This window comes from Periplaneta americana, chromosome 16, assembly GCF_040183065.1.
Source record: "Periplaneta americana isolate PAMFEO1 chromosome 16, P.americana_PAMFEO1_priV1, whole genome shotgun sequence".
NCBI lineage: Eukaryota > Metazoa > Arthropoda > Insecta > Blattodea > Blattidae > Periplaneta > Periplaneta americana.
The window spans coordinates 122,132,281-122,233,682 of NC_091132.1; the positions used below are offsets into that span (position 1 = coordinate 122,132,281).

General features: G+C 35.0%; 1 protein-coding gene across 1 annotated transcript; it reads right to left on the reverse strand.

The window, feature by feature from the left end:
* Positions 1-25,459: 25,459 nt before the first annotated feature.
* On the reverse strand, positions 25,460-86,605 carry LOC138691192 (glucose dehydrogenase [FAD, quinone]-like). The gene is made up of 6 exons (XM_069812974.1): positions 86,545-86,605; positions 75,244-75,529; positions 50,558-50,719; positions 38,638-39,011; positions 30,450-30,878; positions 25,460-26,451 (listed from the first exon to the last, which is right to left on the reverse strand). The coding sequence occupies exons 2-6, from the start codon at positions 75,524-75,526 to the stop codon at positions 25,855-25,857; spliced, it is 1,845 nt and encodes a 614-aa protein (XP_069669075.1). The 5' UTR covers positions 75,527-75,529; positions 86,545-86,605; the 3' UTR covers positions 25,460-25,854.
* Positions 86,606-101,402: the final 14,797 nt, after the last annotated feature.

Consider the following 101,402-nt stretch of genomic DNA (forward strand, 5'->3'; position numbering starts at 1 on the left):
TTCAGAAAAAATGAAATGTAAGTTGAGAAATATTGCTAAAAATTCTGCCTATTCACAACTTCGTATTATAAAATTAATGATGTACTATCAGGTCACGACAAGACGTCCGAAGTTGGTGTACTAAAAAGTACTGACTTTCCGTTGAACGTACATTTTCCCAATATAAAAACTGTTTAAGTGACCATCGGAGGAGGTTACTTTGCAGTCGCTCAAAATGTACGTACTTCTTCACTGCAATGCACATATTCAAGGATGATGTGAGTATCTTACATTAAATTTTAAGAGTTAATATATCTCACTATAAAATAATTGTGTATGTACATGTTTAGACATTTCCTACTTCAATGATCATTCATTATATTTCTTGAATGCAGGATACAGGTTTTATTGTAACCGCAGTATACTGCTCAGTGTTTTCATCAGAGGCATACTATATCCTTTGCACGCCCTCTTCTCATACAGTCTATACCGCGTGCGCAGTAAACCTTGCGATTGTCGTGGCAATTCCACGAAGTCTAATAAAATTACAATATACTAAAGGCAATAAGAATGTATTATGGCATTGAAACCAAAAAGTTCCTCTTATGAAGTTACTACTATTATTAACAATAATTGAATCGCATTTTTTTTAGAAAGGAACTAAGTCAAAATTTTTCATTTTTATTTTTATTAGCCAAATGATTACTACTTCTAAGACACATTGATTGGCGAAGAAAGTAACTTAGTCAGACCTTTCCATGTGTCTCTAACATCACATGATGTTTATACTACGGTAAAGAAAAGAACTAAGTCAGATGTTAGCGCGTTTCTTCACCGTTTGGATATCGAAAACATGACAATGTATCGTCTGTAACCCTATTATGGAACATTATTTTTTGGTACAGTGTTAGACTTGCTTACGAACCATGCGTTTGTACAGACAACAATGAATGTATAGGTAATAATAATGTGTTACTTTTTTGTGAAACAAGTCCATTTTTAATTAATTTTTTGATTCATAATATCATCTTAATAATATGTCAAAATTTAATCAAAATACATGTAGATCTGTGTTGAATAAATATTGTTAACTTAGTCTATTTATTTTGTTCTTTCAAAAACAAATTCCAATGAAGAAAGGAACTAAGTCTCAAATTCAGAAATACATGTATACCCGGTACCATTATAGCACAAAATTTTCTTCATAAGTCTGTTATCATTAAATTTAATCCCATGTTATCTTTATATAATGAAAGTCTTAAATATTTTATTCTGCTATATGCACACTTAGCAGCAAAAAGAATGGGCCGACTCTTGGTCGATAGAAATGCTAAGTTCTATCGCGCGGTTCACTCGTGTAAACGTAACCCAGTGCAAGGCATTGCTGTGGTGTCTCTTCATTGAAAGTCGTCCGTCTATAATGAAATAAACCTTATGAGCAGTGTGTGGCCCAGTGGTAAGAAGTCTGACATCCGTGCCTGAGGTTGTGAGTTCGCCTCCTGGTACGGTGAAATTATTATTATTTTTTTTAACTTTTACTTAATTTATTAGTTTAAATGTGAAATGGCATTTGTTAACAAACTTCGTTATGCCTGCCTTTTAAAAATATTATTGCCCATCACCTGTGGGCTATTAGTAGGTGAGACCTGGTCTGTATAAACAAAAATACTTGTTTCACATCCTAAAAAAACGGATGCATATCAAACACAAATAAATAATTAAATTAACAAAAACAAACAATCTGTTAATATATTAACAAAATAAGGCTGTGGTGGGGACTAGTATCTCGTCCACAAACCACCTGCGTCAACATCTGCCCTCATTCTGCGCGGCATGGAGTCCACAAGATTATGGAACAGGTCTAAATTCTTGGCCATCTTCTCCCACGCATCTAGAACTCTGTCCCACAATTCCTCAGGTGTCCGAACGGGTGGTTGTTCTGCCCAATTAGAGCGTAGGATCCTTTTGACTGCAGCCCACAAATTTTGAAACGGATTCATATCTGGTGAATTTGGAGGCCAGTCGACTGGGTCGACATCACGCCTCCTCGTAAACCATCTTTGAATCCGATTGGCGGTGTGTAGTCTATCGGATGATTGTCCTGCTGGAAGAAAAGTGTTCCTTCTGGATATCGTTTTCGGGCGGAAGGGATCATTACATTTGCCAAAATGTGTTCGTAGACTTCTGCAGTAAACAGACCGTGGATGCTTTCCAGAAGTCCTGCCCCATCGTATGACATCCACCCCCAACACGCGACCCTCACGCGAAGCGTATCGGTGGTGATTCATACAATAAACTAGGGCAGTACTATCATTGCTATTGAGACAATTACCTCGTCGGAGAAAATTACATTTCTCCAATCAAAGTCCTGTCGGAGAGTAGCATACACAGAATGTTACTGGAGACAATTACCTGGTCGGAGAAAATGACATTTCTCCAATCGAAGTCATGTCGGAGAGTAGCATACGCAGAATAACCTATGCGAATCAGGGCAATGAGTTATTGTTTCTGTGCCATCTTCAAGCGTAATGACGAGACAGAACGTTATATTAACAGATAGCAGTATTGCTTGAAAGAGAGAGGGAGGTTTATTATTTATTAGAGTTTGGGCATATTCTAAGAGATATCGCCACATAATTATAGCTTTGCGAGACACATATGTTGGCAAGTTTGTAATAAAAAAAAAAGATTTGGAGAGATTCGAACCTTGAGCTACTACTGCTAACCTGATCAATATACCAACGCCGTAATAACTTACGCTACTGTAACTATTTATATCCCTTCGGCATAATAGATGGTTTTCCTGTTCATATTCGCTCCGGTTTAATTTGTATTTATCAATTTTATTACTATTTCACTCTTCAAGGGCCCTGATGTATCTAGAATCAACCCGCCATTCGATTTTATTACATATTTTAGCCTCTTAAACAAAATACAGCAAATTTAAATGGTTTAATTATGTGTTACCTAGTGAACTACAGCGTTGACGAGACGAGCATGCGCAATGTATGTCTCTGGAACTTAGAAATTGTCGGCCGGCCCATTCTTTTTGCCGCTAAGTGTACATGAAAAAATGTTTTTATACTCTCCTGAAAAGTAGCAAATTTTGACTTAGTTCCTTTATAAAAAGTGTGATTCAATTTTGCTCCATTATTCATAGAATACAAACTTTATTGAAAATATAAGTATTTTTAGGGAAGTTTCCTTTGAATAATCACATAATATTTATAGCCTAATGGCTACGTAGGTGTTGTGTGGAGCACTATATTTGCAAGACCTGTCAGTCATGTTTTTTTTTTTTCACAATTGATACAGTATTAACTGGAATCTACAGTACGTCTTCTTTAAAAATTTAAACACATGATTTTAATAACATATAAAGCAATTATGGCTGGTTGCATACACATTTGTAACTTCGTCAGCTACGAATTAGGAATGATGACTAATTTTTAGAAGTCTCGACCAAGATTTATTTTCTACAGTAACAAAATTTCCAGAAAGTATATTACGAATTTGTCCCGCGCCATGGTGTCGCGGTCTAAGGCATCCTGCCTAGGATTCGCGTTACGGAGTCCTCATGGGAGAAGAAATTTTCTCATGATATTTCGGCCAGTATATGGGACCGGTGCCCACCCAGCATCACGATGCACTTGGGGAGATACGATAGGTAGCGAAATCCGGTTGCGAATGCCAGCTATAACGGCTGGGGGATTATCGTGCTAACCACACGATACCTCCATTCTGGTTGGATGATCGTCCACCTCTGCTTCGGAATGTGGGCGTGAGGCCAGCAGCCGGTTGGTCGGTCTAGGTCCTGGACGGGCTGTAGCACCATGGATTATTATTATTATTATTATTATTATTATTATTATTATTATTATTATTATTATTATTATTATATTACGAATTCATAAAAATGAACAGAAATGTTTCAAAACCGAACGAAACTTCTCTTACCAATGTGTCTCTCCAGATCTTTTATACTTGCTCACCATTGGAATTTAAAATAATTCACAACTAAAAGTATAAATAATTCTAAATATAAAATTAATCCCTCATAAAAAATTACCGAGCTTTCCACTGGATATTAGATATTATTTTCCACCTCATTTGTCAATTTATTCTACGTGATAAAAACATTTCGGAAAAAATCATAATGTTGTCTAGCATCTGATATCTTACTCTGCCCCGAAATTTTACTATTCCTACCAATGCATCCTTCAGTAGGCACTTTCTTCTTTGACAGTGACCAGCCAATTTCTTTTTCTCTTCGTGATCAGTTTCAGCATTATTGAATCGTGTGAAGTTGACAGACAGAATAAGAAACGAAGCTGTGTTGGGAAGAGTGAGTGAAAAAGGAATGATGCTGAAACTGAGAATGAAGAGGAAAAGGAATTGGCTGAGACACTGGTTGAGAAGAAACTGCTTTCTGAAGGATGCACTGGAAGGAATGATGAACGGGAGAAGAGTTCGGGGTAGAAGAATATATCGGATGATAGACAACATTAGGATATATTATGGATCATATGAGCAGTAGCGGCTCGCCGTAAAAAAATAGGTTAAGTGCTGTTCGCATACACAAATGCATAAACAGTTTCACCAATATAATGAGTAGGCCTACTATCCGTAAACTGCGTGCCATTTTAATAGTTCTAGAACACATGCAAACAGGAAAATTAATTTATTTCAGGACTCACTCAATTTCTTGCATATCACGTTAATCCTCCTATATTTTAAAGCAGCAAACCTGTCGATGATGTTTTCATAAAATATCTGAGTTTAACACAGGGTGGACAGTATATCTCTATGCAAAGCTATGGAGCTAATGATGAAAGTCTCTCCTGTGATGTAGCATTCCGAGTGAAATTTTCGATCTCTTCAAACAGAAAAGCTTCTTTCATCGACAGATTTTTTTAAAGTTACTTTATACAACTTCTCTATATTCTTAGATCTTTTTAAAACAAAGAACAAATGGAACTGTAGGGCGTCCAGAATTTAAAACATCTTCTTTATCCTCATATTTAAGTCTACAAAATGACATTTCTAATAAATTACAAACCGTTTCATTTTCGGGATACATATTTTACACCCATTTATCAATATTTTCTATGTACTGGTACCTAAGTATTTGTATAATAGCACTACAGTGATTAAACATATAATATACACTATGATGTAGGATTAATACACTATATACACTTATCACTGATATATATATATATATATATATATATATATATATATATATATATATTCTAAATACATTAACTACTAAATTAATATATACGTACACAGTATTAAACTACATGTCCGCGCGCCAATTTTCTTCTTGTATTTGAAAGTTTAACGCGCGTATTTACTTTCAAATACAAAACTGGCAAGCTCATGAGCTCATGAGAAGAAATAATACACCCTTCGGAAAAGAACTTTTAAACTTTACGAATATATGTGGGGTGTATTCCTGATAAAATAACATAGAGTCAGCTAATTTACCGTTGCAGGGGTGGCTGCTTGGACAAGGAATGAGGATAGTATTCTCGAGTCAGGTAGTACATACTCCAAAATTTCAAAGCCCTTAAACAATAGCCTCCGGCCTTGGAGACTAGCTTCTACCCTTCCCTACCGTTAGATCTGCAAACTGGTTACTCCACCTATAAGTCTGACAGTTCTCCGTAACTGAAAGACTCAGAAACGCACTTCACTCATACAATCTTTCTTTAGTGCGTGACGTCACGTTACCATGGCAACCAAGTGCTGTATGAGAATGGAAGCCCAAATAATTTCACCTCTACAGTATTGTAAGTTCCAATAGACACCGCTCGGCGCTCGTAACAGTTGACATTATTCTATTCAGCGGACGGTTACAGGTACTATTAATACAACTAAACACTATTGATAACGACTGAAAATAGAACTTTTTTATTTTAGAATGTGGTACCGGTAATAACTAGAATTAATTATTAATACGAGATAAAATTGTGTTTTACGCATAAATAGATGAAGTCGCACTGCACCTACTTCACCTGAATAACCTCTCCTGCATATGAGGAAACAAAGAGGAAGGCAGAAAATAGGGAAAATTGGAGAATGCTGGGTTTGCAGATGAAAGACCTGCCCTTGGGCAGAACACTGTGAATGAATGTATACTAATTGGGAGTGCCGTCTCACCAAAATGGTATTGCTTAATGACAAATACATTCATTCATTAGTACTATTAAAACAATTGAAAAGAAATATTGGGACATAAAACTCTATTGTTCAGTGAATAACGTGCTGTTTTTATGTTGATGTCAACCTTATTTTTAACAGAGTTTGAGCGATTCCAAACGTGTTGCATTGCTTTAAAATAATCCTATAGATTACTAATATAATTTAAATGTGAATGCCTTTCAGTTATTACCCCAGTACTACATGGATCCCCAGTTCCGTTCATACTAAAGTCATTTCAACCCAAGTTTTAACACTAACAATTCTTCACTGCCTTCATAAAATGTTAAAGGGAAGTCTCTAGAGTTTCGTAAATTAGATTTCAGGGATTTTTTAATGGAACGTTCTTCCTGGAGGGCAGAGATGTTCTTTAACCAGAACAAATTCCACAGGCTCAGTACTCGCGTGGAATATATTGGCATAGTGTGGCGTAATAACTGCAGGTGCCTTTGCTTACGTCGGGCTCTCACCCCCAACCCCCCTCACCGCTCTAAACAAACGGGAAGAGAGACAGCTCCTAGATGAGAAGTTCACTCCCGCTTGCCGCCTCCGGCTACCAGTGGAGACGTGACGAGTTCCACAGCCCATTATTGCGTACAATGTTGTGTTTATTTTTGTCATGCAGTGAGTGCACGTTTTACCACAACAACGAACGGCTATATTATATTTAAATTTGATTATAAGAAATTTATGTGATAATATTATGTTAATGAAAACCTCCACTCTCGTTAAAGAAATTTTGACTTCACATTTAAGTAATTCTGATTAAATTTTCGGCGGAAAATAAAGATTTACATATGAATGGTGAATTTGCAAAACGACTTAAGTCCCTAGAAGTAGTTTTGTGAAAATTAAAGAAAACTGTTTTTGGCCTCGCTGAACCATAGACCTATATTGTTACAATATAATTTTTTATATACAAGAGATATCTAAGAGAAATAATTTTAATATAAAAATTTATACTTTTGTACTCCAGTGTTGCCAAGTCAGCGGTTTTGTAGCTAAATCTGATGTTTTCAGGACTATGGTCAGCTACAGAATTTTATCGTCAGCGGCTAGCTATTTATTTGGCGTTTTTTATGATCCCAGTCAGAGAGACATGATATTTTTAAGTATTTCTTTTTTTTTCTGTAAAGATGTTATAATTTTTTATATATACTTGCGGACAATATTAGTTAATCATAAACCAGAGTTTAGTATGGCATTAACACACTTTTTCATTTTACGAGTATAACATAATCAACGTTTTATGTAAACTCGATTTGGTGCAACCACGTCCATTTCCTGCCTCATCCATTGTTGTTGTACAAATAAGGTATTCCGCATTCGTTATCCACTTAATCTAATGTATGCATTGTTTTTGTAAATAAATTGATGTATTTAATCATAAAGAATAGATAATGAACTGAATTATTCTTATTTTTAATTTATGGTATATGATATATTATTTAATTTATCATTCCCCATTATAGTTTATGTAACACAGATATTATATATATATAATTGTATATATATATATATATATATATATATATATATATATATATATATATATATATATTGTATATTATTTTTGGGAGTGTTTTTGTAAGTAATTTTATGAGGTTGTTATTGATATGCTGATAAATTATTAGATATACTTAAAACTTAAAACCAGACACATTGTTAGCAGGCATGTCTCTATTTCAGTGTGAAATCAGACTTCGAACCGACTGGTGTGATTGTGAATGTGATTATTTCCGAAGTGTCTAGTATATTCTTAATCTACTTCATTCAATTTTTAAGAAATATGCCGCGTAAAATTACATACGTACAAAAGTTTAGAGATGTGTGAAAGAAAAAAAACAACAATGTATTGAAAGACTGGGTGGAAGAAGTTTCCGGTGATAGTTCGAAAGCTCGGTGTAAATGGTGTAAGGTGATATTAAATGCAAAATATTCAGATTTAATTACCATGCTGATAATTATACACACAAAAAGAGTAGCGAGTGTTTTTCTGTTGTTCGACAACATAATATTGCTTCTGGGCAGATGTGAGTGTTATTTCAATTTACAGAGTATTATAAATATTAGAATTTTTTTAAAAATTTGAAACCTAAAATTCTCCAGTTCCTAAAACTATATAGTTTGTATTTCAAATTTGGAAATGATGTGTTAAGAAAAATCTGGAGTTTTTTAACTACAATTTAGCGGTTTTTCAAGCTTGTGCAGCGGTAAATGGAATACTGAGTTGGCAACACTGTTGTACTCTTCTTCACGTCGTAAAAAATTTAATCATCTTCAGGACTTAAGTTGTGCTGCAAATTAACTTCAATCCTGCATCATAATTATTAGATTACTGACACATAAACATCTTTAACTAAATATGTTTATACCAAAATTATAAAATAACCTTATTGCAATTGTTGAACAACATTATTTTGAACAATTTGTTAATCACAAGACCGCAGACCTCTGATGGAGAAAAGTATGATGTTAAAAAAATGTTTCTGAGTACTTATTGCCATTAAGAATTTGATTAGTATGTTGTTCTTATTTTGTCCCGGACAACTGTCTGCAAAACAAACACAGTTCTTTAATATACTGGGTGGGACACAGTTATAGAAGTAGTGTGCAGGAGAAAATTACATACCTCATTAAGACTTTTCTTGGCCTGGCCCTCATGGTAGACACAAAAGGACATTTCACTAGTTTTCACGTTGTGCACAGAGAAAGCTGGGACGGTAAGCTGGCGATAGTAGTACATATCCTGAACTGGTGTTTAGGCAAGCATACATTTTTCATGTAGTCAAAAGTGACAGCAAGAAAATCCTCTCTCTCGATGCTTAACTTGGCTCCATTTTGCAATACTTTTTACTTCAGCTACAAGTTTAGCACTATTACTGAGTATATCGCTTTTCATTTTCATGCTCTGTTCTTCAAACGTGTTAGATTTTCTCAACTAAAGAATTACCAATGACAACAGAAACAAACATTTTGTCAGCTGATTGTATGATTAAAATTACATATGATGTAAGTTTCGTCAATACTTGCAGACAAAACAACTTAAGTCCAGAACTAAAGTCGTTTTACCCCTTAACCAAACATTCTGCTGCTAAGAGAAACTATGCAAAAGTCGTGGATTAAAGTCATTCTGCTACTAAACGATGCCCCTTGCATACAGTAACATAATCATGCTCTCAACTCAAAACCCCCAAAATGTGGACTTAAGTCGTTTTGCAAATTCACCATTCATATCTTGTGCCTACAGAGACTCCTTGCATTGTTAAAAAATTTCATGTAGTAAGTAAAAATTTGTGCTCTTGTGTATGGCAGTCTGCGTATCAGATGTTTTCACATACTGGAACACTCTTAACACTTGCTTTCATCATAACTATGTGAATACTTTTACGTTGAATATAACACTGATGGAGCGATTCAACATCTTTATTATGGGCAAGGCAATTTGAAGATGGTATATTCACTAATATTTTAATTGTGGAGACAATTTTGGAGTCCACTGACGAAATATTGCTTCCGAAATTTGAATATAAGACCTGCGAAATTTAGCGACTAGCTGCAGAGAGTACGTCCCTTCACCAAATTCTGCCAATTCATGAATAAGAAATATTATAATCCAAAGCTAAAAATTGTACAATACGTTGCACTTGTTGACGTGACTTGTGGTGGTTCATAGAGAACATTTTTCAAGGAATGTACAGCAGTGGCAAAAAAAAAAAAAAAACCGCACCGACCCTTGTAGCTGATTTCAGAGCCTTGTTCACAGTGACACACGATAGACTGGTAACTAAGTCTTTCGTGGTTCGAATCCTGCCTTATTCAAATTTATTCCCAATACTTTTCGATTGCGGCGATATTTTACTACTTAATTAACTTATTATTCCCAGAACATGAATTTTACCAGCTTATTTTCTAATGGCTTTCGAAATGGGCTACGTCAGCAGTCGAAACAACAACAATTTCAATAGATTACTCGCTATTTTGTGAATGCGGGCGTGGCATTCGCAGTGGCTCATTTCGGGGACTTTGATTATTCCGTCGGTCCGGGTTATTTTTACCACTACTGTACATTGAACTAATTCTGAGTAACAGCCATTTTTGACTATAAGATGTCATTTTGAAAACCTTTGAAACATTTAGGCCATAATTCATAGACATTCGTAGCGCGGGCTTCCGGTGGATGATCAGCGAATTAACGTTTTTCGTATTCATAAACCAGTGTTAGCGATATATGATATGAATTCTGTACAAGTAATCCGGCGATAGCCGGGGCTAGTTTAACACGCTCGTAGCGCGGGCTAGCGAAATGTCTATGCATAGCACCCTTTGTTTCTTTTGTTTTACATATCTTTGTGACCGAACATTTTCAACATTTTGTTAAGTAAATCCAGAACGTAGACATCGACTCGTTGTTCATCCAGATTTGAGACTAAAATAAGAAGTGTTGAAGCGGATATGAAACGGATTATTCAGGCATAAACGAGCCATTATAATTCTGTTGAGTAGCTGCTGAACATATCATATTTTATTCACTTGTAATAGAGTTTACTTACTTACAAATGGCTTTTAGAGAACCCGGAGGTTCATTGCCACCTTCACATAAGCCCGCCATCGGTCCCTATCCTGAGAGATTAATCCAGTCCCTACCATAATATCCCATCTTTCTCAAATCCATTTTAATATTACCCTTCAATCTACATCTCGGCCTTCCCAAAAGTCTTTTTCTCCCAGGTCTGCCAACTAACACTCTATATGCATTTCTGCATGCAAATACCATTTCGCTATCTCCAATGGCATCGACGCTAAATAACCGAGTAGTTGATACATCGTCGTTAAATAACGAACTAAAAAATTATATCAAAGAAGCATTCAGCCTTTTACACAGATTACACGAGTATTACAGAACCTGTTATTGAAGTTATCTAAATTTCAGAGTTTAATTAAAACTATTGTACTATAATAAGATAGCTTACTGGCTAACAAAGGGAAGGTATGTTTTCAAACTCCAAATGGAAAAATCAGCGAGGGACAAAACAAAATTATGGTTGATAATTTATTGAAAGTCTATCGAGGAGTAGAAATTTCACAGACTTTATCATTTTAAAAACTTATTTCCACACTTGGAAAACAAGAACTTTTTGCAGAAAAGTGAAATTATAATTCTAGAGATCAGCAATAAGCTTCTGAGAAAATTTTTCAAAGGGAGAGTTTTGGAAAGAAACAAGAATGAACGTCTAAAACAAGAATTGTGTTCGAAAACTTGAAAGTGTCTCTGGTCGTGCGATACGTTAATAGAGAACAATGAGCAAAACTGTAATTTACACTACGAAATGTGTATTCATACTCGTATATCTATGACGGTAGAATCATGTTGGCAGTCTCCGGATGAAACAGGAGTTACATATTCAGTGGGAAAGCGACTAGGTTGATCATTGTTCATGTGAGAGGAGAACAGGATTTGTAAAAGTTGCATCGTTTATTTATAAATCAAATGAGAAGACAGGTGACTGCAATGAGATATGAAAGCTATGAACTAAAATAAACGTAGATGGATTTAAATGCAGTTCCTGATAACGTCCCGTATAATTCTTTTATAATAATTCTGATATAATAAAAAACCAATATATATGTAAACAGGGAAAGCAAATATAAAAATATGACTTGTAGAGAAATGTTCTCTTGTAAATAGTAACTACAGTTTCACGATCACGAATTCCATATGTGGTTTTTAAAGTATTTTCAATAATATGAATAAGTTTGATATACAGTTTTTATATCTTCTACGGCCTCTCTATAAACACATAAGATAACAATATTTGATAACTGACATTCAACTTGAATACCATATCCTATTTAAATAGATCTCCTTCACTACAGAAATCAGATATGTCAATTGTACTAAACAACAGATCATTCCTAATGAAAATATTAATGGCAAGCATTGTTAACCACTACGACAAGCATTGCAACTACTAGAAAAACCCTAATTATTATAAGCATTGTAACCACTAGACCAACTCTAATTAAATACCAGCTTTGCAACCACAAAATCAATTCTAATCAACGACAAGCACTCTAATCATTACATCAGCTATAATTAAGGACAAACATTGCAACCATTATATCAACTCTAATTAAAGGCAAACACACTAACAATTATACTTACTTACTTACTTACTGGCTTTTAAGGAACCCGTAGGTTCATTGCCGGACGGCGCGGCACGTGCCATATACTCTGATACGAAACAACTTCACTTTTCCTTAAGTCATCCCGGATCCACTGTCTAATAATAAGTAATAATCCGTGGCGCTACAGCCCACGAAGGGCGAAGACCGACCAGCCGACTGCTGATCTCACGGCCACATGCCGAAGCAGAGGTGAACGATCATCCCATGTTGAATCATACTTACCAATAAATTCTCTTATTCCTTAAAATTTTTGCCTCTCAATTCGTTCATTTACCAACTAACTCACTTATTCTTCGATATGTACGCCTGTTCATTCATTTACCAACGAATTCACTTATTTTTCAACATAACTTACTTACTTACTGGCTTTTAAGGAACCCGGAGGTTCATTGCCGCCCTCACATAAGCCCGCCATTGGTTCCTATCCTGAGCAAGATTAATCCAGTCTCTATCATCATATCCCACCTCCCTCAAATCCATTTTAATATTATCTTCCCATTTACGTCTCGGTCTCTCCAAAGGTCTTTTTCCCTCCGGCCTCCCAACTAACACTCTATATGCATTTCTGGATTCGCCCATACGTGCTACATGTCCTGCCCATCTCAAACGTCTGGATTTAATGTTCCTAATTATGTCAGGTGAAGTATACAATGCGTGCAGCTCTGCGTTGTGTAACTTTCTCCATTCTCCTGTAACTTCATCCCTCTTAGCCCCAAATATTTTCCTAAGAACCTTATTCTCAAACACCCTTAATCTCTGTTCCTACTAACAATTATACCAACTACAAAATTAAATACAAGCTTTTAACCACAAGATCAATTCTAATCAAATACAAACTTTGTATCCGCTAGACCAAATCTAATTAAGGGCAGTCACTCTAACCATTACATCAACTATAATTAAGGACAAACATTGCAACCATTATATCAAATCTAATTAAAGGCAAACACACTAACAATTATACCAACTACAAAATTAAAGACAAGCTTTGTAACCACAAGATCAATTCTAATCAAAGGCAAACTTTGTATCCGCTAAACCAAATCTAATTAAAGACAGTTACTCTAACCATTACATCAACTGTAATTAAGGACAAACATTGCAACCATTATATCAACTCTAATTAAAGACAAACCCTCTAACAATTATACCAACAAAAAAATAAAAAACAAACATCGTAACTACAAGATCAATTCTAATCAAAAACAAACTTTGTATGCGCTAGACCAAATTTAATTAAAGGCAATCACTCTAACCATTACATCAACTATAATTAAGGACAAACATTGCAACCATTATTTCAACTCTAATTAAAGACAAACCCTCTAACAATTATACCAACTATAAAATTAAAAACGAGATTTGTAACCACAAGATCAATTCTAACCAAAGACGAACTTTGTATCCGCTAGACCAAATCTAATTAAAGACAATCACTCTAACCGTTACATCAACTATAATTAAGGAGAAACACTGTAACCATTATATCAACTTTAAATAAAGACAAACACTCTAACAATTATACCAACTATAAAATTAAAGACAAGCTTTGTAACCATAAGACCAATTATAATCAAAGACAAACTTTGTATCCGCTAGACCAAATCTAATTAAGGACAAGCATTCTAATAATATATATATATATATATTTTTTTTTTAATTTTTTTGGGGGGGTTATTTTACGATGCTGTATCAACATCTCAGGTTATACCGGCGAAATGAGTCCGAGGCCCGAAAGTTACCCAGCATTTGCTCGTATTTAGTTGAGGGAAAACCCTGGAAAAAGCCTCAACAGGGTAACTTACCTCGATCGGAATTCGAACTCGGGCCACCTGATTTCGCGGTCAGACGCGCTAACCGTTACTCCACAGGTGTGAACACTCTTAACAATGTACCAACTAAAAAATTAAAGATAAGCTTTGTGACCACAAGACCAATTCTAATCAAAGACAAACTTTGTATACGCTAAATTAAATGTTAATAAAGGTAAGCACTCTAACCATTATACCAACTACAATTAAGGACAAGCATTGCAATCACTACATCAACTCTAATTAAGGACAAGTATTGTAACCACTAGTCCAACCATGATTTATTAATGACAAGCATTGTAACCACTAGATCATCGCTAATAATTACTAGTGAAAAGCGTTCAGCATTGAGTCTATCCATATAGGCCTGATATAATTTATTTCTTGTAGTAAAGCAGAGGTTTGTTCTCTACTTTCATCTTCGAGTATCTTTTCAGTTATAGCAGAGAGTCTTCAATAGCATTAGGAAAAGCAATCTCAAATGCCACAATGAAGCTTTCATCTTCTTCAATATCCACGACTCGAAACCATATAATATTACTAGTAGGACTAGAATGCCTGATCATTTTGTAAATGTTCTGGAATATAATTCCTTATAATGATGCAACAGGCAGGTTTTATATATCTTCCAAAGTGAAATTACCAACATCTTATATTATTACTCATTAAGTAACTGGTTTTATTTAGTCTGTACTTTGCAATACAGTAGTATTATAATAAACCTCTGTATTATATAATATTATATCATCATATATCATATCATATCATACCATATCATATAATATCATATATAATGTCATATCGTATCATATATATCATATCATATCATATCATATCATATCATATCATATCATATCATATCATATCATATCATATCATATATCATATCATATCATATCATATCTCGTATCGTATCATATAGTATAATATAATATAATATAATATAATATAATATAATATAATATAATATAATATAATATAATATAATATATCATATCTCGTATCATATCGTATCATGTCGTATCATATCATGTCGTATCATATCATATCATATCATATCATATAATATCATATCATATCATATCATATCATATCATATCATATCATATCATATCATATCATATCATATCATATCATATCATATCATATCATATATCATATCATATCATATCATATCATATCATATCATATCATATCATATCATATCATATCATATCATATATCGTATCGTATCATATATCATATCATATATCGTATCGTATCATATATCATATCATATATCGAATCGTATCGTATCATATATCATATCATATATCATATCATATCATATCATATCATATCATATCATATCATATCATATCATATCATATCATATCATATCATATCATATCATATCATATCATATCATATCATATCATATCATATATCGTATCGTATCGTATCGTATCATATATCATATCATATCATATCATATCATATCATATCATATCATATCATATCATATCATATCATATCATATCATATATTATATTTAGTGCTGTTGATCGATCAAAATATTTAATCAATTGACTATTTGAATTTAATCGTGTAATCGATAGATTAATCAAGTTTTGATCGAGTTGAAAAAATGTTTTAATATACTGTAATACACAATTATTGTTAAATTTAACTTGTGTTCGGTGATAAGCATAAGTATTAAATGTTGTATATTTGTGTATATTGTATCGTTATATTACAAAATCACTATTTTAATTATTTACTAACATATTTATTATGAGGCTTATAATTTATTGTGTCAATTTCTCCGGGAATTTTTGAGACAAACATAAATAACAAAATGTATGAAGACTCACCTAGTTAATACTGCTTCATCCATTATTTTAAACATGTGAGTGCATTCACATACTCCGAATTAAGTGCCGCTCTACGTTTAGCAACAATGTTTCCTGCATCACTAAACACGAAAAAACTTTTTTCTGTCAAGCACTTCTTCACGATCGTTCAATTTAAATCCAAACGTTTCACCGAGTTTACCTCTCAAATTCTCATATGACATAATGGAGTTTACACTTTTCACAAACCACAGAAAACTGATTTTTATTTCTTTATTAAACTAAACATACAACCTACATATACAAACTCATTACAGATACTTCAACTGCAAAACTACAGCGGTCGAAACAGAAGACTGGCCCCTATTGTAATCGAATTACCAGATTTTAGAAAGAGAAGAAGGTAGTTACGCTCTCACTTACACACACTGTAGACATGGCTATTTTATAAGGGATGAGGGGGACGAATCCCAGAAAAGTATGTATTTCATATGCTAGGAAATTTTCTTGGAAAACCATAAAAACTTGATAAGAGTTTCGCATTGTGTTTCAACTTTCAATAGAGGTAGACTAGGTCACTGTCCTCATATCTCCATCTCTTTCTGAAGTGTTTGTGCAAAGATTTTTCCTACGCTACCTAGTTTACAGTTAGAAAATAACAGTACTATTTTGCTTTTAAGTAAGCAATTTCCGAGAGAGAAATATTGTCGGAATTTTAAATATGAGTTTGTGTTAACAAAATAATAATCGATATCAACTACAGCCGATTAATTTTAATCGACTTGATTATTCGATTAAATATTTTTGATCGAATAATCTTACAACAAAATTGATCGATTAATCGATTAAATCCTACAACACTAATTATATTATACTAGTGGCTTGTACAGCAAATGCTGCAAACTAAGTTCATTAGACGTTCAAATAAAAATTTTTCAGATTTATTTTCAGTGAAGAATACCAGACATTCTGAAAATTATTTGCTTCCATAATAATGAAAGATACTCTCTCTCGAGCCAATACTGAAGAGAACCACGCATATAAATATCTACACCACACCTCCATTAAATATATGAAAAAGACCCAACCTCTCTTGATTAATAACTATAAAAATATTTGGGTCTTAATAATATTATTATCTTACGTAAGTTTTACAGCTTTCAGTAACATATACTATATAGCCGCCACTCAGTAAAATATAAAAATCAAAATCTAATTTAAGTTATTCTCTACATCTACTTATACAACCCCAAAACATTTCACTTTCATTCCATCAATATAGCATTAATATGTATAATTAATTAAAAATAGTCACATCATGGCATTAACGACAATTAATGACATTTAATTAACAATTAATTAACGACATTTCGAATGGTAATAATGTCATCAAACCACCTCAAGTTTTGCAGTTTTTAATATCCAATACACAGCTGTACACAGAAAAATACACACCGCAGAATCGAACCTATAAATTATTTTTAGTAAGTTGATTTTTTAATAAACAATTTAATTTGAGCACTAAATATGTCAGCATTCTTGCAGATCATGGCCTTCGTGTAATATTGTTTGTGCGAGATCGTGCGTATTTGCTTGGTTTCCGCACAAAACCAATCCGCGGAAAGTCTAAAATTCCACATTCAGTAATCCCAACCTGACACACATAACAATTTCCCTCTTCTTACCGCTTGAGTGATATATTGATTTTACTGCTTTAGGCTTTTAACATATTATTTTTAGAGACATTCAATATAGTAATAATTGTAAATTGGAAGCTTACCACTGCAATTTCACCTAAATTGCACTGCTAATTATTGTTTTTAAATATTTGCAAAAATTAAGTAAACTCTACAACTCCACTAAAGTTACTGCATTCGTGATGCAAGTAACATTAAGGAAGCCTTGAAAAAATAAACAAGATTCCATAGAATGGGGGGGGAGAAAGACATGTATATCACGGCCTGCTGGAGTATAGTAAACACAGAAAACATTTTAAAGCAACAATGTTGAAGATAGGTATATTTGTTTTGCAAATGAAGATTTCATTGCAACTAATTATAAATTCCTCTTTCAGGTATGTAACAAACGATCTTCGCACAAAATAATGTACGATACACGAGCGGTATGTTTTCTTTCAATTCTCGGAAATTAAAAAAGCTCAACTACGTTTCGCTTTTTCAAAATTCAACATACCGCTCTTGTAACGCATATTACTATTACTGTAGTGTGTGTTTGTTTTATTCTGAAATGCAATTAGCTAGTTCTCAAAACTGACGACAGATGTATTTTTGAAAATAGGAAAATTATGTCAAAAATTTACATTTCACTGAAAACTACTATTTTTCTGCAAACGTTGGGTTCCAAGCTTCAAAATGAGGGGTCATTTATTAAAATCCGTTCAGCCGTTTTCCCGTAATTTCCATTACCATTTCAAATTATATATATAGATTATGGTGAGGTGTAATGCATTCAAGGTTCAGTGTTCAAACATAGACATGAAAGCAAGATGCTCAGAGAGATTGTTTAATTTTTAAAGAAGAGAATACAGCGTTAGAGATGGAAGAAGTGTTTCTTAGCTTTTATTCATCACTTTACATTATTAAGACTATTAATCAAGGCAATGGTGTTGGATGGGGCACTCACTAATGTAGAATTCAGTTTTCAGATGCGAGACTCTCACTTCTTGAGTGGCTGAAGACTGCATTGTGCTTCTTATTTAATTAGCAGGCGCTGAGAAAGCCACAAACGTGTTCCTTTTAATTCGTCGACATGTAATGACTTGTATTTTCTCTTGATACTTCGAAGAGTTGCCTCCAGCTTGCTTAAGTCGTACATAAATTGGATTTGACGTTGTAATTTTTACGAATTATTTAAAACAAGATTTTCAGAGTTGTTGCTAAATGAGAAGTTTGTTTACGTGTGCATAGTATTTCTGTGTCAGCGCTGAATGCAGTTCATGTTGTAGGAGTTTTCAAGTTATAAAACTTTAGTTCGTGTTCATCGAGATGCTGAAAAGATGCTTGAAATACGTGGCAACGAAAACACTTCCGTTGTATGCAAGAACCAAGAAACAGAAAGGGAATGCATCATATCCAGGAACACATATCGTTCTAACTAGCAAACAAGCTTGTTATTTGAGAATACTGGTAAGTAGCATCTGCTACTCAAGGATAGTCAAAGTCTATTTCGTTTTCAGGTAATTTTTGAACGGTTGTTAAATATTTTCAATATTTCCAACCAGAGTGTCACAAGATATGAGGAGCAGAAACAATAATACAAACATAAGTATCATTGCTGCTAAAGTTTGTGTAATGTATCTTGTCTCACTGTGAAAAGAGAGAGAAAAGAGATACGTCTTACTTCGTCTATATTGTTATGGCGATGGGGGAGTGGAGCGATGCCGTCCATCCATCCAGTGGCGGAAGGGACTAGTTCATACATTCTGTAGCACAAAATAAAATAAAATATATCTCTTCGTACTGTGTAGTTCCGTCACTGAGCTTGTCTTTCAAGAAAGTGAGTTCCGGTATCCTGTACAATAACAAGGTTTTGAAAGGAATCCTGAAAATTTACAACCCTCCTATAATCTCCACCCTCATTTGAAGGGACTTGGTTTCATTGCTACTGGGACAAGATAAACCCTACCAGGTATAGACTCTCGCTCAAAACTATGATATTTATGACTAGTCAGTGGATGCGGGATGACATATCGTTGAATGTAGGTGCACATTTACTATATGTTACATTTTTTCATTCAGACCATTGGCTGAACAGGTTTTAAACGTAAACAGACGACGTCAACATGCTACTGTATCTCCGTACAGTCAGAAGGAAAAGAAAAATAACGTACTGTAGTACATACCTTGCAAGGTTCGGCCCTCGTCATCATTGATGCAATTACCAGCGTTGCAGTGAACGACGATATATTCTCGTAAGTTGTCGAAGCTGAATCGTCTTCGCCTATCGCTTAAACAGTTTTTGTATCGAGAGAATTTCAGAAGAAAACCTCTAAAATGGGGATCACTCAATTTCTTTAGAGGAATATTTGTACTGAGCATCATGTTGCACATGTCGTTAGACCCGCAAAACTAAATGATGATGATGATGATGATGATGATGATGATGATGATGATGATGATGATGATGATGATGATGATGATGTAGTAGTAGATGGTTCCTCAGATTTCATTTCAACGCATTTCCTGTGCGATGTACTGTTGCAATGTTTCTCTATAGCCTGAGTTGTTCCGGTTTTATTTCAATTTTACATACATTACACACGATATTGTCTTCGTTAATACATAAAATGTCACTCTCATACTTCTTAATTGCATTTCGTATCTCTGAGCGAATTTAACGTTTTGCCATTATGAATGGATCAGCACAACATATTCAACTCGTACTAAATACTTGAGCAGGATAACACAACTGCACACATTGCGTTGCAATGTTACTATGAACAGATGGGGGTTCATTCGTATTGTACGCTGCTGTACTCTCCAGGTACACAAAAGTCGGACGGCACGGCAAGTGCCATATACTCTGATACGAAACAACTTCACTTTTCCTTAAGTCATCCCACATCCACTGTCTAATTATGTCTATTAGAGTCTATTAATGACCAAACTATTTTACACCCCTGCCTTAGAAGGAATTGCGCTGCACAAAGGAATAGATGAAAAATAAAAATAAAAATTAATTCAAACACTTGTGCTTCATTGAAAGACGAATATACAGGATGATTCACGAGGATTTACCGTCCCTTATGGATCTTATTTCCGAAGACATTCTGAGCAAAAAATGTCATATAAACATGTGTACTGTTCTCAATATTTTCAGAGTTATGCTGATTTGAAGTTGTTTGTAAAATACCATTATTATTGAGTTTTAAGGGTAAAAGAATATTACAGATAAAGAATGAACTATTCAGAATTATCGTTTCTGTAATTAGCTAATATTTTGAAGCTAAAAGTGTGTTGTGAATTCCATAGTTGCTTCGTACAGAATTTTTTCGATTTTTTTGACTACAAAATTACATTTTCTTACGCATCTATCACAACAATTGTTACAAATCACGCTACTCTTGTAAATTCTTTAAGACTGTACATTAGGATGCATATTAATTAAACTGTAAAGAATCAAGTTCCTAAAGTCTTTCAAAAATGTGTTTAAATATCCATATTATGATTATTATTCAACTTAACTTCTTTCTCTATATTGTACGCTAATGTGCTGTAGACAGTATAATAAACACTGCATAATGAATACATTCGCATGGATAGCTCAGTTCGTGAGTAAAAACACTCACTGTTAATACTGTGCTGTGTTTTGTTTAAACAAAGACGTAATGAAATTTATCAAACTGAAAATTGCGATATTTCCTAGTTTACGTAAATGGATGAACTACTTTTCTTCCCTTCTATACCTAGTAAAGTGATTTGTTTGTATTTTACACCAGTATCATCGAACTTCAGTCGTGGAAGGGGTAGCAAACGGTGTTTCCGGTTCTCAACCGTTAATCCAAAGGTATAGTCAGGTTAATATTAAGAATGTTAGTAAAAAAAATGATGTCCCTGTACAATGAAAGAGCGCAATGCTTGTATATTGGAAAAAAATCCATTATCCTTGGGTTAAGGAATAACAATCCAGATCAGCGTTTTCCAACATTTTTGAGATGTGGCATACTAAAGGTGTAATTTAAAATCTCGCGAGACGCTTAAATATATATTCTAAACCAGTGGTCCTCAACCGAGAGGGAATTTTGAGGGTTTTAGGAGGGAATGTGGACTATAACATGCAAATAAATGAGATAAAAGATTGCACAAACTACAGAGGAATCAGTCTCCTAAATAGTGGATACAAAATTTTCTCAAGAATAATAGCTCTTAAGTTGGAAGCTCACTACAAAACTCTCATTGGTGACGAACAAAACGGTTTTCTAAAAAGCAGATCTTGCGCAGGTGGATATTTAACTTTGAAGGTTTTGATCGAAAAACACAGGGAATGTAATAAAGAAACTCACTTGGCTTTTATTGATTACGATAAAGCTTTCGACAGTGTTGACAGAAATAAGCTGTTTCAAATTTTGGCAGATGATTCAGTTCCAAACGCAATTATAAGATTAATTTACGAATTATATAACCACAATATTATCAAAATTACTATTGGATTAGGACATACCGAATGGAGACCGATAAACTGTGGAGTTCGTCAAGGATGCCCCGTCTCACCACTTTTATCCAATATATACATCAACTCCATCATCAGACATTGGCGACTAACAATTCATGGAAACATCCCGCTCTTCCGAAATTGTACTCTAGATACATTATTATATGCAGACGATCAGGTTCTTTTTGCTACAAATGAAGACGAGCTGCAATACTCAATACATCACCTGAATATAATAGCACGAAATTTCAATATGAAAATTTCCCCAAACACAACAAAAATTATGGCGTTCCAAAGTAAGCAGCCAGTTAGGAGTAAAATTTGCATTGGAACCCATACGTTAGAAAAGGTAAACTCATTTAAATATTTAGGTCACAATTTGACATATTTACCTGTTACTGATATATCTGAAAATATTCAACATTTTAATGGAGCCTTAAGAACCATCAACCAGGTTTTCACAACTACGAAAACCCAAAAACATATCAGGTTAAAAGCATATAAAGTTCTACCAAGACCTGTCCTCATGTATGGTAGTGAGGCCTGGACTGTCCAAAACTCATGTGTTCAACGCCTAACAACAGCGGAAATGAGATTTCTAAGGAAAACTGCCGGCTACAGCTTGCTTGACCACAAAAGGAATGAACTAATTACAAAAGAATTGAAAATTACACCTATTTATGAGCATCTCAACCACTGTAGACAAAAATGGCTTAACCATGTCCATAGAATGGACCTTTCCAGACTCCCAAGACAAATTCACCGCTATATATACCACATGGAAGACGATCTTTGGGACGCCCTCTGAAAAGATGGACGGAGACCGTAACAGGCCACTAGGCCTAATACCTGCAAGGGCGATGATGATGATAAATGAGATAAAAGTATATGCATTAATATTTAAAATAAAACATTTTCAATTTTATTTGTATTATTATTGAGTCAACATGGGAGGAAGGCAGTGTGATGAATAGTGAAAGGATGCATGGGGGGGGGGGGGGGGAAATAAGAGTTGAGAAGCACCTAAACAAAACACACATTATTCACAGAATAGAAGTCTTCATCTTCTGCCTGACAAGTGTTAGGCCACAAGGCCTGTTATGGTCTCACATAAAATTTTCACGCCATCTCTTAGCAGGATGACCCACAGATCTTTGGCCATGTGGTACATAATCATAAATTGCCTTTGGGAGTCTACTATTACTCATTCTTTCGAAATGATGTTTCCAATTAGACTGATATTGAACATTGTAATCTAAAACTGGTTGAGTTTTTAGTTCCTTTAAATTTCACAATTTCTTTTCAGATCCCATTTAGTATAGCCCGCTGTTCTTTGCATGAATCGCATTTCACAAGCCGTTATTCTGCTTTTATCTGCTTTCCTCAGTGTCCATGCTTCGCTGCCACAGCTGAGCATCGGTCGTGCCAATGTGTTGTAGAGACGTATGCGGGTGTGTTTCTGAACCAAGGTTGGTTTCATCACACTATTTATAATGCCCATAGCTCTTGTGTATTTATTAATTTTCTGTGATATGTCCAATTCTTCAAAAATGGAAAAATTGTAACCTAAATATGGGAAACTACTACACCTTTCTAACATTTTATTATCGAGACAAATTTTACTTTGTATTGGGCATTTCCCACAGAATGCCATAATTTTTGTTTTATCTGTTGAAATTTCCATATTATATGTGACTGCTACTTGCTGCAAGTTGGAGGTCGTCTTCTGAAAGTGCTAATAATACCAAATCGTCTGCAAAGAGAATTGAATCCAATTTAAGGTGTCTGTTAATTTGTATATATATTCATGGCGAGTTTGCTTCCACTCTTTAATTATTCGGTTCATATAAATAATAAAGAGAATGGGTGATAATCCACATCCTTGTCTTACACCAGTATTGATGGGTGTCCAAAATGATAGCTTACCATCTTGTTTAATTGCTATTTTATTTTGGTTATATATGTTATGAATATTGTGGATAAACTGTTGTGGAACATTGTCGTCTACTAAATTTTGTAATAACCTTGGTCTGTCTACTTTATCAAAGGCTTTCTTGAAAACAAAATAGAAGTAACACACCTTTTTGTATCGTTATTTGAAGTTTATGAAAGAAATGTAATATTTAATGACAGAAAATTATTAAAATGCAATATTAATGTAATAATTATGGTATTATGCATGTTTCATTAATTTATTATTTATGAAATATGAAAAAAAAAACAATATTACATGTTTTGCCGAGGTATTATGTACGATATTTTTTTTTTCATAAAGACATGTAAAATACAATATTTTTTAAAGTTGGTACGATATATGACCTACATATGTAAGAAAACTTTTTTCATAATTCATTCCCTCAGACACTTAACTAACGTTTTACCTCTCAGCCTTAAAAAGAACCTCATCCAAACTTTAGTGATGCCCCACTTCGATTATTGCAATTCTCTATTCACGAATCTAAATACTGATCTTGCCCATAGAGTACAGCGTGTTCACAATATCTGCGTTCGTTTCGTTAGTAACATTAGAAAATTCGATCATGTAACACCGTCACTAGAATTTTTGTCTTGGAGTCCACTTAAAGAAAGAAGATTCTTCAACTCTCTCTTATTACTATTTAAAATCATCCACACCTCCACACCCTCTTACCTAGCATCTCGTTTTGTTTACCTTTCACTACCTCGAACCCGGAACATGTTCCTTCTCTCTATTCCTCTGCACAGAACATCCTTCTACTTATCATCTTCCAGCATATCTATTCCACGCCTCTGGAATTCTCTCCCCGACCATGTCAGAGACTGTCGGACAATATCAAAATTCAAATTAAAATTAAAGAATCACATTCTAGTTCATGGAATTGCTTGTTGAACACCTGTCGGGTTGCGCAACTTCACCTTGACCCATGACATATAGTAAATATTGTAACTATGCTGTTGTAAAATTGACAATTAATATGTAATGTATTTATTATTATTATTATTATTATTATTATTACTATTATTATTATTATTATTATTATTATTATTATTATCATCATCATCAGTTATCACTATCATCATTACTATCTCTGTTTTTCTTTTTTTATTGTATTAGCTCGATGAGAGGTCTATAGTGTTCTTTTGACTCTGATGACCCTCTATAGGGCTTTAACTTAATTTGTATTATTTTCATCAATGTTTGTATTTCTTTTTTTTGTATGTATATGTGCTATCAGGTAGGATGGAAGAGAAGGCCTTATGGTCTTAATCGTGTCAGATTAAATAAATAAATATATAAAAACTTTATTATTTTCATTTTCTCGCGGCACACCGGTTGAAAATGGCTGATCTAGACTATGTAGTACTTACCGGTACTCAAGTAGCAAGATGGGTTAAAAAAAAAAAAGCAACTTCTGTGCTAATAACATAACAGAAAAAAATCCTTGTTGCTTGAGCGAGCTCTACTTTAATGTGTATGTTTAATGGCGTAGCATTATACAGCGAAGTATTGCTACCTTATAACTAACCTGGTTAGATTTCTATCCTAAAGAATTCACCCGTTTTCTTTTATGTAATTGAGCGGTTTTATAACACGTTACAATTATGCCCTTGATTTACAGTCTTGTTAGCCTATACAAACTACTCAAATAATGCCGTCATCCATTATGTTTTGCTAGGTTGTCAAGTCAGGCAGTGCCCTCCCAAGCTGCCTTGATGAGATCAGATGCCTTCTCAGCGGCCATCACTATAACGGAAGTGGGGTTGGAGTTGGGATTTATTGGGAAGAAGCTGGCGTCCACCACTCTGATGTTGCTCACGCCGTGCACCCTGAGCTCGTTGTCCACCACCGCGTTCACGTCGCTCGCTGGACCCATCTTGCAGGAACCCGCCTGGTGGTTCTCTGGTCCCGTCTTCATGCGTATCGCGCAGGAGAAATATTCGTCGCTGGCGAATGTGTAGGAATCACAACCTGCGACCGGTGTCGTGTCCATTGTGAAGCCGTACTTCTGCAGGGCTGGCTGCTTCGTCAGTTGGATGGCAAGCTTTAAACCGTCGACCAATACGTCCACATCCCTCTGAGCCTGCAGGTACCGCGGGTAAATCAGGGGAGGGTCTAGTGGGTTGGATGATCGTAGTGTCAGATACCCTCTGCTGAGCGGCAAGACATTGGTTGGACGAGCTGCGATGTATCTTTTACCACAATTTTCAAGTGCTCCTGTAACTTCACATTCTTCGGCTGCGCCAGTCCTGGAACATGAAGCGGTGTATCCGTTGAAGAATACCTGTAAGAACAAATCGAGGCGTTTAAAAATTACATACTTCCAGATTCAGAGTTTATAAATGACGGAAAGAAGAGAACTTAAAAGGTTTCATGAATACAAAAGTAGTATAGTAGTAGTAATATTAGTACAGTGGACTCTCCTAAGTTCGACAAAACAGAATTGAAAGTTCAGTCCAATAAGAGTAGTGGATGTGGCAGGTGAAATGAATACAAATTCTTATTGGTTATCCATCAACGAATACAGTACTGTACTTGCATTTCCTGCCCGCCCCGAGACTTGTCTATGCGCTTCTAGTACCACAGTGGGTTTCGACAGTTCCGTCTCACAAACGGCACTATTGTCAAATAGAAAAAGAAGAGTTCATTAATATAAAATCAGTGATCAATATGGCTGTCCTAATCAATAAAATATTCTGTTTTTCTTTAACAAAATTATCACTACAAGACACAGAACCAATTCCCATTCAAACGGCAAACCCATTTCTTAGTGCCCGTATAGGGGCGTGTCTAATTCTTCTATGTAAGCAGTCGAACTATAGGATGTCGAACTTGTGTTCTGTCGAAATTAAGAGCTTCCACTGTAGTAGTAGTAGTAGTAGCAGTAGCAGTAGATGTAGCAGCAGCAGTAGTAGCAGCAGCAGCTTTATTTTGCCTGGTAGAGTTAAGGCCATAAGGCTTTCTCTTCCAATCAACAGGTTTGAAACATACACATGAAATGCATAGAACACATAAAATCAGAATACAAAACAACATAGTAATAGACACCTATTACAACACATAAAGTAAATAGGACAATTGCATTTATCAAAATTAATCACACAAGATTATATAGGGGAGAATACAAAAATATAAACAAATTGAATGTTGTAGAAATTGCTTGAAACAGAATATAAGTAAGTTACATAAGATTAGGTATTGAATAAAACTAAGAAAAAGCACAAATACAATAACGTGCTCCATAAAATACAATAAACATGGAGAATAAAAACAGGTTACAAGACAATAAGATTAGATAGCGAAAACGTACTGTTTAACAAATATATAATGAAGAAGGTTAAGTGGAATATCAAAATAACTAAAAACTATTTTCATATGAAATAAATTTTTACCAATTTCCACAAGAGACTAGTTCTGTACAATAAGAATATTTCTAATTAAGGTAGTCTTAAAGGTTTTAGACTCCGACTACTCCTTTCTTCTTGTGACAAGGAATTCCAGGAACGGACTGTGTATATTGATAAGTAAGCAGAGTAGAGGGATGTTTGATGACATGCTATTAATAGAACAATATTATGCTGTGATCGTGCATCACGGTTATGTTGGGATGCCAAAAGTGTGAAGCAAGAAACCACTTTGTATGTGGAACGTTAACAGTGACGCTGCGATCGTATGTTGTTACCACAGTCTAGTATATACAGTCACGAACTCAATACAACAAATCGATACGTAAAATAATTATCCGGTAGAATGTTTCTGTAACATAATTTTCAGAGACTATCCTTGTCAGTGATTCCCGACTCGCCTACTTTCGACGTGGAATCTCGTTTCTCCTCTCGAAGCATTGTTCAGAGCGCGTGACGGAGCGTAATGTTGTGTCATATTAATTAAGTCAAGATATTGCTAACGCCTCTAATAAGAACGTACACAGGTAAGCTAAGCTTCTATTTTTTTGGGGGAAGTATGTACTTTTCTTAGTATGTCAATATGTTAGGAGAAAATCCACAAACGATTAGGGAAAACGCGGGAATTTTACTGGAAGCAAATAAACCGATAGGTTTGGAAGTAAATCCCGAAAAGACTAAGTATATGATTATGTCTCGTGACGAGAATATTGTACGAAATGGAAATATAAAAATTGAAAATTTATCTTTTGAAGAGGTGGAGAAGTTCAAATATTTTGGAGCAACACTAATAAATATAAATGATACTCGGGAGGAAATTAAACACAGAATAAATATGGGAAATGCCTGTTATTATTCGGTTGAGAAGCTTTTATCATCCAGTCTGCTGTCAAAAAATGTGAAAGTTAGAATTTATAAAACAGTTATATCACCGGTTGTTCTTTATGGTTGTGAAACTTGGACTCTCACTTTGAGAGAGGAACATAAGTTAAGGGTGTTTGAGAATAAAGTGCTTAGGAAAATATTTGGGGCTAAGAGGGATGATGTAACAGGAGAATGGAGAAAGTTACACAACACAGAACTGCATGCATTGTATTATTCACCTGACATAATTAGGGACATTAAATCCAGACATTTGAGATGCGCAGGGCATGTAGCACATATCGGCGAATCCAGAAATGCAAATAGAGTGCTAGTTGGGAGGCCGGAGGGAAAAAGACCTTTGGGGAGACCGAGACGTAGATGGAAAGATAATATTAAAATGGATTTGAGGGAGGTGAGATATGATGATAGAGAGTGGATTAATCTTGCTCAGGATAGGGAACAATGGCGGACTTATGTGAGGGCGGCAATGAACCTCCGGGTTCCTTAAAAGCCAGTAAGTAAGTAAGTATGTATGTATGTATGTATGTATGTATGTATGTATGTATGTATGTATGTATGTATGTATGTATTTTTCTTAGTTGAGTGGGAAGAATTGAATTAGCTACTTTAATTTGTCATGATTTGACTAGAAAAATTAATAACTGCAACTGAAATATACATCAGTGAATCATACGAAGCATTTTAAAACCTGCTTTTAACAACGCTGTATCAAGTGCACATGTAGCGTGGGTGGTGTTGGTGATTATAAAATGTACACCGTAGATTAGCTGACATTCGCTGTACAGTTTTATGAAACATTTATAATAATCCAACCAGATTATCAGTCAAAGCGTGAAGCGGTATTTATTTTACTTTGTAAGGAGAAACGACCCAAAGACTAGCACCGCAGCATGTTTTGAAGTACAGGAATGTTCTTGAAGTCCAAATGACACTTTTCTTTGTAGATGTGACTCAGCTATTGGTGTCAATTTTCGTTTCAATTGTATATACTTAAGATTCTGATGAAGTCCCACTAGTATGTTCTTTCACCACCTCCCCCCCTCCGAATGCTTACTATACCTCCTCAGTCACAGTACCACATCACACTGATAGGTACCGTTTTTGTTAACCCTATTACTTAATTACTTACTGGCATTTAAGAAACCCGGAGGTTCATTGCCGCCCTCACATAAGCCCGCCATTGGTCCCTATCCTGAGCAAGATTAATCCAGACTCTACCATTATATCCCACCTCTCTTAAATCCATTTTAATATTATCTTCCCATCTACGTCTCGGCCTCCCCAAAGATCTTTTTCCCTCCGGCCTCCCAACTAACACTCTATACGCATTTCTGGATTCGCTCATTATTGTTAGGTTTCGTAACAAGCTGTTTTTTTACGGTGATGGGTTGTTAGCCCTTCGTCCAACCCCCAAGCTGGAGGACCACCCCTTATCGGCTGTCCACGACTGCTTATTCAATATATTCGCAGCTACCCTCCATATCTGGAGGCCGTCTCCTCTATCCGCAACCTGAGGACGCGCCATGCCGTGGTGATAGGGACCCACAATACATGGGCCTCAGAAAACAGCCAATAAAACTGTTGGGAGAAAATGTTTAAAAATCTCCTTCAACCTCGCTGACCAAATGATCTCGGACTTTGCAATGCCTGCTTGGAGTAAAAGAGGGAACCGAAGCGAACTTTGACATCACAGAACATCCCGTAGAAAATCACTAGGGGAGAGTGGGGTAGTATCGGACATCGGGTAATATCGTACAGTGAGTTTCTTTCATCTACAACCAGATGATAGTACCTGAAAGACATGGTTACGTTTCTGTGATGTCGCATACAGTTACGTAACCACGTCATTCAGATACTACCATCTGTGGTAGATGAAAGAAACGCACTGTCCGATATTACCCGATATCCGATACTACCCAACTCTCCCCTAATCTAAATGAACTTAGTCGAGTTAACTTTTAACACTCCAATTTTGCGTGGAAAATACTCTCACCTGCAAGTCAGGCACATCAGGCTGGGCATACTTGGACTTCATGAAGAGGGTCGTCTGAGTAAGTCCCGTGCTGGTCAAGTTGCCCGTTCTATTTGCCGTGAACTCTCTGACGGCTTCTAGCGTCAAGGAATCCGACGCAGCTTCGTCTATGTAAAAACCAATAGACGTCGCTACGTGGTTCTGTAAATTCTTGCCGACCCCTGGAAGATTAACAACCACATCGATGTCAAGAGGAACCAGGTCTTCACTAGGGCCCACACCGGAGAGGAGCAGCAGTTGGGGACTGTTGACGGCGCCGGCGGACAGGATGACCTCCTTGTGGGCGTACGCGACCTGTTTAATGCCGTCTTTATCAAGGTACTCCACACCGTACGCCTTCTTGGTGCTGTGGTTGATCAACACCTTGGTGACGTGGGAATTTATACCCACCTGAAACAGACACAGTTTTTTATTCAGTCTGCTGTAATCTCTTTTATTAATTATGGACATGTTTTTGTTCTGGATGTGTTTCATGTTGCTGTCTGAACAAATTCGCAAGCTTCTTTCAAAAAGTGAATAATTTAGCCGACTTAGTCGATATTGAGGAAAGAATCTTAAATCTTCCACATAAGAATTTCTACTGCGCGTCAAATACAGGAATATCATTTTATTTTTACTTCAATTTTTATTGTACCTGAGTTTTTGAATGTACTTCATTCCCACCCCTTCTACTAATGAAGTTCAACCGTCCTCTACACAGATCCAAGTCCGCATATACCAGCCATCGTCAACTGGTCTGCATACTAGTTCAGAGCGCCGAGACGCTGGCTGTGGAGGTAGTAGTGTGCAGTGTGTCGAGCCAAGCCAACGCATCCCATCACAGAAGCCAAATTTCTGACAATAATTTACAATGTGTTCTTCGATTGTGTTCTACACGAGCATTGACAGTTAGTGAGGGAAAATCGAATTCAAAAATCCAAGACAACCAATACTAATGATCAGTGAAAATAATTTTTATCATTTGTTATTTACATTGTAATAAAATAATTTAGGCCTATTCCAGTCTTGTAACAGAAACGACAATATGTTTCATATGTTATACATAATTACAAATAATTGGTTTTTTGATATATAGTGTCAGATAAAAAATGGATAATTAATTTTATTTTATTGACGACACATGAACAAAGGAATAGGATGACATGATTTAAATATTACTAATGGATTTGATTTGTTTAATATTTTGTAACGGTGAAAATGCATTATAGGTCTGTAAGTTCTCAATTACTTTAATATGAAGAAAGAACTATTTACTTTCAAAATTTTACAATACATAACGGAAAAATACAACTTATTTCTTGTCTTAAACTGAAAAGTGATTTACTTATTACACAGTTCCTCTTAAAATAAATTAAGTACATGCTTATTCCGTGTTTATTATTTTTATTATAATTAATTATTAGAGACTGATGAAAAGGGTTGAACAAGTGAACGTACGCCACTGCCATTACCTGAATCCTTCCCCGCCAACTCCTGCTGCACAGTTGATGTCTAAGGGATTGAACTGAGCTATCGAGCAAACTGTGCCTGCACCATAGTGCACTGAGATGACGACTAATGGCATATACAGTCATAGTAGCCGTACGGTCATAGTAAACAGTACGTTCCAAAAATATGTTCGCGTTTTCCAGTGACGAAAGAGCTTTCAATATTGCATCATTTTCCATTTGCCTACGTCGCATCCCCCCCACCTGCTTCTATTCGCCTCTCTGTAAATGCTAGTTAAAAAATGTTATATTTTATTTAACGACGCTCGCAACTGCAGAGGTTATATCAGCGTCGCCGGATGTGCCGGAATTTTGTCCCGCAGGAGTTCTTTTACATGCCAGTAAATCTAGTGACATGAGCCTGTCGCATTTAAGCACACTTATGTGGCTGGGCTGTCTTAGCTCTTTTCTGAGAACATTAATTTCTGTTAGGAATTTGACGTCTACGTAATATTATACCCATACAATTGTTTAAAATAACTTAAATAAAAGGGCCTCGCTAAGTAATTAACTGTAACGTGATTTTCTCCCTTTCTACGACGCTGCGACGTAACCACGTGGACGGACAGTAGATCTCATGTCTGAGTAATGTTATCTTTTCGGATCGTGCAGAAGTGAAGATTGAATTTACAGTACGTAAGGTACCCTTTTATAGAGTAGGTACAGAATTATTTCAACATGAGTTACTAGTACGAAGTACGAACCTGGTAATTGGAATTATGTACAATAGTCTATAGTGCGATAATATGCACATTAGAACTGAAGCCTGTATCGAAATGAACGGCCACCATTTAAAAAAATATGTTTAAATATCCATATTATGATTATTTTTCAATTTAACTTCATTATTTATATTGTACGCTAATGTGCTGTAGAAAGTATAATATACACAGCATAATGAATACGTCCGTTTGGATAGCTTAGTTCGTGAGTAAAAACACTCATTGTTAATACTGTACTGTATTTTGATTAAACAAAATCCTAATGAAAATTATCAATCTCAAAATCGCAATATTTCCTAGTTTACGTAAATGGATGAACTTCTTTTCTTCCATCCTATACGTAGTAAAGTGATTTGTTTGTATATTACGCCAGTATCATCGAGCTTCAGTAGTGGAAGGGAGTAGCAAACGGTGTTTCCGGTTCTTAATCGTTGGTCCAAAGGTATAGCCAGGTTAATATTAGAAATTTTAGTAAAAATAAAATGATGTCCCTGTATAACGAGTATTCACCTGGAAAAAGTTTTGGCTTAGCGCGGCGCCGTTTGAAAAATGACATGGGTAAGTAAAAGCGCGCTTAGCAGTGACTCAGCGCATGAATTTCCGAGAAAATAAGTTATTGACTTACCTTGTAATTAGTCCTACAACTGTCGACTATGCATATTCAATATCTCTGTAAAAGATTTCGTTTCTATCGACAGAATTGAACCCTAGACACTTGACACATTTAATTCAATTTCACGGCATTGAAAGGCTTTAGTTTTAACAATTTCGACGCTTTCCATGCTGATGTCTTGGAAACCTCTATCTGTTGAGCTAACTCTCTTAACAATTTCGTGCAAGAATATTGTACACTAGAGCGTGTGTTATCGAGATTTTATTCATATACTTTTTTTTATTTAAAAAAATGGGGTGGTTTCTCTGGTCTTTTTCAATAAATTCTGGACTGTTGAATCAGATAGTTGTTAAACGCCAGGATATTTTCGTAGAAATATAGCACGACACTTTTTGTACGATTTTTTCGTAATATATATTTTATAAATGAATATTCGCCGTTCTAATGTGTACTGCATTGCCATGAACTAAAGTGAACTGCACTGAATAGCAGTCAAGTAGAATAACTGGATGTATCAGTTTTTAAATACAAGCGCGAGTCATGACATTTTGTACCAACAGATGATAACGAAAATGGTAAAACCGTAGTTTTAGCAAATACTTTACTATAAAAATACCGGACAGCTGTATACTAGCAGCATTGGCGTGAGTGCGAAAAATCGCGGACCTGACATCTAGCGCAGAGGGATGGAATTACGTCCGCATATACAAATATTAATACAGCGAGATTCGGACTATTGTTTAAAACGTACTAATGAGGAATTATATATGAAACACTTAAGAAATGTTGAATAATATTTAATGTAAAATTATTATCTTGTATCAAAGTTGCATATTATGAGAAATATTGCATACTTCATATTACGTTCCGTAATTAATTGTTACATATTTTTTCTTTGGTTTACCGAGACAAAATCAATCTGATATTAGGAATGAATTTACAATGATGTTTTATATAGACATTGCTGACAACTGCAAAAATAAAATTGATAGTAATTTGATGCTTGTAATAATTAGTAAAGGCATGTGGACAACGATAAAACTTAATTTGATAAAACCTTAAAATCCAATACATTTTAACTTCTATTTATTTCTTAGATCTAAATAAAAAAAAACTGATTTGTGTTTTTCTATCAACACAAAGACGAAGGAATTAGGCCTAACTAAAGAATGTTGTTGACTTACGTTTTATGAACTGTCGGAAATCGAAAGTACGATTTGGAGCAATTTGTAATGCTGCAATTGTGACAATATTATGAACAGCACATACAACCTGATATTTTAACACTAGTACTAATTCATAAAACTATTAACAAATTAACTACCCCAGCAACAATATACATTGCAGTTGATTACAGCTTGTTTCGCGAGTATCTTCATCCCGGCAGGTAGGTAGCAACACCATCGTCGTTCGCACGAAAAACTGCTAGCTGTCCGGTATTATTATAGTAAGGTGTTTGGTTTTAGTACGATTTAAGGCAAATAAGTTTGAAATCAAACCAATTTTTAACCAAAGTGATTCAATTATTTGCATTAAGATATGTATCATCCCAATTTTTACCTGCAAGAATAACAACCGTGTCATTCGCATACGAAAAATATCTCACCATTGAATTTGTCTTAATTAATTGCCAGTAATCACTACTATAGAGAGTGGAAGATAAGGTAGTGCATGAATAATTGTAGGGTGTGATCCCATAAAATATACCGAACAAAAAAGTCTAATACAATTTTGGTCGTTTTTGCGAGGTTTTTGAAGAAATAATACTTTTATGCCGACATATCGATCGCGAATTTTACGATTACTGTTTAAAATACGGTTAAATTTCTTTTATAACAACGAAGAGAACGTTTATTTTGTTCACATTGCAACAATATTTTAATTAGAAAATTCACAGATTTCGAATTAATCGATTGAAGAAACACTGGAAACATTGATTGTCGAGTGACGTACAGAAGGTCTAAAAATCTGGCATCGCTGTCGAGGCAGCAGTCTCGTAGTACTCGCAACTGATCAGCTGTTGTGTCGTTTACATTGCATTAGTGTGCAGTTGGACGTATAGCGATACAGTTTAGTTTATTTCAAAACTATGAGCTGCCAGAGTTCACAAATCGTGAGTACTTAGACATGATCCAGACCGCGGAAGAAATTCGGAACAGTGAAGAACTACTGGCCACAGTTCGTCATAATTGGACTAAAAGATGTGAAAGCTGCACGCACGCTGATGGTGGATATTTTGAACAGTACCTGTAAAATGTGATTGGAATGTGGTTTACAGAGTTTATTACTCTTTATTTCATTATTAACACCAATAATTAGTGATTCGTAAAACAACAAACTGTAATGTTAATTACATTTTGTTCACAAAGTTACATCAGTTTTCTTTTTTCATTAATTGTAACTGAAACTTCAATCCGATATGTTTTCACTAATTTCGACATAATTTCCTGATTTTCACGTTATTTCTTGTTATTGCTGTACGTATTTCTTGCTTACATTAAAATTATTACGCCATACTTAGTATTGAATTGTTACTGTATTGCATTTTAAGTTGATAATTCTGTATTCATTGTTTGACTGCGCCCGAACACGAGCTGTTATGTTCATTCGGGTTATTAATTTACATTTTCTGACATTAAATTTCTCAACTAAACAAATAACAGTTACGTCCCTATCCGGAGTTTACGTAGGTCATTTTTGTGCGAAGATTTATCCCCAGATTAGCTCGCGAAGTATTGCACCGAAGCTCAGTACATATGTTTGCTGCCGTCCTCCCCTCACCTGCTGCAAGGTACACGGTGAAAGGTAATTGAACTTAACCCACCCCCTTCAAGTCGCTGACCGCATGGGATATGGGGTACTACTTATGCGGCATTGAGACATCTTGCAATTGCCGTCAGCGCTTTCGAAACACTTGTAATTATCTCACTATCCGAAAGTTCTTTAATTTGTTTTATTTGACAAAACTTACACTAAATAATGAAATCTATGGATCCTGTCAATTAATTTACTACCTTACCTTCCACTCTATATATTAAAACAAAATAGAACCAAGGACAGTCCCCTGTGAGACACATGAATACACATTATGTTTCAAGTTCTACCTTGGCTCTAAATACGTAATGATATGAATAACAAAATATTTTTTTAAAGATGTAGGACAAAAATGACAAAAAAATTTCATCTGTAGAATTGTTAGAAATCTTTAAACTGCACTTGTGTAATTTAAGCTTTATTTGATGTTCATTTTCATTTACTTTTGCCCATAAGCTTCTAAACCTAATATTTCCATAGCACTATTACAGACAATTTGTAAGACTTCGTGTAATTTGAGCTTTCAGTAACTTTACTCTTATGGAAGACATAAACATTCTGCAAGACAGAGTAGAGAGGGAATGAACTTACGAATTACAATTTAATACTGGATTCTTAATTAAAAAAAAAAAAATAATTCCAGAAATAAAATACAGACCTATCCAAATTTCGTTCTATACTCACATGTTGAAGCTGAACAATCTGTTCATTATGTATAATGCCTATATAGCCTAGTTTTGTACAGGGACATCATTTTATTTTTACTAACATTTTTAATATTAGTCTGGCTATACCTTTGGATAAACAGTTGAGACCCGGAAACACTGTTTGCTACCCCCTTCCACAACTGGAGTTCGATGATTCTGGCGTAAAATACAAACAAATCATTTTACTAGGTATAGGAAGGAAGAAAAGTAGTTCATCCATTTACGTAAACTAGGAAATATCGCAATTATGAGTTGGATAATTTTCATTATGTTTTTGTTTAATCAAAATGCAGTACAGTATTCACAATAAGTGTTTTTACTCACGAACTGAGTTATCCTTGCGGACGTATTCATTATGCAGTATATATTATACTGTCTACAACACAGCGTACAATATAGAGAATGAAGTTAAATTGAAAAATAATCATAATATGGATAGGCTATTTAAACACATTTTTGAAAATGGTGGTCTTTCATTTCGATACAGGCTTCAGTTCTTTTCTGCATATTATCGCACTATAAACTACTGCATCTAATTCCAGTTACCAGTTTCGTCCTTCGTACTACTAACTCATGTTGAAATAATTCTGTACCTACTCTATGAAAGAATTCCTTGCGTACTGTAAATTCAATCTTGACTTCTGCTCGACCCGCACAGATAAAATTATTCAGACATGCTATCTACTGTCCGTCCAAGTGGTTATGTCGCAGGATCGTAGAAAGGGGGGAAATCACGTGACGGTTAATTACTTAACGAAGCCCTTTTATGTAAGTTATTTTAAACAGTTGTATAATATTACGCAGGCATCCAATTTCTAACAGAAATTAATGTTTTCAGAAAAGAGCTAAGACAGCCCAGCCACTAGCCTTTACAGAGGGGCGAACAGAAGCAGTTGGGGAAATCGGGATGCGACGTAGGCAAATGGACGACAGTACCTGTGCGAAAATATGATTCAATATTGAAAGCTCTTTCGTCATTGGAAAACACGAACATATTTCTGGAACGTACTATGCTCACTAACTCAGTTCTGTTTACTATATGCGTCCTTGTTTCTGTGTGGAGGACAGTTGGAACTTCATTATTAGAAGGGGTGGGAGTGAAGTACATTCAAAAACTCAGGTACAATAAAAATTGAAGTAAAAATAAAATGATGTCCCTGTATAACATGTTCACTTTCAATAGATGTATTATATATGGAATGTAATGAATGAAATGAAAACAGTGCAAGGGATGTATGAAATTCCTTTGAATGCGTTAAACATCTTTATTCTTGGTATGCATTTTTTAGCTTAAATGTAAGAATGGATTTAAGAGTTAATTAAATACTACCATAGGCAGGATGAGTACACCCTATTCGATAATTGGGTAATCTAGCGAGACGGAGCTTGTGGAATGACGCAAGGCCCACATAAAGGGCTACTAAATAAATTTTCGAAGTTATACTACCAAAAGAGCTTAATATCTTTCCATCTGGAACAAAATTTGATCTAATCTAGGCTTATAATTATAATGGCGTTTTTGGTTAAGATGCCAATATTTTTAGTTCATTTTTGATTGCCTAAGACTCACGTAGAAGCTCCGGTTTCAGGTTCAATAATTTTGGCAGGTGTACTATTAAAGTTGGGGGGATATGGTTTATTGCGTGTATTTGTAATTTTAATTAATTTTTCTGTACTTAATTAAATTTGGACTTCTATTAGATTAGTTGCGTGACCAATCTTGATGATTATTTACTTATTTGCTGTTTCGGAAGCAATGGTATACTTGCAAGTTGAACAACGGCTTTTAGAATGACATGAGCTTACCTTGAGATTCTCTCTCGTGCCGGTGTATGGCCGGAGATACATTCTGGCTGTACTTGCTCTCATACCCTGATACACCATCATCTGGGCGACCGCCACTCCTGTCTGATTTTGACCGTTGAGATCACCGTTCCTGTACCCCATCTGCACTCCTGCTTGCACCACATTGTCGGCCATTGCTGGACGCGAAGGATACTGCTGCACTGTTAGAGGTCCGTCGAAGCCGTGGTAGCTTTTCTCCACCAGCTCTGGATTTAGGTTGTTCTCTGACTTGATAAAGTAGGGAAGGGTTTCGTTGTAACTCCATCCTGTGTTATTTGCTCCCCACTGGTCGAGAATAGATGGGTGAGGACGCGTGTACATGCTTCCTTCCATGCCTGAACACATATTACGATGCAATGTAGTTCCACACTTCGTCACTTCGATCGAAATTTAATTCCCTACTATGCAATCATTTATATCTATGTAGAATGACATAGTATGTCGACAGTTTCTATTGGTTCAAATATTTTCTCCTCTCTGTACACGAGATCATACCTATCTTTAAGAAGGGGGACAAGACTAACTGTAGCAACTTTCGAGGAATATCACTTTTGTTGACGACATACAAAATCCTGTCCAATATTCTTTTGAGATGATTAACTCCTTATGTAGATGAAATTATTGGCGATCATCAGTGTGGTTTTAGGCGCAATAGATCAAATATTGATCAGATATTTTGTATTCGACAGATAATGGAGAAAAAATGGGACTATAGGGATACAGTACGTCAGTTATTCATGGATTTCAAAAAGGCATATGACTCTGTTAAGAGGGAAGTATTATATGATATTCTTATTGAATTTGGTATTCCCAAGAAAGTAGTTCGATTAATTAAAATTTGTCTCAGTGAAACGTACAGCAGAGTTCGTATAGGTCAGTTTCTGTCAGATGCGTTTCCAATTCACTGTGGGCTAAAGCAAGGAGATGCACTATCACCTTTACTTTTTAACTTCGCTCTAGAATATGCCATTAGGAAAGTCCAGGATAACAGAGAGGGTTTGGAATTGAACGGGGTACATCAGCTCCTTGTCTATGCGGATGACGTGAGTATGTTAGGAGAAAATCCACAAACGAATGGAGAAAAAATGGGACTATAAGGGTACAGTAGATCAGTTATTCATACATAGATTTCAAAAAGGCATATGACTCGGTTAAAAGACAAGTTCTATATGATATTCTTATTGAATTTGGTATTCCCAAGAAACTAGTTTGATCAATTAAAATGTGTCTAAGTGAAACGTACAGCAGGGTCCGTATAGGTCAGTTTCTGTCATATACGTTTCCAATTCACTGTGGACCAAAGCAGGGAGATGCACTATCACCTTTACTTTTTAACTTTGCTCTAGAGTAGCCTATGCCATTAGGACAGTCCAGGATAACAGAGAGGGTTTGGAATTGAACGGGTTACATCAGCTGCTTGTCTATGCGGATGACGTGAATATATTAGGAGAAAATCCACAAACGATTAGGGAAAATACGGGAATTTTACTTGAAGCAAGTAAAGAGATAGGTTTGGAAGTAAATTCCGAAAAGAGAAAGTATATGATTATGTCTCGTGACAAGAATATATAAAAATAGGAAATTTGTCCTTTGAAGAGGTGGAAAAATTCAAATATCTTGGAGCAAGAGTAACAAATATTTATGATACTTGGGAGGAAATTAAACACAGAATAAATATGGGAAATGCCTGTTATTATTCGATTGAGAAGCTTTTATCATCCAGTCTGCTGTCAAAAAATCTGAAAGTTAGAATTTATAAAACAGATTATATTACCGGTTGTTTTTATGGTTGTGAAACTTGGACTCTCACTTTGAGAGATTAACATAGGTTAAGGGTGTTTGAGAATAAGGTACTTAGGAAAATATTTGGGGCTAAGAGGGATGAAGTTACAGGAGAATGGAGAAAGTTACACAACACAGAACTGCACGCATTGTATTCTTCACCTGACATAATTAGGAACATTAATTCCAGACATTTGACATGGGCGGGGCATGTAGCACCTATGGGCGAATCCAGAAATGCATATTGAATGTTAGTTGGGAGGCCGGAGGGATAAAGACCTTCGGGGAGGCCGAGATGTAGATGGGAAGATAATATTAAAATGGATTTGAGTGAGGTGGGATATGATGATAGAGACTGGATTAATTGTGCTCAGGATAGGGACCAATGGCGTGCTTATGTGAGGGCGGCAATGAACCTCCGGGTTCCTTAAAAGCCAGTAAATAGTGAGTAGTACACGAGATTTAGTGAATATGCTAATCAGTCCACCGCTATGGAATAACGAATAGGACGTCTGACCGTGAAACTAGCGGGCCCAGGTTGAAATCCTGGTTGGAAGAAGTTAGCTGGTTGAGGTTTTTCCGGGATTTTTTCTCAACCTATTAAGAGCAAATACTGAGTAACTTTCGGCGCTGACCCTGAACTCATCTCGCTAGCTTTATCACCAGGCTTAGGATCGGGGACACTTTAGCAACCAATGTACGCAAAATTTGACTATAGAGTTCGTTGAACATAGTAGACAGACATACTGTGCATGTAAACGACGTCAATGTGCTTCGTTATTTTTTGCTGTTAATTGTACAATCTAGTAACGGTGGAAAAAGAAGTAGGATACATACTTCACAAGTTTTCATGTCCTTCGGCGACGTTTAAGTCGTTAGGGTTACAATGAACAACCATGTATAGCAGTGGAAAAATACCGGACCGACCCTTATAGGTGATTTCAGAGACTTGTTCACTCCAGAGCACGATAGACTGGTAACTAAGACTTTCGTGGTTCGAATCTTGCTTGGGAAGGAAACTTTTTTTTGTTCCTTATTCAAATTTATTCCGAATACTTTTCGATTGCTGGTAAAATTCATGTTCTGGGAATAATAAGTTAATTAATTAGTAAAATATTGCTGCAATCGAAAAATATTGGGAATAAATTTGAATAAGGAACAAAAAAAAAAGTTTCCTTCCCAGGCAGGATTCGAACCACGAAACTCTTAGTTACCAGTCTATTGTGCTCTGGAGTGAAGAAGGCTCTGAAATCAGCTACAAGAATAGGTCCGGTTTTTTTGTAACTACTATACAGACTAGCAACTAGTTCTAAGAAACTGTTCACTATGAATTGAAAATGAATTGTGACGGCCTGAGTTTGTTTCGTAAGGAGAGACGAAAGAATACTGTACCTCTGATCACGAACCGGATTGTACACTAACACACAGGTAAACAAAACTCAACGCACCACCTCACTCCATCTATACTCCGTTGCACTGTAACTTCACTTCATTCTTAAGTTGTCTCGGATCCTAAGCCTGATTATCACCTTTATCTCACTCAGACGCTAGATAACCATAGCATTTGATAAAGCCTCGTAAAATAAGCAACTAAAAATAGGTTATTCATTTTTAATGGTCCTCGGTAGTCGATAGTTATTCATATCTCAGAATAAGTTATAGTAGGTATTCATACCTCGGAAATGGATTCAACTTCGTCAGATTAGGAATGTAATAGTAATTGATATAGGAACCTTTTTACTTTCTTATAGCCTATGCGGGATCCGAGGTTTACGGGTTCAAACTCGGCCTATAGATTGTAAATAATTTTAAAGGGCATTAAAATCCTTGGAATGGCTTCATTCCAGACAAATCTGAATGCTGGTAGGTCCTATCACAGATTTACGGCATATAAAATAACGCTTTTCCTCATAGAGCACACCAGTAAAACTCATTTCGTACCCATTACAGCCATCGCGGAGAAATAACTTCTGACGTCTCTAGTAAAGCACGTGGAAGATACAGGGCCAGAGCGTGACGTTGCAATTAGTAGCATTCTCCCGCCCCTCTCCCCGATGACAAACAGTCGGAATAAGTAGAAGTAATGTTCTGCTAATAGTCTTACCTTATCCCTTACAATACAGACTAATTTTAAAAGTTTTTCTTTAAAGTTACTTCTACGAATCCCTTGCCTTCGATTTTAATTCAAAGATTGCTGTCCTCTTCTAAAATACCTAATAGACATGAAATAAAATTTATATAATTAAATTTAGGTATGTAATTTTAGTTGTATGTATTTTAATTCTAACACTGTTGTCCCCTTTTGAGGTACCTATAATGAAATAAAATTTGCATACGTGGGACAATGATTTTGTTATTCAAGTACCCGCTATTGGTTTAAGTAAATAAATAAATAAATAGATAGATAAATAAATAAATACATAAATAAATAAATATAGGTATATAAGATAGTTATCTACATCTTAATTCTATCATTGCTGTTCTCTATTGATGTGCTCATAAAATGACTGAAAATAGTATTTTAGAGCCTATATGAACACTTAAAAATCTACTTCAGGTGCCTAAACGTGATATTTTAGAGTTAAAATATCTGAGATAAATATGAATAAAGTCATTTCAATAATTCAATAGAGTCAAAGAGTGTGTGTGTTCTGTAAATGAGTTGTATTTCAGAACACACTCTCTTTGACTCTACATTATACCACACGAACACACCCTCACAGGAAACAAAACAAGAGGCGCCAAGACCAACAACGACCAGTTCTGAGGATGACCCATAAATAGGTCGAAACATATAAACAAGGTACGTTAGAATTTAACACAAGAAAGTCTTATCATACATATTCCGAAGTAATGTTGTATTTTATAGTTGTAATATTAACATATATGACTACTAACAATATCGTAGTAATTTAATTTCTGAAACGCTACAAAGTACTGTATCGCATTGTGAACAGTGCGGTATCTTATGCTGCTTGCTGATGTCGTCAATATGAGTACAGTGGAGAAACGTCAGAAATAGACTCGAAGCTACTCTCAAGCTACGTACCGTGAGGGGTTTAAAGAGAAGGAAAGCATTATGCTTCTGCATCTCTCTGTCTCCCTTTTTCTTCCAGCAACCGATTGGCCCAGTTTCACAAAACTTCGTTAAAATAACGCTAACAGCATGTTAACTAACGTGTTGTTAAAATTTAAACATCCTGTTAGTGTAATAGTGTTTCACCAACCATTTGAGATACTTTGGTTAGTAACAATATGATGTTAAGAGTAATGTAACAGGAATCAAAGAATCAGTCATTGTATGAAAGTTTACTGAATATGCCTTTAGTTGATGTAGTCATTTGTTTTAGCGGAAAATTGTATTTTTTACATTATGGAAGTATTGGAGACTAACATAATTACAACGGAAATCGAGAAAAAGAAAATATAAGGAGCAGTAATTTTACCTCGTATGAGAAATATAATTATTTTAGTAGATCTAGCAATTAATGTAATTGAACTCAAACATGGTGATAGAACTTTCATTAGGGAAAAGGAACAAGCATGGGTTTCTTTAACAAAATATTTTCAGTCTTCATTTGGATGTGAAAACGCGAATTATGAAACAAATCAATGTTATGAAAATATTAAAAGAAATGCTAAGATGGGTCATGCACAAGATACAGTGGAATATTTGAAAACTGGCGGTGGTACTTTCACTCTCAAAGTTGATATTTGTACGAAGATTCTTTCAATTATCCAAAATGAAATAAAACCAATAGAAAATGAAAATGTGATGCTGAATACTACAATGGTAAGCGTTAACATTATTTTCATAATATGTTATATATCTAACATATCTTCACACGTCATTGGTCATAATTACATTGTGAACTGTTACATTAGTGAAATAAAGAAATAACGTTTTGAAAATCTGCAATTATATCTGAGTATTAATACGAAATAATAATCACAGAAATGCTTACGTTAATAAGCACATATCTTCTCTTTACTGTGGATGCAGCGCTAATATTAATATGAATGATTTTAGTATTTATGAACATATCTATTCTGAATAATTATAAATGCTGAAGTAGTGACTGCAGCTAATTGTTTTCACTGCAAATTTATCTCGATATAATAATGCTGGGTGTATCATTATGTTCTCTGGCAGTCATGATTCACGCTGTAACAAGACGTTAAGGATTTAACTGCTGGAGTGTGCTTTGTTAATTTAACAGTGGGTTTAACACGATGTTAGCAGTAACAACAGTTGATGAAAAATCACTTCCGTTAAGTTTACTGTTAAGCTGCCTTAACGACATGTTAAATATTTAACAATGGTTGGTGAAACTGGGCCTCAGTCACAAGCAGGTAGTCAGAAACTAATATCTCATTACCCGCGTGTTCAAATTTAGTTTAAACATGAAGATCTTTCCTTTAAATAGGCCTATTAAAAGGGAAGCAATTCTTCCACTGGATCCATAAATGCTATGCTGGTCAGGGTTTAAGATAGAAAACAAATAATTGTCGCAAACATGCACAAACGAAACATTATATTTCTGAAAATTGCGAAAAACTTGTGCAATATTATAAATAATTCAACAGAAAGAAACAATTAACAAAGTCTGCAGAAAAAAAAAAACGTTATGTAATTTTTTTCTTGGAGTTTTATTTCTTTTTAAAATCCATCTGACCACAGTCTAGATATACTTATGTAAGTAAATCATTAGACTTAAGTATGTTTAGAATAAATTACTGCTGAATTTACATCACATTAAAATACGTTATTTTATGGCCACTCTGAACATTGAAATTCTTTACGAGTAGGTCCTTCAAAAGTTATTGTTAGAGCGCTAACTCTTTTTACTGAAATGCGGTTTCTAATTACAGTTTTTACAAGAGTCATGCAACTAAATTCTAGCTCAGAATTTACAGTAAGGGGTTGAATTGTATAAATCAGTAAGAAGAAATTATTTACTTAATTACAAGAATTGCACCAACTCTTTGAAATCTATTTCTGAACATCTATTGCTCATTACCTTTTTTAACACTGCCCATTTCATTAGCATTTCATTTAAATTCAGATTAGTTCATACACATCTCTGATTTCATTTTCTCCGTTACCATTTTTGTTTCTGAAGTCCAATGTGGTTGTCGCATTTTTGCACTTTTACATTTAAAGTTTGTAGCATTTTTAGAAGTCGAGGAGCAAAATGCAACAAATGCGACTATGGCTTAAACCTTACCATACCCCCATAACAGGGGCGGTTATTTAGGTGAAGTAGGTGCAGTGCGACTTCACCTATTTATGCGTAAAACACAATTTTATCTCGTATTAATAATTAATTCTAGTTATTACCGGTACCACATTCTAAAATAAAAAAAAGTTTTATCTTCAGTCGTTATCAATAGTGTTTAGTTGTATTAATAGTACCTGTAACCGTCCGCTGAATAGAATAATGTCAACTGTTACGAGCGCCGAGCTGTGTCTATTGGAACTTACAATACTATAGAGGTGAAATTATTTGGGCTTCCATTCTCATACAGCACTTGGTTGCCATGGTAACGTGACGTCACGCACTAAAGAAAGATTGTATGAGTGAAGTGCGTTTCTGACTTTTTCAGTTACGGAGAACTCTCAAGACTTGTAGGTGGAGTAACCAGTTTGCAGATCTAACGGTAGGGAAGGGTAGAGCCCGGACGAGAAGTTATGGCACCGGCGCAAGGGACGCATTTTAGTTCGTTTGGTTGGACTCGCCCTCACAGTAAACTGGAGGGGTGTTGGGTTAGTTGGTTACTAGCATTCCGAGTGTTCATATCGTTCTGCTACTACCGCTATTGCTAATACTGAAAACATTGTCCTTCTGAGCGCCCTCATTATGGCATTGTCTAAGGTGTGAAATCATAGAGTAGTTCATAGTCAAGGACATGAAATAGCATACAATGTATGGAAATTCATGTCAGAAGAGGTTGTAAACGGAATACCAATTCCATTGAAAAGCGTGTGTGCAAGAGTACTGGCTGCCACTGGTATTTCAAAGCGAACCTTGGCAAGAATCAGGAAAGAAGGGGAAAATATTGAGGCAGGAACAGCAGATTCTTTCTCCAGTCCGAAAAAAATCACAGCCGAAGAAGAAGATTGTTGCAGCTGTAGACAGTTTTGATGAGGAAGTCATAAGAAGAATCATCTATAATTTCTCCGCTACCCATAAGCAGAGGCCGACTCTGCAATCGCTTCTTCCAAAAATGGATATCAGTGCATGATTATGTGAATAAAGTAGAGAACAATTACATTGAAAGTGAGCACGCGATGGACAGTATTTTGGAGAACATTTCCATAAACTTAGGGACATCTGATTTCAGCACAAATCAGTCGTCTGATTCGGACGGAGAATAAGAATATAAAGATGGAATAGCGGGCGTAATTTCATTAGGTGCCTTCGGACTCTTGAGTAGGAAAGTGGTGACACTAAGATAAGACGAATGTTTTTGGAAAGAGACGAAACGCATGTGCTTGCCGCTTTGAGCTTGAGAACCGTAACCCAAACAACCCCCACTCCTCTACCCTGCTGGCCGGGAATTTAAAACTTAGCGCAGGTTGGTGCCATAACATCTCGTCTCAGCTCTAGAAGCTAGTCTCCAAGGCCGGAGGCTATTGTTTAAGGGCTTTGAAATTTTGGAGTATGTACTACCTGACTCGAGAATACTATCCTCATTCCTTGTCCAAGCAGCCACCCCTGCAACGGTAAATTAGCTGACTCTATGTTATTTTATCAGAAATACATCCCACATACGTACATTCGTAAAGTTTAAAAGTTCTTTTCCGAAGGGTGTATTATTTCTTCTCATGAGCTCATGAGCTTGCCAGTTTTGTATTTGAAAGTAAATACGCGCGTTAAACTTTCAAATACAAGAACAAAATTGGCGCGCGGACATGTAGACATGTAGTTTAATACTGTGTACGTATATATTAGCTTAGTAGTTAATGTATTTAGAATATATATATATATATATATATATATATATATATATATATATATATACATATATATATGTATATATATATATCAGTGATAAGTGTATATAGTATATTAATCCTACATCATAGTGTATATTATATGTTTAATCACTGTAATGTTATTATACAAATACTTAGGTACCAATACATAGAAAATATTGATAAATGGGTGTGAAATATGTATCCCGAAAATGACACGGTTTGTAATTTATTAGAAATGCCATTTTGTAGACTTAAATATGAGGATAAAGAAGATGTTTTGTATAAAATAGCTTAAAAAAAATCTTTCGATGAAAGAAACTTTTCTGTTTGAAGAGATCGAAAATTTCACTCGGAATGCTACATCACAGGAGAGACTTTCATCATTAGCCCATAGCTTTGCATAGAGATATACTATCCACCCTGAGTTAAACTTAGACATTTTATGAAAACATCATCGACAGGTTTGCTGCTTTAAAATATAGGAGGATTAACTTGGTATGCAAGAAATTGACTGAGTGCAGAAATAAATTAATTTTCCTGTTTGCATGTGTTCTAGAACTATTAAAATGGCACGCAGTTTACGGATAGTAGGCCTACTCATTATATTGGTGAAACTGTTTATGCATTTGTGTATGCGAACAGCACTTAACCTATTTTTTTACGGCGAGCCGCTACTGCCCCATAAGATAAATAATAATAATAATAATAATAATAATAATAATAATAATAATAATAATAATAATAATAATAATAATAATAAAATTAATAAATAATCATTCAATTGGCTGTTGTTAGACCGTGGTAGATTTAAGAGGTTAGGTTCACTTACAGCAGTAAAATTTTGGAAATATTCAATAGTTTTTCCTCCATTACTGTATCCTGTACAATAATGAAAATTAGTATGTGTAAAACACTGTCCTACTGCTATATGAAAAGAATATTTTTACTATTTAAACAATTATTTACATTTTTTTTAAATTCAGTTCACTATGCAGTGATGATGCGTTTCCCACTTAACTCAAAAACTATCAAACATTATGTGATGAAAGGTTTTATGTTTTTACAATAATATAATTCATAAATACCGAAATTTGGAAAATTTTAGTATCAGAAATTTCAAAAATAGCGTTAGGAATTTAATTTTTAAAGAATATATATTGATTTAATATGTATATGTATTTGTATGACTTAAATTGTTAAAATTGAAATTGTATTTTTAAATTAAATTTATTCCTATAATTTTTTTTTCTTGACCCAGTTTGTGGCAAATAATTATCTTTATTTGTGTTTAGATATCTCCCTGAGCACGAGTTTTTACTCCTTCAGGGAAGAACTAAGATTGTATTTTTGTACATGTCATTTTACTAACAATAACAATAAACAACAATTTATGTATGTCGTATCTACAATATGATGCAAGATCACTTCTCTACCTTTGATAGATTGTCTGATAAAAATCATTTGAAAAAATAATGATCAAATATCAGTACTTTCTTCTAACACGAAATAAAAAAAAATATTTATTAAGGAATGTAGTTGAAAGAGCATCATGTTGTAAACATGAGTTTCAGAATATATATAAAAGAGAGAGAACATGAAAAAGTTAACAAGTTTATGAGTTATGAGAGAAACGCTACATCATTGCGCAGTAAACTGTCATCATTTTGAATTTTGAAAAAAAAATATATATATATGCCGAAATGTAGTAATTATACACCTGGTAGCAGCCCTTTAATGGACCTCATTAAAGTACACCTATTCATTAAAGTTCAGGTCTTCCACCAATCAGAAAGCACCATTGTAGCAATATGAAAGCGCAAGTATCGATTATTCTCGGATATGCAATCGAAAGACAACTAACGAAACGTCACGGAAGCTGGAAATCCAACACTGTCGCAGAAGGTTATGTTCTTTTACTATAATAATTAGCGTTAATTGTAAATAATATTCAAATAAATTCAATTTGTCGTCTCGGTTTTCAATGTCTAAACCAATTTCAAGGTTATATCAAGGTTAATGTTTATTTACTCTCTAGATTATATCAAGGTCAATGACATTCGTTTCTCGGAAAAAATCAATACTTTCGCGTCTGCGCACATCTCATTATTTACGAGGTATTGCACAAGGTCATATGAAAATTATGAAACTCGCTTGCGCTCGTTTCATAAACATACTCGCGTCTTAATTACTACCATTATAGGCTCGTTGCATAATGTACTATTTTTTTTTCATATAACAGAAGGATAGTGTTTTACACATACCAGTTTTCATTATTGTACAAGATACAGTAATGGAGGAAAAAAATGTTGCATATTTCCAAACATTTTACTGCTGTAAGCCATACCTAACCCCTTAAACAAGGGAGTTTAAATGTTGACATAGCAACAGTTATTAGAAGCGTGCATAACTAAGTTTATGCTCGACCATGCCGAAATGTAGTAATTATACACCTGGTAGCAGTCCTTTAATGCATGTCATTAAAGTACACGTACTCATTAAAGTACAGGTCTTCAGCCAATCACAAGTCAGCTTTGTACCGTTATATCGATTATTCTCGGATATGCAATCGACAGACAATTAGCGAAAAGTCACGGAGGCTGGAAATCCAATACTGTCGCAGAAGGTTATGTTCTGTTACTATAATAATTAGCTTTAATTGTAAATAATATTCAAATAAATTCAATTTGTCATCTCGTTTTTCAATTCTAAATCAATTTCCAGGTTATATGACACTAATGTTCATTCTTATTCTGTGCCAAGGTCAATGACATTCGGCCTCGAAAAAAATCAATACTTTAGCGTCTGCGCACATCTCACAATTCAGGTCAGTTCGCACATAATCATAAAAAGACCTAATTTTCAATACTTTCAAGTTAGAAATATAGTCGAGCATAAAAAGTCGTATGAAACTTGCCTATAATGGTAATTAAGACGCTCGTATGAAAATTATGAAACTCGCTTGCGCTCGTTTCATAAACGATCCTACTTGCGTCTTAATTACTACCATTATAGGCTCGTTGCATAATGTACTACAGTATTATGCAACGAAATTCTCACTGTTTTCCGGCCTTCTATTATAATACGGACAAAGGACAAAGAAAAGTACTATAGGCCTACCTGATGATCCTGACACCATCTTGCCACGAGGCCAGTTACATACGCCATTTGAAGACAGGCACGCGAGGGAAGATGGTTCCGTCTTGTACCGCCAGTCCAATGAAGTTCCAATAGCGCTTGTTGACAAGGAGGGCACCGACGTAAGTGTGGGCTCGTTTGGACCTGTTGCACACAATTAAAAGTCGAGTCATTGCTCATTCACAATTCAATTTCAGTTTTTAGACCAGGGCCGGGCATGAGAGTGGCTCCATTTAGTCGGCCAGAGCTGCTCTCGCTCTGCAAGGCACTTCAATTCCAAGCCAGAGCAGAACGCTCACGCAGTGGCGGACTCGCATTACAGCTACCTTCCCTGCATTAATGTAACAAGAGCCACGATTGTTCTAATCATTCAGTCTGTCAGTACATAATACTTTATAAGGATATTACATCAATCCATTGTACAGTACAGAATTTATATCATTCTTATTAATTTAATGAAATAAACTTCGCTTTATGCACACACACAAATCATTAGGCTTATTTACATAACCCATACGCACATACTGCAACCTCCTCACCACGATTCTACGAGACAGGCGTATGGCTTCCACTTCCCCTACTTGCTGTGGACAGAGTTCATCTGCCAATATAATTAAACATCGCTTGATGAAATTACCTTCGTTGATAATATAATATAATATAATATAATATAATATAATATAATATAATATAATATAATATAATATAATATAGCCACCGGCGTGGCTCAGTCGGTTAAGGCGCTTGCCTGCCGGTCTGAAGTTGCGTTCGGGCGCGGGTTCGATCCCCGCTTGGGCTGATTACCTGGTTGGGTTTTCCCTAGCCGTAATGTGAATGCAAGGTAATCTTTGGCGAATCCTCGGCCTCATCTCGTCAAATATCATCTCGCTATCACCAATATCATCGACGCTAAATAACCTAGTAGTTGATATAGCGTCGTTAAATAACCAACTAAAATAAAAAAAAAATGTAATGTAATATAATATAATATAATATAATATAATATAATATAATATAATATAATATAATACAACATAACATAATATAATATAATATATGATATGATATATGATACGATATAATGTGATATGATATGACCATAAATTAATACAACTTAAAGAAAATGTTTCTCAGGTACATTATATTAGAGTATTTATTCGATATTTATATTGCATTATAAGTTATTATAGTACATTTAGTAATATATAATTTTAAATTATACAAATATTATGATATATCATAGTATAGTATATTACAGTTCATGCTATATAATATGATATATCATGAACTGTAATATACTATACTATGATATATCATAATACTTGTATAATTTAAAATTATATATTCAATAACTTATAATGCATTGTAAATATCAAATAGATACTCTAATATAATGTATCTGAGAAACATTTTCTTTAAGTTGTATTAATTTATGGCGTTCATTACCAACATATTTGTCATATTCAGTACATGTTGTAAAGAATAATGTCGTTGGATATTGAACGTCTTAATCAGTTGGAGTGTTTTATGACAAATTAAACACTTTGCTAATCCACTGTTCTCTACCAAAAAGAACTCCTTCTCCCATGATACATTAAACGCATTGGGAGTAGCGGGACGCTTTAGTGTATGACCGGAAGCTCCGTCTTCAAAGTTCGCCATCATACTGCAGAGTCAACACTGCACTGACACTGAATGACGTACAGTATGCATACGTCAGACGCTCGCAAGACGCGCTCTTTAAAGCACACAGCGCTCATTTCTCAGAATCTCCAGCCCTGTTTTAGACGAAGGAACCACTGTCTGTCGTTATTATTAAATGTAGCATTGGGGAATTAAGGTTAAGGGAGGGAAACTGTAGAATACCAATCTGCACGCGATTAATCATCTGTATCTGTTACACTGATCAGTGCTTCTCTGTCCATGATATACTCGTAATTCACAATCACTAACAGTGAATACCAGAGCCATCTTCAGTTACAAGCCGGAGCATGGGTAGGTTTGGCAACCCTGAGTGGAGGCGAGCGGAGGCGAAATAAAGGCATGATGTTTGACGTTTTAGTGTTTTGATTTTGTTGTCACATGTACATTTTCGACATTAATTGATTCAAAACTAAGTGCATATGATCAAGATTCAGTGTACTGATGTACGTAATTTATTACTTACTTACTTACTGGCTTTGAAGTAACCCAGAGGTTCATTGCCGCCCTCACATAAGCCCGCCTTGATCCCTATCCTGAGCAAGATTAATCCAGTCTCTACCATCATATCCCACCTCCCTCAAATCCATTTTAATATTATCTTCCCATCTACGTCTCGGCCTCACCAAAGGTCTTTTTCCCGCCGGTCTCCCAACTAACACTCTGTATGCATTTCTGGATTCGCCCATACGTGCTACATGCCCTGCCCATCTTAAACGTCTGGATTTAATGTTCCTAATTATGTCAGGTCAAGAATACAATGCGTGCAGCTCTGCGTTGTGTAACTTTCTCCATTCTCCTGTAACTTCATCCCTCTTAGCCCCAAATATTTTCCTAAGAACCTTATTCTCAAACACATTTAATCTCTGTTCCTCTCTCAAAGTGAGAGTCCAAATTTCACAACCATAAAGAACAACCGGTAATATAACTGTTTTCTAAATTTTAACTTTCAGATTTTTTGACAGCAGACTAGATGACAAAAGCTTCTCAACCGAATAATAACAGGCATTTCCCATATTTATTCTGCGTTTAATTTCCTCCCGAGTGTCATTTATATTTGTTACTGTTGCTCCAAGATATTTGAATTTTTCCACCTCTTCGAAGGATAAATCTCCAATTTTTATAGTCCCATTGCTTACGATATTCTGGTCACGAGACATAATCACATACTTAGTCTTTTCGAGATTTACTTCAAAACCTATCTATTTACTTGCTTCAAGTAAAATTTCCATATTTTTCCTAATCGTTTGTAGATTTTCTCGTAACATATTCACGTAATCCGCATAGACAAGCTGATGTAACCCATTCAATTCCAAACCCTCTGTGTTATCATGGACTTTCCTAATGGCATACTCTAGAGCAAAGTTAAAAAGTAAAGGTGATAGTGCATTTCCTTGCTTTAGCTCGCAGTGAATTGGAAAAGCATCAGATAGAAACTGGTCTATACGGACTCTGCTGTAATTTTCACTGAGACACATTTTAATTAATCTAACTAGTTTATTGGGAATACCAAATTCAATAAGAATATTATGTAAAATTTCTCTCTTAACCGAGTCGTACGCTTTTTTGAAATCTATGAATAACTGATGTACTGTACCCTTATATTCCCATTTTTTCTCCAATATCTGTCGAATACAAAAAATCTTATCAATAGTCGATCTATTACGCCTAAAACCACACTGATGATCCCCAATAATTTCATCTACATATCTTACGTGATTTATTACGGAATACGAAATGGTATTTTATTTGAGTTTCAGAATACCGCGTAAGTACTTGCATACAACCACTTATAAATTAAAAAAATTAAAAGCATACGTGTTTTTTATTGATGGTACAAGGGAAAATAAATAAATACTTAAAGAAATGTCACTCGTACCAAAAATAAATAAAATAACGACGTACTTTCGCAGTACCCTATTCCAATCAATTAACCATCATGTGGGTAATAAATTGACAATGTTTTGCCGCTTTATGTTGTTTCGCCTCTAACGTGAAAGGTCTAGGACATCATATACATTTTAATTTCATGTGATTATCTGTCGTGCTTTTCTAGAAATATTTCAGATGCCCAGAAAGCCAATTTTAGTCTGAACCTCGCCAGTCACCGTAAGAATACTGTTATCCTAAATTATTTGTTACACATTTTCTAAAATATAATTTCAAATAGGCCAAGGGCAAGTATAAACATCTATGAAAAAATGAAGAAACATACCTTCAACATAATACGTAACGAAACACATCATTATCTATTAAGTATGTGCCAATTAGTGTAAACTCGGTGAACTTTAAATCCTTGTAAATACGAAGTGAAACGAAACATGTTTATAAACTAATTTATTACAAAAGAAATAATATTAATAAACAAACCTTGAAAACCAGCAAAGTGAGTGTATGCATCTTCAAATTATAGATAGTTCTGACGTATAATAGATATTCCGAATCTTCAACAAAACTGCAACATTTATGAGATCACAGAACAGCTGTTTACAATGAACTTGAAAATCAACGGCGTAACTTTAGTGATATAACAGGCGAGACCCAATAATTTGGCTAGAATTCTGATACACCACAAACTACAAGTAAGTCTATAAAAATATAGTTTATACAATATTTAATATTTAGAAGAATTGTCAATCATTTTGTCATTAATAATAACCGTAAAAATTACTAAAGACTGCAGCTATATTTTCATTTATTGTCTTGTTTTTATCGCCAATACGTACTTAGTTTATAATGCATTGACAACTAACGTTCGATACGACCGCGAACATAATTCCATCGACACACACTTATATTGTAAATTAAAAATTAAATTACGTTGAAAATCGGCATTAGCACAAACACGTGTTCTGGATAGTAGGACTCCGTTTGACAGTTAATTACAGTGTTGCCGACGTATAGCTCCGGCTTTTAAATGAAGGCTCTGGTGCATACCAATTTAAAGTTATCAGACGGTATCATATTAGGTTAGTGGCAGTGATTCAGCAGGCAATGGTTGATGCGTAAATTCGTTATCACAGCACTGCCTTGTTAGGAGATTGTTTATCGTTTGTTATTTGTTTTTGTTAGCCATATAATTTAAGAGTATGGTCCCAAAACTCGCTCAGTCCATTTGGTCATTTTTATGATTTGTACATACTCTATAGCCTATATGATTTTTTTCAGATCTCTATCATTATATTTTAAGCTTCTTTTATTCAAAAACAACGCCAGTCCTTGTCTAAAAGTTTGTGTTATTGTGTATGTCACTTGAAAACTTGCTCAATCCGTAGACCGATGGATAAAAAAACTAGCCCAGTTCTTTCATAAAAAATGGACTTAACTAGGCTGACCAGACGTCCCCGATTTCCAGGGACAGTCCCCGGTTTTCAATTACTGTCCCCGAAGAGCAAATATCCCCGTTTTGTCCCCAGAAATTAATTTTGTCCCCAGAAGCTTTGATTTTGTTTCAATAATATTTTAAACATAAATATTTAAATATCGTGATGGGATTCATGCACATTTCTGAATGGTCTTTAGTATGAGACCGAAGAACCAGCGAGCACAGTATGATATATCTGCACTCTTTGAGAAGAACATACAATTTTTGTCTTTGGTCATCTTAACATTCACGTTGTGCGAAAGCGTTAAAACTGCCACAGCGTCCATTTTGAAGTACCCTAGCTCAAAAAATGAGGAATTTTGTAACAAACCAACAGATGAAAAGTGGTATGATGTTTTTCAACATAAAAAAATCCATTCCATTTGAAAATCACAAAATTGTGTCATTAATCATATCTTCTGGGCAGTAATTCATCAGTTGAAAGACTTTTCTCCACAATGAACTCAATTGGACTGATGAAAAGTCAAGAATAAAAGTTGAAATAGTTAAAGCTTTGTTACAAGTGAAAACAAACTTTCCTTTCTCATGTGAAGAACTTAGCGTGAAGCTGTATGGGAATGAACAGATTCTTAAAAAAATACATTCTTCAGACAAGTACTTGTAAAATGTGTGTGTTAGAGTTCAGTGTGTACAATATAATGTGGACTACCATGCATGCGTCAATACTGAAATTGAATTCTTTGTGGCTATAATTATATATAGGAGTTACGTGTGTTCATGCGTTTAATTTAATTCAAAAGTTAAGGTACTCTACAAATTTAGTGTGTAAAGTTCTATCGTTGTATCTACATGTTACATGTATTTTCTACATTTCAATGGAGAGTGACTAGGTAAGCATTTGTGGTTTTTCTTGAAATTGCCGATGTCCTATGCTGGATAATAAAAAAAATCTGGTCAGCCTAGGCTTCACGCGTTTTGGGATCACACTCTCCACTGGTAAATATGCCTTGAATTTTTCGGCTTTTAAGGAAGTTTGTATTATTTGTGGGCTAAAAAAGATGGCGTGTCTATGGAAAAAAAAAAAAAAATACTTCCGACATAGGTACTCTTCTGTTTGAATTTAATAGAGGAGCAAAGACAGCGGAGATAGCTCGAAATATTTATGCCGTGTACGGGGAGAATGCCCTCGGAGAAAGCACTGCAAGAAAATAGTTCTGTAATTTCAACACACAATATCCCGTACAAAACTTAGTGTCCATTCACAGAAGATGATGTTATACGTGTGGTGGGATAAAGCTCGTCTACTGTAAATTGTTTTTCGAGAATGTAAGCATAATTGCTTTCATTTACTACCAACAACTCAAACGATTTTCGCCCACAATTAAAGAAAAACGACCGGGAAGGCTGTATCATGCTCTGCTGCAACATGATAATGCACGCCCGCACTCCGCTAACGTGACGAAAATAGCTATATTATACATCCCTCCTGAACTTGCATCCTCAGATTTCCACCTTTTTCTTTCTCTGTCCAATAATCTTCAAGGGAACTCCTTTGATAACGAAGGTGTTTTACAAACTTGGCTTGGCAACATCTTCAACTCCAAACCAGCAGATTTCTTCCGACGCGAAATCGAAAAACGGGTGGAAACTGCACACTTTGATCCGGAAACTGCACATCGCTTTTCGTGGGACCCACTAATCCTACCCGGATACTGCACACTGATTCACGAGGGGTTTACTAATCTTACCCGGAAACTGCACAATTTACAAAATAGGTTTCTTTTGCATTTTGGCTGACTTTACATTGTAACTTCGGTTACTTCCTTCAGTGCTTTCCAGTTTAATAATATAAGTCTCAGTTTGTATGTCTAAAAGTTGATTCACGAATTTATACAATGAAGGATGACTGCTATAAAAACTGACATTAAAATACTTGTGAAATGGTTCACAGCCATTTGTTGTGCAAGAGGTCGATGCCGTCATGGCTGCCCATGCAGTGGGAGAAAAAAATCGCATCTTCGGAGATGTACGTTTCTTGTAGGCTAAATAATCTGCAAACTTCTCAAGTCTAGTACCTATCGGTTTTACCTTAAATAGTTCCATAGCGAAGAAATCCCCGACTTCTTGTTATTGAAAAGAACTAAATCTTCGCTTCATTTAGTAATAAATTTTAAATGACTTAGTCTGTCATGAACTTCGGGTTGCGATTTAGGTAGATAAGTTGAAGTTTCCTCCACGATTTGTATAAGTGACCTTTTATTCGAGATATGTGACGCACTTTCAGGTTTTCTATAGGCAAGAGTTGACAAACAGCATGACATATTTTTGATGACTTACTATTAACAACATCGATGGCTTTTCTTTTCGTAGCCGCATTAATTATTTGGCGATTAAATATACTAATGTCCACCACATGTTATGCCTACCGCGTTCTCTAATAACTTCCATATTGTTCAGCAAGCTACACATTTTCGTATTGCATTTTCTAACACAACATCTCCATATTACTTCATAGTTTTTCAATTCCTTGGCTTTATAAAATTTACAGTCGTCATATACCAGTACTAAATTACCCCGTTCACTTTTAGATGTAAACAGACGCTCCATTTCGAACAAAATTAAAACAGTTTGGTAAATTAAAACTATTTATAGTATTGGCAAAGCAGGTAGAAAACATTTTGGTGTGCAGTTTCCATATGACCGTAATCCAGGTAGAAAATGTTGGTGTGCAGTTCCTATATGACTAGTTTCCGACGCCCGCGAAAAACTATCCCAGCCTTGGCAGAGAGCCGCATATAATATATATGAGAATATGTTACTGATTAGTTTGTGTCTTCTATTCATGTCAAATAAAAACTTTAGTCACAGTGAAAAAACGCTACGAAATTTCGCATGAACCCAATCTAGGCTATATATATAATTTGAACTGGTAATGGAAATTGCGGGAAAACGGCTGAACGGATTTTAATAAATGGTCTCTCATTTTGAAGCTTGGAACCCAAAGTTTTTCAGAAAGATAGTAGTTTTCAGTGAAATGTCAATTTTCCTACTTCATTTTCCTATTTTCCAAAATCCATCTCTCGTAAGTTTTGAGAAATAATGGCATTTAAAAATAAAACAAAACACAAACACATTACAATAAACAATATTACATGAAGGCCATGATCTGCAGGGTTGCTGATATATTTAGACTTCAAATTCAATTGGCTATTAAAAACTTCAAGATTTACAAAAAATAATTTACAGGTCTGATTCTGTGCTGTGTAATTTTCTGAATACAGCTGTGTATTGGATATTAAAATCTACAAAACTTGAGGTGGTTTGATGACATTATTATTACCATTAGATATTAAATATTGTTATAGTTAATGCCATGATGTGACTATTTTTCATTAATTATACAATATTAATACTATATTGATGATATGAAAACGAAACGTTTTGGGGTTATATAAGTAGATGTAGAGAACATATGAAATTAGATCTTTATTTCTACAATTTACTGAGTGACGGCTATGTAATATACAACTGTAAAACTTGCGTAAGATAATATTGTTATTAGAAATGAAATATTTTTATAGTTATTAATCATGTGGGGTTGGGTCTTTTTCATATACTTAATGGCGGTGTGGTGTAGATATTTATATGCGTCATTCTCTTCAGTATTGGCTCGAGAGAGCGCGAAAATTGCAGTTCCTAAGGAAAAACTAAAAGGTATTACATACTGATAAAATAAGAGGCCTAGAAAATTTTGTAGTCTCTCGATCATTTCAGAAAGATCTCTTAGCAGGATAAAATTATTTTACCCTTTACATTTCAAGCTCTACATGCAGCAGCTATACCAAGATGCTATGTCTATTGTTCGAAAGCATATCAAACCTGACATTTTTTTAAACTTCCACCTACAATCCACAATGACCTGAAATTGCTATTGCTTTACTCCCACATGGAAAACCCACTGATCGTCTTGGCATTGCTACTTGCGTTTTCGCTTTGAAATTCAAAAACTGAAAGTGGATAAGTTCAAGAAAAAGTATTTGGCATAAAAACATTCAGAGGGAGTATATTTCATTGTAATGTAAGCAAATAACTTTCAAAATGTCTGGTATTCTTCACTGAAAATAAATCTGAAAAGTTTTTATTTGAACGTCTAATGAATTTAGTTTGCAGCATTTGCTGCACAAGCCACTAGTATTTTATAACTGTAGATCATCACCGACAATCCTACGTCAAAGCGCAAGGGCAAAATTAAAAAAAAAATTAATACTATTTTTTATCAACGATCTTTATTAATAACAATATTATTAACATTTTGTTAGCAGTGATTATTAGGCTTACGTGTCGGCAATTACTATGCGAAACGCGGTCATTCCAATGCAAAACCATATCTCTAACGATTCGGAAACATCTCATTAGCTACATGAACGCCCATTACATGACATTCACAATGTCCTGTGTAACATACACAAAAAGATCTGTGGTTGACGTTCAACAAATTATTGAAACTAGTCTACATCATTTTGAACATTTGTATTAATAACGATTGCTTTGGGAGTTTACATATCCCGATAAATATAGCCACACATCAGTTCTGGATTCAAAATATCGTCATGTACAGATTGGAGATATCATTACAAAACTGAGTTTCAGCATTGATATCGTGATGAGTCGGTCTTTGAACCACTTTAATCTTATACGGTCACAATAATATTTCAATAATTTTGTTTCTGTATGTGCGGATATGCGTGAAATTGCTCGCAGTGATGCAGAGATTTCCTTGGATTTGTTTCTGATGCTATTCAATTTAGTGCAATTCTCTTCTCATGTTTCTACGTCCACTACCGCACTTACGACAAAATCTCTTTGCAGATTTCTAATCGACACTATCGACTCATCTGTACTTAGCAAACATATTCACTAATAATGTAATAACCAAGCTTCGAGACTTGGGGCCCGATACAATAAGTTTACTGTGCATGTACTATAGGTTGTTGACTCGCTGCTGGTAGTGAAAGGTAGAGTTGTGTTGAGGTAACAACGTTGCTATTTAGAATAGAGTACGGTAGTATGAGGAAACACACACATATGTACATTGTGAAAGTAAATATGCATTGCACAGTGATAATGTCAAAAGAATGAGAAAAGCATTTATTCTCCTGTCTTTTATAAGCATTTGTGTTTAATTATACACAGTGTTAATGGTGGGAATAAACATGTAGCAATTTTAATTTTTTCATTTATCCTATTGGTTGTCTTTAGGAAGTGCAGTTACAGTACCGAATTGCAATGTACATACCTACTACAAGATACATTTTCAGTGTCTCAAACGTAAATCTTTTTCGATTATCTGCCAAAGTTTGTACTGTAAAAAGCTGCGCTCTACTTCGGATGACGTCATAGGAGCAAAACTTAAAAAGTAACATCATTGTAGTCTCGAAGAAACTGTCCTTTATTCTTGAGTGACTCTATGTCCACTAATTTGCTGTTTATATTACACAATGTTCCATATCCGTTATTTTTACATAAAATTGATTTCCTCTTCTATTTTACACGTTCAGTACCCGGTGTACTTGATGTCTCATTAATTCTCTGTGTCATTTCCTCAACTAATTTGAGGGCTTCCGGCATCTCTTGCTCTGACTTTTCTAACTGTGTAATAGTTTCAGACACAGTTTGAAAATGGGTTTGTATGAAAACCAAATTATTCGTCAGAACCTTCAAATCCAGAGCGTTTTCCTTTGCATATTTGTTGGCATTCATTCTACAGTACCCCTACCCACTCTACGCTTTACCACTATACTCAGTACGCAGTTATGCGGATTTCCCAGTGAACTGCTCTATTGGGTCCGAAGTCTCGAAGCCCAGTAATAACACTCGCTCTTCCACACTTTGCGTCTTTCTTTAATGCAGCCATTACATGCTCAGTAATACTGATTACTTGATCAGTAATGATGAGTCAATAATAGTGACAATACGGGTCAATATTTTAGCGATTCTACACGATCAGCATTAGTGTCAATATTTATGGTCAGTATTAATGCGATTATTATTCAATAGAGATGCACAGATTAATCGTAATAAAAGGATGGCATGTTTGCTATAATATCAGCACTAGCCACAAAACATAGAGTTAAACCGAAATGATAGGTTAAAGATTGGGCACAAAAGCGAAAGATATAATGATAATAATAATGTTAATAATAATAATAATAATAATAATAATAATAATAATAATAATGGCTTTATTTAACCTGGCAGAGTTAAGGCCGTAAGGCAGACGTCTCCAAAAGCGTACTCGCGAGTAAGCCCCTGAACGGAACCGAAGCCAGGACGTAATGAGCGCGATCCGCCTCACCCATCCCCACCTGTATGGTACTCAATGTTTATGCACAAACGAAGAGCAGTGGCGGACTGCCATTATCACTGTGTTGGTCGGAGTGTTCCACCGTTTCACAATGTCTTCTAATCATGCACGTAGTACATTCAAGGATGAATAGGAAGAGCAATTTTTTTGTGTTAGTGGGGAGAATGTGAAATGCTTAATTTGTTCGAAAATTCTTAAGGGTGTGTTAAAATTCAACATGCCACGACACTACTCGACCCTTCACAAAGAACATCATACAATTACAGGCATGTTGGACATGTGAAAATAATTTATTTTGGGGCTATCTGTATAACTGTTGGTTATAGATAATAATCAGTATATTACAATACGTTTACACTCAGTTCCGCATGACAAACATATAGTTCTTCGTTTAATTTTAGGTAAAATGCGTAGGCCTACAAATATCTTGATAAATATAAAACAAGAAAATACAAACACAATTCACACACGTGTCCTCAGTCTTAAACAGAAAAAAGCTTCTTGCTAGCTAGCTATGTTCTAGGTTGGAGTAATGGAAAATCAGCTAAGCCCTTTACAGAAGCATCATTTATAAAATCGTGGATACAGGACGTTACTAAATTCTGTGTCCAGAACAAAGTCAAAGTTTCAGAAAATTAAAATGTTTCCAATTACAGTTCAGAGAACAAATTTCAAGATTGTAAATGTAATTGAATTTGAAGTCTAAACCACAACTAAACAGTTTGTAGCTTACTCGCTTCCATTGGACGAAATCACAGATAGAAATAATAATAATAATAATAATAATAATAATAATAATAATAATAATAATAATAATAATAATAATAATGATTTATTTAACCTGGCAGAGTTAAGGCCATACGGCCTTCTCTAACACTCAACCAGGAGTAAAGACTGCGTTACAAAAACACTACAAATTTACAAATTACACTACAATTTTACACACAAAACTAAATAAGATAATAATAATAATAATAAAAAATAAACAACAAATAAGAAGAAATCAGACATAGTATATAACATACAGAAAGAAAGAAAAAAGCATAATAATATGTGAACAGCAGGTCAAAATAAATGAGGCATACAAAAAAAAGACAATTATTCATAATAATAATAATAATAATAATAATAATAATAAGAATAAGAATAGTAATAATGATGATAATAATAATAATAATAATAATAATAATAATAATAATAATAATACTAATAGTAGTAATAAAATAGTGCAGTACAAAGTATACAGTGAATACAATATTTCTAAGTACACACAATAAGGAAAATTAAGATTATATATAGCTCAACTTATCACATTAGAGATATAACATTATCGGAAAATATGAAAACAAAAATATAAAATAAGTTGAATATCATTAGAACATAAAAAAAAATGTGAATACGTGGAAACATGCAATACAACACTTGTCATAATAGTAAGTTAGTTTGGCAACTCGTCATAAGATAATAAGCTCACCTAGCCATTTTCATCCGAGGAGTTAAAGAACATTTTACTGTGTCTGAATGTCTTCTAGATGTAATTACAAAATACAACTGGAGAAGATCTTTTCCAGGCACTGAAAGGCACCATAGAACAGAAGAGGTTGAATTTTCAATGGCTTGTGTCAATAGCAACAGACGGGGCTCCAGCTTCATTGTATGTCAAAATAATATACAAACGTATGCTAGTTCTTATTCTTTTGGTGTTATTATTTGTAAACATAAGCAGACTGTTGCCGCGATCCCCCACTGATCGCTTCCATTTGTTCAGGTACGAGTCTCTTCCCCTTCTCTAGCCTTACAGCACACTGTGTTCGGCGGGCAGCATCGAGAGCACGAATGACGATACGCTTTTTGGAGACCTCTGCCGTAAGGCATTCTCTTACACTCAACCAGGATTAAAACTTGCCTACATAGTTGAACAACAACTGGATCGGAATTAAGTAATTACATACTGATACAATTTAGGTACATAATGAGATCAAAAGAGGTAGTTACATAAAATTTACCTCATAAAATAAAAATAAACGTAGTGGAATACATATTAATGTTGTTAGAATCAAATACGAATCACATAAAAATAGAAGCCGATAATTCAATAAAAAGTGTACACAGTAAAAATAAAAATAAACACATTAGTATACATATTAGTATTAGATTACAAGTAAGTAAGTAGGATTCACATAACTTAATTAAACCAGAAACCGACAATTGAATAAAATGTACACAATAAAAAAATAGATTAATAATAAAAAACAGCAACACAGTGGGATACATACTGGTGTTAAGTGATAAATAAACACGATTTACATGATTACATAATAAAAATAAGAAAAAAAAAAATAAATAAATAAAAACAATGGAATATATTGCATTAAATATTTGCAACGCGTTAGGTCTGGCAACTCATCATAAGATATTTTTCTAATTTACATTTAAAAGAAATTAAAGTTCGGCAGCCCTTGACTTCAGGCGGCAGAGAATTCCAGTGACGAGAAGTAGCAAGTATAGGCTATTCTCATATAGTTTATCTGTGCAAAAATTACAAAAAATATAATTTAGAATGAATCTGATTCTACTTCAGGCACATTATTTCGAATGGTACATCCCCTTTCAGTGGGGCAGAACACGACTATGAAGGTTCGTTTATCAGTTTGTTGAGATTCTTTGTAACATTGCAAAATCTTGAAACTGGAAGGAGTTTTGAAGATTTAAACTTTCTATTACAATGACATCATCCTCTATAAGTCTCAGCAAAAATCTGTTGTGCCTCCTTTGATGTAGCTCAGTCGGTTCCAAAATCACACCGAAATACGAAACTATAAAATTTAAAATCGATACTACTATATATATATATATATATATATATATATATATATATATATATATATATGTATATATATTTGTTCTTTGTAACGTGTTTGAAATGATTTGCCTATCTGTCATATGTAGGAGTTGTTGCAGGTGTTACATTTTGAGTTTGTATACGCCTGTGTGGTTGTATTTGTTTGTTTGTGTATTGAGATGTTTTTGTAGAGTATTATTTGTTCTGTATGCGATGTTGTAATTTAATTTGTGCGAGATCGTGCGTATTTGCTTGTTTTCCGCACAGAACCAATACGCGGTAAGTGTGAAATACCACATTCAGTATTCCCAACGTAACACACATAACAATTTCCCTCTTCTTAACGCTTAAGCGCGACATTCATTTTACTGCTTTAAGCTTTTAACATATTATTTTCGGAGACGTTTAACATAGTAATAATTATAAATTGGAAACTTACCACTGCAATTTCACCTAAATTGCAGTGTCAATTATTGTTTTTAAATATTTGCAAAAATTAAGTAAAGTCTACTATTCCACGAAACTTATTGCATTCCTGGTACAAGTAACATTAAGGAAGCCGTGAAAAAATCAATAAGATTCCAGATGCCGATGTTATTACTGCAATATGGTATATAAATAATATTGTTAAAATATGAAAATGAAAAATAAATCATTACCTAACCTTACCGTTTGTTTTAAGTTCGCATTTATAGACTGGGGGAAAAAAAGACAGACGTATATCACGGCCTGCTGGAGTATAGTAAACACAGAAAACATTTTATAGCAACAATGTTGAAGAAAGATATTTTGGTTTTCCGAAGTTGCCGTCATTGAACAGAAACCAAGATAGAGATTTCATTGCAACTAATTAGAAATTCGTCTTTCAGTTATGTAATAAACGATCTTCGCACAAAATAATGTACGATACACGGGCGGTATGTTTGTTTTCATGTTCTCGGAAATTAAAAAAGCTCAACTACGTTTCGCTTTTTCAATCTTTTCCTCGACCATGAAAACGTCAACATACCGCTCTTGTAACGTATATTACTATTCTTGAATGAACACATCACAGCCATAACAAAATTACAAAACAGTTCCACATATGCAGAACACATCACAAATGCTAACCACACCTACAGAGACATCAACACAGACATGGAAATTTTACACACCCAACCAAAAAGTCGAAACTAAACACACTAGAACAATACGAAATATACAGACACACAAAACTACATCAAAATGAAATTCTCAACACACAACTCAATTTCAGAACACACACTCTTTGACTCAACATTACACTACACAAACACACCCTCACAGGAAACAAAACAGAAGGCGCCAAGACCAGCAACAGCGAGTTCTGAAGAAGGTCAATAACAGACCGAAACATGTTAACCAGGTGCGATAGAATTTAACACAAAAAAGACATATAACACATATTCCGAAGTGATATAGTGTTAAAAGTTGTGTAATCAAGATGTATGTAAAATTAGTAACTTTAAAGCTAAACAAATACAAGTACTCAATAGAAATTATATAGAGAAATCCTTATTTACTTCCAAATTATTTTATGACATTTCAAAAGTTGGTTCAGTTCGGACCAGCAAATTTTAGGTGTGTCCTTTTCTATAAATTTTTGAGAGACCGGCCCCGAATGGGAATCATGTTAATAACTTAAACGTTATTATTAACAAACAAATGCAACATAATGAATTACAACAAAAATAAGTGTTGCGTACTATTTTTTGCGTGATGTATATTATATTTGATGATTTTAATTTATATAATTTATACTCTGAGAATACGGATTGCAGATAGGCATACGAGGTCTTGATCTCCGGAATTGGCTTGATTAGTGGTGGTCGTCAACTGTATTTTTGTTTCTGTATAAACGTTCACATAAAAATCCATACAATTGAAGGGTTCAGAACCATAGTGGGCCAAGCGCCATTTACTAAAACCGTAGAAAACCAGGGTTAAAATGAAGTTATTACCATAATTCAACGGAAACATATAGAAAATAATATAAAGTATACACATTAAAACTAAATGATATGTCAGTCTTCATTAAACTATGGTATTCACTTAATTTTAACCCTTGCTTTCTCCGTTTTTAATAAATGGCGCTTGGCCCACTATGGCTCTGAACCCTTCAATCTTACTTACCGCATGCATTTACTTACCTCACGCTTTTAATTACAACACACTTGTTCCAATAGGAACCACTCTTCTGTATAATTAGCTTACAGACGTTAAAACAGCAACAGTAAGTACAAAATACCGCACCATCGTGCAAAAAGTAATTTTATTTCACGATGTTTAGAAAACTCATACTTTTCATAAGCAAATAGAAAACCATTAGGCTACATCTGGTTAAGGTAGTAAATAACATTAATTTCAGGGATGAATTGAAGAAAAATTTCATTCTAAATGTCCGTTTTGGATGTACAATTTCAATATTTTATAGGATATAATCTTCGGTTCTCTGTTAGCTGAACCATTAGCGTTTTGGCTTTTGACGCTGGTAATGCAGGCTCAAATCCCGCCTGTTCCAATAGGAATTTGCGTTGGGCAAAAATAGTACTTGGTTTAGATTTTCTGGGATACTCCTACGTTCTCTACCGGCATTCCGTCATTGCTCAATTAGTCGTCATTATGCGGTGCTATATAGAGCGCCCTTCGCTCTAGAATATGCCATTAGGAAAGTTCAGGATAACACAGATGGTTTAGAATTGAACGGGATACATCAGCTTCTTGTCTATGCGGATGACGTGAATATGTTAGGAGAAAATCCACAAACGATAAGGGAAAACGCGTAAATTCTACTTAAAACAAGTAAAGAGATAGAGTTGGAAGTAAATCCCGAAAAGACTAAGTATATGATTATGTCACGTGATCAGAATATTGTACGAAATGGAACTATAAAAGTTGGAGATTTATCCTTCGAAGAGGTGGAAAAATTCAAATACCTTGGAGCAACAGTAACAAATATAAATGACACTCGGGAGGAAATTAAACGCAGAATAAATATGGGAAATGCCTGTTATTATTCGGTTGAGAAGCTTTTGTCATCTAGTCTGCTGTCAAAAAATCTGAAAGTTAGAATTTATAAAAACAGTTATATTATCGGTTGTCCTGTATGTCTGTGAAACTTGGACTCTCACTTTGAGAGAGGAACAGAGATGGAGGGTTTTTGAGAATAAGGTTCTTAGGATAATGTTTGGGGCTAAGAGGGATGAAGTTACAGGAGAATGGAGAAAGTTACACAATGCAGAGCTGCACGCATTGCATCCTTCACCTGACATAATTAGGAACATAAAATCCAGACGTTTGAGATGGGCAGGGCATGTAGCACGTATGGGCGAATTCATAAATGCATATAGAGTGTTAGTTGGGAGGCCAGAGGGGAAAAGACCTTTGGGGAGGAAGAGACATAGATGGGAGGATAATATAAAAAAGGATTTGAGGGAGGTGGGATATGATGGTAGAGACTGGATTAATCTTGCTCAGGATAGGGACCAATGGCGGGCTTATGTGAGAGCGGCAATGAACCTCCGGGTTCCTTAAAAGCCAGTAAGTAAATAAGTATATAGAGCACCTCTCACGGTGCACCGAGGGCATCACTACGGTGCACAGTGATCCTTTTTCGCTATCTGGCCGGGCAAAATTGAGTATCACATATTTTCATGTTTTATGGGGTTTTAATTACTATAATATCCAAGGATACGAGATTTGTTGTAGTTATACTTATTTGTGCAGCTCTTGTGTTGTAAAAGAAGTCAGAAGTATGGCGTTTCTTATCGCATCCCCGCCTGAAGCCGAGCTCATAATTTATGTTCGATAACTGTGCTTGAAAGTACGTGTTTTTCCCGACGATTTTAATCGATTACTGATGAATATAGGAGACCAAGGTATGTGCTATGTTTCTGACATTTTAAAAATCCCACACAACTTACTACTTTAAAGTGAAATTTGCTTGAAAATTGAGAAATTATTGCTATTTTAACTTCTAGTTTTGAGTATTTTTACACCCGGAAATTTAGAATTATCAACGATTGGTCAAATTTTTTTTCAGAAGACTAAAGCCAGTACTTTATTCTTTCTCCTATATAAAAACTAGCTGCTACTTTTGTAACTTTGCCTTTTATTCAGGTTTTAGTTTTCATGTTTGGCGCCATACGGATGACAAAGCAGAAAGAAGTGATGAAGTATTTCTGTTAATTGTAAAATAATGATTTGAAAACTTACAAACAATCCGTTTTAAAGATACTGTTAAGATTGTTAATTTTGCTTGCTTGTCACCGAATCCTGAGTAAATTCCAGTCACAAAAAGAAGTGGCTAGAGAGAAATTTGTTTTATATGAACAAAATATAGAAAAAGTTTCCGTAAGTGCTTGTCATCTAATGCTGAATATGCTTTTGGTGTCGTCAGATCGTGTAATAAGCAGCTCACAAAGAAAACGCTAAAGAGAAGTGGACCTGTACTTAATGAAGTTCTTTGTTTGTCAACACCCCGCGCCCGCTTCAGGAACTTAATCCTAAACCAGGCATGTCAAAACCCTGCACATTGTCCAACTGTCTCTGTGCGATGTGCACTCTCTATTCCCCTACCTGGAGGGAGTGACTCGCCTTGGAGGGGAACGCGACAGGGCTATGCAGACCTGCAGCAGCTTTCGTTTCAGTAACACAGTTTCAGTACGAGTGTCGATTTGGCTGTGTCTGTGAATGAGTTATGATAAATAAAGTGAGGAGTTCACAGATAAAGGAGAGGAGAAATTACGAATCATATAACATAATTGATATAATGTTTTCCTCAGCCAACAATAATAATTATTTTAAAATGAAAGGCTTTCATCAGCCTATGTCGAGGTAATAGTGTTGTGAGGTGACAATTTAGATCAGATTAGTAAAGTTCTCGAAATATATTGACAGGGCTTATTTCTTAATCAGTACTCTCACGGCAAAACGTACTTGACAATGGCGTTGTTTTGGAATCTGTACTAACACAGCAATCAAAGGTTAGACGACTTACGACTTTCATTTCATAAACTGGTAAGTGATGAGAATATAGTGAGGAATACATGTGAGGCTCTTGAGGTTGTAAGGAGCGAAGAAAGCAACTATTTGCAAAGCGGAAAAATTTTTTGGAAAAGTATATAATGACAAATTTTCCAGCTCACGTCACAATATTAATTCAATATACTTATATTAATAAATCTTTAAATCTGACATAAAGAGAATATCGTCGCTTCACAGCTTGTGAACTACACTTTTAATTTCTTTGAGTAACGCTCCCAACTTTTCGATACTTGCTCTCAATGTTTTCAAATAAACTACTGTATATGTGATTTTAAATTCTAAGCTTAATTTATATTTATTAATATTAATATATATTGACATACAGCAAAGAAATAATTTCAGTGTAAAAACTTCACAATGTCCTACTGCATATAATTAATTGGGAGTATAATATTTTCTTCAACATTTGTGCACCAATGGTCACAGTAAATAATAATGCTTGACGAACAATGAAAGAGTAGGGTCTACTACTTTAAAATAATTAGTACCTACTACCTAAAATGAAATACTTGTTCGTTTCTTGTTGTTTCGAAATTACTGCAATTTTTTCTTCAAATACTGTATAAAATCATATTAATAAATTATGCTTTACAAACCACTATTTTGTGAAGTATAACTGTGTAACCGAAAGTTTCTTGTATTACAGTTGTCAAGTATAGACACTGATAATAACTGTGTTTTTTTCGTTCTGCTAACAATATTTATAATGTCCAAATGTCTATTTAATCCAACCCTAGAAGCGCAGAATAGATTATTGTACACCCCTCCAGCTAAGAATTGGTAAGAGCAACACTTGAATTTATTATTTTTATTTTATTGGGTTATTTTACGACGCTGTATCAACATCTAGGTTATTTAGCGTCTGAATGAAATGAAGGTGATAATGCCGGTGAAATGAGTCCGGGGTCCAGCACCGAAAGTTACCCAGAATTTGCTCGTATTGGATTGAGGGAAAACCCCGGAAAAAACCTCAACCAGGTAACTTTCCCCGACCGGGATTCGAACCCGGGCCACCTGGTTTCGCGGCCAGTCGCGCTGACCGTTACTCTACAGGTGTGGACACAACCCTTGAATGATGCAGTCTGCACAGACCGGCGATCCGCGCACATAACTGCACATTTAGAGCCTGATTTCTGACATGCCTGTCCTAAACCTACAGCAGCACTGAGAACTAAATATTGTTCAAAACACTTTTAACACTGAATTACATTAAAGGAAAAATTAGTAGTGACAACTGTTCATTATTAATGTACTTGTAAAATTTTCCTCACAATTTACGGTATAATAAAACTAGTTATGTCATAATAGAAAACACTGAAGTGATAAATGTGTGGTACATCCCTCAAAATGAATGATTACAATGCCACCCTCCTTAGAAGGAGCATATAAGTAACACGTAGCTGCAGGAATGGCACGTGCCTCACTGCAACTGTAGAGGTGAAATCATTATTGTGTATTGTATTGTACTTATTAACATTCCATGGTAATCATACATGCTTACAGCTATAATATGGAACATGTCAAAAAACTTAATACTATTATAAAGTCTTAATTTATAGTCACAGTCTAGATGAAATATATACAGACGAGATTTACAATATAGTCTACTAGTACAACATAAAGTTTAGTATCAATTTCATGAAGTGTTATTGAATGTCATGAATTCACCTACAGAATAGAAGGCGTGAGAAATTAGGTACTTCTTTAATTTGACCCGAAATAATTTTATGTTTTGAGTTTCATATTTTACATCGATAGGGAGGCTATTAAAAATTTTTACTGCCATATAACGCACTCCTTTTTGGTAGCATGATAGACTTGCCGATGGAGTATGAAAGTCATTTTTGACGTGTATTTATGCTATGAACTGTTGAATTAATTACACAGTTTTCACGATTACATACGAGGAAGATTATTAATGAAAAGATATACTGACAAGCCATGGGCATTATTTGTAGTTTTTTTTAAATAGTCCTACACGATTCCCTAGATTTGGTACCTACTATTATTCTAATTACTCTTTTTTGTAACAGAAATATACTGTTACTATCTGTGGAATTTCCCCAGAATATTATTCCAAAACTCATTACCAAGTGGAAGTATGCAAAGTATATTGTTTTTAAGGTATTGCTATTTACTAGCTTTTGCATAGATCTAATAGCAAAACAAGCTGAATTTAGTTTGGGGGTAATTTCTTTAATATGATTTTTCCAATTTAACACATTATCGATTTTTAAGCCAAGAAATTTTGTTGTTGTTGTTTCTAATAGGGATCTGTTATTAAGTATTGCGCTAGAAATTTGCTAGGTTGAATTTGGACAGGATTTAAATTTAACTATGTTAGTTGTGTTACAATTTAATACCAATTTATTGATTGAGAGCCAGTCACATATTTTGAAGAGAATTTCCTCTGTTGAAGATTGGAATGTGTTGGAGTTATTGGCTGTAGTTAGCCTACTATACTTGTGTCATCTGCAAATAATATGGGATGACCTACATCTTTTATTAGGGGGCAAGATCATTTATGAACACTAGAAAAAGTAGGGGACCTAATATTGATCCTTGAGGATCCTTGTGAATATTCGTATAAATATATGTAGAGATTATATAGGAATACACTCACGTTTATCTAGTTTTAATGTATTATGTATTTTGTTATGATAAATTTGTTAAAATTTGAGGCATCCACTACTTTATGGTAAGAAAATGTACTTAGGCTACTGATTGTAGTGACATATCTTACTTGATTAACATAAAGGAAACCATGTAGGTTTGTGTTTTTTTTAATATTATGTTTTATGTGAAGTGAAGAGTGCAATTAAAATAAAAATTATAATGTAACTTATTTGTTCCATGTATTTTACTTATATATATATATATATATATATATATATATATATATATATATATCATACATGCAGTGATGAAGACCTGAAGTTGTCTATAGAATACCTACATGTCTGTGACTGAGAGTTAATGTTAAGCCTAAATTGAACTCGAATTATGTCGATAGGCCTATGGATAAAGAAAGTGCTTAACATATGTACAAATTGTTACTTTAATGTTTTTGCATCATTTTAAAACTAAATCGAATTTTGCGCGGCCAGATAGAGTAAAACAGTGATGTCAAAGCAAGCGCATTTTTCTGACCTTGACGTCGTGCGCGGGCATCAAGCGCTGAGTATGGAAAGAGGAAGGGTTGTGTATATGAATAAGCAACCTGTTGGATTAAGAAAACAGTGGTGCACAAACTTCAAACGGAAGTGAAATTTTATGTCGTTATATTTATATGGTTCTTTCTGTTTGATATTATCTATATTGTCTGTAAAACAAGAGTACTAATACCAATTTCTTAATATTGCTGTTATGTTTTAAATGTTAATAACATAATAAAGAGTTAAGAAGGAATATTCATTTAAATTTCATAGTAGTACAACTATACTGTACTAAATGGATGAAACACATCATTCATAAAGAAAGTGACATCAAAAAAAAAAAAAAAAAAAAAAAAAAAAAAAAAAAAAAAATTTAGTATGGCATGGTAAGTTGGAATTGATAAGCTATTGATGGTACCTTTAGCCTTATAAAAGTAATCAATAAACTAATCAAAACAATATTACAGTACAAAGAAAAGTTACCTAGGTGCTGTATATGTTTTAAGTGTAACCAATATTCCATAACAAAACTCATATCGCATTATACTTTTAAGGTGATATTGGTGAGCAACTTCCTATCATCAGAATATTAAATTATTTTCTCGAAATGTGCTGAAGCTATAGAGCTGACATTTTTACAACACATGGACACGTATCTTTTACTTATGATGTAACAGTATTGTTTTGTTAATTCATTTCCTTACAAACAATTTCCATGCGAATATTTTAAAAATTTTCAATACACTATCTTCAGTAATGCGTATTTGCGGTATATTAGTTTTACGAAAATATTCTGTAAGGCTACTAAATAAATAGGCCTATACCTGAAAATTTCACTTTTCTATAAAAAAAAAGTTGAGAAAATATTCCTTTTGAATAAAAAAAATCAAACTTGTGAAAAATGAGCATTAAAATTAAAACTTACATTATTATAATGCACTTATACTTCTCAGACAAATCTAAAAATTAACATGGATACAGTTATCTTCCCTTTATTTATTGAATCAGTGCTGGCCATCCCTGAATATAGCTCGACCAAGCGGCATATACTACCTCTTTCGTCTGTCTCTTTCCTTTCCGCTTTAAAGCGCTCAGGCTCTCCTGGGCTCTAAAGCGCGCTTGCGCCTATGGGCATCAGTTGACATGACTGGCGTAAAAGGATCACTGTGCGGCGCGGCGGCAAAAGTATCTAGTTACGGAAAATAACTTATAAAGGAAGAAGATTGGGCGAATGATGCGAAGTACCCACCATAAAAACATGTTAGGCTTATAATTTTTTGTAGCCTTTTTAAACATATAATTAAATAATATAATTAAAGGACAGAACAGAAAAGGAAATAAATGGAAGGATCTCCCTGTCCTGGAAGGCATTTTGGGCCTTTAAATTCATTCTGCTTGACAAAACCTTAAGCAGAAAAACAAAAATACAGGCACTGGAGACCTGTGTTTATCCTGTACTACTTTATGGGTGCCAAACATTGTCGCTAGCAGGGAAACACAGGACCAAACTACAAACGTGTCAAAGGAAAATGATGCGCAAAATTATGGGCGTATCACTGAAGGAGAAAATCCCAAATGCGACACTGCACCAACTGGCAGATATACAGGACATCACACATGCAGCCATTATATCCAAATGAAAATGGGGTGAACACGTGGCCAGGCTATCAGGCGACAGATGGACATACCGAGCTACCATGTGTGACCGCCGCATAGGAAGGAGACTTCAGGGCAGAACTCGGCGCAGATGGGCAGACTTCTTCAGAGAACAGGCAGGTCAACAATGGTCCAGAGAGGCAAGAGACAGAAGAAAGTGGAAACTACTCGAGAGACATTTGTGCATAGACAGGAAGTTGTGAAATTGAGTGAGAGAATCACTGTTAAAGAAATTCAAGTTGTTAGACTTAAATATCACGTCTAACATGAACTAGCTCATCACATTAGCCAAATAGAGCTTTTCCTTATTTAAGGAGGCCTTAAGGAGACCTTTGCCCTTCATGGGACACAATAGGCTATCTTTATCTTTATCTTTAATTAAATATTGTAATACCGTACAATCTGGAACGAGTGTTGTATTCGTTGAATAAAACATCACACCTTGGGTAATTGAAATTATCAACTTGTCCTGAAATGTTGTCGACATAAATTAACCTCTTTAATGCCTTTGCCTTTCACTGATGATTTTCTTTCGCCAGTTTTGGAAAGACGCTACCTCACCTGCTTCCAGTAGCAGCACCCTCCAGTCCGCTACCTCGCTGAGCCTGGACGTCACGACGGGTCCCGCCACTCCTGCTCCGACTACGATGAAGTCGTAATTGTTTTCTGCCACGTCCGGAGGGTCTGCCACTCCGGGCCTGCGGCACGGGTCGACGATGTCACAGTGACTCTTGACAAGGTACTCGACGAGACTCATGAACAGGACGAAATTTGCGCCGCACACCCCTGACAAATAGGGCGTGTCCACAAATTCGCACTGACACGTCGGATCGGGGGTAGACATGTTCTGCAATACAATGTGTTTGTCATTATTTTCTCGAAGCAAAACGTGCTAAATTAATTTTTTGTTGTGGTCAGACTACAGGCCATTAAAACTGAAGGGTACAGAAAATAACAATTGTCCTTTTTAGTAGTGTTGTGGGATTTAATCGATTAATATAACCGATTAATAGATCAATTTCTGTTGTAAGATTAATCGATCAAAAATATTTCACTGAATAATCTAGTCGGTTAAAATTAATCCGTTGTACAGGGACATCATTTTTTTACTTTAATTTTTATTGTACCTGAGTTTTTGAATGTACTTCACTCCCATCCCTTCTACTAATAAAGTTCAACCGTCCTCCACACAGAACCAAGACCGCATATACAGTCATAGTAGCCTTATGGTCATAGTAAACAGTACGTTCCAAAAATATGTTCGCGTTTTCCAGTGACGAAAGAGCTTTCAATATTGAATCATTTTCGCACAGGTACTGTCGTCCATTTGCCTACGTCGTATCCCGGTTTCCCCCATCAGCTTTTATTCGCCAGCTAGTGGCTGGGCTGTCTTGGCTCCTTTCTCAGAACATTAATTTCTGTTAGGATTTGGACGTGTACATAATATTATACAACTGTTTAAAATAACTTAAATAAAAGGGCCTTGTTAAGTAATTAACTGTCACGCGATTTCCTCCCTTTCTACGACCCTACGACATAACCACTTCGACGAACAGTAGATAGTATGTATGAGTAATTTTATATTTTCGGATCGGGTAGAAGTGAAGATAGAATTTACAGTACTTAAGGTACCCTTTTATAGAGTAGTCACGGAATTATTTCAACATGAGTTACTAGTACGAAGAACAAAACTAGTAATTGGGATTAGGTACAATAGTCTATAGTGCGATAATATGCACATTAGAACTGAAGCCTGTATCGAAATGAACGGCCACCATTTTCAAAAATGTGTTAAAATATCCATATTATGATTATTTTTCAATTTAACCTCATTCTCTGTATTGTACGCTAATGTGCTGTAGACAGTATAATATACACTGCATAATGAATACGTCCACATGGACAGCTCAGTTTGTGAGTAAAAACATGCATTGTTAATAATGTACTGTATTTTGATTAAACAAAAACCTAATGAAAATGATAAAACTCAAAATCGCAATATTTCCTAGTTTACGTAAATTGATGAACTACTTTTCTTCCCTCCTATGCCTAGTAAAGTGATTTGTTTGTATATTACGGCAGTATCATCGAACTCCAGTCGTGGAAGGGAGTAGCAAACGGCGTTGATCCAGAGGTAGGCCTATAGGCAAGTTAATATTAAAAATGTTAGTAAAAATAAAATGATGTCCCTGTACTTGATATTAATTATTATTTTGTTAATGCAAACTCAGACTGAAAACTCCGAGAACATTCCTCTCTCAGAAATTGCTTGCTTCAAAGCACAATAGTACCGTTACAGCAAATCTTTTCACAAACACTTCAGAAAGAGGTGCAGATATGAGCACAGTGACCTGTCTACTCCTATTGAAAGTTGAAACACAATGCGAAACCCTTATTAAGTTTTATAGTTTTCCAAGAAAACTTCCATCTTGTTGTCAGCTCATCTTCCTAGTTCGATCCCAGATGGTGACAGGATTTTTTCTCGTTGCAAAACTTTCAGAAAGGCCCCGAGGTTCTCTCAGCGTCCTATAAAGTTGAGTATCGGGTCTTTCCCGGGGGTAAAAGGCGGTCAGAGCGTGGTGCCGACCACACCACCTCATTCTAGTGCCGAGGTCATGGAAAGCATGAGGCTCTACCTCCATGCCCGCCAAGTGCCTTCATGGCATGTTACGGGGATACCTTTTACCTTTTTACACTGTGTGCAAGTAAGAGAGTAACTAAAATTTTGTGACCCTATTAGTGATTACAATAGGGGCCAGTCTCCTGTTTTGTTGCAGTTAATGCAGTTTCTTTACTGAGCTTGTAGATTAAGCGTGTGTGTTCAGTTTGCTAAAGAAAAACAAATCAGATTTCTGTGGTCTGTGAAAAGTGAAAACTCCATTATAACATATGAGAATTTGAGAAGTAAACTCTGTGAAACGTTTGGATTTTAATTGAACGATCGTGGAGAAGTGCTTGACAGAAAAAAAAGTTTTTTCGTGTTTAGTGGTGCAGGAAACATTGTTACTAAACGTAGAGCGGCACTTAATTCGAAGCAATGTGAATGCATTCACATGTTTAAAATCGTGGATGAAGCAGTATTAACTAGGTGAGTCTTCATGCTTTTTGTTATTTATGTTTGTCTAAAAAATTCCCGGAGAAATTAACACAATAAATTATAACCCTCATAATAAATTCTATGTTAGTAAATAACTAAAATAGTTGTTTTTGCAATATAACAATACAATATATACAAATGTACAACATTTAATACATATGGTTATCACCGAACACAAGTTAAATTTAACAATAATTGTGCATTATAGTATATTAAAACTTTTTAAATCTGTAAAAACTCGATTAATCGATAGTTAAATTCAAATAGTTAATCGATTAATTATTTTGATCGATCGACATCGCTACCTTTTAGAGACATCGAAGAACGTATTCGTTACATTGATAAACAAAACAAATTTTCACGAGTAGACTTTTGGGTACACCAACACGTAATAGAACTTCACATCTCCAAATTTTCAGAACTACTGTAGATACAGGTTCCTCAATCAGGGCAAAATTGGAAATGTTAAGTTCCAGTACACGGTGGAAACTTCTGAATACAATTACCATGGAAATGTAAAAATGAACTTAAAACACATTTCTCTTGTTATAAGAGATATAACTACATTATAGAATTTTTCAACTTTTTCATAGTAGATTCTACCTTTACACAACTGTTAATGCAAACTACATCTTGAAAATTTACAGACTTTTGCAAAATATTATACAACTCAGATTTCTAAACTATGAAATATATTTAAAAACACATAGGTCTATACCCATATTGTTCCACTGAAGTAACCCATTCTTAGTCTTATAGTAGGAGTATTCCGACAACCCTACTACAATAATTGATGTTGTACAAAAACGGATTTGAGACAGATACTTGTGAATTACTCTAATATTCTCTGCCACTTTGCTGTCATCCCTACATGATTAATCGATATTCTTACTATTAGTACAGTGGCAACGGAAAAACTATACTGTTATTCTGTCTTTTCCACATGAAAAGTCCACGTTAGGCTACCTCACCGAAGAATGTACTACGATGAGCAATGGCGTACGCAGAATTTTGTCAAGGCCCCCACCCCTTGACAAAATTATTATTAAAATTAATCATTATTAAAATTATATACAAAAATTGCATTATCGATATTTTAAATTTTGTGCATTATTATTATTATTATTATTATTATTATTATTATTATTATTATTATTATTATTATTATTATTATCATCATCATTATTATTATTGTTATGTTACGGTATACTTACTTACGTACTGGCTTTTAAGGAACCCGGAGGTTCACTGCCGCCCTCACATAAGCCCGCCATTGGTCCCTATCCTGAGCACGATTAATCCAGTCTCTATCATCATATCCCACCTCCCTCAAATCCATTTTAATATTATCTTCCCATCTACGTCTCGACCTCCCCAAAGGTCTTTTTCCCTCCGGCCTCCCAACTAACACTCTATATGCATCTCTGGATTCGCCCATACGTGTTGCATGCCCTACCCATCTCAAATGTCTGTATTTAATGTTCCTAACTATGCCAGGTGAAGAATACAATGCGTGCAGTTTTGTGTTGTGCAACTTTTTCCATTCTCCTGTAACTTCATCCCTCTTAGCCCCAAATATTCTGCTAAGCACCTTATTCTCAAACACCCTTAACCTATGTTCCTTTCTCAACGTGAGAGTCCAAGTTTTACAACCATAAAGAACAACCGGTAATATAACTGTTTTATAAATTCTAACTTTCAGATTTTTTGACAGCAGACTGGATGATAAAAAGCTTCTCAACCGAATAATAACAGGCATTTCCCATATTTATTCTGTGTTTAATTTCCTTCCGAGTGTCATTTACATTTGTTACTGTTGCTCCCAGGTATTTGAATTTTTCTACCTCTTCAAATGATAAATTTCCAGTATTTATATTTCCACTTCATACAATATTCTCGTCACGTGACATAATCATATACTTTGTATTTTCGGGATTTACTTCCAAACGTATCTCTTTACTTCCTTCACGTAAAATTCCCATGTTTTCCCTAATCATTTGTGGATTTTCTCCTAATATATTCACGTCATCCACACAGACAAGCAACTGATGTAACCCGTTCAATTCCAAACCCCCTCTATCATCCTGTACTTTCTTAATGGCATACTCTAGAGCAAAGTTAAAAGGTAAAGGTGATAGTGCATCTCCTTGCTTTAGCCCACAATGAATTGGAAACGCATCTGACAGAAACTGACCTATACGGACTCCGCTGTACGTTTCACTGAGACACATTTTAATTAATCAAACTAGTTTCTTGGGAATACCAAATTCAATAAGAATATCATATAAACCTTCTCTCTTGACCGAGTCATATGCCTTTCTGAAATCTATGAATAACTGATGTACTGTACCCTTATACTCCCATTTTTTCTCCATTATCTGTCGAATACAAAATATCTGATCAATAGTTGATCTATTACGCCTAAAACCACACTGATGATCCCCAATAATTTCATCTACATATGGAGTTATGTTACGGTGTATTTATTAATATTATATTATGTTCTAATAAAACATATTCATGAATCTTCTTCTTCTTTTGGCATACAGTTCTTATAGTTTAGCTAAAGCTTCCTTTAAAACAATAGCCCAATCACTTCTGTCCTCTGCCCTTTTCCTCCATCTCCTTATTCCCACTTTCCTCAAATCCTCCTCAATACATTCTAACCATCTCAATCTGGGACGACCCCTATCTCTCTTTCCCTCCAGTGTTCCAGTGAACATTATCTTCGCCATTATATTCATGAATATCCTTACAAAATCTTTGAAACGTAATTGTTTTACAGCCATTCAATTTTTAACGAATTTTAACTTGAGATTAATTTTGTGTAATAAAAAATGCTTATGTCATTATTACACTTACACAGTAATATATATAGTCAATAGTTATTCGTATATGATAGATGAGGCACTTTAAATAACAGGAAAAATCCATGGAAACAATGAAATATATTCAAGTATGCGTATTTCTTTAAGTTCAAGGGGAGTTGCTTACGGCCCCGACGATGAGGAACGATAAAGTTCGTGTCTATTTCGGAATCTTTGATGCTGCTTAGTACGAGAGTCGTTTGAAAAGCTCATAGCCTGATATAGAAATTAAACTAGGATTATTCTGAAACAATCTTTATTTCTCAACATAATCCCCCCCTGAGATTCACACACTTGGTCCAGTCTGCTCCAGTTCTGCTATATCTTTCTTGTACAGTAGTGGTAAAAAAAAAAAAACCGGACCGACCCTTGTAGCTGATTTCAGAACCTTGTTCACTCCAGACTTTCGTTTTTCGAATCCTGCCTGGGAAGGAAACTTTTTTTGTTCCTTATTCAAATTTATTCCCAATACTTATCGATTGCAGCGATATTTTACTACTTAATTAAATTATTATTCCCAGAATGTGAATTTTACCAGCAATCGAAAAGTATTGGGAATAAATTTGATAAGGAACAAAGAAAAGTTTCCTTCCCAGGCAGGATTCGAACCACGAAAGTCTTAGTTACCAGTCTATCATGCTCTGGAGTGAAGAAGGCTCTGAAATCAGCTACAAGGGTCGATCCGGTTTTTTTGCCACTACTGTGCAAAGATTGCTCAAGATCTGCAAAAACCTCTTCTGCTGCTGCGATAACTTCTTCATTTGGACGAAAATTTCTTCCCAGCCAAGTGAGCTGTAAGCTTTGGTAAAATGAAGAAATCTGATAGTACGAGATCTAGTCAGTAGGGGAGTGCGACAACAATTCGAACAGTAATAGTTCGTGTGTTTTAGCAACCGCGATTGCAGACGTGTAAGCACTGTCGTGATGAAACAACACTTTCTTCTTGCCATACCCGGCCTCTTCTCAAGAAGTTTCCTTCAGATGCTGCAGGAGATTTGAATACTATTCTCCGAGTATTGTTCTCCCTTTGCTACATAATAATCATGATTATCCTCTTAGAATCCCAGAACACGGACACCATGACTTTCCCAGCCGATTGAAGAGCTTTTGCTTTCTTTGGAGGTGGAGAATCATTGTGCTTTCTATCTTTCGACTGCTGTTTTATCTCTGGTATGTAGTAGTGAGTCCAGGTTTCATCAGTGGTCACAAATCGCCTAAAAAATTCGGGAGTATTTTTCTCGAATCGAGCCAGACAATTACTCGAAGCTTTACGTGCTTTTGTTCGGTGTTAATAAACGCGGAACCACCTTGCTGAGACATTGAACATGCCCAAGACATTGACTAACAAGGAGAGGACACCCTCTGTATATCACCGAATTAAATAATATTGTGTGAGATGAAAGTACAAGACGTACTGTTCAAAGTCATACCTGGTATGGGTGGCCAATGACCCCTCGTTTTGGAAATATTGCCTATTGTTTGTGACATACTTCCGTTAGGTGCCTAATAGGGAAGCATTAGACTACGTAACAGCGTAGCTCATATGGTTCCATGCTAAGTTGTCATCCAGGCAACCCCAGTTCGAATCCTAATGCCTTCTCATTTTTAAAACTTGATATTAGTATTATTATTATTATTATTATTATTATTATTATTATTATTATTATTATTATTATTATTATTATTATTATTAGAACCAAAAGGACAATTTGGCCCAAGAGTGCAACGTCAAGTAGATGAACTCGCTTCTAGTTTCGGAAATATATGTGGAACACGTTCTTCATCAGGAAAGCTGACATCTCAACTCCATAAGCAATACCTGGAGAAAGTAATAAATACATATGTGAAAGAGCAGCCATTTCTTCTAATTCTGGACTCGTGGGAAGGGCAGGTAAATCTTTCTTTGTATGATGAAATATTTACAAATGAAGAAAATGAAGTAACGTGCAACCTTAAAGTGATTTCACCCAAATGTACTGGATTATGCCAGTCCTGTGATGTTCATTTTTCTAGACAAGTGAAGATTTTTATCAAATATTTGCAAAATAGCTCTTTCCTTTTACAAACTGGACGACAAATTGCTTCAAGGGAGGATGCCCTCAAAATTCACTCCTTAATTCACTTTCAGTTGTCAGCTCCTATATTCAAAGCCATGTTGAAATATGCGTGGTATGCATCAAAATTAATAAACGAACGAGAAGTGTTTGTGAATGTGAAAGATGTCTGTTTCGCAGCAGAAGTGCGGAAAAATGTGTGTGACTGTGAACAAGCTTCTTTCATTTGCTGTGCATGGTGCAGGAAATATGTATGTTTTGTGTGTTTTTATGACATTTATCATAATGAATCATGTACAAAATGAAGTGGAATAGAAGCAGTACAGACTCCAGTGACCTGCCTACGTGAGCAATATTTCCTTGTTTATCCTTTACAATACAATGTTAGTTAATTAGTAATTTGTTTAAAACATGATGAAGCGTTCAATACATTGAAAAATATGATATATGTAAATAGATTACTGTGATCACACTATTAATCATTATTAAAATTAAAAAAAATATATATAGGACCAGTTAAGATTCGAACTCAGGTTGCCTGCATAACAACTCAGCACCCAACCATTTGAGCTACGTTTTTACACAGTCTAATGCTTCCATATTAGGTACCTAACGGAAGTATGTCACAAACAACAGCCAATATTTCCAAAACGAGGGGTCATTGGCCACCCATACCAGGTATGACTTTAAACAGTACATCTTGTACTTTCATCTCACACAATCTTATTTCATTCGGTGATATACAGAGCGTGTCCTCTCCTTGTAAGACGTGGCTCATCCTTTGAGTTGAGGTACTCATAACCTCGCTAATTTCCCGCACTTTCAGTCGACGATCATTCAACACCATCGTATATTTTTTCTACGATTTCTTCCCATGTTATTGTTAGTGGACTTCCACTGGGGTTGTCGTCTTCCACACTCTCTTGAGCATGTTTAAATTGTGCCGCCCATTTTTTCACAGTCGAAAACGCTATGGGAATTCCCCCAATGTAGCATCCATGCCTGCTTCAATTTCTGTTGGATTAATTCCCTTTGGTAATTTCCTAGAAGACGGGCCAAATCCAACATATCTGACGAAAACTACCAAAAACGTTCTGCCAACTATGAAGTTCAAATGTCACCAAACATCACAAAAACAAAGATGGAAAATCAAATATATATCCATATTTTTGTAGAGGAACAAGCCCTCCAAAAAAATTGAAATATAATTTATTTTTCGCCTTTGATTTTTTTGGCGTTTGGTGGCATTCGAACTTCATAGTTGGCAGTACTTTTCAGGCAGTTTTCGTCCGCACTTTACCCCCAAAAATTACTAAAACACAAAAATAATAATTTAGCACCTTATCAAATAAAATTCAATTCTCATTGACGTCTTCAACGACAACCACTTGACTTCCAGTATATGACACAGGCTTTAAGGCAATTTAAACAAACTATGCAGGAATAAAGCACTGAACCAACACTTTGTCGTACAATCAACTTCGCATAAATAAACCATGTGTTTACACTAAATTAAATTCTCCTCGAACACTTATTACACCTTAACTTATACAGAAAATTCAGTAAATAATTCTTTTAAACCACATAAAAACAGTTTTCTCCTCAACATTCAACACAATTCTTATTCACCAGCGAAAGAACTAAACCAAAATCGACACAAAATTTAATAATTTGTTCTATGTTCACACATCTTTCACAAATATCATAAAATGACAAACTTTCAATAGTTTTAGCCATCAGACACAATATAACAACCACTCACGTCAAACAACCAAGAACAACTGACGTCATTATCCATTCAAAATTAATGAAAATTCTAGAACAAGTGACAAATGTAAGCAATCAAATCGAAACAAAATCACGGCAACACCTAGTATAAAAAACCTAGAACTAACATATAAAAGTCACTAAAAGATCACAAACATTTAACTCTGAAATAAAGAAAGTTGGTAATGCTTACTACATTCAACCAAGTGCCCGTCTTCTATGAAATTACCATCCCTTTTTACGAAATAGTTAATGATAGCATGAAACTCGATATTTCTATTTTTGCCAGTCTGTTCGGCGCACTAACTTCAAAATTAAATTATATAAAATTAGTCAACAGAAAATTATGATTTTTTTTTGTGGTTGAACTAAAGAAAAATGGGCGCTAACAATGGCGGCATTGTTGACACGTTTTGAAAGATATCTATGTGTCAGACCATGAACTTTTCAAATGCACGTCGTACAAGGCCGCAGAAGCAATTTATTTAAAAATAGAATTTGATAGCCTACTTTGGTTTAGTAATAGGATCGCTTTTAAAATAATACTTTCTTACTAGTTAATATCAAGCATTTAATAACAGCTTATTCCTTCATGTGCACTGTAGTCCACAAGTTACAATGCTTTTCTCACTTTCACCGCAATCAATGATAAGAGTAGAGAGGTGAGCTCGAAAACATGCAATGATACCACATTTTCATCAACAGTAATCTCACTAGAGGTTTTGATTTATCCAGAGAAAATCAAAACTCCAGTGGGATTTAATTGACTACACGATTAGAAGAAAGTATATAAAGATTAGAAGTAACGAAGTACTCCAATACAATAAAATATTAATTGGCTTACGAAAATACAACTGTCTACAAATGCATTATTGTACCATCTCAACATTACGCTAGATGGCAGTAGTGTTTTATGATTGTGTTTTCTTGTTATCAATTGTGCCAACTATGGAATATTCATTGAACTCTGTGGACGGTTACTAGTCAAGAAGGCTTTGTTGATTCAGTTTCATTTTTATTAAAACATTTGAATTCCACTTCAGTCATCCGGATCCCAGTAATCAACGTCACTTGACATGATTTTCAATAAATCTTAGTATTAAACAATCTCTGATACGTGACTATCCATAATATCATATAGCAGAAGCTATAACAAACATAACCTAAATAATATAAACAAGTGTTAGAAAAGTTTTAATTAGGGGTGATGAAATAAACAAGAAACGTTTTAATTAACGATGATGGAATAACAAATAAAAATGAATAATTTTAAAAGAAACAATTATTGAAAGTACAATTTTCAAATTTGAATGTTTAAGTGGGTGGTGGTCAGTTGATGTTATATTGGACGTGTGCGTAAAAGAAGTGAACTCGTTGATGTACATGGCGTATTCCTCAACTTATTCAGGATTTCCGAGTGGTGCTCTTCATTTATTTGTAAATAGGATTTCAGTGAAGATGCATAGCTATGACCAGTGATCTTTATTAATTCTTGTTCTTGAATGTCAATGCGAGTCATATTTGAAAGTGCTATGTATCGAATGGAGTGGTTTGTAATTTTCTGTTTTTTGACGTCCAGACCAGTGCAGTTTGAAATGTTGGCAAACAAAGAAACAAATGCTAGGGTAGTTATAAAAATAAACAAATGCTAGGGATGAGATAAAATTAAACAAATGCTAGGGACGCGATAAAATTGTGCGATAAGCAGCCATGATTGGTTGAAACACGTCCTTTCGTACCGTTTTATTGGTCAAAAGTAGTGTGACGTAGTAAAAGTGTAATAGTCACTACAAATTCACTTGCTGTAGAATCGCATTTGATTTGAATCCCGATTTCTACGTAGCTAGAAAACGAATGTAATAGCCGGTCGTTGGTCGCAAAATAACGAAAAACCTTACGTGGTATTTATATTTGAAGATAATTAGATTTTCCTGTAAACTCATGAAGTTTATATTCTTGCGAATTTATATTAACTCATAATTAAAGAAAAGAGTAACAAAAAATACATAAAATCGTTCCTCTAATTTTCACGAAATTGAGAGTATTTTGTGTTTAAAATGGTAGATATAAAACTTACCTCGTCCAAGGTGAGATGTATAATACAATAACATTTGTCAACCCAGTTTATATATCTTCATGTTATCTATTGCTTAAAAAATAACAGCTGTGTAATTAATACGACACGAATGAAAGTACTCAGTAAATAATTCCTTACTATTTATAAGGTACAACAGTACTTTTATCTTGTAAATAGATTTATGCTTCTATCATCGTCATTAATTATTAATGTCAGCTGTGCGTCAATAACCCTCGTGTGATTTATATTACCACGTTTCATATAATACGCATATCATAATTGAATTAGTGCCGGAAATGAATTACTGTGGCAACTTGTCATAATACGAAAAATTGTCTGTAATTTCATCTCCTTAACACATTTTAGATTTATATTCGTTTATATTGTGGAAGTCCGCCTTTGTTTGAGTGTTTTACGTAGTCAGTTAATACTTGAAAATATAATAGGAAACTTATAACTTTTCGTCTTTATTGAAGGAAAGTGATGAACATTTTAAATTAACTTGTGTATAAAATATAAATATGTAGCTTGTTGTGTACTGCAATAACTCATGGCTAGGCTTCGTATTCCAGCTACCTATAAACTGAAATGAAGTTGCCTTATTCGAAGTATATGTGACGTCACAGCGCAGGTATACGTACGTTCGTATACAAAATAGTTACACATCCTCTGCCCTCTTTCTCTAGAAAGTCAAAACCGGGACGCAGTCATAGTGAGTAGTCTTATCGATCACTGCTCTTACTAGACGTATTATTTAAATGACTACATCTTTGTGGCTGATTGAAGGTTCATTACTTACTTACTTACTTACTGGCTTTTAAGGAACCCGGAGGTTCACTGCCGCCTTCACATAAGCCCGCCATTGTTCCCTAACCTGTGCAAGATTAATCCATTCTCTATCATCATATCCCACCTCCCTCAAATCAATTTTAATATTATCTTCCCATCTACGTCTCGGCCTCCCTAAAGGTCTTTTTCCCTCCGGCCTCCCAACTAACACTCTATATGCATTTCTGGATTCGCCCATACGTGCTACATGCTCTGCCCATCTCAAACGTCTGGATTTAATGTTCCTAATTATGTCAGATGAAGAATACAATGTGTGCAGTTTCTCCATTCTCCTGTAACTTCACCCCTTTTAGCCCCAAATATTTTCCTAAGCACCTTATTCTCAAACACCCTTAACCTATGTTCCTCTCTCAAAGTTTCACAACCATAAAGAATAACCGGTAATATAACTGTTTTATAAATTCTAACTTCAGGTTTTTTGACAGGAGACTGGATGATAAAAGCTTCTCAACCGAACAATAACAGGCATTTCCCATATTCATTCTGTGTTTAATTTCCTCCCGAGTATCATTTATATTTGTTTATGTTGCTCCAAGATATTTGAATTTCTCCACCTCTTCAAAAGATAAATTTCCAATTTTTATATTTTCATTTCGTACAATATTCTCGTCACGAGACATAATCATATACTTTGTCGTTTCGGGATTTACTTCCAAACCTATCTCTGTACTTGTTTCCAGTAAAATTCCCGTGTTTTCCCTAATCGTTTGTGGATTTTCTCCTAACATACTCACGTCATCCGCATAGATAATCATCTGATGTAACCCGTTCAATTCCAAACCCTCTCTGTTATCTTGGAATTTCCTAATGGCATACTCTAGAGCAAAGTTAAAAAGTAAAGGTGATAGTGCATCTCCTTGCTTCAGCCCACAGTGAATTGGAAACGCATCTGACAGAAACTGACCTATACGAACTCTGCTATACGTTTCACTGAGACACATTTTAATTAATCTAACTAGTTTCTTGGAAATACCAAATTCAATAAGAATTGAAGGTTCATTGCAGAGGTAAAATGCCTTAGGTAAGATGCTCAAGTGTGTAATATTGCAGGACATAATTAGGGATATTTGAACTAATATTTTAACTTTCAATATATACAACATTACATATAAATTGTGTGAAATAAACGTAAAAGTGACCAAGACAGTGCATTGAAAGACACTGCAATACCAAAAGGCACAGAAAGTGTGTTGAACGTAATAAAAAAGAACCAGTATCATCAAAATCTGAAAATTATGAAGATATGAACTCGACGTTCAACATGGATTTATGTAGCCTACCATGTTGTTCAGTGTCAACATTCCAATCAATGAATTAAATAATCTATATTTTAGGAAATTTCTAGAGAAGTACATATAAAATTAGTGGGTTTTCAGTGACGAACGACATGCAATATCCTAATGAAACATGAAAAAATATCAGACAATAGGAATATCTTGTACTACATCATGCACCAATAAAGTCATGTACTACTGAAGGAATTTCTTGCAATATAAAATAATTTCTAGTGACATCCGCATATGTTCAAGTTCCGTAACTTACGAATGCACGTTATTACTGTACTCACTGCAAAGATCACGACGAAAATGAACATCACGGCTCAAACATGTGTTTACTAGTATAGCTTCAGAATGTCGGGAGTTGACTATACTCCACGAACGCAGCGACGACCTGTTTGTTTATATCCTTATCCCTTGCATTACCTTTGTTCGGCGTACTATGTACCCAATGTGTCTTTAACTTCAGTCTTTAGGTAGCTGGAATACTAAGCCTACTCATGGCACTAAATTCAAAATGACAAGAATAAAGTGTGTCAAAATGAAATTCTTACTTTTGGTTGTTGTAAGTGTATCTTTTTAATGTCATTCAAAAGAGTATATTGTGTGTAATTTCTGTTACACAAGCTGTGTAGTCTGTAAGATACGGATGTCTTTATAAACAACGTACTGTACCTAGTTACTTCTATGTATGTATGTATGTATGTATGTATGTATGTATGTATGTATGTATGTATGTATGTATGTATGTATGTATGTATTTATTCACACTGCAAATGGGTATATACCCGGTGGCAGTGATAACTTATTACACTCAATAATGACAATTAATAATAAACACAACTAATAAAAAACAATAATAATTAATAATAATGATAAATAATAATAATAATAATAATAATAATATTAATAATAATAATAATAATAATAATAATAATAACAAGGAGCATCCTAAATTAAATGAAGCACGTTCACTTAAAATAACATTTAAAGTAAATCTAATTTGTATCTTAACCCTAAGTTCATACCTGCACAAGTACATTTCGGCACTACACTTATTTCGCTATCAACTCACTCACTGCACTGATTCTATCCTGATTTCACTAACACTTCAAAACTATTTCAGTGTTCAAATACTTCTCACAGCCACTATGAACTATAGAACTTCACTGACACAAACACATTTCACTTACACAATAGACTTCACTAACACAACATACTCCAGTTCCTGATAGTACGATTGAGAAAAGAAAACTTTCCAGTGTCCGTCCTCTGTCTTCTTTCCCTTCATTTATATGGGTGGTCGTTCCTTGAAGAGTAATTTAGCTGCTGCAACCTATTTTTTTTTCTCTTCAGGCAGACTCACCTCTGTATGTTTTGAACATTGCGCATCCAGTGTCTTAATATGTTCTAATCTGTAAGGATCCCAACATGCAGCACCTTATTCCATTACTGGACGAACTAGTGTTTTGTATGCAATCACTTTAGATTTATCAGAGCCTTTTCTTAGTACCCTCATCACAAAGTGTAACGCCCTCCATGCCTTTCCCGCTGTGTCACTCTGTTTTGTTTACAGACGCGAGTTGAAGTTGAAACCTTACTGATTAGCTGTAGTAGCCTACAGAGATTTCGAACAGTGGATTTTCATTTGCTGTAGCTTTATGAGAAATAAAACTGCTGGTCAATGTTGGGGGGAATTTCGGGAACGTTTTCCTAACTCTGACGTTCTGAAGAGGAACACAATCCATCAAATTGTCAACAAGTTTATAGAAACTGGATCAGTAAAGAACAAAAACGTTAATCGTAGACGTCACGTTTAACGGAAGGAAAACTGGCTGACATCAGTGATCAATTACAAAGATCTCCTAGGAAGAAACAAAGTCGAAGTTGTCAGGATTTGTCTGGCGGTTCTCCTATTTTTTCTCTCCATTTCAGCAATATTTTCCTTTCATTATCATTACCGGTACCATTTCGAAATACAGGACATGTACTTGTGTTGTTTGGCGTCTGATAGGCTTCCGCGTGGCGAGTGTTCCTTGTGGTTAGTTCAGAAATTTCGTAGGTGGTGATTCTAAATTACTCAGAGACTTGCAGAGATCCAGATATAGAGGGCTGTGTCTTGATGACTCAGATGAATCTCTGGAATTCGGACTTCTTGGCTGGACAGGAATGCATGGTGAGGCTGATGATGTAGCCGGCTTAGCCGTACAGCACAATCAGCACGTAACTCATTATTAGACATTCATTTTTAGCCTCTTACCTTTTAGTTGTGTGCACATGGAATTAACGTCGTTGTTCGTTGACATCAGATCGAAGGGGTGGAGTACCCGCTGGGACACACTGGACACGTACACTCGCATTAATATAAAGTGAGTCACTTCTGTTAATCATTCTTGAGCGAAACAAATGAACTTCAACTGTTGTAATTTATAACTAAGTGCATGCGTAAAGTATCGAAATTAAAGCTTCTCCTGCGATGACTCAACAAGAGTTTGTATTTAGAGAAATTTCTCTCACTATCACAAGACGTTACTGGAGCAAACAGGAAATAAGGAACGTTACTGTCTTTTACTCCACCTTGTGCCAGTTGTTTGCCACAATGCCGAATAACCAGGGATATTGTCTAGGACGCCTTTAAGTTTATTCTTAACTTTTTCTCAAACAGTATTACTTTGTACATCTAGAACATTCACGTTTCTTTCAAGTTCTTCTATTAAATTAAGGGCGTCTGACATATTCAGATCGTGAGCTTCTAAACGTGTAATTGTTTTCGAGAACCTTGAAACTACCAAGACCTGCAACACTTAGCGAACGATTCGTTGTGTATATTTTTCCAGAAAGTCCTTAAATAACTATTTTCGAGCTTGTGAAATGGTATATTACATTTAACTATCATTTCACATAAATATCTGTAAAATTCCGAGTCCTTAACCTGATTGTCAGTATAGATGGACGATTGTTCATTGCCTACCCTGGTGAACAATTTACGTGGTAAATATGTTTCTTAGAATTACAATGTTGTTTCAAGTATTTACTTTTACTTCCCCTTATTGACGTCTTACACAGAACACATATTATAGAGTCGGCATGTGACTTTATATGTTCATTTCCAAAGTCCTCCACAACCTTATTCAAACGATCCTGTAAAGAACGTTTTGCTTTCGGCATTGTAAATGCACTGATCTTGTACAACTAAAGATAATTGACACGGTACGTTCGCTGTGTGCTCTACGTGGACGGTCTGTCTTACAACTCCGCAACTATTTTCTATGTGATCCATACGTACGCAAGGTCAAGTGACGTCATCCATACTCCGTACATCTAACTTAACATTCGCCGTCTGTCGTGTTTTGGGGCTAAAAATGAATGCTCTACTCATTATATAACAGGTGCACAAAAAGAGTAATTTTATTTCTGCATTGCATAGGGATGATCCCATTCCGGAAAACACCAACACCAATACCAATATCAATCACCTAGAAAATAGCTAAACTTCCCCAAAGAAACACGGAATTTCTTAACCATCCAACAACGAGAAACAAAACATCTAAATCTCCATCACTGTAAAATCACTGAAGTGCAATCAGTTATCTCTACAGATCCATAACGAAAAATAAAGTATTTTAATTCGTTCCTGCAATCAGTGAATGACAGTATTTTAGAACCAGAGCTTGTAAATTTCACTGATTTATTCTGGTTCCATTTCACGTCCATAAATTAACAAAATAATCGTTAATTGTCACGATAAAGTCCTTTATTTACTCACAAAACACTGTTACAGAATCCTAAAATAAGGGTTTGGTACGAGGTTAAAACAAATCATTATTCGGTGCTATTTTTCCACGAATCCAATTAACGCAAACCGATATATTGAAATGATTTCAAATCTATATTCTCCTGCAATTAACCCAGGAAGAGCGAACTTACGGCATTTTCGAACAGGACGAGACTACGTCTTTTACTGCCCGAAATTAATTATATTTGACTATTACACTTTTATTACGTCATACTACTTTTGACCAATAAAACGGTACGAAAGAACATGTTTCAACTAATCATGGCTGTTTATCTCTACAATTTTTTCACTTCCCTAGTATTTGTTTGTTTTTACCACTTCCATTGCATTTGTTTGTTTTTATCACTTTCTTAACATTCGTTTCTTTTTTGTCAATATTTCAAAATGCAAATTCTTTAGGGTACTATAAAACATGCTTTACGATCGTCATTTGTTTCCCGCATAGTCAACTGAAAATGGCGGCTACTACGCAATGCATGGAGCAAGAAATTGGGGGAAAAAAACTTTGTACAGAAAGGAAAGTATCTGATGGGTTGGAGAGCTTTTTTGTAGTGTTGTGGGATTTAATCGATTAATCTAATCGATTAATCCATCGATTTCTGTTGCAAGATTAATCGATCAAAAATATTTAGTCGAATAATCAAGTCGATCAAAATTAATCGGTTGTAGTTGATATTAATTATTATTTTGTTAATACAAACTCATACTAAAAATTACGACAATATTTCTCTCTCGGAAATTGCTTACTTAAAAGCACAATAGTACTGTTATTTACTAGCTATAAAACAGGTAGCGTAGAGAAATTCTTTGCACAAACACTTCAGAAAGAGATGGAGATAAGAAGACAGTGACCTAGTCTACCTCTATTGAAAGCTGAAAAACAATGCGAAACCCTTATTAAGTTTTATGGTTTTCCAAGAAAACTTCCACCTTTGGTGTCAGCTCTTTTTCATAGCATATGAAATACATACTTTTCTGGGATTCGTCCCCCTCGTCCCTTATAAAATAGCCATGTCACACTATTTGCAAGTGAGAGCGTTACTACCTTCTTCTGTTTGTAAAATCTGGTAATTCGATTACAATAGGGGCCAGTCTTCTGTTTCGACCACTGTACTTTTCCAGTTGCAGTTTCTGTACTGAGTTTGTGTATGAAGGTTGTGTGTTTATTTTGATAAAGAAAAAAAATCCGTTTTCTATGGTTTGTGAAAAGACGTGTAAACTCCATTATATCATATGAGAATTTGAGAGGTAAACTCGGTGAAACGTTTGGATTTAAATTGAACGATCGTGGAGAAGTGCTTGACAGAAAAATAGTTTTTTTGTGTTCAGTGATGCAGGAAACATTGTTACTAAGCGTAGAGCGGCACTTAATTCGGAGCATGTGAATGCGCTCACATGTTTAAAATCATGGATGAAGCAGTATTAACTAGGTGAGTCTTCATATTTTTTTGTTATTTATGTTTGTCTGAAAAATTCCCGGAGAAATTGACACAATAAATTATAAACCTCATAATAAATAAGTTGATAAGTAATTAAAATAGTGGTTTTGTAATATAGCGATACAGTAAATACAAATATACAACTTTTAATACTTAGGGGAGAGTCGGGTAGTATCGGACATCGGGTAGTATCGGACAGTGCGTTTCTTTCATCTAACACCATATTGTAGTACCTGAATCACATGGTTACGTTTCTCTATGCGACATTACTGAAACGTAACCATGTCAATCAGGTAATATCATCGTGTGGTAGATGAAAGAAACTCACTGTCCGATATTACCCAATGTCCGATACTACCCAACTCTCCCCTATGCTTATCACCGAACACAAGTTAAATTTAACAATAGTTTTGTATTAAAGTATATTAAAACATTTTTTCAACTCGATTAAAACTCGATTAATCTATCGATTACTCGATTAAATTCAAATAGTTAATCGATTAAATATTTTGATCGATCAACAGCACTACTTTTTTGTGCCACCTGGATCCCCTTTCCTTCGTCACATGATCGAATCATGTCCGGAGTTACCCACCCCTACTCCCTCTCCCTGCACGAGATAGCCGCTGTGTCGTTCTGTAAGTTGCGTCCTTTTTTTATGAAACTTCAAGTCTGTTTTGTGTGTTGTTTGAATGTGAACGATCTCGGGCTGTGGCGTTACGTGTTCCAAAATAAAATTAGCAGTGTGTTGTGTTTATCGCGGTCCACAAAATTACGTTGTAAATTATTTTCCGTTTTTTTTTTTTTTTAATTTTCACGCAAATGCTTTCGTACAGATGTCCGACATTATTCCAGATTCGTCTTGGTTTTTATTCCTGGGTAGGATTATTTTTATGTATGCATTTTTGTATACATAAAGAACCGTATAGTCTAATTATAAACAGAAGTCACTCAGAAAATTATTTTAAATGTAAGTTCAAATTCCAAGATTTTTCTCATTATATGCTTGAAATATTTTTATTGTTGTGTTTTAAACTATGTAAAATAATTTTTGTATCTAATACACATTTTTCAAGTATTATGAGAAATTTTGAATCCCTAGTATGTTGTAATTTTATCAATATCAGTGAAAAATTAGAAACAAATAAGTTTTGTCATAAAAAATTCAATTCACTTTCCCCAGAAAATGGTACTTGATGGGGCAATTTTAATTTTAAATTCAGATTTAGGGCACACATATTAGTAATATTCACCTATTTTTATTTCGGAGCAAGACAAAAAGTAAAAAATTGTTGTTCAGTGTTATGAACAGAATACCCTCTTTTTTCGGATTGCATATACTTTCTTTTTAACATTTAACATTTAAATTGTAACTTTGCAATGGTGTATAAAAGAATGGAATATTAATCTACCGGTCCACGCCTGTGGAGTAACGGTTAGCACGTCTAGCCGCGAAACCAGGTGGCCCGGGTTCGATTCCCGGTCGGGACAAGTTACCTGGTTGAGGTTTTTTCCGGGATTTTCCCTCAACCCAATATGAGCAAATGCTGGGTAACTTTCGGTGTTGGACCCCGGACTCATTTCACCGGCATTATCACCTTCATCTCATTCAGACGCTAAATAACCTAAGCTGTTGATAAAGCGTCGTAAAATAACCTACTAAAATTAATCTACGGTATATTTAAGAGTGCCTATTTAAGTCTCACTCTAAAACATAAAATTGTGATGCGTGAACATAGTAAAAATATAAGAAGAGGAAATAGACACTTTGCGTGTGAACAAACATCAAAAGATGTCGGGATTGTGTGATTGCAGACGGGCACCGCTCTGATCAGACTCCTATAACACAGGTTAGCTGTCTACTTGTTGTAAAATAAAAATATAATTATGTGCATGCTATTTTAACTAATTCAAGTTACATGAGCGAAAATACGCTGTAGATTACGGATCTGTAATGACGTATGCGCCGGTCATGCAAGAATTCCTGATGCGTGTGTTCCCGGCCGGGAGCCAAGCTGAACGTTCTGCACGTTCACTAATTGAAAATACTACTTTCTTGTAAGAAATTAATAACAGCTCAACATTTCCTTTCTATACTCTTCTTATTTTTTGTAGCTCTTTGAAATATTTCGACTAATCGAATTCAGTGCGGATAAAATTTAATGTGCACGGTTAACTTCGTATACGGTAGTACCTTAGTAAGTAACATTAGTTATGAACTGTTGTAACTCTGAAATTGTTGCAAATAAATAAAACTGACAAAGGACTTTCTTGCTCCAAATGTCGTCCTGAGTCACCTCCTTACCGGTTGACCGTACCTTTTGAATCATCCTGTATATCAAAGCCAACAAATTAGTACATATAGGCCTACTTTTATCAAAAGTATTATTTTGTGGACGGGTGACTTCTCTCTGAAAATCTAATCGAACATAAACATGCCTCTTTTTAAGGAGGTTTGTAAGAAAAAAACAGTACCTATTATCCAAGCGACTGCTTGGGAGACTGCGAAAGCTAAAAAGCCGCATGGAAAAATATCTTTATTCGTTTCTTCCTTTCATATCTAGTTTATTTTGCATTGTTTTAAAAATACACAATGTACGATATTCGTCGATGGGGTGATGTGACATAGGCCAGTATTAAAAATAATTTAATGTGTAAAAATGTTACGTTTCCACTATTGAACTTTACTTGTCCTCCTACGAGACGCTACTGAGCATAGAGCAGCCGTGGCAAAAATGTGACTCACGAGCACATTGTGGCTCGCAATGATAGCTATGCGCTTCCTACCTTCCACAACCCCCTCCCTCTCACTCACTGGAGTCAAACTCCGTTCCTTTTGTATTTGTCTCTGATCTGCGAGTGGCGTATCGTCGCAATGTCGCTCTCAAATCCATGAACCTCTACAGAAACGAAAGTTTCAAGTAGGATGGGAGGACGCATTATTTTGCTGCCAATATGATGAGAATATAAAATGTATGATTTGTTCACAGGTATTACGAGGAAAACGGTTGTATAACATAAAACGGCATTATACTACATGTTACTGATGAAACATTAAAAGGTTCTGTACGTCGATCCTTTTTCAGCAGGTGTACGAATAATGCTGTTAGATCTTCAAATTAAACTCACAGATTTACAATGTGATGTTAAATGAAAGCTAGATGTGAGGACTTGACAAATGTTGAACTTTTCATACTTTTGCCAAAAAATACATATCCGAAGCTTCGTTCTTTCGCTTGCTCTTTTGAAGCCATGTTCGCTACAACTTACATTTGTGAAAAATTATTTTCAAGAATGAAAATAGTAAAAACCAAATTTGGATCACGACTGACAGACAAATACCTTCGTGATCAACTATGACTGACTGTAAGTGACAAAATTCCTGATTTTGAAACTCTGTCGCAGAGACATTCTGAAGACAGTTAATTTTAGGTTGTGGTATTGCTTATTTATTGTTCATTTCTTTCTTCGTTACACGTACTAAACATTAGTTCGTAGCCTTCTACTGTATAAAATTATATTTAAGCGCTTGACGTAAGGAAAATGAAAATCCGTTAATAAGTCAAACAGTTGCTTCACTTCCCTTTCGGGTGTCCGCCTCCCTCCATAGGTGCTATGCACGTTGCAGGTTACACAGTGGCTCGGCGCACCATCGCATTTTCGCCACGGCTGGCATAGAGCACTGACTGTGGTAAACATGTTAACCCATCCGTAGGGGCGTAGTTTCCAAGATTCGAGCCAGAGCTCGACATGTTCTACTTGTGCTCCTTTTGGTCACAGCTGATCTAAGGTAATAAAGCCTAGTTGGCCATGTATGACATTGCAGTCCGCATGGCTGCATTTAGCTTGTACAAGCGGCGAGAGCGTGATGCAGCAGCCCCGAGTACGAATAATATTTATCTATTTATTTATTTACTTATTTACTTATTTATTTATTTATTTTATTTATTTATTTGACAACAGCCATGGGCCAATAAAAGTCCAGCACAGTGATACAAATAATGCAATAAAATGAACAACTAACGTACACATTACATAATAGAGATAACAACAAAATAAAGAACATAGATTACAATGATTAGTTTACAAGAATTAATATTATTATATTTTATGGAAAGGAGTTGATTCATATATAAGTATTACCAAAATGTGTAGAAAGATAATGCAATTAATATTAGCAAAGACATTGCCATGTTCTAATACTTCTGTACATTGAATGGATCGAAATCGCCTACATGTAGGTTAGCATGTTTAATACATCTGGAGACCGGCAAGGAAGATTTAGAATTTCTAATATAGAAGAGTTTGTGATGTCTCATGTCCTTCATAGGAATACGAAGGCTGACACTGTTTAAGAAAGATTGACAATTAATGTCACCTTTAAGGACCTTGCATAAGAATAAGTACCGTAATCGAGATCATGACGTCTGACATACAGGCTTCGACATTTAAAGTGCTCGCATTTTTTGTCATAGTTACACTCAGAGCTATTAGGCAGGAATCGGTAAGAACATTATGAAATAAATTTCCTTTGAATATTTTCAAGTTTTGCAGAATCAGAACTAGTAATAGAGTTCCAAACTACAGATGCATATTCGAGTTTCGATCTCACTAATGTATAGTATAGTATTGTATTAAAAGAGAGTCAGGTGTTGAAAAAGAACAAGTAATTGACCGAATTATTCCTAACATTCTTATTGCACGGTTATAAATATGATCAATGTGGTTGTGAAAATATAATTTATTGTCAGTTAATAACCAAGGTCTCTAATATAATCTTTTCGTTAATTAATACATTTTTTAGATGATAGTTATATTTTAGTGTAGAGGTTTTCCTTGAAAATGATATTACTTAAGTTATGGATTCACTAATCATCATCCCGTTATCAACTGACCAATTGGTAATTGAATTAATGTCATCCTGAAGAAATTGACAGTCGGCAACACTATTGATTTTTCGAAAAATTTTAAGACCATCAGCGAATAATAGATAGTCAGAACTTATTCTTTTGCAAATGTCGTCAATGAAGATTAAAAATAGAAGAGGTCCTAAAGTTGAACCCTGGGGCACACCACAAATAATATTAAATGAATCAGAGAGAGTATTCGAAATTCGTACACAAGATTGTTTATCGTGTAAATAATTTTCAAACCAGTTTACGTAGCTTAACGATAATCCTATATTATTTAATTTAGACAATAGTATAGAGTGTGGAACTATATCAAACGCCTTACTGAAATCAAAATATATTGCATCTTTTTGGCCCTGGGATTCAACAACTGGTACAATCTGATTCAAATAAGAGACTAAGTTAGTTGTAGTAGATTTGGATTTTGTAAATCCGTGTTGTGCAGAATTTAATTTATTTTTAACAAAAGCATTAATATTCTGTAATTGTGTGAGTCTAGATTGAATTCACGGAAATTAAGATAGGATTTTAAAATTTTAGGATCAGTATCCGGTGAAAAATAATGATTGCCAATTAAAATATTATAACCATCTTCCATAGGGATTTGAACCCATACACATTCACTGTTAAATTCAAGGTCATGTCTACGATATACTCCAGATATCTGGTTGTTGACCGCTATTAATACACCACCACCACCACCACGAGTTTTATTGGAATCATCTACTTTTCTATCCTCACGAAAAATATTATAATAGTTAGGAAATAAATTATTGTATTCAGCAAGCTCATGTAGCCATGTTTCAGTAAGACAGATAATTTTATAATTATCACTAATTACATTTTCAAAAAATTCCTCCATTTTTATATTTAATCCTCTGACATTTTGATAATAGATTTCAAGATGATTACTTGAACTGAACATTGTGTGTCACAAGGAAAAATTTAAGAGGTATTTTCCCTAGAATCAACGGAAACAGAATCAGAATTAGCTGAGGGAGTAAAATGTTGCTCAAATTTAAGTTTGCCATAAAATGGTGCAATAAGGCACGCATTACGCCAAACTTCGGCATTATTTATTAACTCAAAATCTCTCTCATCCACAGAAATGTGGAAGGATGAATATGTCTGAAATTTCGTTTTTAATTTTGTCACCACAAGGGACCTTAAATTTAGTTGATTCTTGAGAGTGTCGTCGATGTTAATTGCATTAACTTTCGAGCGAAATCTAGAAACAAAAAGTGGTTTAGATTTAATTCTCACAGGAGCCATTTCTAATGTACTCGTAGTCATTGTTCCAACTTTAGGCTCACGTTTTCTGTACTTCTTGAGCCGTGCTCGACATCGTAGCTGTCTATCTGTCCATCTAGTACGTCACTTCGCCCGACAGAGTGCTCTCAGACGACATATCATAGATAGCGCTACGAATCCCTTCATTTTCTTATCCAAATTATCCTATGGGCCGGTTGATTACGTCAGACGAAGAGAGAGGGAAAGCGAGTTTACTTGGCTACGCGCAGTTCTATGTAACTTACTTAGGAATCGGAGCTCGTATTGACAACATTACTCAGCAGCCAGGCCATGTACCGACAGCTTCATTCAGGCAATCGACGTGCACTCGGGAAATAGAGCTCGAACTGTATTCTACACTGGTAACTTAAGTTCATCGTGATAGATTGTTCGAGAATAGTGTGTCATTATATTTCACTTGAGTATTTACGGATTATATGAAACCTTGTTTGAAATATGTCTTGGGATTTAGTGCGGCTACAAGTTTTATCAGATTTGTTATCATTGGAGTAGGCAAATTTGGGTTGTGATATTATTCTCATTTTTGGTTGTATGTGTTTGAGATATTGTGGTGGATCGTGTATGGAAATCGCTCGCTGATGATACGTCTTGGGTTAAGTAATTGCGATTACGTGAAGTGATGTAATTGTGATATGTGACGTTGTATTGTATTGGGGGATTACGTGATGAGATATAATTTGATAGGTGAGGTAGTTTTGATCTTCCAAGACGGTTTGGGTGATAGCGTATGTGATTACGATCTCTTGGCTTACATCGTATTAGACGCTGTAATGAACTAGAATAGTATGGGCCTCGTTATCTATTCTAGTACTTCCTACTCCATTGGTTATTATTGGTTTCCACGCCTGTATTCAGGAATCGAGTGCATTGACTTCCGTTGCTATTCAAACGATCATTGGTATTTGAAATTATCGTCGGTTACTTATCATATATCGTATCTCTCTCTCTCTCTTGGGCATTGTTTTATTGTAAAGTACAGAGATTGTTGTTAGTGCTATCTGCACAGTTTATGTGAGACATATGTGGAATTGGTAATTTATATAGTGATCAGTCATGTGACAGTTTGTACTGGGTAAATTCTTTGTGTTATACTGAGTTCATGTGTACGTTGAGTTTGGTTAATCAGATTTTATGTTATCTGTAATTGAATGGGGCATGTGTTATGAGTTGGCATACTGACTGGGCGTTCATGTTGAGGTTTATATCTAGTTGGTTATACATATACATATTGAGACAATGTTTCAATGACTAAATGCTTAATCGGTCAGTAACTGAT

Coding starts and splice junctions, on each gene's coding strand:
- LOC138691192 (XM_069812974.1), bottom strand. CDS start 75,526: ATGTCTACCCCCGATCCGACGTGTCAGTGCGAATTTGTGGACACGCCC. Junction 50,720..75,243: donor GGTGCTGCTACTGGAAGCAG/GTGAGGTAGCGT, acceptor TGTGTGCAACAG/GTCCAAACGAGCCCACACTT. Junction 26,452..30,449: donor CTGATGTGCCTGACTTGCAG/GTGAGAGTATTT, acceptor TTGTTCTTACAG/GTATTCTTCAACGGATACAC.